The 144,179-nt window shown below is 46.0% G+C and overlaps 1 protein-coding gene across 1 annotated transcript; it reads right to left on the reverse strand.

Moving 5' to 3' along the window:
* Nucleotides 1-337: 337 nt before the first annotated feature.
* Nucleotides 338-63,965, reverse strand: CNBD2 (cyclic nucleotide binding domain containing 2). Its single transcript, XM_054970141.1, has 12 exons — nt 63,957-63,965; nt 61,878-61,997; nt 59,440-59,493; nt 56,333-56,496; nt 42,270-42,426; nt 40,944-41,095; nt 38,837-38,975; nt 28,140-28,266; nt 25,143-25,332; nt 5,098-5,263; nt 3,479-3,618; nt 338-674 (listed from the first exon to the last, which is right to left on the reverse strand). The coding sequence occupies exons 1-12, from the start codon at nt 63,963-63,965 to the stop codon at nt 338-340; spliced, it is 1,755 nt and encodes a 584-aa protein (XP_054826116.1).
* Between the last annotated feature and the right edge of the window lie 80,214 nt (nt 63,966-144,179).

Genomic DNA, 144,179 nt, shown 5'->3' on the forward strand with positions numbered 1-144,179 from the left:
ATCTCAGGGTTAAAAGTAAACAGAATTTATTTATATCAGTATATACAGATGGAGACACCTTCTTGAAGAAAAAATGAATATTCTTCCTGTAACAATGGAGAAACATTAAACTGTCTTCAGAATTAAAACCCAGCTTCAACTGGAAAAGAGAACTCTCCCATGAATATGGCCCTTTCTGATAGAAAGTTGTATATCTAACAACAAATATGTATCTATGAATATACATAAACAAGCACACACACAAACACACACACACACACACACACAAAGATTGCCAGTACGACTCTCTAAACCTTCTCCATGTTGCTTATCCATAAATCTAAACTCTTGGAAGTCACTAAAACACTCCTTCTAAAGTGGGACGTATTACATTGATGCCATGAATCAGTTTTGGTTGGATCTGTGGTAAGAACTCATCATCCTTTGCACATTTTGGGTGGCAAGGTACATATTTGCACGTTTCTGGTGGAAGGTTTCTATGGCACTGGATGGGAGTCAGGTCCAAGATACCTTTTTCATTCATGTACCAAGATTCAGCAATTTCTTCTGCAGGGTATGAGTCTGGAGGTGTTACCATCTTCATAAGTTTGGGCTTCATCACAAACTTCAACAGATCTTTCTTAAATAGTTCCCAGGAATTCTGTCGGAGGAAGACCTGACACAGCTCATCATCACTGAAAAGGGAGCGCAAAACTGAGAATGAGGCCTGGGCTCTGTTCCTTCAACAGCAATTCAGCTGGAACCTATTAACTCTACCTACCCGGGATACTTTTTTTTAATTGATATCAAACAGATTACAAGTTACAGAATACATATAACAAATGACAGATAATATGTAACAAGTATTAAGAGGATCAAGAAACCAATGATAAAAGACAAGTATTGACTCCTAAATGTTGGAAAGTCTGCGGTGTGGTAGGAATTTTCTCCCGCTGCTGGTGGGAGTGTCAACATGTCGTTATTTTTTGGAAGTTCTTATCTCTATTAAAGATATTACTGGTTATTCAATCCCTCTAAAGCCAGAACTAATATGCTTAGACCAGTGGAATGATCTTCACATTCCAAAAATAAGAGAGGACCTTGTAGCAAGTCTATTAATAGCTGCAAAAAGTGCTATTGCAACTTGATGGAAATCAAATAGTGTACCAACAATTTTTTTTATTTTATCAAAGTAAAAAGGGGATACAAAAGAAAGAGGGGGGAGGGAAAAGTTAATAAGGTCAAGAAGATTTTGCAGCTTATCGCTACAGAAATTCTTAGAATACAGAGTGCGCAAAAACTTAATCTTTTTCAATATTTATCCATATAGCAATAAAGATTGCAACGGTTAAGTCCCATTACTGTATATTATTCCTCTATACTACGCATACTTAGCGCCTCCCACCTCCTTCTCCAAACTTAGCAATAAAAATTAATAATCCAAAAAGAAAAAACTCCTTGTTCCATTATTACTACATTTCATCTTATCTCTTTATGTAACTGATTAATATAGCAATCCTCTCTACTTATCCCTAGCTTTATCAATGTTTCCATATCTACAAACTATTTTAACAATTATATATTCAATTATATATTCATACATTTCCCCCCTTGTCAGACTATAACCTCTTATAAACTATATACAATAAGTCAGTATGTGATCTTATTCCAATTTATAAAACTGCAATAGCTTATTTATTCTATTCTTTATAAGCAAAATAATTCCTCCACTTCTCTCCAAATTCTCTTATTAGTCTTCTATTTATATAACTTGTCAATTTTGCCATCCCTGCATATTCTGACATCTTGTCCTTCCAGATTTCCTTGGTTGGGCATTTGTCTTCTTTCCATTTACTTGCAAACGTCACTCTTGCTGCCGTCAACAAATATCTGAATAATTCGTGTGATGTTTTATCAATATTTTCTGGTATTATTCCCAACATAGTCTGGGGTTTCAAGGTAAAATCTAATTTTAATTTTTTTTGCATCTCAGCATGTATGTCTTTTGGAACATATTTTGGAAAATATTCAGGATTTAAAATTAATAGGAAAAAAACTAAAATAATTACCAAGTTTTTAACAAGGCAAGAAGAAGAAAGAATTCCGGAAGCATAAGGATGTGAGATAGCAACGAGTGCAGTGAACTATTCGGGCATAAATATAACAGGACAAAAGGAAACACTGTTTAAAGATAACTATGAGGCATTGTGGAGGAGAATCCAAAAAGATTTAGAAAGATGGTCCAAGTTAAAGCTGTCCTGGATAGAAAGAATTTCTGCAATTAAAATGAATATCTTATCGAAAATTAATTTTTTGTTTCAAATGTTACCAATTAGCATAAAAGATAAGACATTGAAAGACTGGCAGAGACAAATAAATCAATTTGTTTGGAATGGCAAAAAATCAAGAGTAAAATTCAAGGTACTACATGATGAAAGAAGTAGAGGAGGGCTGGCGGTCCCAAATAACAAGTTATATTATCAAGCAGCTGGCTTGGTTTGGATTATTGATTGGATATGAAACCCTAAGCACAGATTAACAAGACTAGAGGCAGTGGATTTAGCAGATGGGCTGCATCATTACCTTTGGGAGACAAGAAGAACAAGAAGACAACAAAAGAATCATGTTATAAGAGACAGCCTGATACAAATTTGGGAATCAGTTAGAAAGAGAATAAGTCCATTGATATTGCCAATATTCTCACCAATTGAAGCTTTTTGTGATAAAAACCGGAGAAAAGACAATGACTTAATAACATATAGAGATATGATAAACTCTCAAGGAAAGATAAAATCATGGCAAGAAATTCAAGATGAAGGAATAAAAATACAATGGCTGATATACTTTCAGGTGGTCTCCAGATTAAAAGAAGCTCTTAAAGTTTATAGAGGACAATTAAGAGATCTTACAGAATTCGAGAAAATAATTACACAGAAGAAGCAGCACATTCTGGGTCACATTTATAAACTTTTATTTCAATATGATACAGAAACAGAACAAGTTAAAACTTGCATGCTAAAATGGATGCAAAATTCTGGAGAAGAAATAATATTTCAACAGTGGGAGAATCTTTGGACGAAGGGTATAAAGTTCACGGCAAGTCAAACTCTAAGGGAAAACTGGTATAAGATGTTTTTCATATGGTATATCACACCAAAGGACATTGAGAAAATGGATAAGAAATATACAGGGTCATGTTGGAAATGTAAAGAAGCAGATGGTTCTTCTTATCATATGTGGTGGACATGCAAAAAAAGGGTACTAACAATTTTTGACCGGCATACAAAGGTTTGGGACCACTTTATAACGGAAAAACTATAGGATAAAATATACCAAGCCGAGCACTTTCCTAAATGTTCTGATTTTCAAGAAAAATGGTTTCCCTTCTTCAAATATCTGAAAAATAATAATATTTGGTCTACATCAAAGATTCATAATTTTCTATTTATCATAATTGTTATAATGAATATTTTACAGGATTAATTATTACTTCTGATACCTTGGATACTTGATCTTTATTTTGCACAATCTCATGATTGTGGCATCGTCGGCACATTCCTCAAGTTTGTCTTTTTTCAGACGCATGAGGTTCACCCCTTTGCTGACCAAGATCATGGGACGGATATCTTGCAGATTTACCTAAAGAGGAGGAGCAAACAATATAAAAGCTAGCTCCTGCATATCAGCTGTGCAAAACGGTACCATCCCTCTGCCCTGACCTGGATGGCCAAGGCTACCCTGCTGTTTTGAGATCTCAGCAGCTAAGCAGGGTCAGCCCTGGCAGGCAATGGCAAACCCTCTCTATTAGTCTCTTGCCTTGAAAACCCTATGGAGCCTCCATAAGTCACATGCAACTTGACAGCACTTTATACACACACACACCATCCCGCTATGTGTTCATCTCCTTCAGATGTTCCCCACCTGGGTAGGGAGTGGGCAGTTGGGGAGCCTATTTGCTTATTCCTAGAGATTGGGAGGGGGGGCTTTGGGAATGGGCCAAATCCACATGGCTCAAGTTTGCCGCTATTTTCCCACCATTTATGCGCTTCTGAGAGGGCTGTTCACATACTCTTACCTCAATCCCACCATTCTATCCTATCTGTTGCGCTGCACCTCAGACGAGGTTGTCACACTTTCAAACGCTTCTCTTGCGCAGTTCTCACCATGGATGTGAACAAAAAGAAGCGGTTCCCAAAGAGACTGCCCCCTCTTAACCACGCACACTTCCTTGTTTCTTGCCTTTCTGGAACACCATCCCTCTTTGCCAAGCAATTCTTATAGTCCCAACTCTGTCCGAGGCATGCCTGCACCCCCATTCTGTTTAATTTTTTTTTTAAGGGGGGCATTCCTAGCGTTATTGCGCAATCCTGTTCATGAAGATCACCCACAAGTGATTTGAGAAGTGGCGTTGTAAAAAGTCTGTGGAGGCATCAAGGGTGTGTGTGTGCCATTTTTTTTACTGCCGAAGGAGAACCTAGGTAATTTCTGATAAGCGGACTGTGCCTGCAAAGGTTGACTCTTTCCATTTTTAAAAAATATATATATTAAAATTATCGATATAGCAAAAAATCGCTATCCTATAATTACAGTTCAGCAGTCATTAACCAATCCCAGGCATCAATGGGGGTGTGGCCCCGCCATTGCAATTGAGCAGAAAATCGATATAGCGAAAATCTAGCATTACATTTTTTAAAAAAGGCTATGTGATGTCATCAGCGACGGCAGATCTAAACCCGCCCCATATCGAGTGATGCTGGCACATTAAAAGGGGGGATGTGAACACAGACTGGGACATTGTGGATTAGAATCCAGCGCAATTATTGCGTATGAAAAGCGGAAGGTAGGGTAGCAGAAAGTGTGGACTCGGCCATGGAGGGACTCAATGGAGACGTGATGTCTGATTCTGTCCTCCAAAAGTTGCCGTTTCCTCCAGGGGTAGGATTTTTATATTCTGGAGTTAACAGGGTTGAAATTACCTGTAACTGCTGTTCATCAAGTATTCTTCTGTGCAGTTCTTCTGTGTGATGAACTGCTATAATTCTAGAACTCCAGGGTTTACCTGGAAGTTGGCACCCCTGACTTAGAAAATGTCTGGCCCTAGGCCTGGCATATACTCACTAGATAATCCCCTTTATGCAATTCATCCACTCTTATATACACAGCTGCAGCCGTAGAAGCTGGTATCTCTCCATAGGGTGTACAGTATACTGATTTCTTTTGCAGGTCTCCTGATATAACATTTTGTACAACTTCTCTGTTATCATCTTGTTGCCCAAAGAACAAACTAGAAGCAAAACAGAATAAACTTACTATTGTAGGTAGGTTTATTGTTTGTGACCAAAGGCCATTACAATCCATACACATAAAACACTCTAATATATAAACATATGTACAAATATTAAAAGATTAAAATGATCTAGGCAGAAAATACCAGTCAGATAAAACCATTGCTATCTCTGGAAACAGCTCTAGCCCGAAATTTCTTGGCTGCTAAGGTGAACAGAGAGACTCTATAAGAAACAAATGCAGCAGTGTCAGACAAAAGAAAAAACAACTTCTCAGAGTCTGAAGAGGAGTTCAAACCAACTACAAACTCTTCTAAGAATTTATTCCTTGGCTCTGCATAGAGCGGGCAGGATAGTAGGTAATGTGGTAAATCACAATGTGAGCACCACAAATACAGTAGTGGAGGTCTTGAGGTGTTTTTGCATAGCACTCAGCTTGTCCGGAGTCTGGGGCCCAGCCCCCGGACTTGCCAAAAGAAGGGATGGGAAGCAGCTGGGGGACTGCTACCCAGACACACCAATGGACACCCAGGAGCAGACCAGGCTGACAACAGAAGGAGAAAGAGAGACGCCCCAATCTTAGGAGGGTAGAGCAGCACCCAAGCCCCAGAGGGTCAGGCGGGGCAGGTGGAAGCCAGCTAGCCCCACCCTCCGGGGGAATGCCCAAGGGTCAGGCCAGGAGAGTGAGGACCACCAGGGAGGAAACAGCCCCAAGGGAGAAGGCTCAGAAAGCAAGAACAGTGAGCCAGCAAGCCAGCCAGCAACCTTACTGGCATGGGAGGAAAAGCAGCAGCAAAGACAACTCAGGACTATGCTCCAGCCTCCAGGCAAACTAGAGGGGATTAGCCAAGACCAGGAAAAGCTGGAAGCAAAGCCATCCCAGGTGTGGTGACCTGAGGCAATCAGCAGGGAAAGCTTGGCAGCCAGCCAGGAAAGCACAGCTGTGGCTGATCAAGGCAGCCAGCAGAGAAAACCCAGGTGTAGCTACCTGAGACATCGAAGGCTGTGGCTAGAGTTCAGGGGAGGGTGTGGCTGGCAGGTGGAGCTGGGAATAGGGGAAAGGATATAAGGAGAATCCACCCACAGGGCATGGCGGGTTGTTGTGTAGGAGGATGGTGGAGTTGAGGGAGGGAAGCTGAGAGGAGGAAGATGAAGGAGAGAAAGGGACAGGAGTCTAGGGGCAGCAGAAGGCGAGGGGGGAGGGAAAGCAGCAAGGATTCTGTCTGGTGGACCAGGCCTGTGAGGGGAATGAGAGGGAGCGAAGGTGATGTAGACCCCTCCCTTTGTCCACAGAGTGGGAACCTGCATATTCCCTGATGGCATCCCCATCTCAAGGTCAGGCGGGCTGGCACCTCACAGGGCGACACTCAAGACAGAACCTGACACAGCTAACATCGCTGTGGGCATAGCTGGGAACCAAATTGAGGTAAAGGCTGTTATGAGGTTGTGAGGGAGGATGTTGACCAAACAGGGCGCTCTTACATGATCCTTCTTGAAAAGTTTAAACCATGGGGAGAATTTAGAATAGGAGATCACCTGCCTATCCATTATGGCGTCACAGTGGAACACCCATTCCCAAATGTTAAAGCCAACAACCAGGACACCCTGGGAGTTGTCGCAGATGGAGTAACATTGAAGATATCATTATAGCTGGCTAGTTGTACAGCCTCGTTTTTATGCATAATAACCTATGTAATAGGTTGGTATTGTCGTTACGCTCCTTCTTCCAGAATCTGAGCAGGGTTGGATGTACACGGGCTTTGACTGAGGGCAGGCCAAGCTCTGCTCACATAAGAGCTTCAGGAGTACCTTTTGGTAAAGCTCAAATTCTCCTTAGGAAATGGTTCTGGATAGATTCCAAAGCTGTAATTAAACAATCTTTCCAACCCCAGACCTCTACTCCATAAAGGAGCTGAGGAACAGCCTTGCTCAAGTAAATTTTCAGGGCTGGATCTATTAGAAAACCTCCTTTTGTATAGTAAACTTACTCATTCAGATTCACACTGTTTCTCTTCTGTACAGAAATGAGTGTTGGTGATTACTTGCTTTTCAACAATTAATTACCGCCCTCAAAAAGACTAGGGCCGATTCCAGATGACTAACCTTAAGTCGCTTCATGCCGCCCTCTTCCGGATTGCGACGGGGAAAATGCGAAATATCGTGTTTCCTCGTGCGAGTTTTGCGCGACGACGCGCAAAACTCGCGTGAGGAAACGTGATATTTCGCATTTTCCCCGTCGCAATCCGGAAGAGGGCGGCATGAAGCGACTTAAGGTTAGTCATCTGGAATCGGCCCTGGCCTTAGCTATTTGACTTTTTGTTAGAGTCTCTGGAACTGCTTTCCATAGTACTCATTGGATTAAACTGCTTGGGGAGGGTCAGGTTCCAGCCTTACTTTGAGTGGTCGAGCTTTAACCGTGATTCTAAAATTTACTGAGAACCAGTTGCAGAGAAAGCCCAAACTCCTGTAGTTTTAATGGTTGTGTAGAACAGGGAGTTTAGGCTGGGAAAGAAGCGCCTTTGATGCAGGCATCAGAAAAGTTATGCCTGCAAAATTTTCCTCTTCTATACAACTTTAAATAATAGTTATTGTGCCCATAAACCTGTATAATGTAGTGGACAGCGTGTTGGATTGGAGCTGAAAAGGTCTAGGTTCAAATCTCCACGAACCTGACTAGAACTTGGGCCCCTTCGCTACTCTTAGCCTACATCACAGGGTGGTTGTGACAGCCAGTGTGGTTTGGGGATTAGAGTGTCAGACTAGGATCAAATACCCACCCTGCTATGGAAGCTCACTGGGTGACCTTGGGCCAGTGACACACACTTAGTCTAATCTACTGAAAGGGGATTTATTTTAGAGTACTCTGCGTGTTAATTTAACCCCACTTCAGCCAATGACTTTACACAGAATCAAATCACCAAAAGCAGTGATCTTGAAAGAAATATGGGTTTATTGTTTATGAAATAAGCCCATAGTCCGGGGTATGGGTCCCAGCCCCCAGACTTGCCAGGAGGGAGCAGTGGGAGGCAACCGGGAGGCAGTGGCCCTACCACCCCAGCCAGCAACCAGGTCCAGAACCTGCCTACTCCAGGGGGAAGGGGCGAAAGGCCAAAGCCTCAGAGGGCTGGAGGGAGCAGGGAGAAGCCAGCTAGTCCCACCCATTCCTAAGAAGACTGCCTGCCTTCTTAGGAATGTAGGCAGGCAGTCCCACAGAGGAGGGTGACCACAATCCAGATCAAATGAAAATATTGATGTGCCGACGGGATTATGCTTGCATATTATACCATTCCCGTTTCGTATACACAACTTCTTCCTGGGCACAGTTATTGGATTCCTACTGGTCTTCAATTAGAACAGCTCACCACATGATATTTTCATTACTGGCATGAACCACCATTTCAGTGCAAATTTCAGTGCAAATTTCTGTGGGACTGTCTGCCTACATTCCTAAGAAGGCTCTACTGCAGCTCTCACCCAGACGTTTCTTTATGAACATTACAAAAACACGGACAAACAACTGTTACCTTGTATAATTGTTACCTTGTATTTATTATAGATTGTATTTATTTATTTTTTTTGAAAAAATTTTTATTGGGTTAGAATCCATTATTTTTACATTACATTCAATTTTCCCCAATTTTTTCATTCCTAACCCCCTCCCTTTCCCCCCCTTTTGTTGACTTCCAACAGCTTTCCCACCCTTTGTCCCTTTTCCCTTACTTCTGTTAAATTCCTCTATCTAAAACAGATATACATTCTCTATTATATTAAGCAGTACATCCTTAACTACTTTTCTTGTTATATACCCAAACTGTAAGTCTTTATTTCCATCTTAGATAAACAATTTATCCCATTTTCCAGTTTTGAATATTTCTATATATCATAAACCATAAAAATCTTACATTTAAATCAAACAATTTGACTTATTCTCTATATATTCCTCATTCTATCTTTTTATGGTAATTCTATATAGCACATCACATAGTCAATCAATTTGGCTCTTCTATACATTCAGTTTGGTGCATATAAATCTTATCAAAGAAAGAAAATATTGTTAATTATTCAATCCTTATATTTAAACCTTATCATTAATTATTTTCTATCAATCTTCTATCTATTAACCTATATATATCTATTTATATATCAATCTGTTAACTGCTTATTAATTCACATTTATCTCTTCCTCCCTCGGTAAAGTCACCCCCCTCTATTATACTTTTATTATACTTCAGTAGTTCTCAAACTGCCACAGTTTTCCTCCCACCTCCCATTTCTTCTCCAGATATTGTTTCAGCTTCTCCCAGTCTGTGTTAAACTGCCCTGAGTCCAGATTTCTCAGTTTTCTTGTCATCTTATCCATTTCTGCCATGTACAGCAATTTGTAGATCCAATCTTCAATAGTTGGCACTTCTTGTACTTTCCATTTTTGCGCATACAAAAGTCTGGCTGCTGCTGTCATATAGAATATTCACGTCCTATGATGGGCTGGAATTCCCTCCATTCCCAAGTTTAGTAGCAGGAGTTCTGGGTTCTTATTTATTTGGAATTGTAAAATTTCACTCATTTCTCTTATTACTTCCCCCCAGTACTGCCTAGCTACCTCACACGACCACCACATATGATAGAGGGAGCCCTCATGCTTCTTACATTTCCAGCATTTATTAGAAGTATTCAAATTCCCTAGCGCAATCTTCTTTGGTGTCATGTACCAACGATAAATCATTTTGTAAATGTTCTCTTTAATATTAGTACATGTCGTTGTCTTCATTGTAGTTTTCCACAAGTATTCCCATGCCTCCATTGTTATTTCTTTATTAAAATTAATAGCCCATTTCACCATTTGTGTTTTAACTGTCTCATCCCCGGTATACCATTTCAACAGTACTTGGTATACCTTGGATATTCTTTTCTTATCTTCTTTAAGAAGAGTCTGCTCTAGTTCCGAATTCTCTATTCGTATACCTCCCTTTGCAGAGTCCGAGTTATATAAGTCTCTGATCTGTCTGTACTGGAACCAGTCGTAGTTAGGTGATAGTTCCTCTTGCGTCTTTATTTTAAGTTTAGATGCTTCAGTTTTAATTATTTCCTTGTACGTTAAACATTGTTGTTCGCTATCGACAGCTCTCGGGTCTATCACCTCGTACGGAACCACCCACAAGGGAGTTCCTTCTTGTAGATAAATTCTATACTTCTTCCAGATTATATATAGGCTTCTCCGTACAAAATGATGTAGGAACATCGAGTTGACCTTTACTTTGTCATGCCATAGATATGCGTGCCATCCAAATATTTTTTTATATCCCTCTAGGGCTAGTAGTTTCTTATTCTTTAATGTCATCCATTCTTTCAACCAAACTAGGCAGATTGCATCATGATAAAGTCTCAGATTGGGCAGTTGCATTCCGCCTCTTTCCTTTGCATCTTGTAAAACTTTCACTTTCACTCGAGGCTTCTTGCCTGCCCAAACAAAATCTGATATTTTCCTCTGCCATTTTTCAAATTGTTTAGAGTCTCTGATGATTGGTATTGTCTGTAGCAAAAACATTACTCTTGGTAACACATTCATCTTAACTGCTGCAATCCTACCCAACCATGACAAATTCAATCTGTTCCATTTAATCAAGTCTCTCTCTATCTGAGTCCATAGTTTTTCATAATTATTTTTGAACAAATCTATATTCTTTGCAGTTAATTCAACTCCCAAATATTTCACTTTGCTTGTTACTTCACAGTCCGTTGTTTCCATTAATAGTTGTTGTTTCTGCTTAGTCATGTTTTTGCATAGTATCTTTGACTTCTTTTTGTTAATATAAAAACCTGCCAAGTCTCCGAACTCCTTAATCTTATCTATCACTCTTGGCATGTTCTCCAGTGGGTCCTCTACAATTAACATTATGTCATCCGCAAATGCTCTGACCTTATATGAATAGTCCTTTATTTTAATTCCACGAATTTCCTCATCTTGACGTATTTGTATCATCAGAATCTCCAACACTAAAATGAACAACAATGGAGACAACGGGCAACCTTGTCTTGTTCCTTTACTTATCGTCAATTTCTTAGTCAATTCATCATTCACCACAATTACTGCAGTCTGGTCTCTGTAGATTTCCTTAATTGCTCTGATGAATCTTTCTCCCAGTTGTAGCTTTTCCATAGTGGCAAACATAAAGTCCCAGTTTAAATTGTCAAACGCTTTTTCAGCATCTACAAAGAAGAAACCAACCTCTTTGTCACAACGCTTATCGTAGTATTCAATAGCATTGATCACTGTCCTTAAATTGTCTCTTATTTGTCTGTCTGGCAAAAAGCCTGCTTGTTCCTCCTCTATGACTTCCGAGAGCCACCCCTTCAATCTCTCCGCCAATATCTTCGCAAAAATTTTATAGTCATTGTTAAGTAGCGATATGGGTCTGTAATTTTTCACATTAGTCAGGTCTTGGCCCTCTTTTGGGATCAATGATATGTTCGCTTCACTCCAAGTAGCTGGAATCCTTTGATCCCTTAAAATTCCATTTATCACCTCTTTTAGGAATGGTGCCAGTTCATTAGCCATTACCTTATAAAATTTAGCCGTAAGTCCATCTGGCCCTGGCGCCTTTCCTAGATTTGCAGATTGTATTGCCTTACTTATTTCCTCGTCAGTTACTTCACTGTTCAGCTTATTTCTCCAAGCTTCCGTGATTTCTGGAAGTTTGGTTTTCTCCAAATATGACGCTATTAATTCTTTATTCACTTCTTTCTTATTATACAACTTAGCGTAGAATTTATAAAAGGTTCTACTAATGGTAGTCTGCTCCAAATACGTTTTGTTATCTTCACAAATTTTATTTATTATTTTCTTTTCCCTTTTCTTCTTCAATTGCCATGCCAGGTACTTCCCAGGTTTATTAGCGCCCTCAAACGCTTTTTGATTCAGTCTTTTAAGATTCCATTCCAATTCTTTATTACTCATTGCTGTTAGCTGTTCTTGAAGAATTTTAATTTCCTGATATATTTTCTTTTTCCCTGGTCTCTTTTTTAGCTGTGTTTCTTTGGCTTTTATTTTCTCCTCAATCTCTTGTCTTTTCTCCTCTTTCTTCTTTCTTGCTCTACCATTTAAATCCATTAGTATGCCCCTTACAACCGCCTTGTAAGCATCCCAAACTTTATTGGTTGGTACTTCTTTATTTGTCAGGTCCAGTGTATATCTAAACTGTACTGACTCCATTTTCTAATGCTTCTAGTGTTTAAGTGCTTTCTTCCCAGGTGCACTAGTTCCCAGGCAGCATTCCCACTGGAGGCGACTGTTTTGTCTAACACCGTTCCACCAAGCATTGGCCTTGAAGGAGAGCAGCTTCCCAGGACTGAGAGATGTTGTTTTGAGAACCCTGGGGGGAGGCAAATCCAGATGGGTATTGTTACTCTGTACCTCATGCTTTGCCCTTCATTGGTAACAATGATCATGTACCATCCTGAGTCTCCTATTCAGGACAGTGGACTATAATGGACCTTTTCTGCAGTAAAGTTTCCTTATTCACACAATGGACTTGTGTTTGCTTCTAAAGGGAACCCTGTAGTGAGAGCCTTATTTAGCCACAGTCTGACATTTTGTTACCAATCATGCCTGAGTCGGGCCCAGCGGAATCCAAGGTTGTCCCAGACAGGGATCCTTTGTTTGATCCGTATGCGTCTCCCGACAGTCAACCAGTGCAAGCCCAAGACTCCCAGGAGCTGAGACCAGCCGGGACCGGGACCGGAGCCTCCACTCCTACCCCGCCTCTCATCGACCTCGGTGCTGAAGGGACAAGGCCGACGGCGGCCGCTCTCCCCTTGATCTCGTTACCCACCCCGTCGGAGTGGGGAGCCAGACCCCGAGAAACGAGAGAGCGCCGGGCCGGTGGACTCCATCCACGAGTTTCGATGGACGGGCGCCGAAGCCTAGAAACCGTCCCTGAGCTAGATAGCAGCCAACCATGGCGATATTGGAACAGGACGTCCGAACAAACGGAGGGGGACACATCCCACCGCGGCGCCCTGAGTTGGGATTATTCAGAACTTGCTCCGTGGAAAGAGCCAACGGAAGTTCCTGAACAAAGTTGGGTGCAGATGCAAAGTCGCACCCATGCTGTAGATTCCGGCATCTCGGCAGTGACGGGCCTGGCCAAGGGAATTCTAGCAGCGAGATCGCGAGTCGTTCAAGGAGACCCTCCGCCTTGGGGCCCATTTTCCCCGGTGAGTGCAGCGAAAGGAGGTTCCATGATGGAGCAACCGGGGCCAAGTCGAATGCAACAGTTAGAAGCTAGACTGATGGATATGGAAGAAAGTTTGGCTCATGCCATTCATCTAATCTCTGCAATGGGGGCAGGAGAGAGACTGTCACCTGAAGAGATGGCGGTGCAGATAGCTACCCTCCAAAGTGTCATCTCAGATCCGGTGGAGGGAGTCCGGCAACAGTCGTCACCTACGGGAGAGGGGGAAGCCTGCCCTGGAGAATCGGGAGAACAGCCCACGGAATTTCCCAGACAGCACGAAATTCCACCTAGAGGGGATACCCCGGTTGAGCCACCTGGAGAAACTCCAACCGAACCTCCTAAATCGGGAGGGGATCTGCCGCCGGACGAGACTCCAGCTGAGACTCCCGCTGAGCGGCCTACGGAAGGGGAAGAAAAGCCAAGCGAGACACCGGTGATACCCCCTCATACTTCTCCAATAACGGTCCGGCCGGACCAATCGGAAGAGCGCCCGGCTCCACCTGAGGAGGGAGCGCCTCGTCAACCGCTGGAAATTGTTCCCGTCGTGCAAACTCCAGGGGACGGTCTACCGGCGCCACGAGACCAGCCTTTGCTTCCCAGAATAACGACGCCTGGAGGGGCAAGCCCGCGCGGCCTTCCACCCATCCGGCCTTCGCCGCTGCGGCCCCTCCCGCCTCGACCGCAGCCCATACCGTTGCAGCAGCCGGTCCGTTGGCCACAGGATCAGCCCGCCTTACCACCCCCGAATCAACCGGGAGGGCCTACACCACTACGACACCACCAACCCCCCCCCCTCCGCGGCCGATCCTCACTCAACCACACCAGCCTCCTCCACCTCGACAGCTACCGCCAACGCCTCCCGTGTTACCAGCCAGACCAAGACTGCAGCCACCTGCTCGCCCGCCACTGCAGCCTCCGGCCCAACCGAGACTACCCCCTGCAGCCCAGCCACGGCAACCTCTGCCAGCGCCGCCGGTGTTGCCGCCGCCAATACAACCACCACCGTTGCCCCAACCGGGGCCCCAGTTACCTCCTCCCGCACCCCAGGCGCAATTAAGACTGCCGATGGACTTCTACCCAGCACCGGCTCCGAGACAAGAACTCCCGATGGGCTGGGTGAAACTGGAAGCCACTTTTGATGGGGATCCCTCCAAACTAGGATTTTTCCTGGTGCAAGTGGTGCAATTTTTCAACCGGTGGGGACACCTCTTCGGCAGCGAGGCCAGTCAAATTGAACATCTTGGATCACGCTTACAAGGCAAGGCAGCGGACTGGTATGTAGGACTATACAATATTGGGGCCCCAGAACTCGATACTCTCCAGGGGTTGGTGGATGCTATCCGAGCGCAATATGAAGACCCCTTAGAGGAAACCAGGGCCCGAACAGAGTTGCAAGCCATTAAACAAGGCAGCATGTCAGCAAGAGACTATGTCACAAAATTCCGGCAATTGGCAGCCAAGTGCCCTAGGTGTGAGGAGTCCACCAAGATTATTCTGTTCAAGCAAGGACTAAACCCGAGACTTTTGGACAGAGCCCTCATGCAAGACAATCCCCCCACGTTGTTAGGTTGGATCCAACTTGCATGCGAAGTGGAGAATCGCATTTTGGAAGTCCGTTTGGTTGAACAACAACAACAAACGGGACAAAGAAGACCCTTGACTTTACAGAAGGGAGGACGGGGAGCTGGCTACGCCACCCGTGGAGCGAGAGATGCTAGATGGCAACAAGGGCTGTGTTTGCAATGCGGACAAGCCGGTCACTTTGCAGCACAATGCCCCTACCGGCCTGTGCAAAGACCTCCGCTTCAACTACGGCGCCCAACCCTTGCTCCGTTTCCTACTCTTCAACGCCCGATTCCCGCGCCACGAACGAATAGAGGCCGCGGCGCTTCCCAAAGGCCCGCCTCAGAGAGAGGGCTGGAAGCGGAAGAAGTTATGGAGTACGACCCCGCTTCCCCAAATGCAGAAGTCAATCCCGAAAGCCCCCAGTCGGGAAACGAGATGGATCTGTCGTAAAAGGGCCCAAACGACAGATCAGCCCCAAGCCAGTCCCTGCACGGAACCGGCCGCCTGGGTCCATCTTATTCATGCCAGTGACACTAATCAACCCAGAAAGGAAAATGCACATTCGAGTGCAAGCCCTTATCGACTCTGGCTGTTCGAGAGACATCATCGCGCCAGCCCTAGTCAATGGACTAGTCTTACCAACTCGGGAATTACAGAACCCAGTAATCTTTGAACAAATGGATGGTACCAATATGAACCCCGTTACCGCTGAGACCATCCCAGTGATCACAGGCATGGGACAACATTGGGAAAAGAGGTCTTTTGTCATCAGCTCTACTGCCAAATACCCGTTAATTCTAGGCAGCAAGTGGCTATGTGATCACAATCCCTACATAGACTGGGCACAAGGATGTATCACCTTCAGTCATGCCAACTGTAAAAATCACCGTTGGAACCAAAACTGGGGTGATGATCCAACTCATACTGAAAAGGCCCTCCTCACTCAAGAAGAAATCAATCAAATACCCGAACCGTATTGGCCTTTTCTAAACGCTTTTTCTGAGGAGGAAGCTGATACTCTACCCCCGCACCGACGAACAGACTGTGCGGTGGAAATTTTACCCGGAGCCTCACTGCCCAAAGGACGACTCTATCCCATGAGTCTCCATGAACGAGAAGAGCTCCGGAAATTCATCGACACCAACCTCCAACGAGGGTTCATCCGCCCAGCCAACAGCCCCCACGCCGCTCCGGTTCTCTTCGTGAAAAAGAAGGATGGGGGACTACGACTGTGCACGGACTTTCGAGGACTTAATGCAGTGTCCACCAACAACGCCTATCCTATACCACTCATCCGAGACCTTCTCAACGTCGTGGCCCAAGGTAAGACCTTTACAAAATTAGACTTAAAAGATGCTTACTTCCACGTCCGTATCAAGGCAGGGGATGAGTGGAAAACCGCGTTTAATACGCCCCTCGGACAATATGAATACCTAGTTATGCCTTTTGGATTGACGGGAGCCCCGTCGGTATTTATGTCCATGATCAACGAAGTTCTGCACGAATTTCTGTACAAAGGGGTGGTGTCTTAATGATGTCTTAATTTATTCGGACACAGAGGAAGAACATATTCAAATGGTACAAAAGGTCCTGGCCACCTTGATGAATAATAAACTGCCCATCAAGTTGTCCAAATGTGAATTCCATAAAACCGAACTCACTTACCTTGGGTATTGCATCTCCCAAGAGGGTTTAAAAATGGATCCAACCAAAATACAAGCGATCCAAGAATGGCAAACCCCCACCACCCGTAAAGAACTGCAATCCTTCCTGGGTTTTGCCAACTTCTATAGAGACTTTATAGCAAATTTCGCCCAAATCACGCTCCCCTTAACAGAATTGCTGAAAACAAAAGATAAAGGGGACCAAGCTAAAAAACCCTCCTCCAAACTACAATGGACCTCCGATTGCCAAACTGCTTTCGAGTGCCTAAAAAAGCAATTTGTAACGGAACCCATCCTCTCCCACCCCAACGAACAGTCCCCTTTCATAGTGCAAGTCGACGCCAGCGATACGGCAATAGGGGGAGTTTTACTGCAGAAGGGGGAGGATGGAAAGTTGCGGCCTTGTGCGTTCCTGTCTAGAAAATTTTCGGAGGCGGAAAGAAATTGGAATGTGTGGGAGAAGGAGGCTTTTGCAGTAAAAGCAGCCCTTACTAACTGGAGACATTGGCTGGAGGGGGCGCGATACCCCTTCGAGGTCTGGACAGATCATAAAAATCTGGAGGCCCTCCGAAGCCCACGCAGACTGAATGCCAAGCAATTGCGATGGGCGGAATTCTTTTCCAAATTCAACTTCACTCTAAATTATCTCCCGGGCAAAACTAACTTTTTGGCGGACGCCCTATCGCGCATGCCCCAACACAGGAGCAAACGGGAGGAGACTGTCGACACGGTCTTCTCGCCTACGCAACTTGGGGGCGTGGTGACTACTCGCAGTCGAGCCAAGCAGCCCCTCCCGGCCAACCAGGAGTGGAAATCGAAACTTAAAATTGAAGTGGAAAAGGAGGGGGATAAAGCTCCGCAAAACAAACTCGTCCAATCCCCACAAGGGGATTGGCTAGCTGGGAGCAAGTTTTATGTCCCAGACAGCCTCAGGCTGGAGGTCTTGCAGCGCTGCCATGATGCTCCCACTGCTGGTCATTATGGGTATCTGAAAACATTGCATCTAATCCAAAGGCAATTCTGGTGGCCGGGCATGCGCAAAGACATTTCCCAATATGTTAGTTCCTGCCCCGTTTGCCTCAGCGCCAAAACCAGAAAAGGAAAACCTCCGGGTCTCCTGCAACCATTGGAAACACCCAACAAACCTTGGGAAATAATATCTATGGACTTTATCACTGATCTACCTATTTCAAAAGGACATAATTGTATTTTAGTCGTGGTAGATCTGTTCTCCAAACAAGCTCATTTTATTCCCTGTACTGCTATACCCACCGCTCGAAAACTAGCAGATTTATTTTTAAAACACATCGTAAAATTACATTCTTTTCCGTCCAAGGTGATTTCGGATTGCGGCGGACAGTTCGTTGCCAACTTCTGGCGGGAGCTTTTGAGAATGTTGAATATTGAGCAAGGCATCAGCTCAAGCCACCACCCACAAACCGACGGACAATCCGAAAAAACAAACCAGATACTAGAACAGTTTCTTCGTTGCTACATTAATTTCCAACAAGATAATTGGGTGGACCTTCTCCCTCTGGCCGAATTCTCATATAACAACAGTGTACACGCTTCAACTGGAGAGGCCCCTTTCAAAATTGTCTATGGAGCTCACTTCAACCCCTTCCCGTTGGACGCTCCCCCTCTCCATTCCTCTAATTTGCCAGATGTATCTTCGTGGTGGGGGGAGGCGGCGCAACAGTGGACTCTTATTAAGAAACATCTTGAAAAAGCCAAACTGGATTACAAAAAATACGCAGATCGCCATCGTGTGGCCGAATGGGATTTACAACCTGGAGATCATGTGTATATTTCCACAAAAAACCTGAAACTAGCTCAGACAAGCCGCAAACTCGCTCTGAAATTCCTGGGACCTTTCCCTGTGCGCAAGATAATAAATAAAGTGACTGTTGCTGTAACTTTGCCCAAGAACTTACGCCATGTTCACGATACGTTCCATGTCAGTCTTTTGAAAAGAGCTCCTACCGATGACAAGTGGCACATCAAAGCTCCACCCATTCCCACTTTAATTGACGACCAAATCCACTATGAGGTACATCAAATTTTGGACTCTAAACTCAAACGAAATCAGCTTTTTTACCTCATTAGATGGAAGGACTTTGATTCTGGGTATGATGAGTGGGTGAATTCTGTACATGTTCATGCTCCTAGATTAACCAAAGCTTTTCATACTCGCTACCCATATAAGCCAGGGGGGGATCTGTTTTAAGGGGGGCAGAATGTCAGGTCCAGTGTATATCTAAACTGTACTGACTCCATTTTCTAATGCTTCTAGTGTTTAAGTGCTTTCTTCCCAGGTGCACCAGTTCCCAGGCAGCATTCCCACCGGAGGCGACTGTTTTGTCTAACACCGTTCCACCAAGCATTGGCCTTGAAGGAGAGCAGCTTCCCAGGACTGAGAGATGTTGTTTTGAGAACTGTGGGGGGAGGCAAATCCAGATGGGTATTGTTACTCTGTACCTCATGCTTTGCCCTTCATTGGTAACAATGATCATGTACCATCCTGAGTCTCCTATTCAGGACAGTGGACTATAATGGACCTTTTCTGCAGTAAAGTTTCCTTATTCACACAATGGACTTGTGTTTGCTTCTAAAGGGAACCCTGTAGTGAGAGCCTTATTTAGCCACAGTCTGACATTATTCACGTTGTATTGTATAAAAAACTTTGTCTCTCTTCTCAATATTTCCATATTCTCATTTTCCTGTAACAAGTCCTCATTTATTCTCCATGCTTTCCTTTTTCTCCTTTTTCCTAATTTCCACATAATTGGATTATGATCTGAGCCTACCATCGGCATTATTTCCACCTCTTTAGTCCATAACGCTAAGTCTTTTGAGGCCCAGATCATATCAATTCTTGATAATGTAGAATGCCTTGCAGAGTAAAAAGTAAACTGTCTGCTTTTAGGATATTCTCTCCTCCATACATCTTCAAGAGTCTCTTGTTGAATCAACTCAAAAAAAAGCTTTGGTAAAAGTCCTTTTTTCTTTTGTGCCGTTGTAGTTTTTTTATCTAGTTCCAAGTCTGTCACTCCATTGAAGTCTCCAGCAAGAATTATCTGGTCGTATACAAAATCGTCTAAATGCTTCCTCAAGTCCTCAAAGAAGCTTTCTTTTGCACCATTAGGTGCATAAAGTCCGACTACCAACACTTTCTTTAAATTCCAAATACATTCCACTGCTACAAATCTAGCTTCCACATCTCTCATAACAAATTTTGGCTGTAGCTCCTCTTTTATATACAGCACCACTCCTCTTTTTTTCTTGTTAGAGGCCGCTACAAATTCTTTGCCCAGTTTTCCAGATTTTAAATATTTTACATCCTGTTTTCTAATATGGGTCTCTTGCAAACACACAATGTCACATTTTTGTTTTAGTAGCCAGTGAAAAATGTTTTTCCTCTTATTCGGTGAGTTTAGTCCAATTACATTCCAAGATAATACTTTACACTCCATACTCATAGTCTTGTTGGTAAGTCTTTTTCATTGTCCTTAATAAATCGCTCCATCTCTCGCTCAGATCTGATGCGTTTTTTGGCCCCTCCAAACTCAAAGGACACTCCTTCCGGTAGCTCCCATCTGTACCTGATTTTCATGTCCTTCAAAATCTGAATTAGCACTTTATATTTTTTCCGGTCTAATAACACTGATCTGGGCAATTCCTTCATTATGATAATCGTCTTGCCATCAATCTCCAATGGATCTTGAAACTGTTTTGTCACAATCGTCTCTTTCATATTTCGTGTTGTAAACTGCACAATCACATCTCTTGGTAATTTCCTCTGGGTTGCAATTCTCGAATTCACACGGTATGCCACATCTAGGATAGCCACAATTTCCTCCTCCTCCTTCCCCAGGTATTCCGCCAACACCTCAGTCATCTGTTCTTGCGCTGACTTTCCATCCACTTCTGGCAAACCACGAAAACATAGCTGCTTCTCCATATGTTTAGTTTCTGCAACTGACATTCTCCCCTTCACCAGTCTCATCTCTGTTTGTTGCGTGTCTATTAAATTCTCCATCGCGTCTTCTACTGTTTTAACTCTCTGCTGCGTTCCTTGTAATTCACTTCGTATCGTTTCCATACCTTTTTTCACTTCTGACAGCTCCGACTTTACTGTCTGTGTAACCTCTTTAACCTCTTTAATAAGCTCCAATTTCGTATCCTTAAGCTCTTTAATCATATCTAAAAGTTTTTTGTCCAGGTTTTTATCCAGATTTTCTATTGCCGATTGCCACTCTTTTTTCGACATCGTGGGGCTTGCTTTGGCTCGCTCCCACGACTCTGCTCTCTTCCTTAACTCCGTGGCGTAAAATTAAACGTTTTTCTTTTTCAAATGTCCCAATCTTCTTTCCAAAATTAAATTTTAAAGTGTCCAAAATGTCGGGCGTCTTTTCTCTATGGTTTCTCTATGATTTTGTAATCCAAAATGGCCTACTTCCTTTTCCGCTGAAGCCGCGACCCTTCCCTTTTCAAAAATGGCGATTCCCTACTTCCTGCCCTCCAGCAAGGGCCGCTTCTCTCCAGCCGCTCTATTGTTATTACGCACTTCCTGTCTCCCGTCTTCCCACAGCAGGTCTCGCGATGGTGTCTTTTTCTCACAGCTCCAAAGCCACAGGTATTCAAAACAATAGTCCGATTTCTTTAATAACTTCTTTAAACTTAGTCTCTTTTCAAATACAACTCCTGCCGAGTCTTCCCCTCCTTTTCACTAGTCTGTTGCAGTTTAAAAATCTACTTTTTTTCCTCTCTGTTTTTGTCAATCTGTCCCGTATCGAAAGATAACGATCTTTACCTTCTCTTCACTTTTCTCGGGTTGTAATCGCTGTTTCGATTTTAAGTTCTCCTCTCAGCTTCTTCCCCCAATCGAAGCTTGGGTATGTAGGTCTTATGCCAGCCAAATTGGCCCCAAAACTGCCGCAGAGATTGTAGCCGACCCGTCACAAGGTGGGACCTCAAGGATCGGGAGGAGACTCGTTGTGTAGAGCCCCCCCTCGTCCGAGATCTAGCTCACCCTAGGGTCTTGAGCGTTCTTTGCCTGCTCCCCGCCTGAGAGCAGTCGGCCGCGGGCTATTTTCACCCCTCCGGCCGGTTGAAACGGCAGTCCGGTCAGCTCCGCAAATGGAGCTGCGTTAGACCTCCATGGATCCCAAACCGGAAGTCTATAGATTGTATTTATTGTTGACACTTTGCACTTTTGCACATTTTGCACCAATATATTGTTATAAAAATCCAAAAATTTTGACTGTATATTCCCGGTATTGTTTCTTGTAGCAAGGCAAGGAAGCCAAGAAGGGATTAGTGGTAGGAGGGAAACACCTGAGGGAAGGCACAGCTGGGCCAAGTCAGGAGAGGGAACAAGCCTGGAAGGAGGGCGGGGCGGGGAAAGGAAACCCTATAAAGGGTGGCTAGGAAGAGCTCTGAGGTGGTGGGTGTGAGTAAGGAGTGATGGCGTGGAGTGAGAGCAGAGCAGTGTGAGAGTGGAGGCTTGGAGGAGAGTTCTGGGAGAAGGAGATGATGGAGGATGCAGAGGGTAAGCAGGCCAGGTTGAGCAGGCCAGCGAGTGGACTGAGAGGGAGTCTGGGTGATGTATACCGCCCCTCCTTCCACAGAGCAGGGTCCTGCAGTATCCCTGGCACCCCTCTGATGTCAGGGCCGGCCCAGCTGGGGTCCCGCCCAGCGGCGGCAGCGACAAGCACTGACACATATCACCTCTCTTTAGGTACATATGTGTAAGCAGGGCTCATTTCGAGGGGGAACGCACAGGAACACAGTTCCGGCAGTTCCCCAAAGAGGTCGCATGTCAGGTGGCCCCGCCCACCTGAATCTTGGCCATTTTGAGCTCGTTTCAGCCTGGATTGGGGCTGAAACGGCCTGGATCGGGCCTCTGACGGGTGGTGGAACACTCTCCTACTCAGCAGCAGCCCGATCCTGACCATTTTGGTCCCCTTTTTGGCCATTTTCTGCCCCTTTTTGCCATTTTGGGTCCAATTTCAGCCCTGAAGGGCCAGGATGGGTCCAAAACAGCCAGGATAGGTGATGTCAGGGTGGCACATGCAAATCAGTTACGCTAATGAACCACGGCTGGTGATGGCAAGGGGTGTGGCATATGCTAACGAGTTCCTCCAGCTCTTTTTCTATGAAATTCCCCTGTGTGTAAGGACCAGGAGCACTGGAAGGTTTTAAATAACCTCAGCACTGATTGTTTACAGAATAAAAGATCAGAAGATTAGTATAAACAGTTCTTCAGAATTGCATTCCCCAAGATGGATGGCACCCAGTAAACCTGATTGACAGGACAATCAGATCTCGCTGTAATATAAATATGTTAAATCATAACTTCTGTTACAGCTTAAAACCAACCTGGGCAGCTGTTTATCCAAGGCTAATACTTAGTTGCAAAGTGAAAACAAGAGAAAATGTTTACAACTGAAAAGAACATGCTTTAATTTAGGGCCAAGTCAACATGCAGCTTAATCTCCTAAAATGTGGGAGAAGGAATTTGCCTACGAAGACAAACTTTGCCTTCTGTGTAAGTGTTCAGCTTCAATGATGCTCACATAGAAAAAAAATCCCTTTACATCTACCCCACAGGGTTGCTGAGAGTATGAGAACTGGTGGAAGAGGAGAATGATGTAGGCGGCATTGGGTCCTCTACGGGAAGAAAGGCAGAATATAAATGACGTAAGGAAATTAAAACTCTCAGGTTCTGCCATGGGCGCTACTATGCTGGGCGCTGGCACGCCTGACCTTGATTCTGGGAAGCCGTCAGGGACAGTGCACGTTCTTGCTCTGGGGAAGGAGGGGGGGGGATGTACATCACCCTCTCCCTACCTCCACCACGCTCCTACACAACCCACCCACCCAGCTCTCTCCTGAGCCTGCCTTTACAGGGCTTCTCCCCACTTCCCCCTTCCTTCCTCCCAGGCTCTGCCCTCTCCCTGATGCCCTCCAGCTGGGTGTGCCCTCAGGTGTTTCCTCCCTCACCCCAGCCTCGGCCTGCTCTCCTACCCTTTCTTGCAGGGTGGGGCTAGCTGTAACCCTGCTGGTGGCCCCCTCAGGTGCTCCTCCTCCTCCCCTCCTCCCCTCCTCTCTTATCCTTTCCTGCAGGGTGGGGCTGGCCGGGCCTTTCCAGGGGATGCGGCTTGGCTGCTTCTGCCTCTGCTCACAAGGTGCCGCCCTGGCCTCCTGAGTTCTGGCTAGTCCCCCAGGGTGGAGAGGCTGCTGCTGGTTCCCCCTAGGGCTTGGGCCGGGGCTTCTTGCCCGTCTGTCCTGGTCTCAGCCCCACAGGTAGACCTGCGTGCTTCTTGCCCTTTGGGGCTCAGCTGGGCTTGGGCTGTGTGCTCCTGCCAGACCCCCCCCCCTCCCCGGCTGGCTGCTCTCCCCCCTCACTCTCTGCTGGCGGGAGCAGAGTCTCCTCCCCTGGGCTCTCTGTGCCCGCAGCCGGGGTGCCGTTGGTCTTCAAGTAAGGGGTCTGGGGCAAGTCCGGGGTGCTTGGGGTGCTCGTCCCCGGACAGATACATTGTGAGGAGAGGACAGCACAGAGGAAAGGAGTCTAATGGAAGCCACCCTGAGATTCTTGGTGGAAGGGTAGAATAAAAATGTAATAGATAGACAAAGTAGGAAAGACAGCGCGCCACCAGCATTAAATGTGGAGAAGCCTAAGAATCTAATATGGATGGACAGTAAGGAGAGGAGAGAAAGAAGAAGCCTCTCTCAGTAGGAAATGGCCCGCTTTCCGTGATGCAGAGCGTCTCAAATTCCATCTCTAGCCATCCAGATCTAAGGCAGCAAAACTAACGAGAGCTGCTCCCCGTTAGACTGGGCAGATCAATGATCCGGCTTGTGGTGCCAATGCAGCATCCTGTGCTCGACAGACAGAAGACGGGGCCAGCTGGAGCTCAAAGGCCTTTAGCACAGGGAAGCCAGACTTACCAGACGGCTTCGGAGTGTCTGGCTTTGGGGCAAGTGCCACGACGACGACAGCAGTAAGTGCTTTTGATGTGCCCTTCTGTCTGGGTGGTGCAGACCTGGACCACCACACATCAGCACTGCACAGATAGCGACCAGTGGCCATCATTACCAGGAAGGCTGTGAAATATGGCTATTCAACGATGACAGCATTCGTTCGTTAGGCATGATCTGCAATGGGTGTGACTAATCCCAGTTTGATTCTGACTCATTCCAGGGGGTTTTGTGCAGCTTCTGATTTTTCCAGGGGAGGGGGGAAGTCTAGATTGCCACAAAATTTATTGACAGAAATGTCAGAGCAGGACTGCAAATTGCCAGTCCTTGTTCTCTGCCCAGGTGCTCTGAAAGACATCCAAAGGCGCCCGTTGAGTACGCCCTTTGAATCCCCACCCTCTTGGAAAGCCAGCTCACATCCCCCGGCTCACCTCTTAGGGTCAGCTGTATCCACTTTCAACACAACGCTTTTATGGTGCCTGCTGAGCACAGAACTCTGATTTCCAAGGCCTTGGCGTGACGGCTGGCTACCATAGCGAGCTTTCAATTGGCTTAATTCGTGTCCAGAGAAGGAGTTCCACCTGTAGCTTTTGAATCTGTCCACGCAAGCAATATCTGAAACTAGGCACATTTTGAAAAATTATGTTTTTGAGGTGTGTTAATATATTACTGTCGATATTTTAAAAGAAATAATTTTAAAAGAAATGATCCTTTTTACTTGTGCAGGCATGTCTGCTTTTGCTTAAAACATCATTGCCTTTGGGCCACTCGGTATTCTATTCTGATGTCGAGTGGAAAGGGAAAGGCAGAGAGCTGTTGGTAAAGCAAATGAGCAAAATAACCCATGAAGATTTATCAAAGCCAACTTTAGCAAGAAGGGGCGATTTAAACTGTTAAAAGATTGATTAAAGGGGAAACTTTTTTTTTCAGTTCCATATACCATAAAGTTTGAAAATCATTTTTTAAAAGATAAATGGAAGTCCAGTGGCACTTTAAAGACTAACCAGCTTTATTCCTGCAGCTTTAATAAGGCAAGAGCTCACTTGATCAGATGTATGAAGTATACATCCACAGGAGGCCTATTTATAGTTAAAGTTGCAAGCAACAGAAAGACGGGAATGGTGAGATGTTAGAAAGCAAGGCCAGTTTGAAACAAGACAAGACCCAATCAGAGAGAAACCAAACCATTCAGAATTAAACAGGAGTTGAGTTAAAATGTTCTCCTATTGGTTTCTGAGTGCTGTTTTTTTTTCTTGTCAGATTAGTATCCATTTATCCTTTTACCCTGAAAATGTCCTGTTTGTCTACTGTAAAGAGCAGAAAGGCATTGTTGACCCCGAAAAGCAGAAATCTACACAAGAGGATGAATGTGAGTGAGCCTCATATGGTCCACCTCAGGAATCCCCAACCTTTCTGTCCCTCTGGGCGCCTTTGGAATTCTGGCACAGGGAGGTGGGTGCACCCACAGAATGGCTGCCACAAAACGTGGATCCAACCACAAAATGTCAAAGAGTGAGGTCATTTATAACTCTAATAGTAATTCTTCAGCATTTCAGGCAGAAGCTCTGTTTAACAGAATGCCTTTTAAAAGGAACTTAGCATTTTAAAGCATTTTCTTGCATACACAAAGCTTACCTTCATCACACAGTGAAGATCCTTGGGCTGTTGCCACAGCAACCTTTTACAAAATCTGCACAGCCAATCAGATCTTTAATGGTTAATCAGAAGCCAGGCCTGGCAAAAGCCCCAGCCCAGCCCACTTTCTAAAAACATTTGGCAGGTACCAGGAAAGGTGTCACAGGCGCCCGTTGGAAGCCCATTGGGACCCTGGTACAGCTGATGCAATCGGGTTCTCTAATTGTACTGAGTGTACATTGGGACAAAACTGTCATTGAAAGTTTGGTTCAGGGTTTGGGTGCTATATTTGTGTCTTTGTTGGGCGGTCCAATCTGGCTGATAAAACAAAATGCAAAAATAAAAAAGGAAGAATTAATTTTTTTTAAAGAAAAAGGATGATAAAAGGAGCAAATCAACCCCTATACTTGCTTACAGTCTGAGAAACTGATGTACAAAAACAAAATTATAAAGTGGGGAATAGGAGCATATATTGGCAATGCCTGTTCCCACCTGGGCTGCTTAATACCACCAGCTTCCAGAGCGCCCCACAACCCCTTCTGTAAATCAACAGACATGGCAGAGTCCGTCAATCCCAACTGAATTCTATATCAATTTCAGTTGCTTTCTCTGCCCTTATTTGTCCCACGTAGCAAGTGGTCGGTCGCACCTTTTTCATAACCACAGTAAGTTTGTATGCATACAGAGAAGAAAAGAGCTGGCCCAATTAATACTTTCTTTTGATACTCTGACAAATAAGTATTTTGTTTTATTACTCAATACATTAACAAAATGTAAACAAAGGAAACTCAAAAAGGCAAATATAAATATAAAAATTTAAGAAAAAAATTAAATGTTTACAAATGCTATTATAGGATTTGTTTTACCATTTTTACAAGGGTTTTTGCATCTTTATCTCATATATATCTCCCATCCGTCCATGGGGAGCAGGTTTCCTACAGGTGCGTCCAAGGCTGAAGGGAGAAAAATCAGGTAAATGGGAGGGGGAACCAGCATTGTGTCAGTGAGTGAAGTCACCTCCGGAAAAAACCTGGATGTGACATCAATACGTTAGAGCAATGCTTTAGGATTGGCCCTAAACATCATTTCAGTGTTTTCAGTGGAAGTGATATCACAGGCCAACATGCCGCTAGCGCACCTGTCCCTGCCCCCACCCCCAACTCCTCCTGTGGAGCTACAGGGTGTCATTTCTGTCTCTTCATATTACTAGTATTAAATGGAGGATAAAGACTTGCTGAGTGTAGACTAGCGAAGTGTATAAATGGATTCCAAGCAGCCTAAAAAGCATCCATACTCACTTGATATTTCGCTAACCTAATTTGAGGAGTTATTGTTTCCAACATAGCTTTATTGTGATATTCTGAATGCAGTAATAAGTGCTGTCTCTCGTAAACGTAATGAAATTCAATGCGAACTATTTTCTTATGATACTAGATGGCATTTCATTTTCCCAAAGGGACCGCCTAGATTATTTGGCAACACACTTAACGTATGCCCAGATCAACAAGCAGCGCTCAGGATAACAAAACCAGTCTACAAACTACAAGCATTAGGTGAGCTGACCTGCTATAATAATAATAACTGCTATTATAATAATAAATCTTCTAGACAGATTAGTGCCCACTCAGAGTGATGTTATATCTTCCAGCTCAATGTATCATGTTGTTTCTTTTAAACGTTGTTTTCATAGGGTGATCTGTGGTAAGGAAGATCATCATTGGCAGCGTGGTTACAGTAACAAAGCTAAAAGTTTTGGTGAATGACCAATGTGTCCAAAGTAAAATTTAACCTACCATAATCCAGATGTTTTTTCTCCTTAATCTGTGGGTGGCTCTTAGGAGACAGCAGTTGTTTAGTGAGCCACTTGTGATAGGAGGGACAGCTGCTCAGATCAATTTCTCGTAAAACATCACAAGCACCCTAATAGGACAAAATTAAACTGGGTTGATATTGTGGAAACCGTGCTGCCAAACAGGCCATCAGTCAGAAATCTTATGGCAAAGAAATGTATTTATTTTGATTTAAATGCATACTCCCTATAGCTAAAGCAGCTTAAAATGGCATGCTACTGGTCTTTGTTTTTATCCTTACAACAATCAATGCAGCCCCCACATACAGGTAGCCTAACACATGTATAAGTTCTATTTTAGGAAAGTTACCCTCATAAAAATGCTTCATTTTATCAATATATTTAATTCCGTAGCCTGGCCAAATCTTGAGATTCGAGCTGTGAACAGACAAGCCAGGTCTTTATACGATCCTGAAAAATGCCCCAGGTTTGCAGAAAAAACTGAAATCTTTAAACAAAGGGGGGGGATTGCTAAAAATGATAAAAGGAATGCCTGTAGCATTAAGAAATGGATATTTTCAGGGACAACGAGATGGCAAGCCTAGGCAGGGCCTTTTCTGGGGCTGTTTTGGCCTTCGAGAGAGGACTCATTGGCGCCAGCTCAGTGGCAATCACCAGGCAACTTGCGACCAAATGACTTGCATGACTCACCAAGGCCTAGCTGCTTGCCACTGCTCAGCAGCAGCCCCCCCCCCGAGAAAGCCAGTGTTGCATAGTGGTTAGAGTTTCATATTAGGATCTGGGCAGCACTGCCAGGTCCCCTTACCCTCCTGACAGGATGGGGGGGATACGGCACTTATCTTTTAGGCATGCCTGCTCCTGGCGCAGCATGATGACATCACATCTAGGAGTGACATCTTCACGCAGGCCCTGGAAGTGCTCCTGAGCTTTACGCCAGGCTGGTTTGGGCCCCCAAACAGGCCAAATCAGCCCAGCTCGAAGCCCAGGAGCACTCCTGGGGCCTGCACAATGACATCACTCCTAGGATTGCACCCCAGGAGCCCCGTTCCTGCACCTTTCCCCCCACCGGCCTGGTGAGTGGTGGCGGGGGGAAGAGGCTGGGAGGAAGGGACCACCTGCCCCCACCTGGGAACCAGCAGCCCTAGAGCCGGGGGACCCAGGTTCAAATCACCACTCTAGTGGGGAAATTCACTGGGTAACCTTGGGCAAGTCACCCACTGTCAGCCAAACATACTTCACAGGTTTGCTGTGAGGGTCAAATGGAGGACAGGAAAATTATGTAAGCTGTTTTGGGTCCTCATTGTGCAAAAAGAGAGGGTACGAATGAAATTACAAATGCAACTTAAGATGGGGAGCAGATACAAGTGGGTGGGTGGGTGGGTGGAAAGGAGAGAGGGGGGAAAGAAATATTGTGGGGAAGGAGATACAGAGGAAAATGAGGAGTACCCTGCATGTCCTTGCAGGTTTCCCACCACGTAAGTGAAGCGTAGTTTTCCCAGGTAAAGGATGTCATGGGGAGGAAAGAAAAAAGCTGAAGACTAGGCAGCAGGTAAAACAGAGTTGCTCTTACTGTAACTGTTGTTCATTGACATCTTCCACTAGTGGACACTTGCCTACCCAGTGCGCATGCGTATTTTCTGCTGAACACACCACTGGAAGGTGGCGTCCCCTCCCTCCTGAGTTCTCCTGAGTCGCTGGTCCAAGGTAAGTATAGTTCAGGCACACGGGGCAGGAGGGAGGGTATGTGTGCCTGCACAGAAGACGTCAACGAATAACCGTTACGGTAAGTCCAACTCTGTTTTCATTGTCCGTCTTCTGTGCAGTCCCACATGGGAGATTAACAAGCTTCCTACCTGGAGGTGGCTGTGGTCTTTCGGAAAGAGGGAGTGGAGGACCGCCTGTCCCACTGCTGCCTCTCTTCTCTCCATCATGTCCAGGGCATACTGCTTAGTGAAGGTGTCCACAGATCACCAGGTCACTGCATTGCAGATATCATGGGGAGATACTCTTCTCATCCAAGCTGCAGAAGCCTGAGATATTGTCTAATGTGCTTTCACTTCCAACAGAGAAGGTAAGTGTGCTCATGGCTTTTTTTCTGGGAAAAGAGTTGGTGGAACTCAGTGGGTTGCCCTCGGAGAAAATGGTCACATGGCTGGTGGCCCCGCCCCCTGATCTCCAGACAGAGGGGACTTTAGATTGCTCTCCGCACCGAGGAGGGCAATCTAAAGTCCCCTCTGTCTGGAGATCAGGGGGCGGGGCCACCAGCCATGTGACCATTTTCAAGAGGTGCCGGAACTCCGTTCCCCCGCGTTCCCCCTGAAAAAAAGCCCTGAGTGTGCTGCTATATAATATTCCTTAATTGTAAGTGTATCCCATTTAGCTATAGATTGAGCTGTAGCTCCTTTACCCTTCCTGGGCCCTGCATAACAAACAAACAGTAGTTTGTCCTTTCTAAATGATGATGTGTGATTTAAGTAAAACAATAACACCCTGCATACATCAACTGTGTGTAGTGCCTTTTCTGACTCGCTGGAAAGGAATGCTAAAAACATGGGGAGCACTATGTCCTAAGATAGGTGGAAAGACGTAGCCACCTTAGGTCTGAACCTAACACACGGGCGAAGTACCCTTTTTACCCTGATGTATCTTGAGAAAAAGAGGGTCAGATCATCTCACTCATCCTTCTAGTAATGGTCACCAAAAAGGAAACTTTCAAAGATAAAAATGTTAAAGAGCAACTAGCTAGTGGCTCAAAAGGAGGGGACATAAGTTTGGCTAACACTAACTGAAGTGACCATTGAGGTACAATTTGCTTGACCGATGGAAAGAGATTCTGCAACCTCCTAAGGAATGACATAGAGATGTGGTGAAAAAGGCTGTCTTCTCATCTATTTTGGAGTGGGAAGTGGAAATGGCTGCTAAATATACCTTAACGGACAAATTGGATAGGCCCTCATCTTTGAGTACTAATAGGAATTCTAAAATTTGGGATAGTGTGCATTCAAAAGGATTTATCCCTTTTAGGGTAGCCCATCTGGCAAATCTGTCCCACTTAAAACCACATGATTTCCAAGTGTTTTCCCATCTAGAATTGAGGACAACCTCTGCTACTCTGTCCGAGAATTGCCCTGTCCCAGTATGAGCCAAGCTGATAGTCTGAGTAGGTCATGATACCATATCCCCATATGGCTGAGCAAGTCTGGTTCCAATCCAAAGTGAAATAGAGAACCTTTGGAGAGGTGCAGTGCATGCTGGAACCAGGGCTGTCTGGGCCAATAAGGTGTTATTAGGATTATGTCCGGTCTCTCTCTCTGTATCCTGCTAACAGTTTTGGCAATCAAGGGAATAGGAGGAAAGGTGTAAAAGAGGTTTCCTCTCCAAGTCAGCTGAAGAGTGTCTCCTAGGGAGTTTTTGCCCACACCTCCCCTTGGGCAAAATCTCGGTGCTTTCTGATACCCTTCCCTTGCGAACAGATCTATCGCGGGATGTTCCCATTCTTTCAAAATATCTGTTTTCTAGTATCCACTCGTGGTTTTCCATGTGCAGTCTGCTCAACCTGTCCGCAACTACATTTGCAGTCCCTGGGATGTGTACTGCTTGGAGGGTAATTCCTCTCTCCAGAGCCCAGTCCCAGATGAGAATGGTCTCTTCTCATAATACTCTGAAAGTGATGCCTCCTTGTTTGTTTAAATAAAACATAGTGGTGGAATTGTCGGTCAGAACTTGGACCCTCGTTCGTATCAAGGTATCTGAGAAAGTGATAAGGCCATAACGAATCGCTCTCTGTTCTAAGACATTTATGTGCAAGTCCCTTTCATCTCTCAACCCTATGCCATGAGTCTTAAGGGGGCCACACCGAGCACCCCAACCTACTGTTGAGGCATCAGTATAGTCTGTTCTATCTGTGGAGACTCAAAATCTACACTCTTAAATAGGTGGCCATTATTATCCCACCACTCAAGGGCTCTGAGAATCACCCTAGAATAGTATATTTCTTGTCCTGTCCATGTACCTCAAAATCGTGAACATTTAAAAACCACAATTGTAATGTACGCATGTGGAGTCTAGCTATAGGTGTGACTGCAGTGGTGGAGGCCATCAGCCCTAACAGGGTCTGAATAGACAAAGCTGATTGGAACCAACATCTGGTAAACCGTCTCACTAGGTCCTTGATCCTGTTTGGCTTCTCTAGAGGCAGGAAGCCCTTATTCAAATTGCTGTCTAATATTGCCCCTATGAACTCAGCCCTGTGAGAGGGTACAAGTACAGACTTTTTAAAAGTTGACCAGTAAACCCAATTTCTGACAGGTATTAATAACCAAACTCATGTGTTGTTCCAACAGCTCACTGGAAGGAGCTGAAACCAACCAATCATTTAAATAGGGGTAAACAGAGCATCTCTGTTTCCTTAGATATGCCACCACCACAGACATGCACTTTGTAAAAACCCAAGGGGCTGGAGACAGGCCAAAGGGTAATACCTCGTACTGGAAGACTCTGCACTTAACATGTGAACCTTAAAAACTTTCTATATGCTGGATGGATGGCAATATGAAAGTATGCATCCTTCAAGTCTAGGAATGCAAACCAAGTATCAAAGGGGAGCAACTGTAACACCATATTAAGTGTTACCATCCTGAATTTCTGAGTGTGTATAAATTGTGTATAAATTGTGTATAAATTGTTGTAGCCTACACAGCTGCTGTTGCCGCTGCCAAGCGAGCTGCTTCCATCAAGGGCTGGGCTTTCCATCTGCCCGGCCCCGCCCCTTGCTGCTCCAGCCTACAAAGGTTGTTGTAGCCTGCACTGCTGCTGCTGCCACTGCCAAGGGAGCTGCTTGCATCAAGGGCTGGGCTTTCCATCTGCCCGGCCCCGACCGGTGCTGCTCCAGCCTACAAAGGTTGTTGTAGCCTGCGCTGCTGCTGCTGCCGCTGTCAAGTGAGCGTCTTCTATCAAGGGCTGGGCTTTCCATCTGCCTGGCCCCGCCCGGTGCTGCTCCAGCCTACAAAGGTTGTTGTAGCCTGCACTGCTGCCGCTGCCGCTGCCAAGGGAGCTGCTTCCATCAAGGGCTGGGCTTTCCATCTGCCCGGCCCCGCCCCTTGCTGCTCCAGCCTACAAAGGTTGTTGTAGCTGCACTGCTGCCGCTGCCGCTGCCAAGGGAGCTGCTTCCATCAAGGGCTGGGCTTTCCCATCTGCCTGGCCCCGCCCCTTGCTGCTCCAGCCTACAAGCTGCCTGCGCTCTGCTGACCAGGGAGGCTACTCCATCGAGGACTGAGCTTTTCCACCTGCTCAGCCCTGCCCCCTGAGTGCTCTGGCCTCAAAGGAGCTGCTGCCGGGGACTGCTGCTGCTGAAGAACTGGTGCTGTTTATTGCTGCTTAGGATGTTTGTATGCTGTGATAAGGGGATGGATATGAGGAAGGCATCCGAGACTGGGCCAGGGATACCAGTCCTCTGGGGACGGGGGAGGTATGGCGGTGGGGCCTGGTTTAAAGGGAGAAGGTCACGGAGATGTGGAAAGGCTCGGTGCCCTTCTAACCTACGCCCCATCCCGAGGCACGCCAGTGTTGGAGCTAGGAAAAATCCTCCTTCAACACTGATGTTGCGCAATGCCAGGTCCATAAATAATAAGACCAGTATGCTGCATGATACTTTTATGGCAGCTAATATGGACCTGGTATGCGTGACCGAGGCTTGGGTGAGGGAAGGAGAAACAGTTGCTCTCGGTGAGCTGACCCCCCCCCCCCGGGTTATGCGGTCCTTCATCAGTCACGAACTGAGGGTCGGGGGGGGAGGGGTGGCAATCCTTGTCCGGGAGGGTTTCTCCTTCAAGCCGCTTCCCGCCCCGAAGATCTCTGGCATTGATTGTGTGGGCCTGGTGTGGAATGCCGAGGAGAGTTTGGCTGTCTGCTTGGTGTACCGACCGCCCAGCGCACCAGCAGACGCCTTACCGCGCCTGCTAGAGGTGGTTGCTGGGTGGGCCTTGGAGTACCCCAGGTTGATGGTGCTGGGGGATTTCAATGCCCATGTAGATGATGCCACCTCGATACAGGCCACGGACCTGGTGTCAGCCATGGCAACACTGGGACTCTCCCAATTTGTATCGGCACCCACACATGAAGCAGGCCACACGCTAGATCTGATCTTCGGGATGGGATTGGATGTGGTTCTGGATAAAGTAGAGTTGGTGCCATGGTCAGACCACGCGGTTGTGAAGGCCCGGCTGGGCGTGCCACCCCCCTCCTGCAAGGGCGGTGAGCAAATTTATGCTCGCCCGCGGAGACTGATGGACCCAATTGGGTTCCAGAATGCTCTGCGGGAACCAATGCTCCACGGTGGTTCATTAGATGAGCTAGTGGAGAGCTGGCAAGTCCGGCTCTCTGAGGCCATCGATGAAATCGCCCCCCGTCGTCCTCTTCGCTGCTGGAATCGCCGGGCTCCTTGGTATACGGAGGAGCTGCGGCAACAGAAACGGGAGCTAAGACGACTTGAACGCGTGTGGCGGCGATCTCGTGACGAGGAAGCAAGAACATCTTATAGGCTGTTTATGAAGTCCTATGAGATGGTGGTGAAAGCTGTGAAGAAAGAGTATTATGCAGCTTCCATCGCATCAGCTAGCTCACGCCCAGCTAAATTATTTAATGTGGTCCGTTCATTGGTCTCCCAATCAGGTGGAGACCATCAAAAGTTGAATTTGGAGATAAGCTGTGAGGCTTTTGCGAGCTTTTTTACTGATAAGATCTTGCTTCTCCGCCGTGACTTACCAGCCACCGTTGATGCAGTAAATGAACTAGAGGCCCCTTGGCCGTCTTTGGGACCCATATTAGATCATTTCAGCCCTCTTTTCGGGGAAGAGGTGGACAGGATTCTGCATGTGGTACAGCCTACCACGTGCCCCTTGGACCCATGCCCGTCATGGCTGGTGAAAGCCAGTATCGATGGGCTTCGGGATTCCTTGGAGGCGATTATAAACCTGTCCTTGAGCTCTGGGGTTTTTCCCAAGGCGCTGAAGGAAGCTGTGGTACAGCCTCTTCTGAAGAAATCATCATTAGATCCTGCTGACCTGCTCAACTACCAACCAGTTTCCAACCTTCCATTTTTGGGGAAGGTGACTGAGCGGGCGGCAGAGAAGCAACTGCAGAATTTCCTGAAGGAGACCTCGGCCCTAGACCCCTTCTGGTTTCCGCCCAGGACATGGGATCAAGACATTGCTGGTCGCTGTCACAGACAATCTCTGCAGACATCTAGATCAGGGCGGATCAGCACTGCTGATTTTGCTGGATCTGTCAGCAGCGTTTGATACAGTCGATCATGAGCTTTTGACCCACCGCCTTGCCAATGTGGGGATTCAGGGGACAGCACTGCAGTGGCTGGTCTCCTTTCTCCATGATCGGGGACAGAGTGTCATCTCGTAGGCCACTGGTATGTGGTGTGCCACAGGGAGCAATACTCTCTCCATTATTATTTAATACCTATATGCGCCCCCTCGCCCGGCTGGTGCGGAGTTTCGGGCTTGGGTGTCACCAATACACAGATGACACCCAGCTTTATCTGTTGTTGGATGGGCGGCCTGGATCGGCCCCTGATGCCCTGGAGCGTGCTTTTGAGGCTGTGGCTGGTTGGTTGAGACAAAGTCGGCTGAAATTGAATCCCACGAAGACGGAGGTCCTGTATGTGGGTCGTGGGGAGATGGCTTTGGGACCCCGGTTTCCTACACTTGATGGGGCAGCACTTACACTGGCCCCGAGAGTTAGGAGCCTGGGGGTGATTCTGGATTCCTCCCTGAAGATGGAGGACCAGATCAAGGTAGTTGCCAGGTCTTCCTTTTATTATCTTCGGCAGGCCAGGCAGCTTGCCCCTTATTTGTCTCCCTGTGACTTGACTAGAGTGGTCTAAGGAATGGTCACCTCTAGGTAGGATTACTGTAACGTGCTCTATGCTGGGCTTCCCATGGGCCTGATCCGGTGGTTACAGCTGGTACAGAATGCAGCAGTGCGGGTCATTGCTGGAGCACCGGTGTGGGAGCATATTACACCGGTGCTACGCCAGCTGCATTGGCTGCCAGTGGAGTACCGAATCAGGTTCAAGGTTTTGGTGTTAACCTACAAAGCCCTACGCGGACTGGGACCGACGTATCTGCGGGACCGTCTCTCACCGTATGAGCCCCAGAGGACTCTCCGTTCTGGTGGAAAACATCTTTTAAGTGTCCCTGGCCCTAGGGAGGCCTGCCTGGCGTCGACCAGGGCCAGGGCCTTTTTGGTCCTGGCCCCAGCCTGGTGGAATGCTCTGTCTTGCGAGACAAGGGCCCGGCAAGATTTGCTTGCATTTCGCCGGGCCTGTAAGACAGAGCTATTCCGCCAGGCATATGGCTGACGCCGGGTGGTGCCCCCCCCCGTGGAGGAGGGGGTTAAACCATCGCCCCTATGTGAACACAGAGGCATGTATGAACCACTATGCAGTATGAACTGTAATATTTAATGCTTTTAAATGTTTTTAAATGTATTATTTAATGCTTTGAAATGTTTTTAATGGTTGGGTGATGTTTGTATTTGTTATCCGCCTTGAGCCTACGAAAGCGGGGAGGGCAGAATATAAATATAATAAATTAAAATTAAATTAAATTAATTGATCCGAGCCGGGGATGCGATTATCGAGGTTGAAGTTTGTACTTGTGGAACAGTCTGATCTTCGCTACCTGCTGAAGGGAAAGAGGTCTTCAGAATATCAGAGGCTCTCACAGCTTTCTTCCACAGGAGCACCTTCAGCCTAGTAGCCCTCTCGGTCCATGCCTTCAGGGGGAATTTGCGGCAATGTTCACAGATTTTAGCGTTATGCACTTCCCCTAAGCACTCCAAACTGACAGACTGACCATCCATTCTGGTCATTTTAGTAGCACAAGTAGAACAGCGTTTAAATAAAGCTTTATCAGCCATTTTAAAATTTGTCTTCCTCTCCTTTCACTTTCAGAACAAAATGGATGAAAAGCGGGAACCATCCTAGCTGGCAGCAAAGAACAAACTGAGGGTAGAGGGGGACTTGCCTCCCGGTGGTGTGTTTGGCGGGAAACACCACGCATGTGCACTGGGTAGACAAGTGCCCCCAGCGGATTGTAGCTTTAAAACCTTGCCGTATCGGTAGGACTGCACATGCACAATCCCATGGGGGACTGCACAGAAGACAGACGATGAAAGGTAGGTCAGCTGGCGGATGGAAGGGAGAGAACGAAGCAGAGAAAGGGAGAGACTATACCAGTTTTCAGAAAAGGAAAAGAGAAAATAGTACAAGATATGAAAATAAACCCTTCCCCACCCACAAGTCCTTACAGGTGCCCCACTTTTTTATTAATAATAATAATATAATATTCCAACCCTCCTTGCGTTTCATCTGAATGGCTTTCCTTGATTAAGCAATTCAGCTATCTGGGACTCGATCTCGTGGGACCATTTGATAGATTTCTTGACACTTGTTTATTTATAATTTATACCCCACTTTTCTCCCCAGCGGGGACCCAAAGTGGCCTATAATATCGTTCATTCTCTCCTCCTCCATTTTATCCTCACAACAAACTCCCTGTGAAGTAGGTTTTGCTGAGACGGAGTTTGGCCCAAGGTCACTCTGTGACCTTCCACACGGAGTGGAGATTTGAACCTGGTCCCCCGGATACTGATCTGATGCTCTAACCACTACTCCCCGACAGCTCCCAGGAAGGTTATTATACAAAATGTACATATTTTAATTAATAAAATAGTGATTTTTGTACAGTTTAAAAATAAACAAATAAGCACTTGTGTAATTGTCGAAGGCTTTCACGGCCAGAGAACGATGGTTGTTGTGGGTTTTCCGGGCTGTATTGCCGTGGTCTTGGCATTGTAGTTCCTGACGTTTCGCCAGCAGCTGTGGCTGGCATCTTCAGAGGTGTAGCACCAAAAGACAGAGATCTCTCAGTGTCACAATGTGGAAAAGATGTTGGCAGGTCATTTGTATCTACTCAGGAGGGGTGGGGTTGAGCTGAGTCATCCTGTAAGAGTTTCCCAGGGTGTGGAATGCTAATGGCGGGAGGCTTCACTGTATCCTGAGGAGGTTCTTTTGCATATGGATTGGTGCTTGATGTGCTAATCTTCTCTGCAGGGCTAACAGGCTAACAAAACACTCTACACCCGACAATAGCCCTGCAGAGAAGATTAGCACATCAAGTACCAATCCATATGCAAAAGAACCTCCTCAGGATACAGTGAAGCCTCCTGCCATTAGCATTCCACACCCTGGGAAACTCTTACAGGATGACTCAGCTAAACCCCACCCCTCCTGAGTAGATATAAATGACTGGCCAACATCTTTTCCACTGAGAGATCTCTGTCTTTTGGTGCTACACCTCTGAAGATGCCAGCCACAGCTGCTGGCGAAACGTGAGGAACTACAATGCCAAGACCACGGCAATACAGCCCGGAAAACCCACAACAACCAAAGCACTTGTGTCTCATTCTAATACCTGTGCATTAATTGATGAGAACAATATGGGAGTAGAATCCCTCCCTCCCCCCCCCCACACACACAACAGCTCAAAATGTTCTAGTTTGAGGGGGTATTTTCAGGCTGCTGGGGTGGTGCTCTGAAATCCTTTCCCTACTTATAAAAGCAAAAGTCAAGTGCACGAGCATGCACAAATTGCAGAAGAGTCTCACCTTTGTAATAAAAGTGATGTTGGAGGATTCTCCAATATTGCTGGTAATAACCTGCCCAAAGTGAAACCTCTCTATTCTGCAGAAATTAGCTATTTTCTCTATTGAAGAATTAGACAGTGTTTCAAAGATATCAACCTTTCTGTAAATAGAAAGAAAAAAAGACTCCTTTTGTATGTTAAATGAATTGTAACTGATGGGCTAACAGTACATATGGGTCCAGTAAGGTTCATAAAGGGTGTTAAACTTTAACACACACAAATATTTCCCCACCTGCAGAGTGATGAAGACCTGCCATTTCTACCACGGAGTGAAGAGGTTGGCTGGCAACTCACAAGGGGACCCGACCGAGTGTCTCTCTACACAAGACATCTTGGCACACGTTTGTCAGGTGTAGGGAGATGCAATGTTAGCTGGGAAGCATAATTTGAAAGGACACAGCTGAAGCCTCTGTCAATTTCACCTCTCTACACAAAGCCCCTGGAGAGGGCTCCTCAGAGGGTTTGTTAATTTCATCTTCCCCTTCCCAAAGACTGTCAGTTTCACCTCTCCAGTCTAAAACTGTGTGGGATTGCAAGGAGAGGGCAGCGAGGAATGGAAATAGGCTGGAGCTGCCTTCCAGAGCCAGGCTTGGATCTGGAGAAGTTATTATTGGCTGAAGTTTCCCTTCTGGAACTTCACAGCCCCTTCACACAGCTCCACTCTACAGCAAAGCCTTTGCCCTGACGCCAGCTCTGTCTTTTAAAACTACCCGTCCCAGCTAACATTGCATCTTCCGACACGTATTCTTCACATGTCAGTTGTCTTGTGCAGAGAGGCTCCGAGAGGAAGGTAGTGTTGGGAGATGGCCTGTATGTAGGGAAAGGATCACCACTTGCTGCCCACTCCCTTTATGTCCTACCTCCTCGCCCTGTACACCTAAGTGAGGGAGACTGGGGCTGCACCATTAGGTATTGCCCTCTCATTCTGCTATAGCAAACATTTGCAACTGGAGGCACTTGTCCACGCAGAAAAACCCAACAGCTGTAGCACAACAATATTCAGGGATGTGTGGTTGCAGCCCAGTTGTTGGACGGAAAAATTTGGAAGCTGGCATTCCTCTTCAGCCCAGACTGCATCACATTCCTTTCCACAGTAACTCTAACAGGGCAGTTTTTCCTGCGTCAAGACCAATTCATACATAATTTTCTGAAAATTATGACAACATTCCCAGTACGGCCAGTCTTCTTCTAAGGCACTGGGACAGTAATTCCAAAACAATAATCTGACCACACTGGCTTCAGCTGTGAGTGCCACAGGTACTGACCAAGAAATGTTTTAAAGGCAGACGGAGGGTCAAGCTACAAGTGACGAATTACACTTTGCCAGGCAAGTGTAATTCGTCACTTGTAGCTTGGCTCTCAGGTTCGGCATGACCCCATCTCTTCTCCAAAGAGGGGATGGAATAGGCATGCCATTCTTGCACTGCGGGAGGGGGATCCCTCGTTCCCACCCTCTGCCCCCTGGCTCTACCCACCTGGCTGATGGGGTAGGAAAGGGGGGGATGACACCCTAGGAGTGCACCTCCAGGAGTGACATCATCACACTGCCCCTGACAGCACTCCTGCGCTTCTCAGCAGGCGAGTTTTGGCCTGGAACAGGCTGAATCAGGCCTGTTGGGGGCCAAATTGGTCCACTGAGAAACATGTGTGGACTCCCATGCTTTGCGCAATGACATCACTAGAAATGATGTAGCCGTGGGAAGGGATGTAGCTGTGGGAAGATGTCACCGCAGGAGGATGCATGCGTGAGGAGCACCTGGGAACAATGAAGAAGTAAGTTCAGGGTCTCCCACCCAGCCACTGGAAGGGTCAGGCGACCTGGCATCTGTGGGGTGGAAGGATTCCTGTTGGGAAATGCTGGAAAGAAGCCAATGCCATGGGTAAAAAAAAAGTGGTGACGTTTCACCTTCACTATTTCCAACGACATATGGATCCTACATCCACAAGGAAAAGCTTGAATGTACATTGTCAAAGGCTTCAATTTTGATGGTGTCAAAACTAAATCAGCAAGATCAGGAAACAAGCAATGCAAAAGGCGGTTGAAAAGGCTCACAGGAGGGAGCTATTACCTCAGATAGTTATATCGAATTAGGAATTCTCGGTGAAGTTCCTCGTCTAACTTATAGGCAAAAAAGTCTTTTTTATCCACTACTAGCAGTTCAGTATCTTCCATGCAGACCACAGTGGCGATTCTCTTTGCTCCTTTTAAAAGGGCCACTTCCTAAGAATAGGTGGGGACACATCCATAAATTAGAGCAGTTGCCAATACGAGCGACCTCCAGGGAAACATTGGACTGGTGACTTCAAACAGGCATGGGGTGCTTTACTTCATTAGGTCTTACCAGGCCCGACTCCTCTCCGACAGTTTTCCCTTTTCTCTCTGGCTTTGTTGTTTTCCCCTCATTCCCCTGGACTTCTCACCATTCCAGGCTGCAGTCCTTGTTACCTACATGCCTCCACCCCGCTTCAATGGCTTCTCAGCCCCCCCCACCCACTCCTTCCCTTTATATGCCCCTCCTTTGCTTATAAGCCAGCTTGGCTCCTTCTGAGCCAACTGAGAACAGAGACCATTAGGATCTCAGCTGCTCAGTCAATGGTGGGTAGGTTTTATTAGGATCATAGTAGCTCAGTCAGGGATTTTTCTACCTTTGTGACACTGGGGCAGTTCAACCAATCAGTGGCGCCCAAAGACTTCACCATCTGCATCACTGCAAAATGTCTGCAGTATTTTTAACAAAATTTTATTTAACAAAATGGTGGCCTCATAAGGGCACCCAAGGTGGCTAACAGATTAAAACATACATAATAAAATCACATTACAAAACCATTAAAATCAACCAAAAATATAATTAAAACAGTTAAAACCAGAGCATTAAAAACATACATGCCACTGATGAGAGCACCCTCGCTTGAAAATCCTGATTATGTAAGGCACATGGGGAAGAAAATAAATCCATTTCACAACTGTAAAAATGCAAGGGAGGGCAGATGTGCAGAAGAACAATGCCCAAACTGATTTCAGTGTTTGTAGATCTAGTGCTAAGAAAATCAAGAATAATTTGAGCATGTGGAAAACCCAGGTGTGGGCCCTGTACAGAAGTTTGCCTGGTGCCGATCTAAGATATTTTTGTTGCTTCTGGAATTGTTTAAATCTTTCTTTTTTCCCTTTTTTGCTATTAATTTTCCCTCCATCTGAGAATATTGTTGTTGATAGTTTTAATGCTGCACTGAGATGATATTTTACTTTTAATTGTTTAGGAAGCGGTTTATTTTTATTGTTTTACCTATTACTGTATATTATTGTTTTACTATTGAAAGCTGTGGTGAGAGATGGGAAATAAATACATATTTTTTCCTAATATATTTAAACACATGCTGCTATAGATGACACTCACACCAAAAGAAGCACCTTTCCGAAGCACAGCTGGGGCTGTGTCTACAAATGCACTGCCCCCATCCTCATCGTCAGTGATCGCAACCACACCGGCAAAGATGAAGTAAAAACTGCTTCCATGATGTCCCTTTTTGATAATTACTCTCCTCCGTCCAAATCTGAAAAACAGACACATGGATTCTCTCACGAGTGAGCAGCAAGGAGAATGGAGTGGGACGTGGCCCTCAACTCCCATTGTAGTGACTCCTCCCCCACTTTATAGGATGCCCAGGGACAAACCCTGGCCGATTCCGGATGGCCTTCCTTTCGCCGGAACGTCGCACGTCGTTGCACTGAAAATGCGAAATATCACATTTTCTCGTGCGAGTTTTGCGCGACGCCACACGGCGTCGCACAAAACTCACATGAGAAAATGCGATATTTCGCATTTTCGGCACAACGACGCATGACGTTCCGGCGAAAGGTAGGCCATCTGGAATCGGCCCCTGTCTGCCTCAGATGTAGAGCAACAGCTGCCCTCAGGCCTAACTGACTGGCAAGACAGGGCAACAAGCACATGTAAAAACTCATTTTTCTTGTGGTTTCTCTCAGTCGCTCTATACGAGATGCCTCTGCATGTGTTCATGAAGTGTGGGGAGATATAATGTTAGCTGGGATGCATAGTTTAAAAAGACAAAGCCAGTGGAGATCACTCCTCAGAGGGTTTGTTAATTTCATCTTTGCCTCCCCAAAGGCTCTGCCAATTTTACCTCTCCAGTCTAAAACTCTGTTGGATCGCAACCAGAGGGCAGTGAGGAATGGAAATGGGCTGGAACTGCCTTCCAGAGACCAGCTTGAACCTGGAGAGGTTCTAACGGGCTTAAGTTTCTCTTCTGGCATTTCACAGACTCTTTACACAGCTCCAGTGTATAGCAAAGCCTTTACCCTGCCATCGGCAGCCACAAACAATACTGAGATGAGGTCACGTCTAATTTGCAGTATGGTCATGTCTTCCCAATAATTAAGGAAGATCAATTCTGGTTTAAAAGCTATATTGTAGGGGGGCGGAGCAACGCTTGGAAATGGTGGCTGCTCCTTTCTAGAGCTCTGGGCCAGGCCTGCTTCCAGCCTCAAAACGAAGCCATAAAAGCATCCTGATACGATGGGAAAGACAGGGGCAGGTAAGCCAAAGCCTCCCCACCCGCAGTCAGCCACAGTTAAAGCTTTTTTTGCCCCTGAAGAAGCCAAAAACTGCAATAAATATTCAGCAGAAAACGGAGCTAAAATGGCCGACGGGGAAAGCAGTGTGGTGGGGTTAACAAAACAAGAGTTCTCAAAAGCTATCCAAATATTGGAAAACAATATTATTGCCACCATTTCTGAAAAAATAGCTGAAAAGATAAACAGCAGCCTGGAGCCCATTACAAAGCAACTCAAGGGCATTAGTGAAACTATAGCTGCTGTTACTCAAACAGCTGAAAAAGGCCTTGAACTAGGGATTAATCTGCAAAAAGATTTAAATCAAACCCAGCAAATAGAAGAAGCACTATCAGTGAAAATAATCGACTTGGAGATGAAAATTAAAGCTAGAAATCTGAAGATGAGGGGTCTCCCTGAAAATGAGGAAGAACATACAGAGCTTCCTATTTTTATAATGTCCTGGCTTGCAGAAGTACTCCAACTGGAAGAAGGGGTTGCTCCCGACATTGAAGCTGCTTTTAGATTGGGGGATCTAGGGCAGCAAATAAATCACGCCTGCCAAGAGATATTTTGGTAATCTTTAGAGACCTACGATCAAAAGAAAAGATTCTAAGAGAGGCGCGCAGACGTGGATATCTGCTCTACAAGAACAAAGAAATTCAAGCGTTCCCTGATCTGCCATCAGAAATATTAAAAATGCGCAGAGATCTAAAGCCAATGACCAATGCACTTGCAAAAGCTAACTTGAAATACAGGTGGATTGGATTGACTTCCAAGCTCTCAGTGCTTCATGATGGAAATCTGATTGTTGCTAAGGATTTGGAAGAAGGACATGCTCTATTAAATACTTTTAACCTCACTGCTGAGCATAACCCACCTTTGAAAGATCTACAGAAAGAATCTCAGCTCTGCTTTGCAAGACAAACGTTGAAAACTAATCGCGTGCAGTCAGCAGACCCAGGGTGCCTTTGTTACAAGACAAACTTTATGATCACAAAGAGGTTGGAGTGGAGGCCGGGAGTCAGACTCTAGGCAATCTCCCCCCCCCTTATTTTCCTTTTTTGTCTCCTGGTTTAGAGCTGTAAAGCTCTTTTGTTTTCACCTTGTTGTAAGGTGGAAATCAGGGTGGCATATGTTATTTCAGTCAGCCGTTGCTGAGTTTTCTTTTTTCTTTTGTCTTATCTTTTTCATTTTCAATCTAGTAAAAATTGTTGCTGTAAAGGATAGAAAAGGGGAGGGGGGAATTAACGGAGAGAGGGAATGGAATTTGGGAGGGGGTGGAAGGAATTGGAAAATTGTCCTGGGGATTTGAGGTTTTGATTTGGTTGGGATGTATTGGTGTGTTAATGGATTTGATTTATGAAATCATAGTTCAAAACTGGTCATTGAACATACAGGTGTATGTTCAGACTAACTTTGTTTAGACTAACAAAAGCACAGGGAGATCTGATAGCAGATTTAGCTACATTTTTTGCTATGCGCACTATAAGATGAAGGGGCAAAAATTAAGAGGGTCTAAAAGAACTTTGTTATATTTTCACCCTAGCCAAAATAATATTGATCTATCGCTAGACTTCTTACATAGATAATGGGTGACCAGAAATATAAAATTATTTCGGTCAATTGTAGGGGTCTAAACAATAAAATCAAACTTAAAAGAATATCAACTGCCCTTACAAGACAGAAACCTTCAATATTATTTCTTCAAGAAACACATCTGAAAACCTCTAACCTGCCAGTTTTTAAGACTTGCTGGTTTAACCAGCAGTTTCAATCCCCTGGGTCATCAAAATCCAGAGGGGTGGCTATACTATTCTCAAAAGAAACTAATTTTTCTTTAAAGGAATCAAAAATAGATCCACAAGGCAGGTTTTTATTTTTAAAGGGCAGTTCAGATCATATGCTGCTAACATTGGCTGTAATTTATGCACCAAATCAAGACCAATTAAGCTTTATAGACAACACCCTAACACTTTTAAACTCTTTTGCAGAAGGAGAAATAGTTCTTGCTGGGGACTTCAATTTTATTATGAATTATGATTTGGACAAAACCCGAAAACACCACTGCCATCAAGTTAGGAGGACAGGTATCTCTGAACTATCCGGTATAATCAATAAGGCAGGCTTACAAGACATTTGGAGCATCCAACACCCAAGCACAAGGGACTATACTTACTACTCATCTGTTCATAACGTATATACACAAATAGATTATATTTTTTTGACACCTAAATTCTGTGATCTAGTTTGTTCAACTGATATAAGTGAGAAACTATGGTCTGATCACGCTTGGACAGAATGTGTTTTCAGTTTAGGGTGTAAAATGCAAAGGAAAACAAATTGGAAATTAAATACTTCACTTTTATTCAACAAACAAATCTATTCAAAAATATCCTCAGATATAAAGCAATATTTTGAACTAAATGCAGCTTGCGGTGTCTCCCAAGAACTGGTGTGGGATGCTATGAAAGCTGTTCTTCGGGGGCAAATTATATCAGCAGCCTCCTATCACAAAAAACAAAGAGAGAAAACTAGGAACGAGATAGTTGCCAAAATTAAAAGCTTGGAGCAGGAACATAAGAAATCTTGTAGCAAACTGATTTAGAAATAGTTAACGTTAGAAAGGAAAGCCCTAGAAAGCTTAGAAACTGCTCAGATTCAGAGAAAATTACTTTATGTTAAGCAAAAATATTGGGTCAGGTCACCTAAATCCACTAAACTCCATATTTAAAAAGTTAAAGAGAAAACTATGACATGCGCCATAAGGCTATCAAAGGTAAAGCAGGACAAATGCATGCAAAATCTGAAGAAATAGTAAATATTTTTGCAGATTTCTATCAGACTTTATATACCTCAGACTCACCAGAGCCTGCTAGGCTAATAGATTATATATCTAATAGAAACCTAGTTAGTAGCATTTCAGATGAACACAAATCAATCATGGAACAACCAGAACAATCAGAAGTTAAATTGGCAATTAAATCGCTCAAAAATAACAAAGCCCCTGGAAGGGACGGTTACCCTCCAGAATTCTACAAAAAATATATAGATCTGATTCTAACCCCATTGACAGATACTTGCAACTTTGTACTGAAGTCTGGAAGGAGGCAGAAATTACTGTAGATGCAGTTAGCCGTGTTAGTCTGTGGTAGCAAAATCAAAAAGAGTCCAGTAGTCTTAAAGGTGCTACTGGACTCTTTTAGAAATTACTGTGATACCTAAAAAAGGCAAGGACACTACTGACCCCAAATCATATAGGCCAATTTCCCTTTTAAACCAACACCAAAATTTTTTCACTTCTATACTAGCAAAAAGACTAACCTCTTTTATCACTAATTATATACATCTGGATCAGGCTGGCTTTATGCCCACGAGAAATCTCTTTGACAATATAAGAAAAACCATACATTTAATTAACCATTGCACCCTAAAAAAGCTACCAGCTTTTCTACTATCGTTGGACGTGGAGAAAGCGTTTGATAGGGTGGAGGTCCCTTACTTATTAGGCTTACTTGAGCACATGGGATTTGGCAGATATTTTTTACAAGCTATCAGAGCACTTTACGACTCTCCTAAAGCCATAGTAAGAGCCAATGGTACTTATTCATCAGAATTTCAAATTAGAAGAGGTACCTGACAAGGTTGCCCCCTTTCCCCTATTTTATTTGCCTTAGCCATAGAACCCTTAGCAACATCAATAAGATTACACCCCGACATAAAAGGAATCACGATTGGAAAACAAACCTATAAGACTAGCCTCTTTGCAGACGATCTAGTGTTGTATTTAACAGACCCTAGTAGCTCATTACCAGCTGTGGAAAAATGCTTAACAGACTTTAAATTGGTCTCCAGTTTGGCCATTAATCACTTAAAGTCTGAACTATACCCCATGAATTTACAGCAAGACACTACCTAGTTCATTAAAACAAACTACAAATATAAGTGGATTAAATCCAATTGGTCCTATCTTGGTGTAAAAATACCATTAAATTTGGATGAAATATGGGACTTGAATTTCAATGAGCTCTATATTTCTTTATCTAGAATGTTAAGTATCTGGAAAAGGCTACAACTAACTTGGCTAGAAAAGATCAACTTAATAAAATCTTTAATACTCCCACAGATATTATTTTATTTTCGAGCACTACCCATCTTTATTAAACCACACACCTTAGAAAGATGTCAGAAACTGCTGAATAAATTTATTTGGTCAGGGAAAAAGCCTAGGATTAGTTTTGTTACCCTGAGAAGTCACAGCAAACAGGGTGGGTTAGGAATGCCTGATATTAGATTGTACTATGAGGCTACCCAACTTACTTACCTGGTCCTTATGTTGCAGTCTGACTTTAAGGCTGACTGGAAAGCTATTGAACAGCACTACACACTACCCAAAACAATGCAGGAAACCATTTGGAACTCAGCACCTGAACGTCCCAAGGCAATTAAAAGCCACTTACTTTTAGCTCCAGCACTAGAGATTTGAGACAAAAATAGGGCTTCAGTAGCACCGTCCTTTTCTCCTTTTTCATGTTTTACAGGACAAAAGTGGTTTAGACCTGCCCTCAGTAAAGACTCCTTTGCAGAACGGAAATCTAAACGGCTTACGACGTTTGTCGATATAACCTCAAGAGGGCAGCTCTTATCTAAACAACTGATTGAAGCACGGTTGCAAGCCGAGATTTCCTGGCTCCAATACCTGCAGGTTCAACACCTTGTAGCTGTTCCTGAGATACAAAGCTCCCTAAAGCGTGAGATAACTGAATTTGAAGAAATATTGAAATCAGGTGGCAGTGGAAGTAAGGGTCTTCTATCAAAGATTTACAAAATAATGTTTTTTTTTTTTTTGAAAAATTTTTTATTGGGTTAGAACATTTTTATTTTTACATTACAATCAATTTTCCCCTAATTTTTCGTTTCTAACCCCCTCCCTTTCCCCCCCTTTTGTTGACTTCCAACAGCTTTCCCACCCTCTGTCCCTTTTCCCTTACTTCTATTAAATTCCTCTGTCTAAAACAGATATACATTCTCCATTATATTAAGCAGTGCATCATTAACTCCTTTAATTATTATACACCCAAACTATACGTCTTTAGATAAACAATTTATCCCATTTTCCAGTTTTGAATAATTCTATATAAACCTATATATCATAAACCATAAAAATTTCCCACATTTAAATCAAACAATTTGATTTGTTCTCTATATATTACTCATTACAACTTTTTATGGTAATTCTATATAACTCCTCAGATACTCAATCAATTTAACTCTTCTATACATTCAGTTTGGTGCATATAAATCTTGTCAAAGAAAGAAAATATTGTTAGTTAGTCAATCCTCATGTTTAAACCTTATCATTAATTATTCTCTATCAGTTGACCTATACATATCTATATATATCTCAATCAATTAATCTAACTGCTTATAAATTCACATTTCTCTTCCTCCCCCGGTAAAGTCACCCCTCTCTTTTATACTTTTATTATATTTCAGTAGTTCTCAAACTGCCACAGTTTTCCTCCCACCTCCCATTTCTTCTCCAGGTATTGTTTCAGCTTCTCCCAGTCTGTGTTGAACTGCCCTGAGTCCAGATCTCTCAGTTTTCTTGTCATCTTGTCCATTTCAGCCATATACAGCAATTTGTAGATCCAATCTTCAATAGTTGGTACTTCTTGTACTTTCCATTTCTGCGCATACAAAAGTCTAGCTGCTGCAGTCATATAAAAAATCAACGTCCTATGATGGGCTGGAATTCCCTCCATTCCCAAGTTTAGCAGCAGGAGTTCTGGGTTCTTATTTATTTGAAACTGTAAAATTTCACTCATTTCTCTTATTATTTCCCCCCAGAACTGCCTAGCTACCTCACACGACCACCACATATGATAGAGGGAGCCCTCATGTTTCTTACATTTCCAGCATTTATTAGAAGTATTCAAATTCCCTAGCGCAATCTTCTTTGGTGTCATGTACCAACGATAGATCATTTTGAAAATGTTCTCTTTAATATTAATACATGTCGTTGTCTTCATTGTAGTTTTCCACAAGTATTCCCATGCCTCCATTGTTATTTCTTTATTGAAATTTATAGCCCATTTCACCATCTGTGTTTTAACTATCTCATCCTCAGTATACCATTTCAGCAATACTTGGTATACCTTGGATATTCTTTTCTTGTCTTCTTTAAGAAGGGTCTGCTCTAGTTCCGAGTTCTCTGTTCGTATGCCCCCTTTTGCAAAGTCTGAGTTGTATAAGTCTCTAATCTGTCTATACTGAAACCAGTCATAGTTAGGTGATAGTTCCTCTTGCGTCTTTATTCTAAGTTTAGATACTTCAATCTTAGTTATTTCTTTATACGTTAAACATTGTTGTTCATTATCCACAGCTCTCGGATCTATCACCTCATATGGAACCACCCACAAGGGGGTTCCTTCTTGTAAGTAAGTTCTATACTTCTTCCAGATTGTAAATAGACTTCTCCTTACAAAATGATGCAGGAACATCGAGTTGACCTTTACTTTGTCATGCCATAGGTATGCGTGCCATCCAAAAATTTTTTTATATCCCTCTAGGGCTAATAGTTTCTTATTCTTTAATGTCATCCACTCTTTTAGCCAAACTAGGCAGATTGCATCATGGTAAAGTCTCAGATTGGGCAGTTGCATTCCGCCTCTCTCCTTTGCATCTTGTAAAACTTTTACTTTCACTCGAGGCTTCTTGCCTGCCCAAACAAAATCTGATATTTTCCTCTGCCATTTTTCAAATTGTTTAGAGTCTCTGATGATTGGTATTGTCTGTAACAAAAACATTACTCTTGGTAACACATTCATCTTAACTGCTGCAATCCTGCCCAACCATGACAGGTTCAATCTATTCCATTTGATCAAGTCTCTCTCTATCTGAGTCCATAATTTTTCATAATTATTCTTGAACAAATCTATATTTTTTGCAGTCAGCTCAACTCCCAAGTATTTCACCTTACTAGTTACTTCACAATCCGTTGTTTCCATTAACAATTGTTGTTTCTGCTTAGTCATGTTTTTGCATAATATCTTTGACTTCTTTTTGTTAATGAAGAAACCTGCCAAATCTCCAAACTCCTTGATCTTGCCTATCACTTTTGGCATGTTCTCCAGTGGGTCTTCTACAATTAACATTATGTCGTCTGCAAATGCTCTGACCTTATATGAGTAGTCCTTTATTTTTATTCCTCGTATTTCCTCATCTTGTCGAATTTGTATCATCAGAATCTCCAATACTAAAATGAACAACAATGGAGATAACGGGCAACCTTGTCTTGTTCCTTTACTAATCGTCAATTTTTTGGTCAATTCATCATTCACTACAATTGCTGCAGTCTGGTCTCTATAGATTTCCTTGATTGCTCTGACGAATCTTTCTCCCAGTTGTAGCTTTTCCATAGTGGCAAACATAAAATCCCAGTTTAAATTGTCAAACGCTTTTTCAGCGTCTACAAAGAAGAAACCAACCTCTTTGTCACAACGCTTGTCGTAGTATTCAATAGCATTGATCACTGTCCTTAAGTTGTCTCTTATTTGTCTGTCTGGCAAAAAGCCTGCTTGTTCCTCCTCTATGACTTCCGAGAGCCACCCCTTCAATCTCTCCGCCAATATCTTCGCAAAAATTTTATAGTCATTATTGAGTAGTGATATAGGCCTATAATTTTTCACGCTAGTCAGATCTTGGCCCTCTTTTGGGATCAATGATATATTCGCTTCGCTCCAAGTGTCTGGAATTCTTTGATCCCTAAAAACTCCGTTCATCACCTCTTTTAGGAATGGTGCCAGTTCATTGGCCATTGTCTTATAAAATTTAGCCGTAAGTCCATCTGGCCCTGGCGCCTTTCCTAGATTTGCGGATTGTATTGCCATATTTATTTCCTCATCAGTTACTTCACTGTTCAACTTATTTCTCCAAGCTTCCGAGATCTCTGGAAGTTTGGTTTTCTCCAAATATGATGCTATTGATTCTTTGTTTACTTCTTTTTTATTATACAGCTTAGCGTAAAATTTATAAAAGGCTCTGCTAATGGTAGTCTGCTCCAAATACGTTTTGTTTTCTTCACAAATTTTATTTATTATTTTCTTTTCCCTTTTCTTCTTTAATTGCCATGCCAAATATTTCCCAGGTTTATTAGCACCCTCAAAAGCTTTTTGATTCAGTCTTTTAAGGTTCCACTCCAATTCTTTGTTACTCATTGCTGTTAACTGTTCTTGAAGAATTTTGATTTCCTGATGTATTTTCTTTTTCCCTGGTCTCTTTTTTAACTGTACTTCTTTGGCCTTTATTTTCTCCTCAATCTCTTGTCTTTTCTCCTCTTTCTTTTTTCTTGCTCTACCATTTAAGTCCATTAGTATGCCCCTTACAACCGCCTTGTACGCGTCCCAAACTTTACTGGTTGGTACTTCTTTATTCACGTTGTATTGTATAAAAAACTTAGTCTCTCTTCTCAATGTTTCCATATTCTCACTTTCCTGTAACAGGTCCTCATTTATTCTCCAGGCTTTCCTTTTTCTCCTTTTTCCAAATTTCCACATAATTGGGTTGTGATCTGAGCCTACCATCGGCATTATTTCTACCTCCTTAGTCCATAGCGCTAAGTCCTTTGAGGCCCAGATCATATCAATTCTTGATAATGTAAGATGCCTTGCAGAATAAAAAGTAAACTGTTTGGTTTTAGGATATTCTCTCCTCCATACGTCTTCGAGAGTCTCTTGTTGAATCAACTCAAAAAAAAGCTTTGGCAATAGTCCTCTTTTCTTTTGTGCTTTTGTAGTCTTTTTGTCTAATTCCAAATCTGTCACTCCATTGAAATCTCCAGCAAGAATTATCTGGTCATATACAAGATCGTCTAGGTGCTTCCTTAAGTCCTCAAAGAAGCTTTCCTTTGCACCGTTAGGTGCATAAAGTCCGACTACCAACACTCTCTTTAAGTTCCAATTACATTCCACTGCTACAAATCTAGCTTCCACATCTCTCATAACAAATTTTGGCTGCAGCTCCTCTTTTATATACAACACCACTCCTCTTTTTTTCTTGTTGGAAGCCGCTACAAATTCTTTGCCCAATTTTCCAGATTTTAAATATTTTACATCCTGTTTTCTAATGTGGGTCTCCTGCAAACAAACAATATCACATTTTTGTTTTAGTAGCCAATGAAAAATATTTTTTCTCTTATTCGGTGAGTTTAGTCCATTTATATTCCAAGATAATACTTTACACTCCATATTCATGGTTTTGTTGGTAAGTCTTTTTCATTGTCCTTGATAAATCTCTCCATCTCCCGCTCAGATCTGATACGTTTTTTTGCCCCTCCAAACTCAAAGGACACTCCTTCCGGTAACTCCCATCTGTATCTGATATTCATGTCCTTCAAAGTCTGAATTAGCACTCTATATTTTTTCCTGTCCAATAACACTGATCTGGGCAGTTCCTTCATTATAATAATCGTCTTGCCATCAATCTCCAATGGATCTTGAAATTGTTTGGTCACAATCCTCTCTTTCATATTTCTAGTTGTAAACTGCACAATCACATCCCTTGGTAGTTTCCTCTGGGTTGCAATTCTCGAGTTCACACGATACGCCACATCTAGGATAGCCACAATTTCCTCCTCCTCCTTCCCCAGGTAATCAGCCAACACCTCAGTCATCTGTTCTTGCGCTGACTTCCCTTCCACTTCTGGCAGACCACGAAAACGAAGCTGCTTCTCCATGTGTTTAGTTTCTGCAACTGACATCCTCCCCTTCACCAGCCTCATCTCTGTTTGTTGCGTGTCTATTAAATTCTCCATCGCGTCTTCTACTGTTTTAACTCTCTGCTGCGTTCCTTGTAATTCACTGCTAATCGTTTCCACACCTTTTTTCACTTCTGACAGCTCCGACTTTACTGTCTGTGTAACTTCCTTGACCTCTTTAATAAGCTCCAATTTCGTGTCCTTAAGTTCTTTCATCATGTCTATAAGTTTTTTGTCCAAGTTTTCTATTGCCGATTGCCACTCTTTTTTCGACATCGTGGGGCTTGCTTTAGCTCGCTCCCACGAATCTGCTCTCTTCCTCAGCTCCGTGGCGTATAATTAAACGTTTTCCTTTTTTTTTTAAATGTCCCAATCTTTGCCAAAATTAATTTTTTATATCCAAAATGTCGGGCGTCTTTTCTCTATGGTTTCTCTATGTTATTATAATCCAAGATGGCCTACTTCCTCTTCCGCTGAAGCCACGACCCTTCCACTTTCAAAGATGGCGATTCCCCACTTCCTGTCCTTTGGCAAGGGCCGCTTCCCTCCAGCCACTCTATTGTTGTTACGCACTTCCTGTCTCCCGTCTTCCCACAGCAGGTCTCGCGATGGTGTCTTTTTCCCACAGCTCCAAAACCACAGGTATTCAAAACAATAGTCCGATTTTTGTAATAACTTCTTTAAACTTAGTCTCTTTTAAAATACAACTCCTGCCGAGTCTTCACCTCCTTTTCGCTAGTCTGTTGCAGTTTAAAAGTCTACTTTCTTTCCTCTCTGTTTTTGTCAATCTGTCCCGTTTCAAGAGATAGCGATCTTTACCTTCTCTCCAGCTTTCTCGGGTTGTAATCGCTGTTTCGATCTTAAATTCTCCTCTCGACTTCCCTCCCCGATCGAAGCTTGGGTATGTAGGTCTTATGCCAGCCGAATTGGCCCCAAAATTGCCGCAGAGATTATAGCCGACCCGTCGCAAGGTGGGACCTCAAGGATCGGGGGGGAGACTCCTTGTGTAGAGCCCCCCCTCGTCCGAGATCTAACTCACCCTAGGGTCTTGAGCGTTCTTTGCCTGCTCCCCGCCTGAGAGCAGTCGGCCGCGGGTTATTTTCACCCCTCCGGCCGGTTAAAACGGCAATCCGGTCAGCTCCACAAATGGAGCTGCGTTAGACCTCCATGAATCCCAAACCGGAAGTCCAAGATTTACAAAATAATGTTGAAAGCCCAAAAAAGCAAGCCTTATTCATACCAACTGGCTTGGGAAACATACTGCGGTATTAAATTTTCTGAGGCACAGTGGTCAAGCATTTGGAACTCCCCGATATTTAAGACTAATTTAATTTCTGTAAAGTCACAGTCTCAAAAACTTTTGACACGTTGGTACATCACTCCTCAGAAGCTTAACTATGCCAATAAAATAATATCGCCCAAATGTTGGAAAGGATGTGGCGAGGTGGGGTCCTTTATTCACTGTTGGTGGACATGTCCTTTGACAAGCAAATTTTGGTCCGATGTAACAACTGTTATCAAACAAATGTTGGGTATTATAGTTCCTTTTAAACCTGAAACAATTTGACTTAACTTATGGTCAAGCTACGATATACCCACTGTTATAAGGAAAAGGGTGGCTATGCTTTTAGCTGCAGCTAAAACAGCCATCGCTTTGAGGTGGAAGGACCCTAGACCCCCTACACTCCCCCTGTGGTTTAACAAAGTTTGGGACCAGTATTACTTGGAGAAGGTAACATATCAAAGCTGTTGTTCTGAATCGCCAATGATACAATCAGACTTTTGGGAAGACTGGCTTCCAGTACTAGATCATTTGATTACAGAAGACATTGGTCCCAGCAAAAAATATCCAATAGACCCTTTCTTATTGTAACCTTAATAGTGTGAAACTTTTGGTTCTCCAAATATGTACGTTTTATTGTAGGCTACATGTATGCACTTCAAATCTCTCTCTCTCTCTCTCTCTCTCTCTCTCTCTCTCTCTGTTTTGTTTTTGTTTTACCAATTTACCTGTTAAAACTTGTTTACTTTTGTTTACTGTTGATAAATTTGTTAAATCAAAAAATCGTTGAAAAATAAAAAAAATATATATATAAAAAGCTATATTGTAAGCTGTCATAAAGGATATTTGGTTAAGGACTTTATCCCAGAACTCTCATATATTTTCATCCCCACCAGCAATGGGAAAATGTGCCCATTTCCCCACATTTTTTCAACAAAGTGGAGATTTTCTGGATGAGATGACTGCTAATATTTTTGGTGTTAAATACTAGTGGTGTATGATCTTATATGTCTGAAGTTTTGTGCTGATTACTGATGAGTTAATTAGTTTGGAGAGCCATATTTGAGCCCAAATATCATCTGTAAATATTGTTTCACAATCATTTTGCCAATGAGACTGAATTTTCAACGCCTATTGTTTCCATTTATAGTTCTGAGAGCTGATAGAGAAAATGTATTTATATCTTTTTAAATATCAAATGGATTTAAATTTTAAAAAGTGCATCCAATACACCCAGTGTCTGTAACTGGAGCCAGTGTGGTGTAGTGGTTAAGAACAGCAGGACTCCAATCCGGAGAGCCGGGTTTGTTTCCCCACTCCTCTACTTGAAACCAGCTGGGTAAATCTTGGGCCACTCACAGCTCTTTCAGAGCTCTCTCAGCCCCACTTACCTCACAGCATGATTGTTGTGGGGATAATAATGACATACTTTGTAAACTGCTCTGAGTGGGCATTAAGTTGTCCTGAAGGGTGATGTATAAATTGAATGTTGTTGTTGTTGTAAAACAACTTGAGACGAAACAAACAGTTCATAGAGAGATTTACTCATCTGTTCAGTTAATACCTGGATATCGCAGGCAAGTTCAGTCTTGTCAGATCTCAGAAACTAAGCAGGGTCAGCCTTGGTTAGTAATTGGATGGGAGACCTCCAAAGAAGACCAGGGCTGCTATACAATGGTAGGCAATGGCAAATTGTCTTTGTTAGTCTCTTGCCTTGAAAACCCCAGCAGGGGTGGCCATGTTAGACCTGACGGCACTCTCCACCACCATCAGCCAAACGGTTAGAAATGGTTTTATAGCCCATTAAAATAACAAAAACATTTTGAATTGCTACGCAGCAGTTACATACCGTTCAAAGCGAATCACTTGGGCCAGAAGATACTGAACAGTTGGGCTGTAAGCATGGAAACTTTCCAGAGTCAACAAACGGTTTCTTAAATATCTTATTTCATCTTCACCCCTCCATTCTGGTATCTTCTTGGTTATCTGGATCGCTTTGAAAGGAAAATGATCCTGAGAAGACACCAAAGAAGTCTTACATTAAATAGTTGTCGTGTAGCGATGACGTTCTTGTGGTGATGCAACAACAAAGCGAATACAACATAGTACAGCTAAGAGCAGGGGACACACACGTGCCTGTCTAGACGTTACTTCTGTCACGTGTTTGCTCCTATGACAGCCGAGGCCATTTTTAATTGCTTTTCACTGACTTTCTAACTCAGAGCCAAACTACAAGTGACGCCTTACACAGGTTGGACACTAGTCGGCTTCCCTCAAGTTTTGATGGGAAATGTAGGCGCCCTGGTTTTACAGCTTGGCTCTCCATTACAGCTGCAAGACCAGGATGTGCCTACATTTCCCATCAAAACTTGAGGGAAGCCGACTAGTGTCCAACCTGTGTAAGACGTCACTTGTAGTTTGGCTCACAGAGCCATGAGACGAGCCCAGAGCGAGGCAGCCCAGCACGTGGGCTCACTGGTTGGCCAGCTCACCCGGAGGCATGGCCTCACTTCCTCACCCCTGTGTGACAGGTTTGGGGGAAGAGGAATTGCCCCTCAGCTCTCCACCTGGCCATGAGAACAGGAAGCCAGGCGAGAGCAAGACACAGAAGGCAGCAAACCACGTGGACTGACTGGCCTGGTCGCCATCTTCGTCCTGTGACAGGAGGAAAGCAGGGCTGTGCTAGCAGGGTCACACGGACTCGCCAGACGGGTCACCCTCTTTCTCCTGCTGCCTTCGCTGCCTATGTTAGGAAACTTAGCAGAGTCTGCATGTTTAGAAGATTTGTCCATTCAACATTAATCCAAGCACCAACTTACTGCTTTCCATGCGAGAGCCAGGTCTTCACAGCATGTTTAAAAGAGCAATAGCAGCCACACAGAGCCGTTGTACATGGCAGAGTGGGGATTTAACAACTTTGCAATTTTACCCGCACAGTTTTCAGATCCACTATCCTGGGCAGTTACTATTTCTGGAAGACAGCCGACTGCTGTCTTCCTCCTGCTCTCGCAGCCAGGTGGGAGGGCTGAGAGGCAACCCCTCTGCCCCTCTGACACCCTGGGGCGAGGAAGCAAGGCCGTGCCTCCGGGCAAGCTGGCTGGCCAGCAAGTCCATATGCTAGGGCTGCCTCACTCTGCCTGTTCTGGATTGGGCCTCAGCACTCTGTGTTCGAAAACTACAAACCAGTTAGAAATGGTCTCAGCTGACACAGGTAGAAATGCGCGCCAGAAGCATCGTCTAGCTCTGCCCCAAGATCTGGGAGAGCCAGGTGCTCCACTCTGCAATGGAAGCTTACTGGGTGACTTTGGACCAGTCATGCACCCTCAGCCTAACCTGCTTCACAGGGTTGTTGTGAGGATAACATGTAGGAGAGGTGGGGTGAAAGGTGGAATAAAAATGAAGTAAATGAAAAAAGACACATTTTGTTGCAGATTTTGAAGTGAGGCGTTCAGTTCCCCCCAAATGTCCCTCCAAGCAGCTCCACAATAGCACCAACAACCAAGGTGGGCTCCCCTGTGAGGGAAGTTTTCAGGCTGAGGCTAGGCAGTCATCAATTGGGCATGCATTGGATTAAGTGCATTGATTGGAAGATGGACTAGAAAGCCTCTAAGTCCCCTTCCAACCCTTGACTGAGCGGCGCTATGATTTTTAACTCTTGCCTGGGTGTTATCTACAAGCACAGGAAGAAAAGCATTAGTGTAGGGAGGGTGATTTGGACAAGGATCACATTCCTTTCCCTTTACAGTTGTTTTCCCTTGAGAAAGATCTGTCTTAACTGCCAGTTCTCACATGACCTCAATAAGAATGTTATAGATATGGTAAGACAGACAACCCTCAGTTCAAAGGTCACTCTCCCAGGATGCAAAAAATATCGAATGTGAACCGCATCCCTTTCATGTCATCTGTCCACCTTTTTCGTCATTGCGGTGCACTGAGCTGACCTGTACTCCATTTGGAATACTGCATGGCTGCGCTATATACCAAGCTGTTAGGACAGCAGCAATTCCATGGGGGCAACTCTAGACTTTCACAGTGTTCAGGGGTGGCGCAAGGGTTTTTGGCACTTGTGGCCAGCTGGGCGCCCCACCGCATGCGCGCAAGCGCGCACGCTCCGGCCTGCATGATGACGTCACGTGTGACATCATAACAGGAGCACGCATGCTGGCGGCTGCCTAATCGCTGCAGCGGACAGCTCTGAGGGTGCACGGGTGGCCTCCGAGCTCTCCCGCTTGGTTGCCTGCGCTGCTGCAGATGCCTGCCTGTGGCAGCTGCACCCAGCCGGGGACGTGTGCTGGCGGCGGCGCGGGCAGGAGGGCTAGGAGGCCGCAGATCTGTGGCACGTGCTCCCGCCTCCCGTGCCTCCTCCGGCACTCCCTCTAGCATCCAGCGCCTGAGGCCACCGCCTACCTGGCCTCAATGGGCGCGCTGGCCCTGACAGTGTTCAGAAACGGATATCACATGAAGCGTTTCCAACCCTGCTCTGGCAAATACTAGGAGATTTGGGGGGGGGGAGGGCTGAGGTAGGTGGCGTTAGGAGTGACATCACTTCCTAAGTACCCCCTCTAGGAATTCTCCCAATCTATAGTCCCAATCCATAGAAACTGAGGGAATTCCTAGAACATTACTTGGAAGGGGTGTCACTTCCATGTGAGGTGGGGGTATCAGTCACTGGCTGCAATATCACTTTTAGGTAACACTCTAGGAATTTCCTCAAACTCTGTGGCAAAACCCATAGGAATGAGGGAAGATTCTTGGAATGTTGTCATTATGCACCCGCCATTTTTTTCTTGCTGCTAATATTAGTGAGGGTGGGGAGCCATCTTTCATCACATGGCTCATGCTTCCACATTCATCAGCAAAAAAACATGCCAAAGGTTATACTAAATCACAGACAAATATTCTATCTGGTATCTCTCACTGTAGATGGAAGAACAACATCAGATAACTAATCCAGACCTTTGAAACGCTGAATTCATGGCAGTTAAATGCAACGTTGTAATATTTCTTGTCCTAAAAATTAATGGCAATTGATAATTAGAAATTCTACATTAAATAATTCTGTGGTCCTTATTTAATATTTGTTCTTTAAATACTTTAATTACACAGATTGGCTTTACAATTAGGAAAAATCCTATGACTCTTTAAAGACATACTATTTTTTTGAGGCCTGGTCTTTTGTAGGCCAGAGCTAACTTTATCAGTTGCATGAAGAAAGCTGTACAGATAATGGGGTGGATTGTTCCCGTATCCTACCATTCCTCTAAGCAGAATTTAATAATTTATTAAAAAACCTATAACTCATTTTTCCTTTCGGCTCAGGTTTATGGTTGCCAATTCCTCTTAGCCACCTGGCACTCACCTTTCAAAAGTCTGTGTGTGTATGGTCCAGGTGATGTGCAATGATGTCACTTCCTGTAGTGATATCATCATGCAGGCCGTGGAAGTGCTCCTGTGCTTTATGCCAGGCCTAGAATTGGCTGTTTGGGGTCCAAATTGGCTCAGCATGAAGAGTGGGAGTACTTGTGATGATGTCACTCCTGGAAGTGACATCGTCACACTGCACCACACGCGTGCCCCAAGAGGCCGATTCCTGCATCTTTCCCCCCTGCCGGCCAGGATCAGGGGATCTGCGACCCTACTCAGGTTTGAAACCTTCCTCCAAACTAAAGAATCTTCCTGCAACTTAAGGGGCTTTTCTGTTGGAGGACGGCTACCTGGAGAATGGTTGGATCCACCCCACAAGTGGGTTGGATCCAGGCTAAATATACCTTTGGCAGAATGGAACTTGCCTGCCTTCTCCTCCCACAGCAATCCACTGATCTCCACAAAATGTTACTCCTGGGGGACAGGGAATCCTGACGAATGACATGAGAGAGACCCACAGTAGGAAGCAGGAGTCAGTGGAAATTGCCAATTTAGTCTGGAACCAACCCAGTAAATATAAATGTGCTGAGACAGGTTGCCAGCACTGGCTTGGGGGTAGAGAGCTCGGTAAGGATGAGCACTGTACCCCCACACACAGAGTAATGTGCAACAGGGAATATCATCCCCAGTCCCGGCCTTTCTTATTATCTGCTGCAAAATACTGGATAGAGATGGGCACGAATCGAATTACAACTCAAAAAACCACACGAATCAGGGCACTGCGTGAACCAATGGTTCGTGGAAGCTCGTTTCCATGAACTTCCACGAACTGGTCTACTGATTTGTTTGGGTCATAAAGGGGTAGTTTAAACTTTTCCTGTAGCTTGCAAGCAGCAGGTCCCTTTAAACTATCTGCTGGCAGGTGGGGGGTGGGATCCTCCCCTTGCCGCCTGCCAGCTGATAGTTTAAAGGGACCGGCCACTTGCAAGCTGTAGGGCCCTTTAACTGCATAAAACCCAGCCCCCACTCCCACCCCCCCCCAGCCCCAGCCCCACACTTACCTTGCCCTGCGGGCCCGTGGCGTCCTTCCCCTCCTCCTGCGAGGGGCGGGAAGGCTGTTTTTGGCCTCTTTTGCTGCTGCGTGGGCCCACGGGGTGATGGTGGAGGCCAAAACTGGCCTTCCTGCCCCTCAAATGGCCACCGTGACCACCATTTGAGAGGCAGGAAGGCCATTTTCGGCTTCCTCCACCACCGAAACCAGCCTTTCCACCCCTGAAATGGCTGTTGCTGCCGCCATTTGAGGGCCGGGAAGGCCGTTTTCAGCTCCTCCTCCACCCTGTGGGCCCGCACAGCAGCAGAAGAGGCCCAAAACGGCCTTCCCGCCCCTCGCGGGAGGAGAGGGAGGACACTGCGGTCCCACAGGGCAAGGTAAGTGTGGGGCTGGGGGGGGGCTGAGGTTTGGGCAGTTTAACAGGCCAAGCCACAAGCAGCAGGTCCCTTTAAACTATCAGCTGACAGGCGGTGAGGGGGGTATCCCCCCTGCCACCTGCCAGCTGATAGTTTAAGGGGACCTGCCACTTGCAAGGCAGGAAAGGGCCCTTTAAACTGTTAAATGCCCCTTTCCTTGCCGCTGCTAAGTGGCCAGAAAGGGGTATTTAAACCCCACAAACAACAAACTGGTTCATAAACTGGTCCCAGTTCGTGAATATCCACAAACCACAAACATCATGGTTCATTTTTTTTGTGGTTCATTCCCATCTCTAATACTGGGGTCTAATGTGCATTCTTGCATATAGAGAGAGAGAGAGAGAGAGAGAGAGAGAGAGAGAGAGAGAGAGAGAACAGCAGGTTATATCATGGGAGACGAGTATTTATGTCTTTAGAATCATATGTGAAAATTGCACTAATTTATGCCCTAAGGACTCAGATAAAATAAGATATTTATCACTATTTCATGAAATACAAAAAGAATAGTAAGAAAAAACAGACGACAAAACTTTTTGAAAGTTAATTTTTGTAAAATTCCTTACTTCATCCATCTCCGAGCGATTGTCTATGAGATGAAAGCCTGTGAATCCTTTCAGCCCGTCTTGGAAAGACCTGCAGGCTCTTATCCTCAGCATTATTTGCCAAACTAATTTCTGCAAAGTCTTGGGGGGGGGAACAGATCATCATAGAGGTCAGCACAACTGGCACAAGATCCACTCGTGCATGAGAGGAAGAGAGACACCAGGGCCGATTCCAGACGGCCCTCTGCATGCCAAAACGTTGCGCGTTGTCGCGCGGAAAATGCAAAATATTGCGTTTTCTCGCACAAGTTTTGTGTGACGACGCGCGACATTTCGGCATGTAGAGGGCCGTCTGGAATTGGCCCAGTTGTATACCCAGAAGCAGCACAGACTCATAATTTCCTTAAACAACCCCTGTTGGACAATGCTAATGTTGACACATCAAGAATTTATCCCTGGACCACTCTATGGCTTCTTAGTGGATGGGAGCATGCTGAGTACGGTGAGGTTTCTTGGCCAGCTTCCAGACTAAGTTGGAAGAAAGTATTTTTTGCAGCTGCCATTCACTTGCTTCTCCAGCAGCAATTCTGGGCCCAGTATAACCCATAGGCTCTTAGCCAAGTCAGTAAAGGTTAGCTGAAGCCCATCTGAAGTGGAAGAAGGCACAGTGTTCGTCAGGACTTCCCAACCAGCATTACCTCTGCTTTGTCTTCTACTTGTGTAATATTGTGATGAGTCCAACCATCCTCCCTCCAGGCCAAAAAGCCTTATTATGACTTAAAGTGCTTTTCCTCCAATGGAGGAGCCACTCATGTTGGAGGATGACTCCTTAGGCAGGAAGAAAACCTCAATATTTGTTTTTTGGAGTGGTAGTTTATCGGTAGGCTCCACCCCACTATGCTTCTGTATCTATTAAGAGAGCAATCCTTTGCAGGCCCTCTCAGAATCCTACTCAAGTCTATGCAAGGGGCTTACTGTCTCCCACCTGCTCGGGACTGTCTCCCACCCTATGTTCTCCAGAGCATGTTCTAATCAGCAGAAAAACAGCTGCTGGTGATCCATGGCCCCAAGGGGATTCGCCTTGCCTCGACCAGAGCCAGGGCTTTTTGGGCCCTGGCACCCACTTGGTGGAACTCTCTGTCTTTGGAGACCTGAACCCAGCAGGACCTGCTGTCGTTCCACTGGGCCTGAAAGACAGAGATGTTCCGCCAGGCTTATGGCAGTTGAGGCAGCCGGTTCTCCAACCGGCCTCTTGCCAGTGTGTGTGTGTGTGTGGGGGGGACATGTGCCCTCCTGGTTGTCCTCAGATGCATGGTCACCTTGCCCCAAAGGCCCTGCTGTTTAGAAAATGTGGGGAGGCATTATGTGTGCTGTACTATGATGTTTTAATTTAATGTAACTGCTACCATTGTTTTTATCTTTTGTATATCATTACGCTGTGCTCTGCTCTGAGCCCACTTGTTGGGAGAGTGGATTAAAAATCTAATAACAACAACTCCAGCAAAGTGCTCTTGGGAATGCACAGTAAAGCACTAGATTTAAATTTTAAAGCCCTGAATAGTTGGGAGTCAGGATGAGAGTATCTGATGGGAGCCAGCTCCCCTTCAGACCTGCCCATTCTTCAAAATCACCCCTATAAGCAGGGCTTTTTTTCAGAGGGAACGTGGGGGAATGGAGTTCCGGAACCTCTTGAAAATGGTCACATGGCTGGTGGCCCCGCCCCCTGATCTCCAGACAGAGGGGAGTCGAGATTGCCCTCCGTGCTGCCAAGCGGCGCAGAGGGCAATCTCAACTCCCCTCTGTCTGGAGATCAGGGGGCGGGGCCACCAGCCATGTGACCATTTTCTCTGAGGGCAACCCACTGAGTTCCGCCACCTCTTTCCCCAGAAAAAAGCCCTGCCCATAAGCTATATAAATGTTTTAATGGCTGCTGTACTTTATTGCTGTACTTTGTCACTCTTGCTTTATGCTTTTATTCATAGTGCTGCTTGTTCCTCTTTCATGCTGTTACTTATATTTATTAGTATTTTTGCTATCAATATTTATAATTGGCTTGTTTAATTCTTATTATATATTTCTAATTTGATGATTGCTATCTACCTTGGACATTCCTTTCGGAAAGGGAGGGTACACATTTCTTCAATAAAGAAATCATGGAACCTGCCACCTTCGGGGTACTGCATTCTGTAAGGGCTATTCATCTTCTATGGCTTTGTCAAAATAAGTTCATGCTAAAATTTATATTCAATACGGAACCCTGCCAGGGAGTGGCCCAAGGCAGGAAGCAACGGGGGAAGCAAGTTAAGAATACACAGCAATTTTGCCAGTGGGCTTGCCAGATGGTTTCAACAAATATCCTGGACAGACTTGATAAAAAGTTGTTGACCAGCACACACACATGCAAACACAATAAAAAACGAAAAATGACTTCTCCTTTTAATAGAAGCTTATGTGCTCAAATGCAAAGCTGAAGCTAGACATAGAGTTAATCTAACATTTCTAGCATCATGATTATATTTAACATAATGTATATTTCAGTCCTACGCAGTTACTTTGTCTATTGAAATCAATGAAATAATTAGAAAAGAGTAAATCTGCATATGATTACACAGATAGTCTAGCAAATTATATTTTATACAGTATAAAAGGGGCATAATAAGACACACAACCCATCCAAAGCAAAGCATTTTAAAATCTCATTGTCCTGAAAAGGAAACAGGACACATTTAACCAGTGCTTTTTTGTTTTTACAAAAGTTGCCAGTATTCTACAATGTCATCCTCTTGCTCTCCCCTGCGTTGGAAGGGTTGCAATGAGGTAGGATCCTTCTCTCATTGTTGGTGGGGTTGTTCACGGATAGCCACATTTTGGAAAGAAATATTGGAAGTAATAAAACAGATTACGAATTACGATATTCCATTATCACCTACAATTATATTTCTGGACCAATGAAATATTCCACAGATCCCAAAAGCTATCAGGAATCTTATAGCAATATTTTTAGTTGCAGCGAAATCAGCGATAGCTTCTGTCTGGAATCTGAAGAAAGTGCCAACTAAAGAGATGTGGCTCTCTAAGATATGGGACCATTTCATCCTGGATAAAATTGATGACAATATCCTCAATGCTGAACGCTTTCCTGCCAGGTCTAATTTCTATGAGAAATGGTTCCCTTTTCTTGAATTTATAGACATGCACGATTTACATCCCAAAATAAGAATTGCTCAGACGTTGACTCAGTTTTCTGATATTTGGTAATATTATGTATGCTTTGTTTAAAAGTTATTGTAATGTTCATATTCTTCAAAACTTGTAAACTATTATTGATTAGTTGTTGTGTTACAGTTGATGTTCATTGTTGATTTCTATTTGTTGTATGTTATAAAGCTTAATTAAAAAGTAAATTAATTTTAAAAAAAGTTGCCAGTATTCATATAGAAGGTTGCACTGATTTCCATCAATTCTCCCCCCCCCCCACCCCAGCAGGGCTTGGGAGAGTCCCCAGAAAGGTGCCAGTACACAGTACTGAATACTGCCACAAACCGCCCCCCTGTGCTTTACTCTTCCGCTGAATTTACAAGGAGAATTACCATGGAATCCTAATCACGCTCAATCAGAAATAACTCTCCATGAGTTCAGGGGGACTTACTCATGGGTAAATGTGCAAGTCTTGCAACATTAAAGTACTTAATAATAGTAAAGTGCCTGCAGTTACCAGCAGTAACCCACAGTGAACTAGTACCAGCAGGGCTTTTTTTCTGGGGAAAGAGGTGGTGGAACTCAGTGGGTTGCCCTTGGAGAAAATGGTCACATGGCTGTTGGCCCCGCCCCCTGATCTCCAGACAGAGGGGAGTTGAACATAAGAACATAAGAACATAAGAACATAAGAACATAAGCAAAGCCATGTTGGATCAGGCCAGTGGCCCATCCAGTCCAACATTCTGTCACACACAGTGGCTAGAAATCCAGTGCCATCTAAAGGACTGTCAGTGAGGCCAGGACACCAGAAGCCCTCCCACTGCCTTCCTTCCAGCACCAAGACAACAGAGCACCACCTCCCCACAAAGAGAATACCATCTATCTCCTGTGGCTAATAGCCACTGATGGACCTCTGCTCCATATATTTGTCCAGTCCCCTCTTGAAGCTGGCAATGCTTGTAGCTGCCACCACCTCCTGTGGCAACGAATTCCATGTGTTTATCACCCTTTGTGTAAAGTAGTATTTTCTTCTATCTGTTCTAACCCGACTGCTCAATAATTTCATAGAGTGCCCACGAGTTCTTGTATTGTGAGAAAGGGAGAAAAACACATCTTTCTCTACCTTCTCTAACCCGTGCATTATCTTGTAAACCTCTATCATGTCTCCCCTCAGTCGTCTTTTCTCCAGGCTAAAGAGCCCCAAGCGCCTCAATCTTTCCTCATAGGGAAAGTGTTCCAACCCTTTAATCATTTTAGTTGCCCTTCTCTGTACTTTTTCCAGTGCTATGATATCTTTTTTAAGGTGTGGCGACCAGAACTGTACACAGTACTCCAAATGAGGCCTCACCATCGATTTATACAGAGGCATTATGATACCGGCTGATTTGTTTTCAATCCCTTTCCTAATAACCCCTAGCATAGCATTAGCTTTTTTTATGGCAGTCGCACACTGTGCTGACGTTTTTAGTGAGTTATCTTTCATGACTCCAAGATCTCTCTCTTGGTCAGTCTCCGCCAGTTCAGACCCCATCAACTTGTATTTATATTTTGGATTTTTGGTTCCAATGTGCATTACTTTGCACTTGGCTACATTGAACCTCATTTGCCACATGGATGCCCACTCTTCTAGCCTCGACAGATCCCTTTGGAGTGCCTCACAATCCTCTCTGGCTTTCACCACCCTGAACAATTTCGTGTCATCTGCAAATTTAGCCACTTCACTGCTTAATCCCAATTCCAAATCATTAATAAACAAGTTAAAAAGCATTGGACCCAATACCGACCCCTGTGGCACCCCACTGCTCACCACCCTCCACTGTGAGAAGTGCCCGTTTATACTCACTCTCTGTTTCCTATTAATTAGCCAGTTTTCGATCCACAAGAGGACTTGGCCCTTTATCCCATAGCTACTGAGCTTACTTAGGAGCCTTTGATGAGGAACTTTGTCAAAAGCTTTCTGGAAGTCAAGATAAACAATATCTATCGGGTTTCCCTTGTCCACTTGTTTGTTCACTCCCTCAAAGAACTCTAACAGATTGGTGAGACAAGATCTTCCCTTAGAGAACCCATGCTGAGTTTTCCTCATCAGCTTTTGGTCATCAATGTGCCCACTAATTTTATTTTTGATAATAGTTTCCACCAACTTACCCGGTATTGACGTCAGGCTGACTGGCCTGTAATTTCCCGGATCTCCCCTGGAACCTTTTTTAAAGATGGGGACAACATTAGCTACCTTCCAGTCCTCAGGAACAGATGCAGAGTTTAATGACAGATTACATATTTTTGTGAGGAGATCTACAAGTTCACACTTGAGTTCTTTCAGAACTCTTGGATGTATGCCATCTGGGCCCGGTGATTTATCAGTTTTTAAATTATCTAGCAGTCGCATAACCTCCTCTCTCGTCACCTCAATGTGACTCAGGTCTTTCAAAACCCCTCCCAAAGTCAGTGCTTCCGGAGTGGGCATGCACTTCTTATCTTCCACAGTGAAGACAGAAGCAAAGAACGCATTCAGCTTCTCGGCCATTTCCCTATCACCCTTTAGTAATCCTTTTACGCCTTGGTCATCCAAGGGCCCCACTGCCTCCCTAGCTGGTTTCCTACTTCTAATATATTTAAAGAATTGTTTATTGTTTTTCTTTATGTTCTTTGCAATATGCTCCTCATATTCCCTTTTTGCCTGTCTGATCACAGACTTGCACTTTTTTTGCCACAGCTTATGCTCCTTTTTATCAACCTCACTCCGACTAGTTTTCCACTGCCTAAAAGAATCCTTTTTACCTTTTACAGCTTCTATTACATTGCTTGTTAACCATGCTGGCCTTTTCCTAAACCTATTTGTGCCTTTCCTAACCAGCGGTATATATTTAATTTGAGCTTCCAGGATTGTAGTTTTAAATAGTCTCCAAGATTCCCCAAGTGTTTTGACCTTTTTTACTTTCCCTTTCAGTTTCTTCTTCACGTACCCCCTCATCTCAGAAAAGTTACCCCTTTTGAAGTTAAACATGGCTGTGTTGGTCTTATTTGGCAATTTCCTATTTATACATATGTTGTACTCAATAACATTATGGTCACTGTTCCCAAGTGGTGCAATCACATTTACATCTCTCACCAGGTCTTCAGCATTACTGAGGACCAAATCCAGGATCACCTCTCCCCTAGTAGGTTCTGTAACCATCTGTTCCATAGCACAGTCATTGAGACAGTCTAGAAACTCACTTTCTCTCCCCCGATTCGAACACCCATTGGCCCAGTCAATGTGTGGGTAATTAAAATCACCCATTACAACACAGTTTTTTTGTTTAGCAGTCATCTTTAATCCTGTCATCATTTTATAATCCTCCTCTATTTTCTGATCTGGAGGGCGATAACAAACTCCCACAGTTAAGTTTCCATTTGGGCCCGTAATTTCAACCCATAGCATTTCCAGAAGCGAATCTAATTCAGTTACCTTCTCAATCTTACTGGAATGTATACCTTCTCTGACATATAGAGCCACCCCACCACCAACCCTTCCCTCCCTATCCTTCCGATATAATTTATATCCAGGAATCACTGTGTCCCACTGATTTTCCTCATCCCACCAAGTTTCTGATATGCCCACAATGTCTATGGATTCGCCCAACACTAAACATTCCAGCTCCCCAATTTTACCTCGGACACTTCTAGCATTTGTATATAAACACCTGTAACTTCCCCGGCACACTTTGCCTCGAGACGTAGTTAGGTCATCTGCACTGTTTGTCTCCATCTCAGTTGACAACTCTAATCTATCTCCCTGTAGAAGTGTTATACCTAGCCCTTCATCTCTCTGAGATGAACCATCCTGAACCAGAGACACTTTATCTCTTGTCGGCTTTCCCCTAGCATTTAGTTTAAAAACTGCTCTGCCACCTTTTTGATTTTAAGTGCCAGCAGCCGGGTTCCTTCTCGGGACAAGTGGAGACCGTCTCTCTTGTACAGCTCCCGCTTGTCCCAAAAAGAATCCCAGTGCCTAACAAACTTGAACCCTTCCTCCCTACACCATCGTCTCATCCACGCATTGAGACTCCTGATCTGCGTTTGTCTCTCTGGCCCTGCGCGTGGAACAGGTAGCACTTCTGAGAAGGCTACCTTGGAGGTCCTGGCCTTGAGTCTCCTGCCTAACAGCCTAAATTTTTGTTCCAAGACCTCACGACTGCATTTCCCAACATCGTTGGTTCCAACATGGACCACGACCGCTGACTCTTCCCCAGCACTATCTACCAGCCTATCTATAACACGCGTAATGTCCGCTACCTTCGCACCAGGCAGGCAAGTCACCATACGGTCAGAACGCGGTTGTGCCACCCAGCTATCTACTTGTCTAAGGATCGAATCACCAACTACCAAGAGCCTCCCTCCTGCCCCACCCAGGGATGGTTCCTTGATGCGAAAGGAAACCTGCTCACCAACTGAAGAAGAGGTCCCTTCTGAGGGCATGTTCCCCTTATCCTCAGTACAGTGCCCTGATTCCACAAGATCCTCATTCTCCTTGACAACAAGAACGCTGCCATTTTTAGAGTGGGACACATCTACCCTGTCCCTGAGAATCTTGTCCTCGTGCCTATCTAACTGTCTCCGCTTCTCCAGGTCAGCCACCTTGGCCTCAAGGGTACGTACTCGTTCCCTGAGAACCAGGAGCTCCTTGCAGCGAGCACACATCCAGGACTTCTGACCAGAAGGCAGATAGTCATACATGTGACACTCAGTGCAATACACTGGAAAGCCCCCAACCCCCTGCTGGCATTCTGACTTCATTATTCTGTTTTAGGAATAACACAGAAAGAGGAAAGAAAACGGCTATGATCCCCCGGCTAAGAGCCACAGGCCAAGAGCCCTTTAGCTCTCGCCCTTCGGCTCGCGCCAAAGGCTCGCGCCCCTGCCCAGCAGTTGCCTTTTCAATGCAAAAGGTCACTTCCTGCTAAGCACAGGAGGTGAGCACAAAGGGGGTGTGTGGCTTGTACTCCAGCAACCCCCAGCAGCCTTACAAACACACTCACCCTCAAACACAATCAAGCCCAAACACACTCAGCCTCAAAACTACTCTCAAATCAACACAAAACTACACACAAAAGCCCCAAAGCTAGAGAGGACCACCCTTAGCTTCTCAGCTTAACCCACCACAGCCAAGAAAGGCAAAAAGCCCTTACCTCCTCTAGCAGCTGCAGACCATGTGCTCCTGAGCCCAGGTGACTCTGCTCTGCAGAGTTGAGATTGCCCTCTGCACCGCTGAGCTAAGCACAGAGGGCAATCTCAACTCCCCTCTGTCTGGAGATCAGGGGGCGGGGCCACCAGCCATGTGACCATTTTCAAGAGGTTCCGGAACTCCGTTCCCCTGCGTTCCCCCTGAAAAAAAGCCCTGAGTACTAGTATGGGAAGCTGATTGGTTCGTTGTGAAAGTCTTTCACTTTCCATCTTTCTTCAGTCCAGCCAGTCGGATTTCTCTGGAACCATCCTGCCTGGACCCTGAGCGTTCCATATTTTCTCTGTTTTTTGACAGGACAAAAAGCAAAATACTGGATTGTCCAGTTCAAAACCGGACCCCCGGCAGCCCCATTTGCCAGTCCAGATACTTCCTCCCTGAAGGTGCCTTTCTCTCCCCCTCCCCCACCCTCTGCTCAGGAAGGCCATCTGCATCCATATTTCTAATCATTATCGTTTTGTTAAAATAATCTTTCTGCTGTTTTCTGCATTATGTCAGCACACCCCAAACATGCACTCGAAACCTTATGAGAATAGCTACATGCCCTCCCTTCCCTGTGTCTTCTGTGCTATAAATTTCTGCCCTTGTAGTAGCTTTTTTTTAAAAAAGGGACACTAGCTCACACTTTACAAATTACTTGTCGCCAACTCCCATTTTGCTTTCAGCTCCACTAAAGTAAATCCTTTTAGTCAATCTCCCTCGTTCTTCTCCAAAGGTCTTTTCTTCTGTTTTTAATGCTGTCTTTCTTCTCTCTTCCACTGCCTATCATTGGCTTCCTGTTCCTTTGCATTCAGTCTGTGGTATGCTTTTCCACTTTACCTGTGTCTTCGATTCACTCTTTTTCTTCTTGCACTTCTCCAGATAGCCTTTACTTGTGGACGCCTTCACTTACGGAACAGTCTGTACTCTAATCTGGAGAGCCGGGTTGATTCCCCACTCCTCCCCTTCAAGCCAGTTAGGTGACCTTGGGTCAGTCACAGCTCTCTCAGAGCTCTCGCAGCCCCACCCACCTCACAGGGTGATTGTTGTGGGGATAATAATAACACGCTTTGTAAACCACTCTGAGTGAGCGTTAAGTTGTCCTGGACAGTATATAAATCAAATGTTGTTATTATTATTATTACTATTATCATCTACAAAAGAGCAGTAAAACCCCAATCTGTTTGCCTGGGCTTTACCAGATCAATACAGCTTTCTTAAGCTTTCTTCCGCTTTGCTGTCCCACTCCCACCCCTTGCTCCCTGGTGGTCTCTCTCTGACCTTCATCTCCTTTCCAGACAAAGCCTCCCACCAAGGCTTTTTTTCAGGGAAAAGAGGTGGCGGAACTCAGTGGGTTGCCCTCGGAGAAAATGGTCACATGGCTGGTGGCCCCGCCCCCTGATCTCCAGACAGAGGGGAGTGTAGATTGCCCTCCGTGCCCCAATCTCAACTCCCCTCTGTCTGGAGATCAGGGGGCAGGGCCACCAGCCATGTGACCATTTGAAACTCTGTTCTCTCATGTTCCCCCTGAAAAAAAGCCCTGCCTCCCACCATGCTGATTGGCTATATTCAAGTATTTGCACAAGGTGGGGCACATACCTTAGCTCCATGGTGTGAGTGAACGGGTTTAGCTCGTTTATATCCTGTAAAACAAAATTATATATATATGCATACAGATTGTTTAAAAATCTACATTTACTACACTATGTAAATGCAGGTGAATGATGGTTTACAGCTATATTTTTCCAAGGAGGAAGAAGTGTTTGCTGACTAGGGTTGCAGGGACTCAGCACTCACTTTGTATCTTTTCCTTGTGCATGCAAAGCGCTCTCGTGCTCTCAGCGTGGCTGGATGATGTCACTTCCAGAAGTGATGTCATTGTGCAGGCCCTGGGAGCACTCTCACACTTCGCATTGGGCCAATTTGGCCCAGAGGAATACTCCTGGGGCCTGCGTGATGATTTCACTCCTGGAAGTGACATCATGCCATGTGGGGAGCATGCCCAGGAGGCCCATTCTCTTGCCTTCCCCCCTCCCGCCAGCCAAGTGAGTGGCTGAGGGGGGCAGAGGCAGGGAGTGGGGTATCCCTAGCCCCCACCAGCAGCCCTAGCAACCCTGTTCCTGACCCATAGCCAGCCCAGATATTGTGTGTTCATGTGTTCAGTACAGAATAGTCACAGTCTGACAGGTAGCCTATTATGTTATTTAATTATATGAAATAATTTATATACAATAAAAGGGCTTTTACTTATCAGTTACCCTAGTGCATCTGCAATCATGAATAAGGAGAGAAGGAAGGCTAGAGAAAGTTCATTTCTTACCATGGAAGTGGAGAGAATATGGCCTGAACACTTTCCTCTATTTTTCTTTAATGTATGGCTGAAGGGTCAGGTAAAGAATGGTCTGGGATATTTCAGGAGGTAGACACATTTGGTTTGTAGCCATAGCCCTGGGCTTTTTACAGCTACTGTCTAGGGTTGCCAGGCCCTCTTACCCTCCCAGTGGGAGCAGGGAGACCCTGGCACTGGGGATGTCTTTGCACAAGCGAAGCACATCTCAAGGTCACACAATGATGTCACTTCAAACAAGTGACATCATTTTACAGGGCAGTAGCGCTCCCGCATTTCACAGTGGGCCAATTTGGGCCCCAAACGGCAGGGGGCGGGGAAGTGGGAGCGGGGAATCTCTCAACCCCACTGGAGGACCTGGGATCTCTACTACTGTCACAGTTTTGGGCTGAATCCACACGCCCGCGGAGCATCCCGGCGTTGCGCTAAATGTTCGCTAAACACCCGGAAGTGTAGCGTCTTTCTAGCGTGATTCTAGCGAATCGCGCTAGAAAGACACTACACTTCCGGGTGTTTAGCGAACATTTAGCGCAACGCTGGGACGCTCCGCGGGTGTGTGGATTCAGACATAGACAGCTAGCCTTTAGGAGGGGCAGAATTAGAGAGATCAGTTCCTTTGGAGACAATGGCTGCCTTGGAGGGTAGATTCTTATGGCATGTTATCCTGCTGAGGATCCCTGCCCCAAGATCCAACCCCACCTCTACAGCAATGTCTCAAGCTGGGAAGGCCAGGCTCTTATTCATTAGTGCGTGTATATTCTTAATTCAGTCAAATGGCCCTTTGCTGCTGTTTAAATAAATCACATTCTCCTCAATGTACATTTTTTACCATATTTAAGAAAAATCATATTGTGTGTTGCTGGCCCTCAATGAAAAAACGGAGATTTAAACAGACAACTATTCTTTGGAAGAGTAACCAATGGATGGCAGAACATAGGCACACAACTGTGCTGCTCCTTTAAAAGGGGTTACCTTCTTCTCTTGGCTAATTTCAGAATTCACGTTTTTCTGTTTGCCTGGGGAGTCTCCCTGACAGACAGAAGATAGGTTGAACTGGTTTTACACACCAGAATTATGTCCTTGCTGCTTAGAAATAAGGTCACACAACTTGTTAAGTTAAACAGGAAATATTGGTAAGAAAAGGCATATTGGACAGGAAAAATAGAGTAAAAGCATTTAGCTATCCGTCTAAGTAGGGAGGGAGACTGTAGACAACATGTCCTGTTGGGAAAGGGAGGGAGAGAAGAAGCCGGATTACAGGAGTTTCTAAGAGTAGCCTTCTGAGTAAACAGGGTCAGCAGCCTGAGAGGACTGAAGGTACAGAAAATGTCCATTCTAGCCTTGCTGACTCTACTGCCCCCTCTGAAGTCCTCCTGTTGTCTGTGCTAGTAGTATTTAGTGACAACAACACAATCTGTTCCTTCCAACAGTAGAAATTTCCACTTTTATCTGTGTGCAGAGTGATATTGCAGATTTTATAATTCAGATGAAGAGCCAACTACTGTATGTTAGATTGGTCAGACAGAACACAAGGCAATGGCTTAATTACAGTTAGTTTATGAAACCAGCTTGCAGGCAACCGTTGTTAAATGCTGGGTTCATCCATTACAGAGATTACAAGGGGTCATAAAAAGCGAGAGAGGTTTTGATTCTGAAGCTGTCTCTACTGCCTGGAGAAGTGTGCAATGATGACACCATGAAAGAAGCCACGATAAGACCAGAATGTTATGCAAAAGCTCGGTTTTGAAAAGCTGGTTCATAAACCAGCTTCAGACCATGGTTTCAGATCATGGTGTGACGTATCCTAACCAGGGCTTTTTTTTTCTGGGAACCGAGGTGGTAGAACTCAGTGGGTTGCCCTCAGAGAAAATGGTCACATGGCTGGTGGCCCCGCCCCCTGATCTCCAGACAGAGGGGAGTTGAGATCACCCTCCATGCCGCTGAGCAGCGCGGAGGTCAATCTCAATCTCAATTCCCCTCTGTCTGGAGATCAGGGGGCGGGACCACCAGCCATGTGACCATTTTCAAGAGGTTCTGGAATTCCGTTCCACCACGTTCCAGCTAAAAAAAAAAGCCTTGATCCTAATTAAGTATGGTTAGTAGAGTGGCTCCCATTTGAACAATGATAGTAAGCATTGTCAAAGTAAACCAAGTTTTTTTAATGATGGCTGTTTCAAATGTACAAAAGTGACCGTGCCTAATTTCTAATCCTCCCAACAACTCTCATGAACCTGGTTAATACATTCCCCATACTGAACAAAGACTTGAGGTAAAAGCAAACGACAGAGGTGGACATTGGAACTTTTCAGTCCACAATCACTACATGTGACCAGCAACTTCTAGGGTGCAGTCAGACTAGGGTGATTTTTTGTGATTATCTGTTTGCTGGTGTAATTCTATATAAAACTGCCCATTAGAATGCATGGAAAAAACCCATATTTTCTGTTGCCCTCTCCTGGCCGTTATGGTACCATAACAATGAAGTTCAAATTTTTTGTTTAATGCACCCTTTGATAAAGCAAATACCTCAGAAAAAGGGGGGGGGGAAATGAAACAGTAGATTATACCAGGACAGAGAGCCTCATGTTGCACTTTAACAAGAGAGCCCTGGGATCATACCGCTCTTGGATGTGAGTCCAAGTCACTGTCGCTCAACCTAATTCAACTCAAAGGGTTGTTGGAAGGATAACATTAGAAGGGAATAATCACCCCCTTGAGTGTTTTCATAGGGGCAGGTAGGGAATGTGTAAATCAAACTAAACTATGGCCGATTCCAGATGGCCTCCCTTTCCCCAGAACGTTGTGCGTCATTGCACCAAAAATGCAAAATATTGCATTTTCTTGTGCGAGTTTTGTGTGACGCAGCGTGGCGTCGCACAAAACTCATGCTAGAAAATGCAATATTTTGCATTTTCAGCGCAATGACGCGCGACGTTCCGGGGAAAGGTAGGCCATCTGGAATAGGTCATTGTTCTGTGAAGATAAATAGAACACCAAGAGAGAATAGGATCTAGTAAGAACAGCTGAGAAATGGAGCTGTGTTTGATATGTATGAATAAAAAGGCAAAAAGAGCAGTGAGAGAAGCTGTGACAGAAGGCAGGCAACCCACTTCCCCCACCCCCCTCCGCAAAGTTAGAAAAGGGTAATTCCAGCTTGAAGGAGTTTTTCTTCTCAACATCACTCACTATGCCAAGGGCGTATGAATAGTCGAGACGCAGACAAAAATTGTGCACTTCCACTCATCGCCAAGACGCTTCTTGGTGTCGCCTCCCGTGCAAGCCTTTGGTTCTACAACCAATGATCTTTTGTGACAAGGTCAGAACTAACTGCTCTAGAACCAACCACTGAGAATCCAAAGGAAAAAACTACATTCCATTCTTTTTCTTGAGAGAACGTAGGAACTGCTGCATTGGATCTGACCTAGTCCAGCAACAGGCTCTGGGAGAGAGCAGGAAGGGGAGCTGTTGCCACTACTGCTGAGATGGTGAGTTTTGCCTTTTCTTAACTGTTTTAGCTTAACTGCCGAGGAGAATCAGCTGAGTTGCTACTGTGTGGAAGGAGAAAGTGTGGGGAGTGAGGAACTGTTGTTTCTGTTGCCTGGGCTGTAGCTGAGTGTTGAGTGCAGCTGATTGCATGAGCTGATTGTTGCTGACAGGAAGTGTGTGTGTGCGAGAGCCAAAGGGCTCTTTGGCCTGTGGCTCTTAGCCTGGGGGCTCTGAAAGAAGCCAAGGAAGGACCCACGGGGCAAAGGCCTAGCCTCCCAGTGTTCCCAATAAGGTAAGTAGATTTTCCACAAGGAGAGCCACATAAATATGTAGGGTATTAAAAAGGGGAATATATATATATATTTATATATAAAAAATTAATAAGAATTTTTTTTAAAAAAAGAGAAATTATGAAGGTAGTATGTCAGCAGGGGGTTGGGGGCTCTCCAGTGTTTCCCACTGAGTGTTACATGTATGATGATCTGCCCACTGGGCGGAAGTCTTGGGTGTCCGCTCGGTGCAAGGAGCTCCTGGTTCTCAAGGAGCGAGTTCACACCCTTGAGGCTGAGGTGGCTGACCTGGAGAAGCAGACACAGCCAGTCAGACACATGGAGAAGACTCTCAGGGACTTGTTAGATGTGTTCCTCTCTGAGAACGGCAGCCCCACCGATGCCAGGGAGCATGAGGGCCGAGAGGAGAAAGGGCACCATGCTGAGGACAAGGGGAATATGCCCTCAGGAGGGACCTCTCCTTCAGTTGGTGAACGCACCAAGGAACCCTCCCTGGGTAGAGAGGGAGAGGGGCTCTTGGTAGTTGGTGATGCGATCCTTAGGCAGGCAGACAGCTGGGTGGCAAACCTGCATACTGACTGTATGGTGACTTGCCTGCCTGGTGCAAAAGTAGCGGACATCATGTAGGTTCTAGATAGGTTGGCAGACAGTGCTGGGGAGGAACCAGTGGTCGTGGTACATGTTGGTACCAACAATGTGGGGAAATGCAAGCATGAGGTCCTGGAGGAAAAATTTAGGCTGCTAGGCAGGAAAAGGCCAGGACCTCCAAGGTAGCCTGTGTCCCATCCTGAGAAATGCTGGGTGTGGAGTTAGGAAATTTAGTGCCCCTTCGACACTGATGTTGTGCAATACCAGGTCCATAAATAATAAAACTAGAATGCTGCATGATTATTTTGCAGCGAATGATATGGACCTGGTGTGCGTGACCGAGACCTGGGTAATGGAGGGTGAAACTGTTGCATTAAAAGAACTGATCCCCCCCCCAGGTTTTCGGTCCTCCATCAGTCCCGAATGGGTGGCCGGGGGGGGGGAGGGGTGTCGATCTTTGTTTGAGAGTCTTTCTCCTTCAGACTGCTTCCTGCCCCAGAGATCTCCAGTATTGATTGTGTGGGCCTAGTGTGGGGTGCCGAGGTGAGTTTGGCTATCTGTATGGTGTACCGACTGCCTAGCGCACCATGTCACGCCTGTTGGAGGCAGTAGCAGGGTGGGCCTTGGAGTATTCGAGACTGATAGTGCTGGGAGACTTCAATGTCCACGCCAATGATGCCACCTCTACTTGGGCTGCAGATCTGGTATCCTGTATGGCTGCACTGGGACTCTCCCAGATTGTTTCGACCCCCACACATCAAACAGGCCACACACTGGATCTGATCTTCAGGGTGGGGATAAATGTGGATCTGGAAGCAGTTGAACTGGTGCCATGATCAGACCACTTGGTTCTGAAGGCTTGCCTGGATATGCTACCCCTACCCTGCAAGGGCAGCGAGCTTATTTATGCTCTCCCACAGAGACTTATAGATCCAATTGGTTTTGAGAATGCTCTGCAGGATCCGATACTCCCTGGTGGTTAATTGGATGAGCTGGTGGAAGACTGGCAAGTCCATCTTTCCAAAGCCATTGACAAAATCGCCCCCCCACCCGTCGCCCTCTTCACCCCCGCACCAGATTGACTCCCTGGTATACAGAGGAGCTACAATGGATGAAGCGGAAGCTGAGACGGCTTGAGTGAGGGTGGCAGCAAACTCGCGACAAAGAAGCAAGATCATCTTATAGGACGTTTATGAAAGCCTATGAGATGTTGGTGAAGGCTTCATAGAAAGATTTCTATGCAGCTTCCCTTGCATCGGCTAGCTCACGCCCAGCAAAATTGTTTCATGTGGTTCAGTCACTGGTCTCCTATCAGAGGGAGACCATCAAATTTTGAATTCGGGGATTAGCTGTGAGGCTTTGGGGAGCTTTTTTGCTGATAAACTCTTGTCTCTCTGCCTTGTCTCTCTGGCGTGACTTGCCGGCCACAATTGACACAGTATGTGAACTAGAGGCCCCTTGGCCGTCTACTGGGATGATATTAGATCATTTCAACCCACTCTCCAGAGATGAGATTGAAAGGACCCTTCAAAAACACCGATTGCACTGATTTAGGCTTGGCCGGGTTGTCCCATTCAGCCTTAAGAATGTCATGGAATATGGCTGGTAGGGGCACTCCTGTTTGTTTGGGACCCAACTTGGGGAGAGCCCTTTCTAAGCCTTGAGGGTAGGGATGCTCTGTTTCCTCTTTTCCTGCAGTTGTCTGAGAAATCTCTAGTGTTCTAAGAACTCTTGCCAGTAACTTCGAAAACACTTCAGGAGGAAAAAGTCTGGTTTGGATTTGCCCCATTTCTTCCTCTTCTTCTTCCGAAAGTTCCCCTTCCTCACTTTCTGAAGATTAGTGAGAGGAACCTGAGCCCCATGGGGACTCTTCAGAATCACTAATGGCTCCAACAGTACCTTTCTCCACCCTTCTCTTTTTTGATTTATTATGGGAAGGGGGCTTTGCAGGTCTTTTCCTTTTAGATGAGGCTGCTATCTCTTTATTTGCCTCTTTGACTGTTTGGCTTTTGAGGTCCTTTACTGCATCATCAATCCCTTTTTTAATTTCTGCTCTTAGCCAGGTTAGAATATTAGCCTTGGCTTCTTCGCCAGAGAGGTCTGGGTCCTGGGTCTCATAATCATTCCCCTGAGTAGAAGGGATAGGTATAGGGGAGCTTGTGCCACCATTTACAGTCTCTGCCGCCATGGTGTCTGCTGTGCCTGTTTTCACTGCCATTCCCGCCAAAAATCTTCCCGCCTAAAACGACAGTTAAGTAATTAAGGCATTACTGTGCAGCCAGGCATACCACAGAATGCAGAAAAAAACCCCGACATGAGGCCGTTTAGTAGGGAAGTTATTTTACCATGGCAGGGTGTTCCTCCCCCCGTCTTTCCCTGCGGGAGAAGCTAATTTTACTCATAACCTTTGGTGCCTTTAGAGAGGTCGCCGCCGCTTGTGGGGCCTTGTGAACCTCCTCTCGCGGCAGCTGCTGCGTGTTGGGCGTTTTAGCAGCCTCGGCAGCAGCTGGGTCCTAGATCTCTAGGTACGTTGGCTCTGCGGCTCATCTCCTCTGTGTCTCTTCACCCGTTTCACGTGGTTAAATGGGAGGGGGGAGGAGGAACACATCCTTCCTCTTTTCCCCTACGAGCCACTCGCCGGTTCCGTTTGTTTGTGTTGTTGCTCCGAAGAGCGAAAAGGATCCGTGTGCCTGCTGAGCTATGTCGAGTCTGGGAAGCCCCTCCCCCTCTACAGTCACAAAGTTTTATCTGACCCTGCACAAGGGGAGGAGGAGCTACCCAAGTGTCAGGACAGACTGCTCCACTCCAGGACCACAGGAGAATAGCATCTTTTGCTTCCGATCTCTTCGCAATAGGAGTGGCTGCAGCTGTAGCTTCCCCACGGTTTGCCCCACTGTCTCTGGGGTTGTTGCCAGGAAGCAGCGGTGACGGGGGGCTTCCAACTCTCCTTCAGAGAGGAATCCTATGGTGATGGAAAAGCATGTTCTGCTGGTCCATGATTCTGTCTTGCCATGAAATGGCCGCCACAGCCGAAGGAAGGAAGGAGAAAGCTTCCCCCGCAAGCCTTCCAGCAGGCGCGCAGGGAGAAAGAGAACAGCAAGGAGGTAGAGCAGAAAGGAGTAAACAAGGCCAGGATCAGGTTCTGGAAAGTAAAAGCGAAGGAAAGGAAGAAAAAACAGTAGAAAGCCGAGGCAGCGCACGGAAGAAGCTGCTCTCCCTGTTGAGGCAGGAATGAAACTGAAAGAAAAACTGAAAGGAAGGGTGACTCCCACTAGGAAGACGGGAAGGAGAAAACTTGTTCCTGCCTCCCTGACTAGAGGGTGGGGATCACCCATCAAGATGTCCTCCGCCTCAGATGTCATCCACTTCAGCCTATTTTCATTAGATATTATTTTAAACTGGCTTCCCTTTGTAACATATTTCTCCTAGTACTTTTCTGTTGCTTGTATAAATACAGTATAAATACTTCTGCCTAAATGGAGGTATGCTTCATGCATTTGATGCAGTGAAGTTTAACTTATGAAAGTGTGGGGAAAATACATTTTGTTAGTCTTTAAGGTGCCATTGGACTCCTTTTAATGTGGCTTCCATTCAACGATTCCTCTCCAGAAATTAGATTATTTCTCCACAATCCTTCAGACACTTCATTCTCCCACGTTAATCACATCTCCGGAAGCTGCTTTTATGAGCCGAACCACCAAGTTCTGTGCGCAATTTCAGCTAGTTTTTCCCATTTTGCGCATCCTTAATGTGTACCTACCTTCTTTCATATTCCTGACTCTACAGAACACGGAATAAAATAAGAGAAACAGCATTTAGGCCTCTTAATGGGCTGGGATTGAGCAAGAATCTTGCCAAGCTTATATGTTGGTACCCACTATACCTTTATGAATCAGTGATTTTTCTAAAAATCCAGGATCTTTAGAAAGGATTTTCAATGGAAGCAGCAATATTCTCCAGCTTAGCTTCAGATTTCAAGACTGGCAACCCAATCCTAAGAAGGGGGGTGGGGGTAAGTGCATAGGGACAGAACCAAGGCTTATGTGGGCATAAGTGGCTCCTACGTGGGCGCAAATGCCCTTCTGCTGGCAGTGGCACGAGGCGTGCTACTGCCACCAGGCTGCCACCAGCGGGAATGCCTGGCAGGTGGGTGGAGGTGGAGAAGTGGTGCAGGGCCGTGTGCTGGCGCAGGAGGGGGTGGAGCGGAGGGCGGGGCTGGAGCTAATTTGTTCCCTAAGCCCTGCCAGGTGTGGGAATGCCCACAGTGGCACAAAAGAACTATGCCACAGAAAAAGATGGCACAGCCCATAGAGGCCCATTGCCAGGGAAAACAGCCCCCTCTCTGAGCGCCCAGCCCCACTTGTCAGGGTCTGACTTAAAGTAGCCTAGGTAACGCCATATTGCATTGTTCTAATTCTGTTGTAGATGATAGTGTCTCTTCCTCCAGGTTCCCAGGAATCAACCTTCTATGGGAGAGACCGCTTCACCGCAGTATCTTATCTGTTTCCTTTGAGACTGTCCTTGACGAGCCTCCATTCCCACAGAGAAGCTGTCTGACACCGCTCACATGGTCTGAAGGAACATAGGATGGGAACTACCACGGGGGGCCAATCTTCGTCTGCTTTGGGGGTGGATGAGTCCCCCCTCCCTGCACCCAATCACCTGTTCACACATCCTTCAAAACGACTAGCTGTGCAGCTCATGACCTCAGGTAAGTGAGCATGCGGCCAAAGGCTCTGCCCCTCAGACTTTTGCTGTGTATACTTTGAGCATGAGGTGGGAGGGTACGCATGGTGGTAGGCACTGAGTGCACTTTGGGGACTTTGCAAGAAAAGTGGGAGAACTCTGCACTCGCTCAAGAGAAGAAGGGCAAAGTCCAGAATGTCTGGCTCACTAACATTAGCCACTCATGTGTCCTTGCAGGTTATCAGACTCTGAAGTTCCATCTCAGTAAGGAGTGAGGTAGCACTTACTGGTAAGAAGGAGACGGGGCGGTGGCTAAGCCGGCTGCCCCATCACCTGAACTCACCGGACCACTAGCCTTGGCGGGGGAGAGGACGGTGGCGGCAGCCCCTGCCTGCCCCAGAGGCAGTTGCCCAGAAAACTACTCTTGACCAGGTGTTTTTAACTACCTGCTCGCTTTCTCCCTTAAAGGTAAAAGCACCCCGAGGCAGAGCGCATCCTCGCCAGATGCGCCAGACGAAAACCTGTTTTTCGTCGTCGTACTTCTGTGCAGCCCCACATTGGGAGTATAGCGAGCTACTCACCAATGGGGGCGGGTGTGAGTGATCAGTGGAATAAGGAATGCAGGACAGCCGTGCCAACAGCTGATTCACGTCGTGCATTCACGTCCACAGAGTAAGGCTTGATGAAGGTATCCGGTGTAGACCAAGTTGCAGCCTGGCAGACATCCTGAAGAGGGATTCCACGGAGAAAGGCGGCAGAAGCAGCTTGCGCTCGAGTAGAATGAGCAGTCAAAGAAAAAGGGCACTGCACTCCAGCTTGGCGGTAACACAGTTTAATTGTAGACACAATCCAACGTGAGATGGACTGGGCAGAAGCAGGAAGACCTTTGTGTGAACTAGAGTAACAAACGAACAGTGCGGGTGATTTTCTAATACACTTGGTCCTATGCAAATAATACAATAAAGCACGTTTTAAATCTAATGTGTGCAATGCTTGTTCCCCTGGGGAAGAGGGTGTTGGGAAAAAGGAAGGAAGGACCACCTTTTGCTGCAAGTGGAATTTAAACACCACTTTGGGTTGGAATTCGATACTGGTGTGGAGAACAACCTTCTCAGGGAAAAACTGCAAAAATGGGGGGGTCGATGTGAAAGGCAGAGAGTTCCCCAACCCGTCTGGATGACGTGACCGCAACCAAAAAGGCCACCTTCTGTGTCAACAAGGGCAAGGGGCAGGTTGACAGCGGCTCAAAGGGCTGGAGCATTAGTTGGGGAAGGACCAAGGGCAAGCTCCATTGAGGGACAGGTGGAGCCCTAGGAGGAAAAGACTTAAACAGACCCTTCAAAAACTGTTTCAAAAGCCAGTGGGCGAAAACAGTCTTCCCATCAATCTGCTCATGGAAAGCAGAGATCGCAGCCATGTGTACCTTAATGCTGCTAAAGGAGAGACCTTGTGACTGCAGACCCAGGAGGTAGTCCAAAATCAAGGGTAAAGGGCAAACAAAGGGGGAGATCCCTTTAGGGGCCAACCAGTGGGAGAAGCAAGACCACTTCCAATAGTAGGAGACCCTAGTGGATCGCTTTCGGGCATTCAGAATGACCCGGAGGACCCCGGAAGACAAGGCTACTCTGGAGGCAGCCAACTTCAGAACCCCTACATTGTGGTGCCAGAGTCCGTCCCTGACTAAGAGGTCTGGGACAAGTGGCAGTGGCAGGCAGCATCCCTGGGAGAGGGAGAGCAGCCGGGGGCACCACTCCTGGCAAGGCCAGTGTGGGGCCACCAGGATGCAGTGGGTCTTGAAGGCCCGAATCCTGCAGAGGACCTTGTGCAGGAGGGGGGTAGGCGGGAAGGCATAAAAGAAGCCTGGGGTCCAGGGGATCTGGAAGGCGTCTCCCAAGGATCGAGGGTCTATCCCGGCTCAGGAACAGAACATAGGAGCCTTCTTGTTGGCGGCCGTGGCGAAAATGTCGACCTGCGAACGCCCCCACCGGTGTAAAATTGGTAGGAGGTAGACAGGGTTGAGGGACCATTCGTGCTGGGGCAGGAACACCCTGCTGAGCATATCTGCCGAGGTGTTGCACTCCCCTGTTATGTGTACGGCCCGTGGAAGAACATTGTTGTCTATGACCCAGTTCCAGAGAGCTGTGGCTTCTGCGCAGAGCTTGAGCGAGACCATTCCTCCCTGCTTGTTCAGGTAGTAACAGGCTGTCGTGTTGCCCGAAAGGACTTGAACCCGTTTGTTGCGAAGCACATCTGTAAAAGAAGCAAGGGAGTAACGGATCGCCCTAAGCTTTAACACATTAATATGTATGTCAGCTTCAGCTGGGGACCAAGTGTCCTGGGCTGTCAAGGTGCCACAGTGCCCTCCCCAGCCTAAAGTAGACGCATCAGTGGAGATAGTCACATCAGCCACAAAGGCACCAAATGGGCAACCTGCAGATAAATTCCCAGGGACCGTCCACCAGTCCAGGGACCATAGAACCGCTCTGGGAATAGAGAATCTTTGATGCTGGCTCATGGTCAAAGGGTTGAACTTACGAAGAAACCAGTTCTGCAGAGGCCTCATACTCAACCTTGCGAAAAATACCACAGCAGTAGTGGAGGCCATAAGACCAAGCAAGGTCTGGATTAGAAGGGCCGTTTGGAAGCGATTAGCAATAAAGTGGCGAGCTAAGGAGGCTAACCTGCGTAGCCTATCAGGGGGTAAATACGCTCTCCCCAGAGGAGAGTCAAAATGGACCCCAATGAAGCGGATGGCCGTGACAGGGGAGAGCACAGACTTATCGAAGTTGACCATAAGCCCCAACCTGGGAAGCACCGACAAGGTGAGGGCAAGGTGATCCCTAAGGGAATCTGCAGACGGCCCCACCAGGAGCCAGTCATCCAGGTAAGGGTAGATGACACAACCCATAGACCTCAGATACGCCACCACAGTGGACATACACTTTGTAAATACACGGGGGGCCGAAGCCAACCCGAAAGGCAAAACCGTGTATCCATAGACGGTACCCCCGCAGAGAAAGTGGAGGTACTTCCTATACCCCTCATGGATGGACACATGGAAATAAGCATCTTTTAAGTCGATGATGGCTAGCCAGACGCCGACTTCCAAAAGCTCTATCACCTTTGCCAAGGTCAGCATACGAAATTTCTGGACCCTGATATAGGCATTGAGACCCCTAAGGTCTAATATGGGCCGAGAGCCCCCATCTTTCTTGTCAACCAGAAAGTATCTGGAGTAGAACCCATAAGGAGACTCTGAGAGATTAACTTTACGAACAGCACCTTTGTTCAGCAACTCAACAACATTATTTTGTAAAACATCATCAGAACAGGGAGATGAACGTGGAGGGAGAGAAAGAGGGGGGGGGGGTTCAACAAACAACAACTTGTAACCACGGGCCACGATTGCAAGGACCCAGGAGTCATCAGTAACACACTGCCAAACGGGCAGGAAGGGACGAAGCCTGCCCATTAACGGGGCAAGCTGAACAGTGTCCGGAGGGATCAACTGGGTAGCGTCCATGCATAGTCAGAACAGTGACTTTTGTCCTGAAGCCGGGGCCCTCAGAGAAGGAGGTTGATTCTGCTTCCCTCTAGAGCGGGAAGACCTCTTGGACGCGTGCCTTTGTGGGGTTGAGTAGGACCGTTGACTGTAGGGCTGACTGTAGGGGAATCGCCCCTGGCGTTGGTGGTATGGTTGGTACGGGGTTTGGTAAGGCTGGAACCGATTGGAATGGTACCTCGGAATGTAGCATTGCTGGGATGCGATCACTCCAAGGGACTTCGCGGTTTGGTGATTTTTTCTCATTTGAGAAAGCGAGTCATCCGTTTTCTCCGAGAACAGGAGGGCACCTTCGAAGGGGAAGTCCTCTATTTTCGCTCGTTTACCAAGGGGCAGAGCAGTGGACCGTAACCACACGTGCCGTCTAAGCACCACAGAAGATGCCATGGAACGGGCAGAACAATCAGCAGCATCCTTTCCAGAAGTCATTTGTTGCTTGGCCAGCTTAAAGGCTTCTGCTTGTAACGCCTTGACCAGAGGGCGACGATCCTCGGGCAGATCAGGCAGGTAAGAGGACAACTGCTTCCAGAGGAACAAATTATACGAGCCCATGATAGCCTGAAAATGGGCTATGCGGAAGTTGAGGGATGCCGGAGAATAGATCTTCCGGCCAACAGCATCAAGCTTGCGGCCTTCACAGTCAGCTGGAGCAGAGGATAAACCGCTACGGAACCGAGAGTGTACTTCCTCGGCCACCAGAGAGGACGGCTTGGGGTGGCTGAAGAGGAAGGGACAGTCGTCCTGTTTGAGACGGTAGTACCGGTCCACCATCCGTGCGGTTGCCGGAATTGATGACGGAGTTTGCCACAGGGAATGGGTGTTATCCATTAGATCTTCTACTGGAGGAAACGCCACCGAGGCTGGGGAGCCAGAATACAGGGCCTCCAAGATTTTACTCTTTGGCTTATTAGTGGTAGTGGAGACATCGATCTCCAAGGCACTCGCCATGCGAATCATCTGCTCCACGAACATCCTGCAGTCCTCATTCGGGGAAGAGGAGCGAGTTTCCCCCACAGATTCATCCGGGGACGGATCAGAGGCTAAGTCAGAAGAAAAATCCGACGGAGACGCGAGACCTTCCTCGTCATTGGAACCGGAAAACTCTGGAGGCGGAGGCACCGGAACCGAGGCAGCTGGCATGGTCGGAACCGATGGATGGGTTGGATGCGCGGCCATGGGCTGAGACACCCCCTGAGCAGTGGAAGGAAAAGGAGGCACCATTGAAGGGCAGGACGGTTGGTTCGGAACCGAAGAGCTCGGAGGAGTGGAGCGCTGCCATGTAGCCAGATTCCCCACGCCAGGGACAGGGTGCCATGGCGGAAGCGGAGCGGGAGGTACCTGTGAAGACCACTGCACTGGCATGGAACGATGCGGAGGATCTCTGGCCGGAACCGAGGACCAGGGCTGGGACGGAGCCAATAACTCAGATGGAGCAGGAGCGGATGGAAAAGAATGCTCAAAAGCCATGCACGGTTCCGAAAGGCTCGGCATGGCCACATACTCATCTACCCCGACAGGTGGTGGAGTGCAGGGAGGAGACGGAGTATGGAGGAATTCTTCAGCCTCCTTTTCAATAACAATAGGCGTGGGGGATGAACGACCCCGGCTAAGAGTGGCCGTAGAGGCAGCACGCTTCCAGTGCTTCTATTTTGACTTGGTCTTTTTAGGTGGGGGCTCTGAAGCAGCCCTAACAGAATCGGATGGCAGGGAGGCAGACCGTTTCTTGGTCGGAACCGCAGACTCACCTGAAGTGGGCTCGGAGCCCGATGAATGCCTCGGAATGGACTGTTCTGTCGGATCCGAGGATCGGACCGGATCTGAAGGCCTTTGAGCCGATGTCTGAGACATCATGGGGCCAGATATAATCCAAGATGTTAAATGGAAAATATCTCAAGCCGAAGAACAAGCGATGAAAGCACTGACGAGCAGACACACTAGGAAGAACCTCTCTCGACTGCGGCGAAAAAGGAACTGAGGGAATAGTGGGGACGCTTAGCATCCAGACAAGAATAAAAGAACATGAAAGACACTGCAGACTTGGACAACCTGAAAAATCAGCAGTGGCTGAACATAGCCTAACTCAAACAGGGCACAGTATCTTATTCCAGGACACCAAAATACTGGACAACACTTCCAACTACTTTGTCAGACTGCACAGGGAAGCCATTGAAATTCAAAAGCATAAGTAAGGAATTTCTTGCTTGTTGTAAATCTCTTAAGTGTGAGTCTCGGTTGAGAGCATTGGAGCAGATACGGTTGTAACGTAAGGCTTGGCTGTAGGCAATAGACCGAGTGGTATGTCACACTTAAGAGATTTACTACAAGCATTTTTGAGACTACAGTACCCACCAAATGAAGTGAAGAAACAAATCAACAGGGCCAGACTAGTACCCAGAAACAGCCTGCTCCAGGACAAACCTAAAGGAACTAACAACAGAACACCACTGGTGTCACCTATAGCTCCCAGCTCAAACCCATCCAACGTATCATCAGGGAGCTACAACCCATCCTGGAAAATGATACCTCTCTCTCAGAAGTCCTGGGTGGAAGACCTTTCCTTGCCTACAGACAGCCCCCCAACCTTAAACGACTTCTCACTCACAATCATGAATCGGCCAGCAGAGTCACCAGCACAGGTACCAGGCCCTGCAACAGACCCAGATGCCAGCTCTGCCCCTATATCTACCCAGGGAATACAATTACAGGACCCAATGGCATCAACTACACTGTCTCTGGCTCTTACAGCTGCTCATCCTCCAATCTGATATATGCCCTCATGTGCCAACAATGTCCTTCTGCTCTGTACATTGGACAAACCAGCCAACCTCTACGCAAAAGAATAAAGGGACACAAATCTGACATTAGAAATGGAAACATCCAGAAACCAGTGGGAGAACACTTCAATCTACCAGGACATTCCATCAAAGACTTAAAGGTCGCTGTCGTTCAACAGAAACCTTTCAAAAACAAAATCCAACGGGAGGCTGCTGAATTGGAATTCATATGCAAATTTGACTCTGTCAAGCTGGGACTGAATAGGGACTATGAATGGTTGTCACATTATCACAGGTAACAGATTTCCTTTACAGAGGTGGGGTCTGGGGGAGCTCAGTGGCACCTGGCGTGGGCTTCCGGGGACCACAGTTCTCTTTGTCAGATGCATCTGGCAGGGAGAGCTGTGGTTATCGAAGGCTTATACTACATTGGAATTGGATGGTCTAGATGGTGCTGCTGAACCCCTTTTGATTTTGCTACTACAGACAAACACGGCAAACTCCATTGAACCTTTACACAAACAAACTGAACCTTTACACAAACTGATCCCCAAATGAAGTTGAACTTAATTTGCCTAAAAATCTCAGTGTCGTGGGCTGGTCCAGTAGCGAGGTCAGAGTCCATTCCAGAGTCCAGATTGCAAGGTCAGGCAATCCAAAGATCAGTTAACAGCAATTCCCGAGGGCTAGGCAAAGGCACGGTCCAAAGGTCACAACAGTAAGGCAAGGGCAAGGCCAGGTTCAGTGGAGTGGCTGCAGCAGGAACAGGATTCCGACGTGTTGCTTCCACGCCTCCTGGTTGTCTGTGGGCAGGGTTTTATAGGCAGGCTGGGCTGGCAGCCAGCTGCTGGGGATCTATCCTGTGCTTACTTCCTCATCGCTCTCCACAAGCAGCTGGCGTCTGGCCAGGAGACGTGCACTCTGCCGCCTCTCCTGCAGCTCCACTCGTTGCTTTGGCCTACGGCGCTCCCTGGGTGAAGCTGGAGGTTTGGGCGTCCCTGGCAGCACTTCACCAGTGAGGTTGGAACTGGAGGGCATCGGTGCTGCTGGCTCAGCTGCTGACTGAGGGCGTTGGGTAACTGCTGGCTGGGCTTCACCAGGGGTGTTGGGGCTGAAGGGTGTTGGGGCTTCTGGCTCAGCTGCTGGCCATGGACTCTGATCTGCCAGCAGCCGTTCCTCCTGATTCCCGGCTTCAGCTGCATCAGGGCTGGCTTGGCTGGTTACACGAGGCTCCTCTTCCTCTGAGGAGTCCTCACCCTCACTGAGCCCCACGACAATATCAGTACATCAATATGTCAGAAAATAGACCTATTTGGTAATAGCCAGAACTCCGTAACTTGGTGCACTTGCAGTATCATCACCGCTCTTGCCATCAATCCTTCCAAGGAATGGTTTCTGCCCTATCTGTTGGCTTTGCAGCTCAAACCTCAAGCAGTCTGGATGGTCCTAAGAAAAGCTCTCTCTGCCAAGCGGTTTCACGAAGTTGTTAGAGGAAGATAAAATGCAGGTGCGCCTTCTGATGGTATCTAAGGAAGGCGGCAAGCAAGCCTTATGCTAGTTCTCTCCCCAACAGAATTTAAGCAGCCGGTTTACCTTTGCTTATCCCTCCACACCAAGCCAGCACCACCAGAGCCTTGTTTGCATTGCACTGAAGGCTTGGTTCAGACTGAGTCTTCCATGGTGCTCTGCATCATGGTTCTCTGACGTGGTGCTGATGAACACCATGGCACCCACTCGTACTTCCTCTAGTGTCCTCCACATTTTTCAGAAGGTGGGGGGGGGCCCTTTGAAGTGGGGCTTGCTATTGGCTACCCTCATTTAAATGAAAGGGTTCTCCACAGCTGCAATAGCAGCCATTTGGGGATGGGGCTCACCATCCTCTCTCAAAATTCCAAAAGTGCCCTCTGACTGGAAAAAGGTTGGGGATGCTTGTTCTACATACTGAAGATTCTGGCACACACACGATTTTGTATTTCTTCATGGCATCCTCCCTCCATTTTATCCACACAATGATCACCCTATGATGCAAGTCAAGTTGAAAGAGAACGACCCAAGATCTCCCAGCAAGCAGATTCCACGGCAGATTCCACGGGGGATTCAAACGTGGGTGACCCCAGACCCTAATCCAACAGCCTGCTGAAGATGCTGGAATAAGGACGAGGCACTTCAGCCCGCCATTACTTACCGGGCAGGGCAAGTGGCTTTGTACAGCGGGCCAGAAACGCTCTCCTGTCCACTACTCCTTCGGGGCTGGAAGCCCTTCCTTCGGGGCCCGTATTGACACTCCATCACTATGGCTCTGCTCCCTGATGGGGGGAAAGTGCTTAAGATTCATTGGTTTGAAGGACAGGAAAAAACATTCGTCAACAGAGGTCAGATATTACAGAGCACATATTTTAAGATGACTTGAGCTTGTCTGATCCATGTTCTCATGTTTCTTAGGATTTAAAATTTTCAAAGCTTGTTCAAAATGACTTCTAACATTTCCCTAACAATGCTATCAGAACTACTCAACATGAAAGCGGATGTGCAGAAAGTTCAAAAAAATTAATTAGACTTCTGGCTGAAATAACTCTCTGCATTATGTTATATTGCATCTAAAAGCTATTTTCATTTTTACTATCCATGAAGCAGAATTACTAGAAATTTATCTGCATGCATCAAGAAACAGTTTATTTGTTTTAAATAGCTATACATCAAAAATGTATACTGGATTCCCAATCTGTTTTAGAGCATTCACTGATTTAATACACCATTTTTTCCTGTTTACTCATATATTTGCTAAAACATAAAATGCTTATAATTCTGATTCTTCCCATACCATAGAAAATGAAAATCATATGAGAAAAATTAGGATTGGATCTCCGCAGTCCACATTACAAATTCTTCTAAACTGGACCTCTCACGCTCATTCACTCCACTTACCTTCAGCTTGGTTATTAACTCTCCGCCATTCCACTTCACCACATACTTCACTTTATATCTTGGCAACTGAAATGTGTGAGCTGCGGCCAATGCAGTGTGCTGTGTTGTGATTAATGGCCAGATTGGATGATATGCTGGGACTATCCAGAGCTCCTAACAGTTTGCACCAATCAGAACCACAGCACAAGTAGGGGGGGGATTTAAGCCTCCCCCTTCAAGTGCTGTTTTCCTGATCTAAAGTGACCTCAGGGAGCTGCTATTTGCCCTGTGAGGGGATACAAGTACCCATGTTAAATGTTTACACTTTGTTTCAGAAGGCACATCTCTGTGTTTCAGATTTATGTTTGTTTTCAAGTTTTCTTCAACCATTCCCTAACTATGGTTGTTGTGGGTTTTCCGGGCTGTATTGCCATGGTCTTGGCATTGTAGTTCCTGACGTTTCGCCAGCAGCTGTGGCTGGCATCTTCAGAGACAGAGATCTCTCAGAGATCCCAGCCACAGCTGCTGGCGAAACGTCAGGAACTACAATGCCAAGACCACGGCAATACAGCCCGGAAAACCCACAACAACCATCGTTCTCCGGCCGTGAAAGCCTTCGACAATACATTCCCTAACTGCTGATCATCTTATACTTTCCTTAGTAAATGTTCTTGCTCTTGATTATATTATATTGACTTGCACTGTATAATCCCTCTTGGGTCTCGGTGAGAAAGGCGGAACAACCACAACCACCACAGCACTTTCAGAGGGCCAATTTAGATCAGGGCTGCCCCAATGGGGCCTCCACGCACTACTCAATGAAAGTTATGAAGCACTTCAAACACAGAACTCTCAGCATCTCATCTGATTTGGACCCAAAGGGTGTGCTGCATGACACGAATGCCCTTTGACATGAAATGCCCGGTTTCTCGCATTTGATTAGCAATACCCATTTCACAAAGGCAAGTTAACTACCAAGAAAGATGCAAGAATGCCCTTGGTCAAGCTTGGCAATTATCCAATTTAAAGGTAAAAAAGAAATTGGAAATGGGGGAGAGCACAGAATCCTATCCATAAGTCACAGTCCAGCATTATGTTTGCACAAGCCCCATGTGCCCTAAAGTCCCATTTTTAAAAATACCTTTTTGTAAACTGAAGGTCAAGAGATTGAGCGCTTTCTCTCAGAAGCCATTGTTTCCTTTGAAGGAATCATTTATCCATAGGAAAGCAGAATGGTTGCCAACGTACTGTAGCACCATCATATTTTAAGGTGGCACAGCTGTTTAATTTGTCACAGTTCCCCATGCTTGGAAGCCACTCCACAGTGGGTACCAAAATACTAGACCACACAGATTTACACAGAGCATGTTATCCGACTATAACAGACGTTGTGTGAGGAGTTATTAAAAGCACATTTCTGTTATAAGCATAGAAAACAGAAGCAATTTTTGAGCGTTTTTGAAAGAGGTGGGTGGGTTGAAAGCAAATTGCTTAACCCAAATATTGCCACTATATATTATGCTCTCCTCTCTGTAATAAGGGTGAGAAACTTCAGCAACACAGGATAGCATGTTGGAAAATTCAAGTGTCTTATCAATTTTGTGTAAATTTAGGTTTGAAGACACCAAGGCTTACCTTTTCCATTTCTGACCTTTCCAAATACCTATGCCACAAGAACACTGAGGAAGTGTCTCTTTAGCAAATCTGATCAGTTTAGAAGAAAGCTAGTTACCAGCGTTCACAAATGGAATCCCATCATATGGGACATACTGTGATTTCCACATCAATCTTGTGGCAGGCTTCGCTGGGCTTGGAGACTGCCGTGTTCCCCACACGCTCTGTGTTTGCTGTTTGTGCAGTGTTAAAACACTCTCCAGTTCTGTCTCACTTGAACAATAGCCACGGTAGGAGTCCCCGATTTTCTGCACAGAAAGAAGTTGAAATAAAAGAGCTGGAATGCTTTGGGGTCAAAAAGTCAGTGTTGTCTTACAACAGAAGTGAAGATGTTCACTGCAGTACAGAAGGGTGCGTGCCTACAACCTCAGCATGTGACGGATTTCCCCCTTCTTTTCACAACCCTGAAAATATTTTTTCAATTCCTCCAGGTTTAAAAAGTCTGCAAGCATGAAAATAGGAATGATAAAAATGGAACTTAATTTTTTTTAACGTCTAGAAGCTTTTGAGAGTACTGTAAGCTCAAAGATGAGTGTAGATGAAAGTTTCTTTAGAATGCCATAATATTTCATTCTCAATCCTTTACCACTTGACAGGAGTCTAAGGAGGAAGTGCTAGTGAAGAGAGTGCACCATTTTAATCCAGCTTTCCTTTTAAATACTTATCATGCATTTTATAAAATGCAGAGAGTTTGATATTTGAAAAAGCCTTTGGGGAATTCCATGATACAGCCATCCAGAGTTAAACCCAGAAAAAAAAATCTGAGAGCATGCACCCTTTGATCGTAGCCATTATATGAACATTTTTCATACAGGTCAGAAACACAATCAAATTTATGGAATCCCACTCAAGACCACTCTTTACATATTATGCTCTTTGGTTAACTGTGTGAGTCTAAGAATAATTCTCACTGTCTCTCTGGTTTTGACAATTATTGTAATCCACAATAAGCTTGTATACACATTTCCAGAAATAAAGGGAGATGATAATTTTGTGCTTACAGAAGTTTGGTCATAAAATTAATCTACACTACTTTCCTTGCCTTGAAGATATGATGAAAAACTGGCTTTAAAGAGAAAAGGCCTGCAAGATGAATATAAAAGGAAAGACTACGCTTAAAGAGAATGATTCAGAAAAACAGAACAAAGGAAATCAGAACAAAGGATACAAAAGCTTTATCAATCACACTAAAGATCTTGAAGACTTGATTAACAGCCTACAGCACCGCTTATTTCCTTCAGTCATTTTATCAGATGTTCTGTTTGATTTAAATAGATCTTTCTTTTTCTGCCACTCTACATGTAGTTCAGTAAAATTTTGCATGAACATTATAATTTACAAATTACACGCGCACACACACACTTTGATGTCAGTCTGCCTCCAAAAGACCAGACCTTGTCATAAGGGACAGATGCACAGAGAGCCCATGAGCACATTGCTCTATACGCTACTTGTTGTGACCTAAAGAAAACTAATAGAAGACAGTTTCTTAAAAAAAAAAAAGTAGTTCCAGACATGTGGCAGTGAAGCCTTGACATGAACATAGAGGGGAAGAGGGAGAGAACCAGTGATCCCATTCATAGCGTGAGAGGCTATGACAAGCAAAAGATGACAAGAGGGTTAATTAATATAACTAAAGTTTAAACAGGGTTCTCTGTTACCACATCACACTTGATTTTTAATCTGGTAGATATGGCCATTTCTGATTCATGCAACATGTAACCATATCACTCCAGCCTTGGTCCATCTACACTGGCTTCCGATTTGTTTCCTGGCAGAATTTATTAAAAAGCCCTTTAAGCCCTACATGGTTTGGATCCATAATACCTTAAAGACCACCTACTCTTTTATCAATTTACAAGATTCTGCTTCAGGCCTTATAAAGTCTAAAGCCAAATGGGAGAGCCTTTCAGGTGTATTAGTTAAGAGCATGGGACTCTAATCTGAAGAGCTGGGTTTGATTCCCCACTCCTCTGCTTGAAGCCAGCTGGGTGACCTTGGGCCAGTCACAGCTCTCTCAGAGCTCTCTCAGCCCCACCCACATCATAGGGTGTTCTGTTGTGGGGATAATAATGACATACTTTGTAAACTGCTCTGAGTAGGTGTTAAGTCATCCTGAAGAGTGGTATATAACTAGAATGTTGTTGTTATTGTTGTTATAAATACCTTATGAGTTTAGGTAGGTGACAACCAAAGAGAGGGATTCTCAGTTGTGGTACTGAAATTGTAGAACTCCTTCCTCAGGATATTCTTAAATCCTTTTCCATCACCGTCTTCTGCCAGCAGGTGAAGACTTCTTTGTTTAGTTTGACATTCCCTCAGTGACCAAACCTTCCTGCTCTACATTCTACACGTTTTAAGTAATATATACATGGTTTTATTGTGGGTTTTAACTGATTTTATAATGTGTTTTAAAATGTTCAGTATTTAATTGTTGGCTGCCTTGGTGACCCTGTTTAGGCCGAAAGGTGGGATATAAAGTTTGTAAATAAAATAATTTTAAAACAATATGAAAGAATGTAGCCTCAATTGTTCTAAGCTGAAAGAAGCAGCCCTATTAGATATACAAGATTTGAGTCCAGTAGCACCTTAAAGACCAACCAAGTTTCCAAGGCAGAACCTTTCGAGAGTCAAAGCTCCCTTTGTAGATACAGCAGATACCCAGTTTGCCAAGAACCTTCACGTAAGTATTTTTCAAAAACCCATTTTTATGCTGAGTGCCCATCTAAAGTCTCCAGAAACCTTTATATCCAAGCGTCCTTGTTCAGGAGGCACATTCAGCAATACAAACTGTCTGTTCTGTAACCTACTAAGCTGTGAGCGCAGATCACATGTAATCAGATACTTTACTGAGGGTTACCAAGAGCAAACTAATTTTCAGATAGACCTCTCCTTTATGTTTTGGGGCTGGTATTCCACTACCATAGTTGTTTCCAACAAGAGGAAGGCTCTCGTGCCCTGGAAGGAAGAGGAACTTCCACCAGTTCCTGTTCTCGCTTCAGACACTTACGCGGCTGATGAGGATCCACTGACAGCCCCACCCTGCAGAACAGAATTTCAGGGGACCCAGTGGGTCCAGCAGGGGGACAAACCAGGGAAGCCCCACTTCGTGAACACCAGTCTACTAACAGCCGGATTGGATGAGATTTGCTGTCCTTGTTAGAAACTGGGGGGGAAGCCCTCCTACAATTCGATTTGGTTTCTGTTCACTCTTCAGGGTAAAAACTGGGTCTCTAAAGGATGTAATCCCAAGAACATCAGCCCAGGAATATACCCCAGTGAACAAAACGGCTTGACTTCCAAGAAATTTGTATTTTCAAAAAGAGTGAAAAGAAGGTGGGTGGAGAGAACTGAGTTGGTACGGCCATTCACATTCCACGATATCTGCACAAATCATCCCCTTCTGACTCGCACTTTGGGCCAAAGGAACCAAACAGAAATTACGAGGGCAGTCACCTCCTTCACTGCAATGGCTTGAGAGATCAACAGTTATTTCCAGCTTACCTCACAGCTGCTGAGCCGGCGAGCCCATACAGGGGCACTTGGGGGCAACGGCTGAGGGGGAACTGGAACAGAGTCTTCCAATACCCTGAGAAATACAGAAATGGACAGACAGACAAAAGAAATCCCAATAGGCAGTGTTATGTATTGAGCTAGCTTCAAGGAGAACTAGGCTCCTAAGGTAACCAATCCTAGCAGGAATTGGGATGTCAGCAACCAATCGTTATTCCTTGGACAGGAGCCAATTGCAATCAAGTAAACAGGATGTCTTTTGTTGTGTGCATGCAAATGAAGGATCCTAAAGCCCACGTTCTTATTGGGTTGTCATGGATATGGGGTGGAGTTGGGAGTGTATATATTGTGGCCCTTTCGGGGCCAGTTGTTCTTCTCTTGTACAATAAACTATACTATGAGCTGAAGTCATTGCCTGGCTGAATCACTTGCGGGGCCTACCCCAGTACTTAATACTGGCGACGAGGATGGGATGCAGCACGGGTATGCAGCCCCGCAAGAGGAGTGCCCAGAGCGAAATCACTACATGCGGGTAAGCAGCCCCGCGCCACAGAGCTGAATCACGCCCAGCAAGGAATTGTCGCCTTGTCCAGCCGCACTCGCTCGCCCCTCCGCCAGCACAAGGGGACAATGGCTACCGCGGGCCACTTTGGGCCTTTTGACTCAACCTCCGAGGACTGGGAGTCCTACATTGCAAGGTTCGAATTCTACCTTGAAGCAAATAAGCTGAAAGACGCTGAGCTGCAAAGGGCCACGTTCTTCAGCGTCTGTGGGAAAACCACGTTTGAGATTGCCCGGGCGCTCGTAGCGCCAGCACAGCTCCAGGCGTTGGCGTTCAGCGAGATCAAAGACAAGCTCCGAGACCACTTCTCACCGCAGCCGTCGGAAGTTGCCAGCCGTCACGTTTTCCACAAGCGAGACCAAGCACATGGCGAGTCCGTTAGCAATTTTGTTACCGCCTTACGGAAAGCAGCAAGGAAATGCAACTTCCCAGACCTCGAGAATACTCTGCGAGACAGACTGGTGTGCGGTCTGCGGGACGAGAAGCTGCAGCGGTGCCTGTTTGCAAAGAAGACGCTCACGTTTAAAGAGGCCCTGGAGGAAGCCCTCGCGGCGGAGACGGCCGAGCGGTCCACCAAGGAGGTGCGGCAGTCGCGCAGCCCGACCTTGGCCAAACGAGCAGAACCCATTCACCACGAGGGCCTCGCGAGCGACACCGAGGAGGATGACGAAGTCAACCGGACGCAAGCCACCAGATCCCGGCGCTCCGAGCAGCAGCAGTACAGGGGGCCTCCATGTGCCAGTTGTGGGGGGACCCATGAGAGGCGGTACTGCGCATTCAGAGATGCAGAATGCCGAGCATGCAGGAGGAAGGGCCACATCGCACGCGCCTGCAGGACAGCCAGGAAGGGAAGCTCCCCACCGCCGAGGCGACCAGCAGAGAAGGGGCTGCGCCGGTCCAACGAGTGCAATGCCATAGAGGAGCACGCAGTCAGGACTCTCGTCCTGAGCACGAAGGCGACAGTACAGCCAAAGATACGCGTCACAGTGCAGATCGAGGGAACGCCATGCGAGATGGAAGTGGACTCCGGGTCAGCACTATCCATCATCTCGAAGGACCTCTTTGACCGAGTGTGCACCGGCGGGAGGAGCAAGCGCCTAGAGCCAAGCGACCTGATCCTGACGGACTTCCAGGGACGACGGGTTCCAGTGGCAGGAGTTGGCCTAGTCAAGGTCAGCTACAAGCAGTTCCAGGGCCCCCTCCGTGTGGTTGTAGTCAAGGGGCGCCTCACCAGTTTGCTGGGGCTTGATTGGTTCGAGGCGTTGGGCATCCACGTCACCGGGGTCCAACAAGTCAGCCAATCAGGCATCCGGGCAGTCTGCGAAGAATTTCCCGGCGTGTTCGATGGGTCCCTCGGCTGCTACAAGGGCCCGTCCGTCTCATTCAACCTGAATCCAGCTGCAGCGCCAGTCCGCCTCAAGGCACGCCGGGTCCCCTTCGCCCTCAAGCCGCGCATAGATGAGGAGTTGGACCGCCTGATCGCACAGGGAGTTCTCGAGCCCGTGTCGCATGCCTGCTGGGAGACACCAATCGTCACGCCCATCAAGGCCAACGGGGACGTGCGAATCTGCGCGGACTACAAGTGCACTATCAACAAAGCACTGCAACAACACGCGTACCCCGTGCCGGTGGTCAGCCACCTTCTGGCATCCTTAGCGGGGGGACGCATATTTGCAAAGATCGACCTGGCACAAGCATACCAGCAACTGCCAGTGGATGAAGCTACCGCGGAGGCGCAAACCATCGTGACCCACCGCGGAGCGTTCAAGGTCAAGAGACTCCAATTTGGGGTGAGCGTAGCCCCAGGCATCTTCCAGGGACTCATGGAGGGGTTGCTGCGGGGAATCCCAGGCGTCATTCCGTACTTTGATGACGTCCTGATTGCGGGATCCACCCCCTCCGAGCTCTCCGACAGGCTCCGGGAAGTGCTGCGCCGCCTCCAAGACGCGGGACTCAAGGTAAAGAAGGAGAAGTGCCAGTTCGGCGTGCCCAGAGTAGAGTTCCTAGGATTCCTCATCGATGCAGACGGAATCCACCCAACGGATAGCAAGGTGCAAGCCATCTCCCAAGCTCCGCCACCTCGCTCCAAGAAGGAGCTCCAAGCCTTCTTGGGGCTACTGAACTTTTACCACGCCTTCCTACCGCACAAGGCGTCGCTGGCGGAACCCTTGCACCGGCTACTGGAAAAAAACGCCAAGTGGACATGGGACCGCAGGCACGCCCGTGCGTTTACAGCGGTCAAGGAGCTCCTGTCATCCGAGGCAGTGCTGACGCATTTCGACGAAAGCAAGCTGCTCATCCTTGCCAGCGATGCTTCTCCGTATGGGATCGGCGCTGTGCTGAGCCACCGGATGCCAGACGGCCGGGAGGCGCCGATCGCCTACTTCTCAAGATCCCTGTCACGAGCTGAGCGGAACTACGCACAGATCGACAAGGAGGCCCTGGCACTGGTAGCAGGAGTCAAGAAGTTCCACGACTACGTCTACGGGCGGCGGTTCGAGATAACCACAGACCACAAGCCGCTACTCGGCCTATTAGCGGCGGACCGGCAAACGCTGCAAGTAATGTCGCCCTGGATGCTGCGCTGGTCGGTGTTCCTGTCTGCCTATGACTACCAGCTGTCCTACAGACCGGGGAAGGCCATTGGGCATGCCGATGCCCTCAGCCGCCTGCCATTGCCAGAGCCTGCCGACGACCCCTCACCAGCCCACGGGGTCATGCAGATCGAGGACTTGCCACAGCCCCCCCTTGTGGCTTCGGACATAGCGGCCCACTCTGCCAAGGACCCCACTCTCTCCCGGGTCCTCAACTGGGTGTGGAGGGGGTGGCCAGCGGGGGGAGCTGAACCTGAGCTCCAACCATTTCACTCCCGCCAGCTTGAGCTATCAGTGCACAAAGGGTGTCTACTCTGGGGGAGCAGGGTCGTCGTTCCCCCCAAGCTGCGACAGCGGGTGCTAGAGGCGCTGCACGTGGGGCACCCAGGGATAGTAAAGATGAAGGCGCTGGCCCGCAGCTACGTGTGGTGGCCGGGAATAGACAGGGAGGTGGAAGGATGGGTCCGGGCTTGCCAGCCTTGCCAAGAAGGCCGGCCCGAAATGCCGCAAGCTCCGGTGCAAGCCTGGGAGACAACGCGAACGCCATGGTCGCGGCTCCACATAGACTTTGCGGGCCCCTTCCAAGGACACACTTTCCTAGTCGTTGTGGACTCATACTCCAAGTGGCTGGAGGTAGTCCCAGTATCAGCCATGACGTCGGGAGTTGTCATCCGCGCCCTTCGGCGCCTAATTGCAACACACGGGCTGCCGGACACCATCGTGTCGGACAACGCCTCCCAGTTCACGTCGCGGGAATTTCAAACGTTCCTGGAGAACAATGCCATCCGGCACGTCACATCGGCGCCGTTCCATCCCTCCACGAACGGGCAAGCGGAGCGCATGGTGAGGTCAACGAAGGAGTCACTGCACAAGCTCGGCCGGGGGGATTTTAGCCAGCGTCTGGCGGACCTCTTGTGCGTCAACACATCACCCCCCATGCCACGACGGGCCGGAGCCCAGCAGAGCTGCTAATGGGGCGGAGGTTGACCACACTACTGGATCGGCTGCACCCAGAGTTCGCACCCGACGCCAAAGGAGAGACGGAGGCGCCATTCCCGCCCCGAGCGTTCCAGCCAGGCGACCGAGTGTATGCCCGAAACTACGGGGCCGGGCCAGTCTGGATACCGGCAACCATCTCCAGGACTACTGGACCCGTCTCCTACGAAGTAGCCGACTCCGAGGGCAAGATCTACCGCCGGCACATCGACCAGCTGCGGAAACGATGGCCACCGCGAGAGCCGGAACGGGACGGTAACTTGCCCCCTTGTGTCACAGAGACTAGAGAGGTAGCTGGCGCGGCAACCGGGAGCCACCCGGGCGGGCCGGGGGGAAGCCACAACCCGCTACCAATGACACACGGCGCTGCAGGCGCCGCCGAGACAACCCCCTCCATTCCTGCTGGGGAACCGGCAACCGATAGCGAGGGACCAACCGCGGGGAGCCAGAACACAGAGGGGTTGCGCAGGTCCCAACGGGTGCGCCAACCACCGGCCTTTCTGGGGGACTATGTTTGGAGCGGGGTGCCCCAAGCTTAGGGGGGAGGGGTGTTATGTATTGAGCTAGCTTCAAGGAGAACTAGGCTCCTAAGGTAACCAATCCTAGCAGGAATTGGGATGTCAGCAACCAATCGTTATTCCTTGGACAGGAGCCAATTGCAATCAAGTAAACAGGATGTCTTTTGTTGTGTGCATGCAAATGAAGGATCCTAAAGCCCACGTTCTTATTGGGTTGTCATGGATATGGGGTGGAGTTGGGAGTGTATATATTGTGGCCCTTTCGGGGCCAGTTGTTCTTCTCTTGTACAATAAACTATACTATGAGCTGAAGTCATTGCCTGGCTGAATCACTTGCGGGGCCTACCCCAGTACTTAATAGGCAGACTAAACAAACTTCACACAAACACAAACACTGCTGATTTATGTTCCAATGCCTGAGACCATAATTTGTCTTACTGATTTGTAAAGAAAAAAGCAGGCTCTCAAAACTAAAGACGCTATCAGTTCAAAAGACGACCCTGTCTATTCCACTCAGAAGAAGAGACTGAAAACGGGGGAGGGACGAGACTGGAGAAAGCAGAGGAGAATGTGGCAGATAGACAGATAAATGCGTCAGAGCAGAAAACAGCCAGAGTCCAGGAGCACCTAAAAGACTGACAAAATCTGTGGTGGGGCAGGAGCTTTCGTAAGCCACAGCTCACTTCTTCAGATGTTATTCTATTATAAATGCAGGTGGTCATTCCCTGTACCACATAGACCTCAACGCTTGAACACATTATCCAGGAAGGGTGCCAGGGAAAAGGCTGGCAGTAGCCTGGTATATTGCTATTCCCCATAAGAGTGGTGTATCTTCTCCAAGCAGCAGATGGCAGCCCCAGCCAGGGTGTGAACCTGATTAGACTGGGCTTCAAAACTGACCAGAGTCAGAACTTTTATGGAGTGGACAGTACAAAATTGACTAATTGGCAGAAGGGAGCCCATCTTCTCTTCCTGGTGGTGGAGGTACCCAGAGAAAAGCAGAAAAAAACCCCAAGGATGGGCTCTGAAGTGCAGCTGGGCTGTCGAGAGGAGACTCAGGAACGCCACTGAGTGCTCAGACCCCTGGGAGGGTGAATTGGGGTAGGGGTTGTAGATCAGCGGGACCATTTCCCCACATCTAACAATAATTACCTACCTGGTGGCTATCTTTTTCGATACTGTGAGAGATGCTTGAGGATGAAAGACGTAATTGTTTGTATTGTCTGCTATAGCAGCCACTGCCACAGTCTGCAAATTCCCATCACAACTTTTCTCTTGTGAAACATCTTTGCAAAAAATAAAATAAAATAAAATAAATGAAACAAATGGTCCTCTTTAATAAGAATACACTTGTGACAAATCATATTTCAGAACAATGGTGGACTGCTTTCTGGTTCAGAAGCATGAATACAATTTGTCAGACCTTCAGAAATACAGAGAAATTCTTAGTTGTAGACTGCCTCCTGTGACAAAATCTGTTCTAATCCAGTAGGGCAGCTCTTGGAACTTGGGACTGGGAAACATGCCCGGCTCTGATCATAATAAAAGTGTGCTTATATGCCACTCTTCTAGACAGAAGAGTGGTGAACAAAGTCAATACAGCTGGGAAGCTGGAGCTGAGAGGAGTGGCTTACACAAGGCCACCTACTGAGCTCATGTTAGTAATGAGATTCAAACCAGCAGAGTGCTGATTTGCAGCTAAGCCACTTAACCACCATGCTACAGAAGCTCTATCATTTCGTACCACAAGCTCCTCCTTGTTACACAGCAGGGCTTCACAAGACCAGCACGCAATCTATGGCTCTGTTTCTATGGTATGTTACAATGAAGAGGTAGAAATCCCAAGCCAAAGGAGGAAAAGACCAAGACCTCATTCTAGTTTACGCCAAATGCAAATCACCACTCACACTTTCCACTCTGCAGGAACAACTTTGGTGCAGCCAAAAGCACAAAGCCCAGAAAGAGAAAAAGAAGCAATCCTTCTAAGTAAGTTATCCAGAGGAAGCTACACAGAATAATGAAGAGATGGATCATACCATACTATGTTTTATAGGAATATTGGGCCGGGGGGGGAGGTTGAGGTTTGCTTGAGTTTTATTTTGTATTCTGCTTTGAATCTCAGAGAAAGATGGACAATAAGTTTGGCCAAAAAAAAGAGATAGATGCCAGATCAGGAAAAGGATCTCTTAGAATTCCAGCCTTGGGGTTGACATTCTATAGATGCAGCAAGACAATCTATCAATCATGCATGCAAGAGGGAAGAAACAACTATAGAAGTAGATGTAGATCTGTCTAGAACCCGGCTACTCTTGTCAAAAATTGCACACCAAGGGGGCGTGGCGTCGGCACCGAGAGGAATGGACGCCTGAAGCTGAAGCTCCACTTCAATCCCACCTCGAAACCCTGATAATCGCTTCGAAACACGCTCTACACACCTTAGCATGAAGGGTAAGCACGACTTATCCTCCAAGAAGCATAATAATAAAGCAGTGAAAAGTTTACAAAGCTATTTCCCAACATCGCAGACTGAAGGCGTGGAGGGGGAGATGGAGGGAATGAGTGCCAACATGGCGGCCGCTGTGGTAAATGCTGAGGCGCGAAAAACGCAAACAATTTCCTACGACCCAGCATTGAAAGCCCTGCTGCAAGAACTTGAATTGAGCTTCTCCGATAAAATTTCCCACCTGATGGAGCCACTATCTCAGCAGTTAAGTGACCTTAAGATAGTTATGGACTCTGTTGTTTTGAAATCAGATCAGGCTCTTACTCAAAACGCCACTTCGCGGGAGGAGGTTCGCTCCCTGCAATCAGAAAATGACCGTATCCAAAATAAGATCCTGGACATGGAGATCCAAATGTGGGGCTCTAATTTGAAATTTAGGGGGATAGAGGAGAATACTGCTGTGGATATGGACCTCTCTAATTTTATGGCGGGCTAGCTGGCGGCAGAGCTGCAACTGAAGGAAATCCCTGCAATGCTTGTAACCAAAGCTTATAGTGTGGGTCCCAGAAATCCCGACAAGAGAAGGGGTCCTAGAGATGTGGTGGTCGTCTTTGCGGACTGGAGAATAAGGAAGGCAACGCTTGAGACAGCAAGGGCGCGAAAATACCTATCCTACAATGGAGGGCGGATTAGTGTCTTCACAGACCTACCGACGGAAATCCTGGAGCGGAGACGACAGCTTAAACACATAACCGAAGGACTTAGAAATGCCCAGATAGAATAGGGTTGGACCCGCTATTCTATGCTGCGAATCAAGGTGAACAGCAAACAACAGTTAATCTCCACTCCTGAGGACGGCCTTCACCTCCTTCATGATCTAGGCATAGAGGTCGCCATGGAGACAGAAGCCAGCACTCAGAAGAGAAAGCGGAGCCTGCCAATGTCTCCTCAGAAAAATAGTAAAATTCCCGTTCGGGGCACTTAACTTTCAGATGTATGAGATCTGTGGCCAAACATGTTGTGTTAGAACGTCCCTATCATATTGTGCTTACTAGCAGTTAGGGGTGGTTGGGGTGGGATTGAAAGGATTGCTTCCCTGTTAGCCCTTTCCACAGACAGTCCTCCTTACTGTTTAATTGCAGCAGCCTCGTTGCAGGAACCACTGTTAATTGTTCTCAATATACTGGAGAAAATTGTTACTTGAATTAGTGCAACTTGTTGTATTTATATATAAATTTTTCTTTAAAATCTTTCAGGAAGATAAATAGTAAAGTGCTGTGTGCTTGTTGTATATAGTTGGTATAGACAGTTAAGGCAAGTTAGTGATTTAGTATTAGAGGTAAATTCATTAGGTTAGTTTGCTATTCCCCTGGATAATAAAAGAGAGAATCTTAATTAATTTCTAATCAATTGAATAACTTATTATATACTCAGGATTAATTGAAGCTCAGTGCATTACTAGTCAGGGAGAGGGAACATAGCAGCCTATTTGAGTAACACAGCTCTAAGTTTTGCTCACTGACAGTCTGTTTGATTGTCAGAACACTTCAAAGAGTCAGGGGGTTTGATTACATATTGTAAATTAATACCATAACAACTTGATTTTCACTCACTGTACTCTCTATTGAATTTATGCTATCTGCTATGATTTTTATTTTTTAACCATGAATTCATTGTATGATTGCCTTTAAAGTGATGAATTTCTGATTGATTGATTGACTAGTTATAGGCAGTGATTTCCTTATCTGAATTTTATTGCACTTGTACATCAGCTTCCTAATTGGTGCTTAGGACAATTTAGCTGTCGTATTCCAGTCTTCCCTAGAACATTGGGCCAGAAATTTCTACACACCCACTAAAGGTCTAGACGTACACGATCCCTGATCAAAAATATTAGACATCACCTCAAGGGTCATCTCTGATAATCTGGGTTTATCATTTCCGAGATGACATCACAACCAGGTCTTCACATTGTTTCTCAGAATGTGAGGGGGCTAAATAATTTAGTGAAGAGGAAGAGAGTTCTGTCCAACCTAGCAAAGCTTAATGTAGATATAGTCCTGCTCCAAGAAACTCACTTGCATGCAAATTATGAGGTGGAACTTAAGGCCTCATGGATACAAATGCAATATCATGCAAAGGGTTCTTCAAAGTCCCGAGGGGTGGCAATCCTGTTGACCAAAAAGGCTCAATTTGTACATAAGGCCACTCTAAAAGACCCCAGGGGCCGTTTTTTGTTCATAAAGAGCCAATTAAATGGGCAATTACTCACACTGGCTACAATCTATGCATCTAATGCACAGCAACTAGACTTCACTGAAGAAGTTCTGCAAAAGTTGAAGGCCTTCCAGGAGGGTCCGGTAGTAGTGGGAGGAGACTTTGATTATGTAGCAAACTACGGCTTAGACAAGTCCTCATTTACCCACAATAAAACATCTAGAACACTGAAAATTCCCAAAAGTCCCAACCATGATACAAAACTGCTCATGCTATTTACTCAATTCCATTTAGTAGATATATGGAGGGAAATGAACAAGCTGGTCAGAGATTACACGTACTACTCGCCCCACCACGACATCTACACCAGGATTGACTACATTCTGGTGTCTTCAGACTTGACCGATAGAGTACAACTCTCAAGTATAGGGTACATAGACTACTTGGACCATGCATGGGTGGACTGTAAATTGTCCCTGGAAAAAGCGTATGAGAAAGAGAGGCATTGGACGTTTAACAAAAACCTGATACTTAGTGAAGACAATGTCTTAAAAATCGAACAGTATATCACTCAATACCTTAAAGACAACCAGACAGGCACAACATCTCCCCAAATAGTGTGGGATGCTCTTAAGGCTGTACTAAGGGGTCAATTGATAGCTCTGTCTGCTGCCCTAAATAAAAAGAAAAAGCTTCAAAAACAACTAATAACAGATAAAATCCATCAACTGGAACGTCTGCACAAAGAAAGAGGTAGCAAAAAAATCTATAAACAACTGTTAAATGAGCGTAAAGCCTTGGAGTCTCTCGAGACTCACCAAATTCAAAAAAAACTCTTGTATCTAAAACAAAAATACTGGAGTCGTTCTCCCAGGACGCTACGCTGTATATCCTGGAAAGTTAAGGAGAAAAGGATCAATAGACACATCAGGCTCATAAAAGATGCTAAAGGACAGGTATTCTCCAAATCCCCTGAGATATTAGAAGTGTTTAAAACATTCTATACGAAATTGTATACATCAACCAAACCGGATAATATAGCGATCAAAAACTATCTGTCAAATCACAAAAACATCAAAAAATTGACATTGGCGCATAGCCAAATATTGGACAATCCAATCTCTACTACGGAGTTACTAAACTCTATTAAAAGATTAAAGAGCAATAAGGCCTCCGGGCCTGATGGATACCCAGCCGAATTTTATAAAAAATTTGCTTTGGTATTAACCCCGCCCTTATTAATGGCCTCTAATGGTGTATATAACTCAGGGACTCTCCCCAGAACTTGGTCTGAAGCAATAATCACTATGATTCCCAAGGAGGGTAAAGACCCTTCGAACCCCGGATCATACAGACCAATTTCTTTACTAAATGTTGATTATAAAATCTTTACCTCAATATTTGCACACCGTTTTAATTCTTTCATTGGAAATTATATTTGCACGGATCAGATTGGCTTCATTCCCAATAGAGACATCTCAGACAATATCTATAAGGCTCTGAATATTCTGGCATTCAGTAGACACTATAATGTACAGACCATGTTCCTCTCATTGGACGTCGAAAAAGCCTTCGACACCCTGGAGATCCCACACCTGCAGGCGCTTTTCTCCCAAATGAATTTTGGCACTAATTTCCTACAAATAATTAAAGCAATATATGAGGGCCCCCGTGCAAGAATCAGACTTAATGACATAGCGTCCAGTTCCTTCACTCTCCACCGAGGCACGCGCCAAGGCTGTCCGCTGTCCCCTATCCTTTTCGCTCTGGCTATAGAGCCGCTGGCAGAGGCGATAAGGACCAGTAGGAGAATTCAGGGTATCGAAATAAATAATCGCATTTTCAAACTATGTTTATTCGCTGATGACATCTTACTATTTATCACACGGCCACTTGATTCTCTAGAGGTTCTGAATGATGAACTTTCTCGATTTGGGTAAATATCTGGTTTGAAAATAAATCAAAGCAAATCTACCATTCTGTCTGTAAATCTACCCGAGGCAACATGTAGTGACATAAAACGACAATTTGAATACCAGTGGGTCAAAACACATCTTCATTATTTGGGTATAAATATTCCATCTAATCCAGCTCAGCTAATCCAGGTGAATCATGTCCAAAAGATGAAAGAAATTAAACACCTCTTGCTCAAATGGAATAAGCAAAACCTGGCTGGTATGAAAGATACCACTTGATAAAATCCTTTGTCCTCCCAAAATTGATATTCTTATTCCGAACAATTCCAATTGAAGTCCCCAGCAAAATTTTGAGTCAGTGGCAAATGACATTAAACCGATTCTTATGGCAGAACAAGCGCCCCAGGATACCCTTTAAGGTCCTGTGTGCCCCTAGGGCGACAAGAGGCTTTAATTACCCAGACATAGGGCTCTATTACGATGCAGCCAGACTATCGGATGTCCTTCAAATCCTACACCCCAACGGGCACTCTGATTGGATTAACATATTGCGTATCTTTTCTCAGCCAAAAACACTGCGGGAAACGTTTTGGTCCACACCAAGTTTGCGTCCTCCCTCAATAAATCAAAATATATTCCTTAAGGCACTTTTAAAACTTTGGGATAGATACAAGCAGTCTCTTCTCCCAGTTATATCCTGCTTTTCAGTACTCACGTCTCATAAGGGCATGCCCCACCAACATAATATAACAGCGCTGCGCTCCTGGGATGAATTAAGAGATCTAAGGTTGTTAGACATAGCTACTAAGGACAGTATCAGAAGCAGGGTAGACTTGAACAATAAAGTGGGCGGGGAAATCCCATGGTACTTCTATCTCCAACTGGGATATCTTCTGAATGCACTAGATATAAAAAGCATAATGACCAAACCAATAACTAAATTTGAAACTCTTCTAGACTCCCAATCGTTTATCCATAAAGGTCTCCTGTCAAAATTCTATCACATACTGATTGATGCCAAAAAACTACACAATGAGGCGCTGTTCAACAGGTGACAACATGACTGCGGAATAGAAATTTCACAGGAAGATAGAGAGCAAGTCTGGGCATCCACATTGATTAGTTCCCCTGTCACCAGCGTGAGAATCCAAACCTATAAGCTTATCCACAGGTGGTACCTCACTCCCCAAAAGCTAGCGAAAATATATCCTAGCAGATCTTCCCTCTGCTGGAAAAAGTGCGGAGGGCAAGGTACATTCCTGCATTGCTGGTGGGAGTGTAACGATATAGCTGCCTTCTGGCAGGCGGTTCTCCATGAAATCTCTCGTATCACAACCTATGAAATACCCTTATGCCCAGAACTTGTTTTCTTGGATCTTTGGAAAGATTTGGCAATTCCCCAACTAAGGAAGGATTTGATCAGAACTCTCTTGATAGCTGCAAAAACTGCGATTGCACTTAGATGGAAATCGCACTTTCCGCCCAATCTCAACATATGGTACAAAATGGTGTGGGATCACCTTATAATGGAAAAGATAACAGACAGAATTCGATTGTTGCAGAACCCCTCCAAATCTACGAAATTTTACGCGAAATGGTACCCTTTTCTGGACTTTCTATCCCAGAATGAGTGGCTGGTCTCTAAGCGACCTTATTATACGGTTATAAACCCTGAGATTTGAATTATAGACTTGTTATGTGATATAATGGATTTACTTGTTTATATTTCTTCCTGTAGAGTTGTTGCTTGCTTTATACTGTATTAGAATCTCGTTACTGAAGTACACTTCTTAACTAATTGTGTATTAATGGCTGTTGTTACTCTCTTGCCTGAGCATTATTATGTATAGTACCATGTTATGTCTACACACTTATTGTTGTTCTTGTTACATGTTAAAACTTTTAATAAAAAAAGAAAAAAAGAAAAAGAGCTGCAAGAACTCATTAGCATAACTCATCAACACAACTCATTAGCATATGCCATGCCTCTTGCCATCACCGGAAGTGTGTCATTAGCATAACTGTTTTACATATGCCACACCCCCTGACATCACCTACCCTGGCTGTTTTGGACCTAATCCTGGCCATTCAGGGCCAAAATTGGGCCCAAAATGGCAAAAAGGGGCTGAAAATGGCCAAAAAGGGGTCCAAAATGGTCAGAATTGGGCTGCTGCTAAGCGGGAGAGTGATCCACCACCTGTCAGAGGCTGGATACTGGCTGTTCTGGGACAAATCCTGGCTGGTTAGGCCCAATCCTGGACATTTTGGGCCAAATCCAGGCTGAAACAGGCCCCAAATGGCCAAAAATCAGGTTGGTGGGGCCATCTGACATGTGACCTCTTTGGAGAACAACCGGAACTGCGTTCCTGCGTGTTCCCCCTCAAAATGAGCCCTGGTTTTGGATTTAAATGTGTTGGGCTATAATAATCTAGTTCTGAATCACCTTGGACTTTTTATTCTGCATCTATCCATTTTGTTTTTCCCTACTACAACCCAAAAATCTGATACGAAATGGATCTAGAAAACCAACTTGATCCAGGAGTACTAAAATTCAGATGCATCTGTATGGTCAAATGTCTTGCTCAAAAATAAGATTTGAACTGGCATTTATTTATTACAAGGGTCCCAGTTTGTTGATATATTTGAGTCGTCCAACCAACATTTCTGATGAGTAATTGTTTTCCAAAATGGAAGAAGCCTGAAAACAGTCGCTCTATATACTTCTTTAACAGTCCAGTCCTAAGCAAAGTTATTCCAATCTAGGCCCATTGAAATCAACTGGCTTAGACTGGAGTAACTCTCATTAGGGTTGCTCTGTAACTGTCTTATATGCAACTTCAGATAATTTCTCTCTTTGATCTTTTAATAATTGAGCTGCAGTCCTGTTAAAAAGCTGTTGTATAATACTGAAACAAAACTGGTAAGATTTGGGCATGCTGGAAAGTAGGAAATAGAAGTAGTACAATATGCAAGAGGATTAGTTCATGTGCAGTGTCAACATTTCTCTTTAATTTCAGATTGTTGTACTAGCTAGAATTATTGTTGATAAGGACCAGGTTAGTTTGTCTGCACGAGGAGTTTCTATTCTGGTGGACCTCCCTGTGTTCAGAAGAGGCATCCACATTGGTGGTGAGAGGTAAGAAATACTATGAAGGAGCAAAGCAAAAGGCGAGTCCAGTAGCACCTTAGAAACCAATAACCAGAGTATGGAGAGTCAATCTCCCTTTGTCAGATAAGTGAGAAGGGTAGCCAGGGCTTTTTTTCTGGGAAAAGAGAGTGGAACTCAGTGGGTTGCCCTTGGAGAAAATGGTCACATGGCTGGTGGCCCCGCCCCTTGATCTCCATACAGAGGGGAGTTTAGATTGCAATCTAAACTCCCCTCTGTCTGGAGATCAGGGGGCGGGGCCACCAGCCATGTGACCATTTTCAAGACATTCCAGAACTCCGTTCCACCGCATTCCTGCTGAAAAAAAGCCCTGAGGGTATCTGATGAATGGAGTTCATCAGTAAACCTGGGTTTCCCAGATCCTAGTTCAATACTCTAACCACTACACCACACTGAAAAATCATTTTATATTTGGAAAGAATTACTTTTTGTATAATAGATCATTATATCATAGATAAGGTTGCTCAGCCTCTCACTGTGGCAGAAGATGTTCCACCAATAGGGTTGCCAGGTGGGGTCTAGAGTAATACCGGAGAGACAGAGAGACTTTTTTCTTGGAACATCATGCACGCACACAGTACGCACATGCTGCCAGGGCAGCATGATGACATGACAGGAAGTGATATCATTACACTGAGGGCCCCCTTTACTTCTGGGCACCACTTCAGGGTGGCTCTGCATAGCAGCAGGTGGCCACTTGGGTGCCTGGGCTAGAGGGCTGCTCATGGGTGATGCCATGCAAACCAAGAAGCCACCAGGGTGCCTCAGGCTGACTTGCTACTTCTTCAGCTGGCAGCAGCACGGTGCCACAGGAGGTTGTGGAAATCCTCTGCGCATTTATCTCCATGTCCCCAGCGTGCACAGGAAGTCTTAGAGCCGTGAAAAAGCGCTTTGCACTTGTCAATCATCACCCTGAGCCTCCTGCTGCGTTCAGACTTGCCATTGGAGGCAGGGCAGGGGAAAATATGAAGAAACACAAGGGAAAAAATGATGAGGCACCCCAGCTTCTCTCCAATTTTACTTCTTTTCCTTCAGTGGACTCTTTAATCTTAAGCAATATTTTGTGCGTGCTTATGTGAGCATACGCAGAGAGGGGAAGAAATATCTGCACATCGTTTGACAAAACCTTCCCCCTTTCTTCAGTAGCGTAATATCGGTATAACAAAACAGCCCGTTACAGATTTTCTTTGGCCAGTTTTAGCAGTTGTGAGATGCACACAGCCAGGGGTCATTTCCTAGAAAAAGAGCTGAAGGAACTCATCAGCATAACTCATTAGCATACGCCACACTCATTAGCATTCCGCCACATTGCCAGAAGCGTGTCATTGGCATAACTGATTTGCATATGCCACACCCCCTGACATCACCTATCCTGGCTGTTTTGGACCCAATCCTGGCCATTCAGGGCCAAAATTGGGCCCAAAATGGCAAAAAGGGGCTGAAAATGCCTGAAAAGGGAACCAAAATGGTCAGGATTGAGCTGCTGACGAGCGGGAGAGTGATCCACCACCTGTCAGAGGCCCAATCCAGGCTGTTTCTGCCCCAATTCAGGCTGAAATGGGCTCCAAATGGCCAAGAGTCGGGTGGGTGAGGCCACCTGACATCTGACCTCTTTGGGGACCTGCCGGAACTGTGTTCCTGCACTTTCCCCCTCAAAATGAGCCCTGCCCATAGCTATGTTGCAGGTAGATGTTGACTACAAACAGCTGACACTTTTGGATGGGATAATTAAAGGACCTGCATGATTTAACGTTGTATCACCTAGAGATCTGCAGCGCTCCCTGCTAACTCATCTGCCGGGAAACCAGCCTGCTCTTTGCTCGGGTTCTCAGCTCCATATCCCCTCCTGCAACAAACAACTCTGGGAATATATGTTAAACCAACAATTCTTTATCTTCAGTGCAAAAGTGCCAAGTGCCAAGTGCAGTGACGTAAATGTACAAATTAATAAATATACAATAAATATAGTAAGAATTCCTGGTTCCTCTGTCCCAACATGCAATAAATATAATAAAAAATTCCTTATTTTATATTCTAATCGTTGTAAAGAAGAATTTTTTGAAGGCAATGAAAATGTCCATAGGCTGTATATGGTGGAAAATTAGCAGCGTGCAAAATTGCAAATGGAGAGTCCCGATGTCAATGTTGGGTAACTCCAGTCCAACCTGAAGACTATTCCCAAAGTGCCGACGGGATTATGCGTGCATGTTATACAATTCCCGTTTCGTATATAACATACTTCTTCCTGGGCACCATTAAACATGGACTGTGAACAGAAATATAACATAGTCAAATCTAATTTAACATACATAAAAAACAATTCTATATATCTTTACTCCATCTACTCACCGGTCCCCAATTCACTGGTAACTCAAATATAGCTGCTTATACATTTTCTTTCTAACTTCAATACATAACAAGCATGAATCGACAGACAGACAGAAATCATACAGAGGCGAGGCTCCCTAAATCACAATTGCCAATTGAATAATTGGCCCAATTACCACAATTACATACCACAATTACAACAATTACATGGCAGCACAAAAAGCAATACCACTCATTCTCAATATCCCAAGTCTGACAGAACAGTAACATTAAAGAGACACGCCGATTAAGCAATATCAGCTGTCAAGTAGGATATCACTATAGAACCCAAAGGGAATCCTGTCACTGGACATGAATTATTAAACAAACGGTAAAGGTGGCGGCATACTATCCTAAGAAGCAAGAGTAATCCATTTCACTGTTAAGACCCCCCGGTGCCAGACTCCGGAGTTTAAAGATCCATCTTGTTTCAAGTTGCAATAGTCGCCTAGGACTATCTTTAAGGTTTTCCTGGATCATATCAACGACTGTTATCCTGAGATCTCGGGGATGGTGCTGATGATTTAAATAGTGCTGGACCAATGGTGCCTCTCTGACCTGGTTTCGAATTCTGGATATGTGCTCCTGTATCCTAATTTTAAGGGGTCATGTTGTACTGCCCACATAAATTAAAGGGCAGCTACACCGAATTGCATAACATTACAAACATTACACATGTACAAACATTACAATCCCCGCACTGGAAGTGTCCCCTAGGCGTGGAGGTACCCAGGCTATGCGGTTGATTCTGTGATTTAAATTCGGAATAGGTTAATATGTCTTTAAGGCATCGGGTTCTGCGAACACTGATGTCAGGACTCGCCTCACATCCAGGAATATTGTCCACAAGATGCCAATGCTGCCAGACTATTCGGCAGATGGGGGTGGCCAGAGTAGTGTAATCAATTGCCCATTTCAAATGTTTGTTCCCTACACGGGTTTTTGGGACTAGTAGTTGTTCGCGTGGTGTCCTCGCAGTCCTATTCTTAGCTGAATTGACAGCTGACAGTGGGTAGCCTCTGCTAACAAATGCTTTCCCTAATTGGGTGCCACTTTCCCTAAAGTCAACATCATGTGAAGAATTCCGTTTCAGTCTCAGATATTGACTGACGAGAATATTAAATTTCAACCGCTGTGGATGGAACGAAGAAAAATGGAGGTAAGAGCACCTATCCGTATTCTTTTTAAAGGGGCACACACCCAATTTCCTGTCGCTGCATTTGTAAACAGTCACATCCAAATAATTGATGCATTCGCAGTGCCCCTGCCAAGTAAACTTGATATCCATACTGATTGTTTTAATCCACTGGCCGAACTGTTCTGCACTATCACGAGTCTCCATAATCGCTATGATGTCATCTATGTACCGGCGGTAATACCTAATGGACGCCTTAAAGGGGTTATTAATGTCATTCAGAATATGATCCTTCTCCAGTTGCGCCATGAAGAGGTTGGCGATGCTGGGGGCCGCAGCACACCCCATCGCCACCCCTTTGATCTGATAGTAGAATTCCCCGTCAAACTTGAAATAATTACGTTCAAGTATAATATCAAGGATACTTAAAAGGAAAGGAGTAGAGGGGCTCTGTAGTGTCCTGGTCAGCAATGCTGTTTCCACCACAGCCCTCGCCCCATCATGGGGAATAGATGTATACAAAGAAACAACATCTAAGGTCATCAAATAAGCTGAACTGGGTAACTCCAATTGTTCCAATGATGAAATGAGGTGCATAGTGTCCCGTAAATAAGCCTCTGTCCCAACTACAAGCGGCTGTAAGAAATAGTCTAAAAACTGGGAGAGTGGTTCAAGGACCGAGTTGCTCCCTGAAATAATTGGTCTTCCTGGAGGTGGTATGCCTCCTTTGTGTATTTTCAGGAGCAAATAGAACACGGGGGTGTGGGGATTCCTATTCTGTAAACCCTCATGCATCTTCTTATCTATTTCATATTGCACTAAGCCCTCGTCAAGGACAATTTTAATAATCCTCTGAATCTGTGGCAGTGGGTTAGTAGTGATTTTCTTATAATCGGTGGCGACTGAAAGTTGTCTAGTCGCCTCTTGGATGTAATGGACTGTATCCTGAATAACGATCCCACCGCCTTTATCACCTGATTTGATGATAATGGTGGGGTCAGTTCTTAAAGAATTAAGTGCTTCCCACTCCCCCTGGTCCAAATTGTATCTTCGAAATCTATTCTCTTTCTCCAGATTTTCAATATCTCTGAGAACTACCCTTTCAAAACAATCTATGGATGGGTCGGAGATGGATGGACAAAAGGTGGATTTTTGTCTAATGTTACTATTGATGTCCTGAACCCAATCCGCGTCGTTCCCGAAAAACTTTTTAAGTTTTATAAGCCTAGTAAGTTTATATACATCTATTCTTGTACTGAATGCGTTATAGTTTGGTGTAGGTACAAACCCAAGCCCTTTGTTCAATACCCTCCTCTCTATCTGGGTAAGTGGCCTCGAGGACAGATTGAAAACTAAGTCCTCGGCTTGTATGGTCTCTTGGGGCGTGGTGGACCTCTTTCTAAAAAAGTTTGCCGGGAGCCTCCGGAGGAATAGGAGATATTGAGATTACGCAAGTTTTTAGTACTAGTTCCCTCATCCCCTGAGGTGTCAGTTTCAGAGGGCTCTGTGGTCTCGAATTCAGACCCAGTCTGGAGATTTTATATATATATTAAGTGACACTCTGGTATCTATAAGGAGGGTGGCAGGCTTCTTCTTTTCCCCGGGAGTCCCGATCCCTGCCTTCACTGTCAGTCTCCCCCATGTGTCCGGCTTTAGTCTGGCGACTATGCCCACGGAGGGAGACTGGGACTCGGGGTGGCCCTAGCCTGATCCTGTGCCTTGCCCAGTGGAGGTGACGCCTCCCCTGAAGGGGTTGTTGGGGCTCGAGTGCTCCCGGACAGCGGCTATCGGGGGATCGGAGAAGGAGGGTTCAGGTGGCAGGCGGGGTGCCGTTGGAGGCACCGGGGGCTGCTGCTGGTCCTCCCAATCCATGATCGCCTTCATCAGGGTGGACGTGGGCTTTCTGTGGAACCGCTCCATGTCCGCCCCGAGCTTCTTGAGGTGCATCCAAAGTTCCCAACGGAGAGGGTCCCTGGACTGGGGCGCGCTGCCGCGGTCCTGGTAGCCCTCGTGGTTGCCTTGAGATCCTCCCCATGCGCTAGACTGATCTGGAGGGGGATAGACCTGGTGGTTGTACGGGTGCGATGCTCGAGAATGGGAGGATGCCCAGGGCGCATCTTGCATCCGGGGCTTGTGGGGCCCCTGCTGGGAGGAGGAACCGTAGCTCAGGGTGGGCGCGAAGGAGACTCCCGAACAGTAGTCCCTCGGGCCCCTTCCCCGGTTGAAACTGCTGCTCCTCCCACGCAGGATCCCTCCCCGTGGCTCCGAGTACAAGTTGCGTCCCTGCGATCGGTACTGGGAGTGGGGGCCATGGTTGGCGTAAGTAACCGTGCTTATCGGCTCGCTCTCCTTCCTACGGGGGGCCGGACTTCACATGGCGGATGGCTCTGGTTTCCCGCAACAGGCCAGCAATGCTCCTGATGCAAGCTTCCAACTCTCCCCATGTGATATTCCTGGGCTCAATTCCTGCCAGGGCCAGGCGAGTGGTGCCATTGAGCCTGTCTATGACCGCCGTTCGGAAATCTAGTTCATCGAAATCGGGTAGGTCATCCTCGTCTAGATCTACCTCATCAGCCAGCTCGGCGAGAAGCTGTTTTCTAGCTAGATACGCCTCGGGGTCTTCCCCGGGTTTCTGGGATTCAGCAATGTACAGGGCCTTTAAGCTGTTGGTGGGCCATAGGAATGCACACAGCTCTTTAATGGACCCATATTGGCTGCGGGAGGCTAACCTTTGGTTGGAAATATAGGCGTTAAGGGCCGAGACTAGCTCGGGGGCAGCCCATTGGCGGGCCAGCTGTGCCACATCGGTGCCGTTAGTGGTGGGCTGGGAGGTCACCACGTGGGTGAACCACTGGATGGCCGTCTCTCGGCTTAGGGGTCCCAAACGTTCAGCTATGGCTTGGAGCTCATCGGGCCTCCAATTGCGGGACTCTTTAATGACCCGGTCAGTTTTCCTGCCTGTCTCATCCGTGGAGACGACTTCCTTGGTGGCTACTGGGTGCAAGGGCTCCGGGGCTTCTTCGGGCTGGGGTGAGTGAGATGGCCAGCTATCGGCACTGTCTTCGGGGAGGGCCAAGAGGGCTGCGGGATGCATGGCGGAAATTACGGCCTGCTGCATCCCCAGATGCTGTTTTAGGGCCTCTAGCGCCCTCCTGCAATCGGTGTGGTCCGCTGCGGTTACCTTTGCGATTTTTTGCTCTGCCATGAACTGGGCAGCATGGGTCAATTTCGCAATTTTCTCCTGGCCTTCGATTACACCGTGCTCCGCCATGTCGGCACGAGCGGTGGCCACTTCAGCCTTGTGCTGAGCATCTTGGAGGGCAGCGGTTAGTCCCTGCTTCTCCAGCATGAAATTAACGCGCTTGGAGCGCCACTCGGCTGCTTTCTCCTCATACTCCTTCTGTTCTTTCTTTAACCTCTCTATCTCCTGTTCGTGGTCCTCCTGCGCTACTTGTAGCTTATTAATTAGGGACACGCTGTCCTGTAGGGCGGTGAAAAGTGCCCAAGCTCCATATCTGTCCTTTTTACTAGAATTGGGTTTCTCTTTTTCACAAAAATCCTGGAAGGCATTTCTAACTATCTGGAGCGGGTTGGGTCCTTTCAAGGAACCGGCTTCCCAAGGGCAATCTCCCTTCTTGACTATCCATTTCTCCAGGCGGGGCACGGTGGGGGCTGCCCGGTACATGTTTCCTTTCATTCGGGGCTGATCCGGGGGGAGTTAAGGAATGGATCAGCGGCACCAAGGGTGGGGTGATTGGGGCTTTTAAAAGCTGTCCTCTCTATGGGCCTTCTAGCGGTTATTTTCCTTTGGGTCCTCAAGGCGTTTTTAAAAGGTTCTCCAAGGGTTTTAATCGGTCCTACACAAGGTTTTTCGCGGGGCGTTTCTCAAGGGTCCTACTTTTAAGGTTCACATGGGTATTCAGGGGTCCTATACTTGGTTCTTCTCCACCGGGGGAGAAGTGAAAATTCCTATTCCCGTTTCAAGCCTGCCTACAGGCCACGGGACCAGGAAAAGTCCGGTCTAGCAGCGGTGCTGCCCGGTCTATTGGCTCAGAAGGTGCTCCCAAGCTTCTCTAAGCCCAAGAACTAAAAACTCTCAGTGCTTCCAAGCCTCTGCTCAGAAACTAAAACTCAGGGGTCTCCCAAGCCTATACTCGGAAAACCAGAAATGCTCTCAAGCTCTGCTCAAGAACTGAATTCAAAGTGTCCCCAGGTCTTGTGCTCAGAGACAAACGGTTAAACTGTCTCCAAGCCTTGACCAAAAGACTAACAAATGCTCAAGGACTGCCTTTGCACGTCCCCAAGCAAAAGTGCCCAGGAGTAAATTTACTGTACTCCCAAGCAAGAAGCGCTCAAGAGTCCTACTAACTCCCAAGCGAGGTGCGCCCAAGAGTCTAACTTAAACTCTCGAGCACAGTGCAGCCGACTGCCGCGGGGCTTCAGGAACCTGACTGTAGATTCCCAAAGCTAACTGAACAGATGGACTATCGATCCCTTCATGTTTCCTCCGGAGCAGGGATTGAAGCCTAAGTGCTGGCAAGAACGGGGTTTGGACGGACTTAGGAGAGACGGGGAAGGGCGGAAAAGAGTTTTATATGTGCTGCTTCAGGAAATATATATATCTATATATATAGATACCTGGGCTCAGGAGCACATGGTCTGCAGCTGCTAGAGGAGGTAAGGGCTTTTTGCCTTTCTTGGCTGTGGTGGGTTAAGCTGAGAAGCTAAGGGTGGTCCTCTCTAGCTTTGGGGCTTTTGTGTGTAGTTTTGTGTTGATTTGAGTGTAGTTTTGAGGCTGAATGTGTTTGGGCTTGATTGTGTTTGAGGGTGAGTGTGTTTGTAAGGCTGCTGGGGGTTGCTGGAGTACAAGCCACACACCCCCTTTGTGCTCACCTCCTGTGCTTAGCAGGAAGTGACCTTTTGCATTGAAAAGGCAACTGCTGGGCAGGGGCGCGAGCCTTTGGCGCGAGCCAAAGGGCGAGAGCTAAAGGGCTCTTGGCCTGTGGCTCTTAGCCGGGGGATCATAGCTGTTTTCTTTCCTCTTAGTGTGTTATTCCTAAAACAGATTAATGAAGTCAGAATGCCAGCAGGGGGTTGGGGGCTTTCCAGTGTATTGCACTGAGTGTCACATGTATGACTATCTGCCTTCTGGTCAGAAGTCCTGGATGTGTGCTCGCTGCAAGGAGCTCCTGGTTCTCAGGGAACGAGTACGTACCCTTGAGGCCAAGGTGGCTGACCTGGAGAAGCGGAGACAGTTAGATAGGCACGAGGACAAGATTCTCAGGGACAGGATAGATGTGTCCCACTCTAAAAATGGCAGCGTTCTTGTTGTCAAGGAGAATGAGGATCTTGTGGAATCAGGGCACCGTACTGAGGATAAGGGGAACATGCCCTCAGAAGGGACCTCTTCTTCAGTTGGTGAGCAGGTTTCCCTTCGCATCAAGGAACCATCCCTGGGTGGGGCGGGAGGGAGGCTCTTGGTAGTTGGTGATTCGATCCTTAGACAAGTAGATAGCTGGGTGGCACAACCGCGTTCTGACCGTATGGTGACTTGCCTGCCTGGTGCGAAGGTAGCGGACATTACGCGTGTTATAGATAGGCTGGTAGATAGTGCTGGGGAAGAGTCAGCGGTCGTGGTCCATGTTGGAACCAACGATGTTGGGAAATGCAGTCGTGAGGTCTTGGAACAAAAATTTAGGCTGTTAGGCAGGAGACTCAAGGCCAGGACCTCCAAGGTAGCCTTCTCAGAAGTGCTACCTGTTCCATGCGCAGGGCCAGAGAGACAAACGCAGATCAGGAGTCTCAATGCGTGGATGAGACGATGGTGTAGGGAGGAAGGGTTCAAGTTTGTTAGGCACTGGGATTCTTTTTGGGACAAGCGGGAGTTGTAAAAGAGAGATGGTCTCCACTTGTCCCGAGAAGGAACCCGGCTGCTGGCACTTAAAATCAAAAAGGTGGCAGAGCAGTTTTTAAACTAAATGCTAGGGGAAAGCCGACAAGAGATAAAGTGTCTCTGGTTCAGGATGGTTCATCTCAGAGAGATGAAGGGCTAGGTATAACACTTCTACAGGGAGATAGATTAGAGTTGTCAACTGAGATGGAGACAAACAGTGCAGATGACCTAACTATGTCTCGAGGCAAAGTGTGCCGGGGAAGTTACAGGTGTTTATATACAAATGCTAGAAGTGTCCGAGGTAAAATTGGGGAGCTGGAATGTTTAGTGTTGGGCAAATCCATAGACATTGTGGGCATATCAGAAACTTGGTGGGATGAGGAAAATCAGTGGGACACGGTGATTCCTGGATTTAAATTATATCGGAAGGATAGGGAGGGAAGGGTTGGTGGTGGGGTGGCTCTATATGTCAGAGAAGGTATACATTCCAGTAAGATTGAGAAGGTAACTGAATTAGATTCGCTTCTGGAAATGCTATGGGTTGAAATTACGGGCCCAAATGGAAACTTAACTGTGGGAGTTTGTTATCGTCCTCCAGATCAGAAAATAGAGGAGGATTATAAAATGATGACAGGATTAAAGATGGCTGCTAAACAAAAAAACTGTGTTGTAATGGGTGATTTTAACTACCCACACATTGACTGGGCCAATGGGTGTTCGAATCGGGGGAGAGAAAGTGAGTTTCTAGACTGTCTCAATGACTGTGCTATGGAACAGATGGTTACAGAACCTACTAGGGGAGAGGTGATCCTGGATTTGGTCCTCAGTAATGCTGAAGACCTGGTGAGAGATGTAAATGTGATTGCACCACTTGGGAACAGTGACCATAATGTTATTGAGTACAACATATGTATAAATAGGAAATTGCCAAATAAGACCAACACAGCCATGTTTAACTTCAAAAGGGGTAACTTTTCTGAGATGAGGGGGTACGTGAAGAAGAAACTGAAAGGGAAAGTAAAAAAGGTCAAAACACTTGGGGAATCTTGGAGACTATTTAAAACTACAATCCTGGAAGCTCAAATTAAATATATACCGCTGGTTAGGAAAGGCACAAATAGGTTTAGGAAAAGGCCAGCATGGTTAACAAGCAATGTAATAGAAGCTGTAAAAGGTAAAAAGGATTCTTTTAGGCAGTGGAAAACTAGTCGGAGTGAGGTTGATAAAAAGGAGCATAAGCTGTGGCAAAAAAAGTGCAAGTCTGTGATCAGACAGGCAAAAAGGGAATATGAGGAGCATATTGCAAAGAACATAAAGAAAAACAATAAACAATTCTTTAAATATATTAGAAGTAGGAAACCAGCTAGGGAGGCAGTGGGGCCCTTGGATGACCAAGGCGTAAAAGGATTACTAAAGGGTGATAGGGAAATGGCCGAGAAGCTGAATGCGTTCTTTGCTTCTGTCTTCACTGTGGAAGATAAGAAGTGCATGCCCACTCCGGAAGCACTGACTTTGGGAGGGGTTTTGAAAGACCTGAGTCACATTGAGGTGACGAGAGAGGAGGTGATGCGACTGCTAGATAATTTAAAAACTGATAAATCACCGGGCCCGGATGGCATACATCCAAGAGTTCTGAAAGAACTCAAGTGTGAACTTGTAGATCTCCTCACAAAAATATGTAATCTGTCATTAAACTCTGCATCTGTTCCTGAGGACTGGAAGGTAGCTAATGTTGTCCCCATCTTTAAAAAAGGTTCCAGGGGAGATCCGGGAAATTACAGGCCAGTCAGCCTGACGTCAATACCGGGTAAGTTGGTGGAAACTATTATCAAAAATAAAATTAGTGGGCACATTGATGACCAAAAGCTGATGAGGAAAACTCAGCATGGGTTCTGTAAGGGAAGATCTTGTCTCACCAATCTGTTAGAGTTCTTTGAGGGAGTGAACAAACAAGTGGACAAGGGAGACCCGATAGATATTGTTTATCTTGACTTCCAGAAAGCTTTTGACAAAGTTCCTCATCAAAGGCTCCTAAGTAAGCTCAGTAGCTATGGGATAAAGGGCCAAGTCCTCTTGTGGATCGAAAACTGGCTAATTAATAGGAAACAGGGAGTGAGTATAAACGGGCACTTCTCACAGTGGAGGGTGGTGAGCAGTGGGGTGCCACAGGGGTTGGTATTGGGTCCAATGCTTTTTAACTTGTTTATTAATGATTTGGAATTGGGATTAAGCAGTGAAGTGGCTAAATTTGCAGATGACACGAAATTGTTCAGGGTGGTGAAAGCCAGAGAGGATTGTGAGGCACTCCAAAGGGATCTGTCGAGGCTAGAAGAGTGGGCATCCATGTGGCAAATGAGGTTCAATGTAGCCAAGTGCAAAGTAATGCACATTGGAACCAAAAATCCAAAATATAAATACAAGTTGATGGGGTCTGAACTGGCGGAGACTGACCAAGAGAGAGATCTTGGAGTCATGATAGATAACTCACTAAAAACATCAGCACAGTGTGCGACTACCATAAAAAAAGCTAATGCTATGCTAGGGGTTATTAGGAAAGGGATTGAAAACAAATCAGCCGGTATCATAATGCCTCTGTATAAATCGATGGTGAGGCCTCATTTGGAGTACTGTGTATAGTTCTGGTCGCCACACCTTAAAAAAGATATCATAGCACTGGAAAAAGTACAGAGAAGGGCAACTAAAATGATTAAAGGGTTGGAACACTTTCCCTATGAGGAAAGATTGAGGCGCTTGGGGCTCTTTAGCCTGGAGAAAAGACGACTGAGGGGAGACATGATAGTGATTTACAAGATAATGCACGGGTTAGAGAAGGTAGAGAAAGATGTGTTTTTCTCCCTTTCTCACAATACAAGAACTCGTGGGCACTCTATGAAATTATTGAGCAGTCGGGTTAGAACAGATAGAAGAAAATACTACTTTACACAAAGGGTGATAAACACATGGAATTCGTTGCCACAGGAGGTGGTGGCAGCTACAAGCATTGCCAGCTTCAAGAGGGGACTGGACAAATATATGGAGCAGAGGTCCATTAGTGGCTATTAGCCACAGGAGATAGATGGTATTCTCTTTGTGGGGAGGTGGTGCTCTGTTGTCTTGGTGCTGGAAGGAAGGCAGTGGGAGGGCTTCTGGTGTCCTGGCCTCACTGACAGTCCTTTAGATGGCACTGGATTTCTAGCCACTGTGTGTGACAGAATGTTGGACTGGATGGGCCACTGGCCTGATCCAACATGGCTTTGCTTATGTTCTTATAGCCTACTTCTCGGATCCCACCCACATAGACGCGTTTAGGCGGCCTGGAAGGTGGCCAGGAACTTCACCAGTTCAGATGTCCTCGCCCACAGATACACCAGTTATAACAGCCGTAAAGCCTCGCAGTGCACAAAATAAGGCAAGTAGTCCAAAGCTGGCTGAAGGAGGAAATGGGGGAAAAGCCAACCCACAAGATAGAAATGCTCACTAGAGCCACACACACTCACACTTTTAATTCCCTAAGCTAAATTGCGCTCTTTACACAGAGGTCTGGACAATTTTCCTCTACAGCAGTTCACTGAAAACACGCGTGTCGACTCACGTGAATTCACACGAAATGGGTTATGCCCGAAATGGGTTATTCTCCACCAGTAAATTGTTACCAGAACTGCTCTTATTAAATGGGGAAATTAGCTTAGCAGTCTGGAACTAAAATTAGCGCGGATCTAACCTGTGTTTACGGAGGTCCCGATCCCAGAAACTCACGTGACAAAGAGGCAAACTACAAATAGGTTCAAACACGTGTATTTTACTAATAATGTGGCGTAAGCCTGAACTTGCACATACACACAAGAAAGCACACAAGACCTAGGAAATACAGAGTATGAAATATAGAGACTTTCGCATTAGCAGGTTCCCAACCATGATAGGGGGAATACTCACGATCCTGAAGCGAAGCAGAGACACGACAGCGAGGTGGTCCACTGCCAGCAGTGGGGCCACAGAGAGACAGCAAGGGGGTCTGGATAGGATGGCACACGCACCGTGTGGTCTGAGGGACCAGCTTAAATACCTTAGGATGTACCCTGGGGCCGGTGCTGTACTTGGTGGTTCTCACAGATTAAAACAAAGGCCTTAATGGTTTACTGAATGACTTGGATGGGTCACTTTAGGAATCTGATTGTGTTACAATGACACCTCAGGAAGGGGGACAAAGGAGGGAGGGGGAAATCCGAGTGTGCTGAAAGGATGTTCCAGCGGACAGGGCTAGTCCTGATGTCATCAGCTTCTGGAATGCAGAGGTTTCTTTGAGATGCATTCTTTAAGTGCTTGGGATGGTCGCCGCTTAGTTCCTTCTCCGGGGCGGCTGCCTGCGCTCTGCTGACCAGGGAGGCTACTCCATTGAGGGCTGAGCTTTTCCACCTGCTCAGCCCTGCCCCCTGGGTGCTCTGGCCTCAAAGGAGCTGCTGCCGGGGACTGCTGCTGCTGAAGCTGCCTGCGCTCTGCTGACCAGGGAGGCTACTCCATCAAGGGCTGAGCTTTTCCACCTGCTCAGCCCTGCCCCCTGAGTGCTCTGGCCTTAAAGGAGCTGCTGCCGGGGACTGCTGCTGCTGAAGCTGCCTGCGCTCTGCTGACCAGGGAGGCTACTCCATCGAGGGCTGAGCTTTTCCACCTGCTCAGCCCCGCCCCATGAGTGCTCTGGCCTTAAAGGAGCTGCTGCCGGGGACTGCTGCTGCTGAAGTTGCCTGCGCTCTGCTGACCAGGGAGGCTACTCCATCGAGGGCTGAGCTTTTCCACCTGCTCAGCCCCGCCCCTGAGTGCTCTGGCCTTAAAGGAGCTGCTGCCGGGGACTGCTGCTGCTGAAGAACTGGTGCTGTTTATTGCTGCTTAGGATGTTTGTATGCTGTGATAAGGGGATGGATATGAGGAAGGCATCTGAGATAGGGCCAGGGATACCAGTCCTCTGGGGACGGGGGAGGTATGGCGGTGGGGCCTGGTTTAAAGGGAGAAGGTCACGGAGATGTGGAAAGGCTCGGTGCCCTTCTAACCTACGCCCCATCCCGAGGCACGCCGGTGTTGGAGCTAGGAAAAATCCTCCTTCGACACTGATGTTGTGCAATGCCAGGTCCATAAATAATAAGACCAGTATGCTGCATGATACTTTTATGGCAGCTAATATGGACCTGGTATGCGTGACCGAGACTTGGGTGAGGGAAGGTGAAACAGTTGCTCTTGGTGAGCTGACCCCCCCGGGTTATGCGGTCCTTCATCAGTCATGAACTGAGGGTCGGGGGGGAGGGGTGGCAATCCTTGTCCGGGAGGGTTTTTCCTTCAAGCCGCTTCCCGCCCCGAAGATCTCTGGCATTGATTGTGTGGGCCTGGTGTGGAATGCCGAGGAGAGTTTGGCTGTCTGCTTGGTGTACCGACCGCCCAGCGCACCAGCAGACACCTTACCGCGCCTGCTAGAGGTGGTTGCTGGGTGGGCCTTGGAGTACCCCAGGTTGATGGTGCTGGGGGATTTCAATGCCCATGTAGATGATGCCACCTCGATACAGGCCACGGACCTGGTGTCAGCCATGGCAACACTGGGACTCTCCCAATTTGTATCGGCACCCACACATGAAGCAGGCCACACACTAGATCTGATCTTCGGGATTGGATTGGATGTGGTTCTGGATAAAGTAGAGTTGGTGCCATGGTCAGACCACGTGGTTGTGAAGGCCCGGCTGGGCGTGCCACCCCCCTCCTGCAAGGGCAGTGAGCAAATTTATGCTCGCCCGCGGAGACTTATGGACCCAATTGGGTTTCAGAATGCTCTGCGGGAACCAATGCTCCACGGTGGTTCATTAGATGAGCTAGTGGAGGGCTGGCAAGTCCGGCTCTCTGAGGCCATCAATGAAATCGCCCCCCGTTGTCCTCTTCGCTGCCGGAATCGTCGGGCTCCTTGGTATACAGAGGAGCTGCGGCAACAGAAACGGGAGCTAAGACGACTTGAACGCGTGTGGCGGCGATCTCGTGACGAGGAAGCAAGAACATCGTATAGGCTGTTTATGAAGTCCTATGAGATGGTGGTGAAAGCTGTGAAGAAAGAGTATTATGCAGCTTCCATCGCATCAGCTAGCTCACGCCCAGCTAAATTATTTAATGTGGTCCGTTCATTGGTCTCCCAATCAGGTGGAGACCATCAAAAGTTGAATTTGGAGATAAGCTGTGAGGCTTTTGCGAGCTTTTTTACTGATAAGATCTTGCTTCTCCGCCGCGACTTACCAGCCACAGTTGATACAGTAAATGAACTAGAGGCCTCTTGGCCGTCTTCGGGACCCATATTAGATCATTTCAGCCCTCTTTTCGGGGAAGAGGTGGACAGGATTCTGCATGTGGTACAGCCTACCACGTGGCCCTTGGACCCGTGCCCGTCATGGCTGGTGAAAGCCAGTGTTGACGGGCTTCGGGATTCCTTGGAAGGGATTATATGATTATAAACCTGTCCTTGAGCTCTGGGGTTTTTCCCAAGGCGCTGAAGGAAGCTGTGGTACGGCCTCTTCTGAAGAAATCATCATTAGATCCTGCTGACTTGCTCAATTACCGACCAGTTTCCAACCTTCCGGTTTTGGGGAAGGTGATTGAGCGGGCGGCAGAGAAGCAACTGCAGAATTTCCTGAAGGAGACCTCAGCCCTAGACCCCTTCCAGTCTGGTTTCCGCCCGGGACATGGGGTCGAGACATTGTTGGTCGCCCTCACAGACGATCTCCGCAGACATCTGGATCAGGGCGGATCAGCACTGCTGATTTTGCTGGATCTGTCAGCAGCGTTTGATACAGTCGATCATGAGCTTTTGACCCACCGCCTTGCCGATGTGGGGATTCAGGGGACAGCACTGCAGTGGCTGGTCTCCTTTCTCCATGATCGGGGACAGAGGGTGGCGCTCGGGGAGAGGGTGTCATCTCGTAGGCCACTGGTTTGTGGTGTGCCACAGGGAGCGATACTCTCTCCATTATTATTTAATATCTATATGCGCCCCCTCGCCCAGCTGGTGCGGGGTTTCGGGCTTGGGTGTCACCAATACGCGGATGACACCCAGCTTTATCTGTTGTTGGACGGGCGGCCTGGATCGGTCCCTGATGCCCTGGAGCGTGCTTTTGAGGCGGTGGCTGGTTGGTTGAGACAAAGTCGGCTGAAATTTAATCCCATGAAGACAGAGGTCCTGTATGTGGGTTGTGGGGAGATGGCTTTGGGACCCCGGCTTCCTACACTTGATGGGGCAGCACTTACACTGGCCCCGAGGGTTAGGAGCCTGGGGGTGATTCTGGATTTCTCCCTGAAGATGGAGGACCAGATCACTGCAGTTGCCAGGTCTTCCTTTTATTATCTTCGGCAGGCCAGGCAGCTTGCCCCTTATTTGTCTCCCCGTGACATGACTACAGTGGTCCAAGCAATGGTCACCTCTAGGTTGGATTACTGTAACGCGCTCTACGCTGGGCTTCCCATGGGCCTGATCCGGTGGTTACAGCTGGTACAGAATGCAGCAGTGTGGGTCATTGCTGGAGCACCGGTGTGGGAGCATATTACACCGGTGCTACGCCAGCTGCATTGGCTGCCAGTGGAGTACCGAATCAGGTTCAAGGTTTTGGTGTTAACCTACAAAGCCCTACGCGGACTGGGACCGACGTATCTGAGGGACCGTCTCTCACCATATGAGCCCCGGAGGACTCTCCGCTCTGGCGGAAAGCATCTTTTGAGTGTCCCTGGCCCTAGGGAGGCCCGCCTGGCGTCGACCAGGGCCAGGGCCTTTTCAGTCCTGGCCCCGACCTGGTGGAATGCTCTGTCTTGCGAGACAAGGGCCCGGCAAGATTTGCTTGCATTTCGCCGGGCCTGTAAGACAGAGCTATTCCACCAGGCATATGGCTAACGCTGGGCAGTGCCCGCCCCCCCCGTGAAGGGGGGGTTAAACCATCACCCCTATGCAAACACAGAGGCATGTATGAACCACTATGCAGCATGAATTGTTATATTTAATGTTTTTAAATGTTTTTAAATGTATTATTTAATGTTTTTAAATGTTTTTAAACATGTTTGTATTTGTTATCCGCCCTGAGCCTGCGAAAGCGGGGAGGGCGGAATATAAATATAATAAATTAAATTAAATTAAATTAAAATTAAATATGCAGAGCGGGGCGAGGTTCTCTCGCTGTGGACGTGGTGTGCTCGCTTCCCCGAAATGGCTTCCAAAAGCAGGCCTCTTCCCTGGGTCTTCTGGCTGCCTGAGAGCATGGACGCTGGCTGGGCATAGCTGGGGCTGGATAGCAGGTTTCCCGGTAGCGAGGGCAAGCTTGGCAACCGGCCTGCGGGAGGCTCCAGGCGGGAACTAGCCAGGGAGCGCCTGGCCAGGTCCACTGGAGGTTTCCCCGGCTGGTGCCTGGCTGCTAGCAGCGGCTTGGGCCCGGAGGAGGCAGGCTTCCATGGAGGCAGGGGGAACAGCATGTAAAACACAGTCCATAGCAGGGAGCAGGCACAGTCCGTGGCAGATGGCCAGGCAGGCACGGGACACACGGGTAGCAAACACACACACTGGGAGGTGTAGATACAGGTCTAGGCAGGGCTGCCCAGAAAGAGATTCCTTTTGTGCCGTAATCCAGGCATGGCTGCAGGAAACTGACACAGTCTATGGCAGAAGTAAGGTAACTAACAAACAGGCAGGAAACTGACACGTGTATTTGGAGTGCACACGTGCAGGACAGTCTTTGGTGTAACAGTAAAACAGCAACGCAGGAAATCCAAACACAGTCCATGGCAGGCCTCAAAGCAGGAGAGGGGGCCTACTTGGCAACACTATGTTAGAATGGCTGCCTGAAGAGACGGAGAAAGCCTGCTTTTGCAAATCACTCCTCCAGTCACAAGCCTGCTCTCAATGATCTTTGGGGGTGGGCAGCTGTGACTTTCTCAGCTTTCTCCAGAGCATCTCCCTCCCCAGCAAGACGATTAGCAAAGTTGCAGCTGCCCACTCCCAAAGCTCACTGGAAGGACACTAGGACTTCACTGACATGTCAGCTTTCTGCAGAGCACCCCCACCCAGCAAGACGATTTGGAAAAGCTGCTATCGTAGGCTTTCTCTGTCTCTTCAGGCAGGCATTCTAACAGAGAGGGGAAGGAACAGAAAGAATTCCCAGAAAGACTTGCGAAAATGATCAAGTGCCGTTCACGTGTAAGATGTCACTTGTAGCGAGGCTCTCAGTAGGAAGTGCTTCCCCGAGAGATAAGCTTGGGCATGTTTTGCAGAACTCAGGTACAAGGGAGATCATGGGCGTGCCAAGACCCAGTGGCCAGAGAGAGGGACGTCCCATGCCTTCCATCGTGACAAGCTACCAGAACACAGGTTGCGGCTAATCGCTCTGATTTGTGTGAGTGTGGTTCAGCTGCAAAGGATCATGCTCACGGGTCATAGCAAGGCCCTGAGAGGCTTTTATAGTCCGACCCTGTTGCTGGCTGATATGGGATAAAAATGGAGTTTCTGAGTTTCTTTTTTTTGCTCTTGGATCAGCAGTTAGACAGGGTTGCTGGCCCTTGACCTTCTTGTTCTCGGACTAGTCTGGAGCGCTAGACTTTGGTGTTCTGTTCTGTTTGGACTTCGTGGTTCAGTAGCCAGATGATTCTGCTAAGTAATTTAGAGACTTTAGTTAAGTAGTCCTATCCTCTTTGCACATTCTATATATAGATCATCTTTTTGTACAATTCTTAATAATATTTACTGGTGTGTGGGGTTATTGCATTTTGGACTTCAATATGAATCCAGCACCTGGGCCTATCGGCCCAACTACTAGTTAACAGTATTTTTTGTATTCAGGTGGCCTACCTCACAGGGCTGACTTCTTGATTAACACCCAGTATGGCTGGAAACATTATTTCCTCGGCTTAGGGTCAGTCAGAAGAAATTGGTGGCAAAGATCTAGCCTGGGGTACAAGGGTCTCCTGCCCCCCCAAGCATATTTGTTCTTGAAAAACCCACCTCTGGAGATCTTGGGGTTGATGACTATCCAAAACCTACATAGGATCACCAAGCGTCCAGTTTTCCCTGGACAATCCAGATTATTTTTACAGACCTTCTGGGGAAACAAAGTTGAAATACCAGAAGCCTGCAAGCATGCCCGTGATGTGCCCGGGAAAGCACATAGGCTGACCTGCCCCATTCCCAAGGAGCGGCTGTCCCACTTGCCTGCCTGGCCTGCTGTGCTGTGCAGTGCGCCCCGGGGGAGCAGCCAGCCAGCCAGCCAGCCAGCCAGCTCACCTGGCCTCTGGCACTCCAGTGATCCTCACACTGGGCCTGGAGCGTGTGCCTAAAGGGGGGAAAGGCCCTGTCCGGTTTGGGGAGGAAAGCCACCTGGCTGCAGCACTCAAGGGCCCCCTAGTGAGGCTGGCCGGTCCTCCTTTCTGCTGGCCACAGCAAACCCCAGCCCTCTGATCCACCTTGCTCATGTTGTGTATCCTGACGCACAGCAGCTCACTTTAAGGTTGCCAACCTCCAGGTGGTGTCTGGGGATCTCTTGGAGTTACAACTGATCTTCAGGCCATAGAGATCAGTTCCCCTGGAGAAAATGGCTGCTTTGGAAGGTGGGCTCTATGACCTTATACCTCACTGACATCTCTCCCCTCCCCATACCCCACCCTCCCCAGGCTTCTCCAGGAATTTCCCAGCCCAGAGCTGGCAGCCCTGGCTCAGTTCTCCATACCAGCTGCCTGAGACCGTTTAACTGGAGATGAAAGGGGGTGAGGCTGGGGCTTTCTATAGGCAAAGGGGGTCATAGGGCAGTAGCTTACATTTGATGGTGCACCTGAAAACTTTCTGCCACATTATAGTGCAAACACACACGATGTGTCATTGCTTAGGAGGAGGCACCAGAATCCATCCCTGCTGCCCTGGCTGCCCCCAGTGAGAGAGGGCTTTGAAGCTCAAGGTACACTGTGGATGCAGAGGGTGGAAATAAGCAGAGTAAGCCTTGGTTTCCATACTGATGTGGCTAATCCTTTGATCTCTACCTTTTCTATTGGGTGGGGAGGTCTCGTTCTCAGCAAAAACAACAGCGACCCCAAAAAGATGTCACGATATGACATAAACTGCAAACTTGGCAGTGCAAGGTCTCTGCCATGCACCATCAGTAGTGGTGTGAAAGCAGGTGCCGTACCACTGTGCCATCGTCTGTTGCCCAAATAAGGAGAGTAGGATGGGATAGAGGCATGGAGAAAAAGAAACAAGTTGTGCTTCCAGATAGGTAGCTTTTGATATGTCAAAACTCTGTGTGCCATCAGTACATAGCCAACGTTGTGAACCTATAGAGTTTTCAAGGCACAAAGCAAACTGATGTGATATTTAGAGGCAGACACGAACTAAAATATAAACCAAAGTTCATCATAAACCAGGCTGTTTTTTGGTTCGTGAACTGATGGTTCATTGGAGGTCATTTCTGACGAACCACGGTTCGTCACTGCAGACAGCCTGGTGCTGATCAATCAGTTTCCTAGACAACAGGGGGATGGGCTTTCTGCAGATCTTCTGCTGCCCCAGAAGTGACATATTCACAAACCCAATGAACCGGTTCGTGAACCAGCCAATTTCATACTGGTTTGTGGTTTGTGAAACGCAAAGAACCACGAACCACAGCAAACCTCCATTTTCCTGGTTCATGCCCAGCTCTAGCATTATTCCATTGCCTGCCTCTGTGTAGGAACACTCACTCCCTTGGGGGTCTCTCATCCAAGTACTAACCAAGGCCAACCCTGCTTGGCTTCCAAGATCAGGCTAGCCTGGAGCATCCAGTTCGAGCATCAGAATGTTAGCCTGCCTTATATCTCTTTTTCATAACACAAGCTTCTTACTATTATTTTCGAGCTAGAGAAAAACTTTCAGAACTCAACTTCTCACTTCCATATACAGGATGAAGGGTTCAGATCTCCATCAATTGTACATGCTTTGTGCTTACTCGGGTGTAGCCAGGGTGTTTTTTCAGCTGGAACTCAGGGGACCCGAGTTCCAGCACCTCTCAAAAATATTCACGTCTCTGGTGGCCCAGCCCCCTTGATCTCCAGACAGAGGTCAGTTCCCCTCATTTCTACCACCTCTTTTCCCAGAATAAAAGCCCCCAGTTTAGTATTTCAGTTTGACTTTTCAGCATAAGCAAACTTCCTTTAGAATTTATTACTGGAATGTTTATTCAAACAAGGCATTGAATGAGACTTGTGCAATTATGCCCTAAATTAACAGATATAGATCTTTATTGAATTTGAACAAGATGTGGGAGATCTACGCATGCGTTGAAGTGGGTAGACGCTCACTCGCGTCGCTCTTTGAACTCATAAATTAAAAGCCTAAAAAAACGAACTTAAAGTAAACTGATAATGAAGGACACCCTCCCAGAGGTTAAATAGACTGTAGGAGCTGTCTTCAAACCTGGGACTGGGGTGAGTAATATCTTTTCACTGCTCGAAAGCTCCTTCTTATCTACGAACGTCTAACAAGGTGGCAAAGTCGTTGAAGGAGCTGGGGGAGATGATCCAGGGCTCGGAAGCTGATGTAAGGGCTGACATGCAGGATCTAAAGGCAGAGATGAGACGAATGATGACGGCTGTGGAAAAGGTTAAGAAAACAGCAGAGCATGCTAAAGAATTAGCTGAGGCAAATGAAGATAAGATTGAGACTTTGACAAAAAGGATTGCCCGGATGAATGATAGACAACACAGACGAAACCTAAAATTTGCTGGAATTGCAGAAGATATTCAGAATAAGGACTTGGAAGAAATCATGTTGAACTGGCTCAAGGAGCAAGGAATTCGGATTAAGCAAGACGAAACAGAGAGAGCACATCGGCTTGTTACACCAAGGAGAGGGGCTGGAGCCCCCAGAGATGTTATAGTGGCATTTGCAAGAGAGAAGATAAGAGATCAGATCTATAAATCTTTGCGGCAGAAGACAGACCTTCAGTTCAAAGATCGAAAGGTTATAGTGCGACAGGATTTCTCCCAGGAAACACTACAAGCCAGAAGACGTATGCAGCAATTTGCGCAAGCTTTGTTTAATGACAAAATTCTTTTCACCTGGGTATATCCAGCAACTCTGTTGGTGTTCAGAGATGGTAGGAAACACTCTGCTCGGGACCCAGAAGAAGCAAGGAAAATGTTGGCAGATTTGGGCGTTGGATTGCAAGAACAGAGTGAGCAAGAGCTTTCAAGTGTGGAGGAGGATGTACAAAATGAGCAGGGAGAATCTCCAGTGCAAGAGAAGGAGAGGGGGGAAAAAGAAAGGGACTGGGGGGTAGTAATAAGTAAAAAGCAAAGTATACACAGGGATATATAAAACAGGCTTTTTGTTAAGACAAGGTGTGGTATTCTTAGTGTTCCAGGAGGGATGGGGGAGGAACGTGGGCCTCCAAGGTTACCATGAGACAGAGTTCGCAGAGATCTCTACTCGAGTCTCAGGTGGGGAGGGGGAGGGGGGAAGTAAGAGTTACAAATCAGTTGAAAACATATGTGCACGGAGGAAGTCAAGGAATAAACTTAGAATGGGATGATGGATAGTATTTTAAAAGTTTTGTCTCTTTTTTTTTGACGTTACTGATCTTTTTTTTTTTTACCTGTTCCTTTTATTTTAACCAACAATTTTTACAAGATAAACTCCCCAGTAGTGTTATACAGGTTTTCCTTTCCCTTACCCTCCCCTCCCTCCCTTCCCTCCCCTAATCTTCTTCTGTCATTGCTTCAGCCACGGGCACAAGGTCCAAAGCATTCAATTAATATCCTTCTTGGCTTCTTCCTCCATAATCCAGTCAAAATAAGGTGACCATTTCTTTGTAATCAAACTCTTCTTTTCCTCCCAGGTCTTCTCTTCGGTAAGAGAAGCCACAATGTCTGATTGTATAAATTCAAAAAGATAACTATTCCAATTCTCCATAGTCTATTTGCTCTCATTTTCCCATCCCAATACTATCACGGCTTTCCCAGCTAGTATCATCGCCTTGAGAACCTCCTGATATTTACTTTCTATTTTCTCAGGCTTTAAGATACCCAATGTCACTAGGTTGATATCTATTGGTATTGATACCCCTATCTTATCTTTTATCCTATCCAATACTTTCTTCCAAAACATCTGCACTCTATCACATTGCCACCACATATGCGAATACCAGCCTTTAGCTTGATTACAATGCCAGCAATTCGAACTCATCCCCTGTAACATATTGGCTAGTTGAGCTGGTGTCCTATACCATTTCGTAAAGCATTTCAACTCCATTTCTCTAAATTTATCCAGTTTAATCTTTTTCACCCCTGCCATTAATTTTTTTAAGGTTATTTCTGAGGTCAGCCCTTCTCTATGCCATTTCTCCTGGAGACGTTTAATTATTGAGTCCTCGTTGGTGGTCATTATTTTATATATCTTACCAGCTAGCCCTTTACTTGTCTTCCTTTTCTCTTTATACAATACATCTACAATTTCCTCCAAACCCCTTTCCCCCATTTGCTGTTGCTTTCGTATTACACTATATAATCTCATCAGTTTCAACCAATATTGTTTTCCTATCATTTCTATCATCGTTTGTAAAGGTTTAAGTTGACCTTCTTTGTCATACATGTCCATTACCCTGATAAAGCGTTTTTCTTTAAGTACTTCTTCTAACAGATGAGAGTATTTTTAGCTTTGCTGCTCATGAGTGGGGCGCACGCTGGAATACCCGGCCGCCCAATCCGGTTGATGTAATGTGAAAATCTTTGAGCATACGGAACGTAAGTAAAGCCATGCATTACGTTGTAGCCTTTTAAAGGAAGTTAAGATGCTGAAAACTGTAATGTTGTAATATTGTAGCAGAGGCAGTGCTCCTGTAGAAAAGGACACGAAATCTGTGGTTGTCAAGCCAGCCCCAGATCGGGCCTGAGGAGGATTTCTACATCCATCCCACCTCTGTGTTTACTTTGTGCATGGAAAGGTCATAAGAAAGAAGGAAAGAGACCAACACAAGGATTTAAATTCAAACTGACTTTATTACACCCGGACATGTTGCAATACTCATGAATGCACTTTTTGTATGAGGTTCTTATTTATGTTCCTGAAAGAGTTGCACAAATATGTATGAATGTATGAATTATATAGCACTGGCACTTTAAAAATTTAGCATTTTGTAAGCAATGTTTCATTGTATTCCCCATGGGCTTGTCCCTCCCAGCCTACCAGGTTATAACGGGGTTTGCCATCCCTCCTTTTTTCTGTTTTGTACGATATGGCTTCTTATAAAGAGGTTCTAGCTTTTTCATCAGAGGAACAAGATGAAATTCTGGCGGGTATGACGTCCATTATGAATGAGTCCACTACTTCCCCCATGAGCGATTGGTGTAGGCTGGAGTAGGCATGCCACACAGCCTCCATTAATTGCTCTTTACATTTCTACATCCCTGATTTCTGGTCAGTTGGCAAACCACAACAGGAATCAGGGAGTAACATGTTTCATCTTGTTCTCTCTTGCCACACAGCCTCTATTAATTGCTCTTTACATTTCTACATCCCTGATTTCTGGTCATCTTGTTCTCTCATCATTCACAGAGCGTAACATTCCCATACACTCTAAGTAATATTCTTCTATGCTCAGAAGCTCATGATGTACCTTTCTTTCCGTTATGCTTCCTAGATAAGACAAAAGTCTGATCACAGCATATTTTGCTTAGTTGGCTGAGAATGGAATGTGTAACTTGTAACTGTTGCTATAGTCATATTTGGGTATCCGGGACTTCTTGAATACAAGCTAATAAAACTCTCACCTCCATCTTTGGAGGGACAGACTTTGCATCCAGATCTCGGTCTCGTGTCGTTACTACATCTGGTGCCCGAGCAGCCAGGGACCCTCCCCCATCTACCAGCGCCTGGAATAGGCCCCTTTGAGTGCACTCCGTCGCTTCTGCGGCCCCTTATCAACTGGTAAGCATGGGAAGTTCTTTAACACTGCCTCAGCAAAGGCATGTGAAAGAATTATGTTTTTTAGTTAAAAAGTCTGGAGGATCTAGCACATTACATGTCTCTTGCGCCACCTAGCTATTCATTGTCCGGCTTATCCGGAGGCTGGATCTTTGAAGCTCAAAACTTGGAAAAAGGTGGGCAAATTTTTATATACAGAACCTAGGGCACCTGTTCAATTGCTGCACACTTGGCACCAATGTCACCATGCAGTGGAGTGCTTTGGTCTGCTTTTATCTAAGCCTCCAAGATCTCTTCTTACTTTTCCTCCTCAATATCCTCCTTGCCATATCCTGCCTCCTTCGGCATCTGCTTCTTCAGCACCTGCTGCCGAGGTTCCTAAACCTGAAACGCCGGTCAGGGAATCCCCGGAGAAACCACCTCAGATTCAGCCAACAAACACCCTGTTAAATTCCTCTTCTCCAAAGGCTTCGGAATGTAAGCTAGTCCCTCCTTCAGCTCAATTATCTAAGGACTGTTCACCAAAGTATGCTGAGGTGCAGTTGCTTCCTCCAGCACCGCTCAGCTTTCCCTCTTCTCCACAACCTTCTATCTAAAAATCTTCTGCCTTGTAGGAGCAACAGAAATCCTGGTATCAAAGTACACAAAGCCAAAAAATTTTCTGAAAGCTCTCTGTCATCTGCCTCAAAAAACTTCTTTGGTTTGATTGGTTGTCTGTTTCTTAATTATTCACATTATTTCTAGTCTGTCTTTCTCACTGAAACTCCAAGTGAATTACAGCATGGGTCTGTAAGTTCTCCTTAAAATCTTAAATCTCTAAAGCAGCTCTTTAGCAAGAGTTTACTCTCAGTCAAAAGAAATAAAAGTTCAACTGTTTGTGTTACTTATTTGCATGTAACCACTTAGTTTCTAGTAAAGATTCCCACCATGGAAAGGGGAGTCTCTATTCTTCATGAGGTAGACTTAGAATTCTCTATTAGACCACCCCTCAGAGGGGTAAAACTGCTTCTCATGTTCTTTCCCATCTCCTGGGATATAACACTGACAGTTACTTTAGAATACAACAAAACGAAATTAAATGTTTATTTTTCAAAAAGCATATTGTTTTCATAAAAGTAGTTCTTAATTCTTAAAGTTACTTAATCCAAACTCATTCACACAGATCTCTTATAAGGCTTTACGCACAGCTATCCTCTCTGACTCTTATTCACAGATAACATTTCTCTCATCACCACTTCAACATATTCAGGCAGCGCCCAGCCAGCCTGCTTTCTTCTCACCCCCCCTCTCCCCCTCACTTCCACAAACAAAGCTAAGTTAGTGAACATTCCTGAGGTGGGAGATGCTTGACTCTCAGCTTGCCAGCCACTCTTTCCAAGTGGCTCAGACATTGTTCTTACTCATAAAATCCCTTTCAATTCTACAGGTCAGGCGATTGTAAAACATGCCAATCGCTCTATTACAACCCTCCTCTCTAAACAAATAAAACAAGGGGGGAGGAGGGTCCCAACTACCAACGCTGGGAATGACTATGCAGCAAATTCATAAATGTATTGTCGAAGGCTTTCACGGCCGGAGAACGATGGTTGTTGGGGGTTTTCCGGGCTGTATTGCCGTGGTCTTGGCATTGTAGTTCCTGACGTTTCGCCAGCAGCTACACCTCTGAAGATGCCAGCCACAGCTGCTGGCGAAACGTCAGGAACTACAATGCCAAGACCACGGCAATACAGCCCGGAAAACCCCCAACAACCAAAATTCATAAATGTTTATTCACGTATAATCAGCTTAATTTTTCGCAGCCACAAGCTGCTGCCTCAAATGTTTCTGCCTCTGATAGACATTTCTGGCAGAAACCACAGTTACCTACTCTGCAGGTGTACTATTGAAGCCTGCCAGATAAGACCTGGCAGGGGCCAGTCCCCCTGTTAACGTGGGGAAAAGGGTATGTTTCTGTTTTGTCACCCACAGGTCCTTTGTGGGTCCCTACCAGGTGTATCCAGCCAGCTCATGGCATCATGGCAATCAACCAGAGATGGAAAAAGCTTCAGACTGCCAATTCGCTTCTTGTTCCTTGCGTGCCGTGCTGTTTTCTTCCTCACAACTTAATGTCTCACAACTTTTGCCTTGAGGAGTCTGCGGATTAATTGCTCCTCTGTTGAAAAGTGCTATGCTAGATTCCAGCTGTGACTCTACAGTGAATCTCCCAAGTGATGAGAGGCCTTGGCCCTTGCAGCCTCTCTATGTTGGTCTTCCAGTGCTCACCATTGTGAACCATCGAACTCTTAGCAAAATAGCTTGTAGCCTGACTAAGACAATGAATGCAACTTCTATTGTAATTGCTGCCCTGAATGCTGAACTCATAGAGCTCAGACGTGCTGCTTTGGACAATCGTGCTGCCATCTTTGCAGTTATTACTGCCAATTCTACACTCATTCTGTGTGTGCTTCTCTGTTTTCTGCCAATGACTGTACACGCTGACACCCAGCCTCTGCAGGACTGTCTTCAATACAATTTGTGGAAACGGCTTGCTGCACAAGTGAACAGTTCCAACTTTTGCCTGCAGCAAAAAAAATGACATGAACTTTTCGCCTTGCTTTTGAATGATACATCTTTAAACAGTAGTAACATGAAATATACTCAAATGTATGATTGGGGTCCAACTGTGCCCCGACTTCCATTGTTTGCAATGTCTCTTTACACTCCTTATGTAGCTTCCAATTCATCACAAAATCAAACTGTCTGCGCTCAAATAGTGAACTGCACCAAGCACAAATCCAAACCTCACTGTCTTTCTGTAGGACCAAATGTTCTTAATTGTTCAAAAACAGAAAATGTTTCTTTTGCATATGCATATACTCAATTACCTCCAGGTTGGTTCTTTACCTGTGGCTCAAGAACTTTTAATTACATACCTGCTAATTTGTCTGATTCTCTTTGCTGTTTAAGTCGTTTAGCTATTGCTGTACCTTCCAAAGCCATGCTTACTGCCTCTCGTGAATATCACTCGGTTACTCTTGATGCTACATGCTCTGAAGAAACCTTTCTTGTTAATAAAGTTGAAACTGTTGTTTTAGGAGCCTCTCTGATAGGGGTTCCAGCTCTTGCTATACTTAATGCTAACAATTTAAGACCCTTAGCTTGCAACTTAGCAAAAACTATTAATGCCACCTCTGTAGCTTTAGCAGCACTAAATTCTGAGCAACAAGAACTTTGCAATGCTGTTTTAGACAATAGAGCTGCTATTAACTGTGAATCTGTAAAGAATATGTGTTATTTTAATTTGTCTGATAATTCTAAAACTGTAAGCAAGCAACTGCAACAACTATCTCACTTACAAAACTTCCATAAAGAAGATGTTTTACCCTCCTGGTGGAAAGCTCTATGGAGCTGGCTGCCAAGTGGCCTCTTAGGTATCATTGTACAATATGGTGCATATGCTCTGATAGTGCTTCTAGTAAGCTGTTGTTGTCTTCAATGCATTCCTTCACTTATTGCTTTAATAATTCCAAAACCACATCCTGCTGCATATTCAGTTACCACTTCAGTGTCTAATATCCCAGCCTCTTGGCTTATGTCCTGTTATGAGGATGAGGAAAATGACTGCTCTTGGAATGATGCAGAGAACGGCCCTTTGTTGCCACTTTAATTAAATAAATAAAAAAGAGTGAAGTGTAGGCCGGAGTAGGCATGCCACACAGCCTTCATTAATTGCTCTTTACATTTCTACATCCCTGATTTCTGGTCAGTTAGCACACCACAACAGGAATCAGGGAGTAACATGTTTCATCTTGTTCTCTCATCATTCACAGAGCACAACATTCCCATATACTCTAAGTAATATTCTTCTGTGCTCAGAAGCTCATGATGTACCTTTCTTTCCGTTATTCTTCCTAGATAAGACAAAAATCTGATCACAGCATATTTTGCTTAGTTGGCTGAGAATGGAATGTGTAACTTGTAACTGTTGCTATAGCCATATTTGGGTATCCGGGACTTCCTGAATACAAGCTAATAAAACTCTCGCCTCCATCTTTGGAGGGACAGACTTTGCATCCAGATCTCGGTCTCGTGTCGTTACTACAGATTGGGAGTCATTGAGCTTTCTCAAGTGCAAGAAAACTAAATATGACTTGCATGTGGCTACATTATCAGACTATTATAAGGCTCTACGTGTGCCACGGGGTCTTAGAATACAGAAACCACCAGGGATGTTTGGCTCCGATGAAGCATTCAAAACCGACTGGGCTGCAATTTTGAATAAATGCAGCCTGGACCTGACGCTTCTCATTTTCAGGAGATGCAAGAAGGAAAGTGAGGAGGTAGCTAAGGAAGTGCAGAAGACTTTAGAATCTATTCAATCTACGACAGAATTTGAGGTTAAACTTAAAGAAATAGAGCAGGAGGTACACCTTTTTGAAACTAAAACTAAAGAAATCAAAATTAAAAAATACAAACGAGATACCCTGGACTATGCAAATAATAGAGTATATAATTGGTGGGAAATAAATACATCGAAGAGGGATCCCCAATGTAAGGTCACTTGGGCTGATCCTGTCGAAACTTTTTCTGATCTGGAAACCTCCGGAGCATCAGACAGCTCCGGGGATGAGGGAACAAGCACTAGACACCTTAGGAACAGGAGTGTCCCTACATTTAACAGACAACCTTTTTTAGGGAGGGGCAAAAAGAGACCTTATTACAGGGGTTGCCAGAAAATTTAGTTTTCAATCTGTCCAAACGCCCATTGAGTCGCATAGAACAGCAGGTACTCAATAAGGGTTTAGGATTTGTACCTACTCCTAGATATGTTCCGTTCCAAACCATATTGGATACTTTCAAGCTTATTAGATTAATCAAGTTGAGGGCCTTTTTTGGCTCACCAGGACAGGAGAACATTGACTACACTTCCAAACTCCCTAAACGGCTCAAATCTGGCTCCACGTTCATGCCACCTGTGAGTGACCATAGAATTGATACATTCGAGTATATCAATAGGGATATTAATGAGCTTGAGCAGAAGCCACATCACAGCTGGCAAAATTTATCCACAATAGAGAGGAGAGCACTTAAAGCCCTAGGAGAAGATCAGACTATTGTAATCAAGCCGGCGGATAAAGGAGGAGGTATAGTTATTTTGGACATGGACACATATACTCAAGAAGTTATGAGACAGGTACAGGATACGTCTAACTATATGCGCATTGACAGGGACCCAACTGAACAAATTAAAAACATCATAAAAATAGTCCTTCATGAGGGCAGGGAGATGGGGGACATAGATGAGTCACTTTACAAGGGATTACAGGTCCCCACCCCCAGGGTCCCTCTCTTCTATGTGTTGCCCAAAGTACATAAGAAGATCTTTCCACCTCCAGGACGTCCGATAGTGTCTGTGTGCGGGCCGGTCCTGGAACCTCTCTCCATCCTGGTAGATGGTGCACTACAGCCGGCAGTAAGTAAAATACAACCTCTCCTTCAGGACACTGGGGACTTTATTCAACGGATTGAGAACATGCCTATAAGCGGAGAGAGTGGCTTTCTCACCCTAGATGTCGTGTCCCTATATACCATCATTCCCCACGAGAGTGCCAGACTAGTTGTGGAGGAGGCCCTGGAGGGTAGGCGGGATTTGTATGTACTTCATATTACAGTTATTAGATATTGCTTTAGAGAAGAATTATTTCCAGTTTGGAGACTCTTTTTATTTTCAAACGAAAGGCCCCGCGGCACCCAGCATAGCGAATTTGTTTATGCATAAGTGGGAAAATGAACACATTTTGAGTACTTCTAACCCCTTTCGGGGCAATATAGTTACTTATTTCTGTTTTATTGACGATCTCTACCTCATTTTTGAGAATATGACACAAGTGGAGGACTTTTGCCATTGAGTGAACGGGAGGGATTCCAATGTGCAATTCAGTGGGAAATACAGCCTTACAGAAATTAATTATTTGGATGTGATCACATACAGAGAAAACAACAAAATCAAGTGTAAGACCTTCCATAAGGAGACAGATAGGAACTCTTTTTTGGAGTTTAGCTCCTTTCACCTCAAACATTTGCGGGAGAATATACCATTCAGTCAGCTCTTAAGAATAAAACGTAACTCCTCCACCTCTTCAGATTTCGAACGGGATGGCAACATTCTTTGTAATAATTTCTCAAGGAGAAGTAATCCAATGAGGGTTTTGAAAAGAGCATGGGAGAGGGCAAGGATTACTGATAGAGGCTCTCTCTTTAACGTTAAGAGCCAGGGCCAACCAAATAGAATCATATGGTCCATGGACTATACCCCGCTGAGTAATAACATTAAAAGAATAATCACACGTCACTGGAAATTAATTTCTAGTATAGAGGGGTGTGAGCAGTTACCTTTTTTGGTCTTCGAAGGACCAGAAACCTGAAAGACCATCTGGTTAGAGCAGATATCTGGACCAAGCAGATCTCCCTGCACCATCCTGTAGGAAATTTCAAATGTGGCCATTGCTGAATATGTAGGAATTTATGGGAAGGCAAGGAATACATACTTAATGGAAATAAGTGTGTTATTACCCACTTTGCTAATTGCAACACCAAAAATGTGATTTATGCATTTCAGTGCCCATGCCAACTAGTATACGTAGGGCGTACCACCAGACCCCTGAAAGTTAGAGTCCTTGAACATATTTCAAGGATCTGGAATGATGTACAGGAAGCACCTTTGACAGTGCACTTTAAGGAACAAAAACATTTGGATAATGCTTTCCAAGTAGCTGTGTTGGAAGTAGTGGACACATCTCAACAAACATTTCTACTCCGCCGGGAATCCTCCTGGATCTTCAGACTGAACATGGTTAAACCAAAGGGGCTGAACAATGAATTATCCCTAAATTGTTATTTGTAAGGGAAAGACATAAGAAGTCCTATGGCGCCACCGCCTGGTACAATTCTGTGATCCCATGTCTATTTGAGAGCTGTCTTTGCTGTATTTTGCATCAGGGTGGAATATAGCTTTAACACATATGTCAAAAGAGAAAGGAAATAACGGAAAAAATTAAAGCCAAAGAGATGCAACTTAAGAAAAGACCAGGGAAGAAGCGAATATATCAGGATATAAAAATACTGCAGGAGCAATTGATGGCAATGAATAATAAAGAACTGGAGTGGAACTTGAAAAAAATGAATCAAAAAATATTTGAGGGTGCAAACAAACCTGGCAAATATTTAGCTTGGCAACTAAAAAAGAAAAAAGAGAAGAAAACTATAATTAAGATTCGAGAAGAAGACAGAACATTATTGGACCAATCAGCTATTAGTAAAGCTTTTTATAAATTTTATGCAAAATTGTACCAGAAAAAAAGATGTGAATAGAGATTCAATAGCGGAATATTTGGAGAGAATGAAACTTCCAACGATGTCAGAAGAATGGAAAGAAAAATTAAACAGGGAAGTGACAGAGGAAGAAATAAAAGAGGCCATCCAATCAACGAAATTAGGGAAAGCACCGGGACCGGATGGATTAACGGCAAAGTTCTACAAAATGATGACTAACGAATTGGCACCTTTTTTGAGAGAGGTAATGAACGAAGTTATGCAAGGCCAAAAGATTCCTGATTCATGGAACGAAGCTAATATATCACTGATTCCGAAAGACGGACAGGACTTGACCAATGTTAAAAATTATCGGCCAATTTCGTTGCTGAATAATGACTATAAAATATTTGCAAAAGTTTTGGCGGAAAGGCTAAAGGGATGGTTGTTGGAATTTATTGCAGAAGAACAGGCTGGATTTTTACCTAATAGACAAAGTAAAGACAACTTAAGGACAGTAATAAACGCTATTGAATACTATGACAAGCACTGTGATAGGGAAATTGGTTTCTTTTTCGTGGACGTGGAAAAAGCATTTGAAAACCTGAACTGGGACTTTATGTTTGCCACTATGGAAAAGCTGCAAATGGGAGAAAAGTTCATACAAGCGGTTAAAGAAATTTATAGAGACCAAAGTGCAGCGATTGTAGTGAATGATGATTTGACCAAAAAATTGAAAATAAGTAAAGGTACAAGACAGAGCTGCCCTCTGTCTCCATTGTTGTTCATTTTGATTTTGGAAATATTGATGATTCAAATACGAGAGGACGACACAATCCGAGGCATAAAAATAAAGGAATTTTCCTACGTCAGAGCAAGCATTTGCGGATGACATAGTAGATGATCCAATTGAGAACATGCCAAAGGTAATAGAGAAAATAAAGGAGTTTGGAGACTTGGCTGGATTTTATGTGAACAAAAAGAAGTCGAAGATATTATGTAAGAATATGACTAAGCAGAAGCAGCAAGAACTAATGGAGATAACGGACTGTGAGGTAACTAAC

This window comes from Eublepharis macularius, chromosome 2, assembly GCF_028583425.1.
Source record: "Eublepharis macularius isolate TG4126 chromosome 2, MPM_Emac_v1.0, whole genome shotgun sequence".
Lineage (NCBI taxonomy): Eukaryota > Metazoa > Chordata > Lepidosauria > Squamata > Eublepharidae > Eublepharis > Eublepharis macularius.

Coding starts and splice junctions, on each gene's coding strand:
- CNBD2 (XM_054970141.1), bottom strand. Junction 3,619..5,097: donor TGCATAAAGGGGATTATCTA/GTGAGTATATGC, acceptor CCTCCTCTTTAG/GTAAATCTGCAAGATATCCG. Junction 675..3,478: donor ATAAAGATCAAGTATCCAAG/GTATCAGAAGTA, acceptor CTCCCTTTTCAG/TGATGATGAGCTGTGTCAGG.